The sequence below is a fragment of the Elgaria multicarinata genome, chromosome 4, assembly GCF_023053635.1.
Source record: "Elgaria multicarinata webbii isolate HBS135686 ecotype San Diego chromosome 4, rElgMul1.1.pri, whole genome shotgun sequence".
NCBI lineage: Eukaryota > Metazoa > Chordata > Lepidosauria > Squamata > Anguidae > Elgaria > Elgaria multicarinata.
Window position 1 is genome coordinate 122,041,978 of NC_086174.1, and position 144,179 is coordinate 122,186,156.

Consider the following 144,179-nt stretch of genomic DNA (forward strand, 5'->3'; position numbering starts at 1 on the left):
CTAGGTGTGCATTCGAATCCCAGCAACAACAGTAAGTTGCATTTATGTTCCAAAGCATGCCCCCTTTCTGCTCCATAATATCAAAAGCAAATTCTGCCAGAGAGAAAAAGCAAAGCAATTACAGTATAACATTTCAGTCACTTTCAGACACTTCCCTAACCCACCATAACTCCATCAGTGATTTTTTGTGATGCAGTTTGACACAATGTTTAGAGACAAAGAAGGCATAATTTTTTAAACAAAGTCATATATTTTGAACTGTGACATGTTACATTAGAATGTTATTTCATTTTTAAATCTGCCATGAACAACATAATACCAGTAACTGTTCTAATACATCTTTGTGCATTGATTATCGTATTATTGTGCAATAGAAACAACATACCATTGTATCTTCAAGACTAATATATTTATTGTGTAGTGAACCTGTGAGGGTATAGTGGAGGAGAAACAGCTTACACTGTGAGGCTAAAAGATAAGCAAAATATCAGAAATGCTGTACTTGATGTAACCACAATTAGGTATGTCCCTAGAACACTTGACACTGTGTAAGCCCAGGTGTTCGTTTGTTTATTACATTTATATACTGCCCCATAGCCGAAGCTTTATGTGCAGTTTACAAAAGTTAAGAACAGTAAACATTAAAAACAAATACATAAAAATTTAAAACCATCAAAAGCATAAAAACAACATCTTTCTGACAACGTCTTAGAGGTTCATGGAAGGCGAAAGTGAATGATGTCAGAGCATCACCATGCCCTTCAATAAGTAACAGAAGAAAAGAAGCATACATTTTTTTTAGATTAATTTATACATATTTTGATGTATAAAAATGAGTGATAAGATTCAATGGAGTCAAATGGTATACCAAGCATATTAATGGCGAAGAGTACATGTGCTGGCCAGAAAGCATGTTTACATAACATAAATATACATCTGATTGACTCCAGAGAATGTTTTTTAGCAAGCTGTTCCAGAAAAAGCTAGCAAAGGGCATTACACAACATGAACTTAACAAAGAAAGCCTCTTAAGAAGTTGTGCAAGACTTGTGCAGTATCTTGTACTAGGAAATGTTGTCCAATATGTTTACTTTAAGGATTTTGCACAAGATCCGGAAAAAAACCTGCCTGAAAAAGATTCTTGTCTGAAAAAAGAAATTTGGAATCCAGAGGTGTGCTTCTATTAGCACAAGCCATGGTGCAACATGTTGCAGAACATGTTGTACATTTGCTAGCACAAGACATTTCACAAGGCATTACAGAATAACTTGAGATGCTTCCTTGCGCTATGTCGATGATGTTTAAAGTCTATTGATAGCGTTTGCTCCTCTGAACCCAACCTATCTCTATTGACACCCAATATTTTGCTCCTCAAATGCCAACATTGCCAGAATTTCAAAACTCAGTAGACTAGACGTTGGCCCAGACAATGGCCCAAATCAGTGGTTCCCAAAGTGGGCGGTACTGCCCCCTTGGGGGCGGTGGGATTGCATAGGGGGGTGTTAAGAGGCAAGAGGACCGCAGGGGGGAGCTAAGAGGCAAAGGGGCAGCAGGGGGGTGCTCAAGGTGGTCTTTTCTGAGAAGCGCCTCTCCAGAAGGTCTTAAAACCCAGGGACATGGGGGGCGGAGCTTGGCAGCCATGGCGGTGGCAGGTTTCTTCTGAGGCTCTGAGCGGCGTTGCCGGAAAAAGCAATTATCTATTTTTTAATGGGCATAAATCTTTGAGCAAACGACAGGAAATGATTATAAAAGCTATCGGAGCTGGAAAGTGTTGAGAAGAGCCGATGGGATGAGGTGAGCTTGACGGAATGTCTTTATAAACTGCAGAGGCAAAACCGAAAGTAAAGTAACATGATTGATGTCGCAGTTTGAAAAGAAAGAACTTATGCTTGTTAGACGTTGATCTGATTTACAGCGATCCTCACTTCTCATCCTTTATCTTAAGTTGGAAAGATTGAAATACTGGCTTTGAAGTTGTTTGCTGTAATCTTTGTAAAGTGGAAAGTGGAAGCTGTTTGCGGTGTGCCGAGAAGGGGGGGGTGAAGGGGAAGAAACAGCATTCTGTGAGGGAGATGTGGGATTTTGAGAAACTGTGAATGATTGGATCTGATCCCCTCTAGTGAATGCTGTTGTGAACTGAATATATTTCCTCCCCCTCGGGAAGAAGGTGGTGTGTTTGGCACATAGAAGAGAAGCCAGTAAAAGTTGCTAAGGAAGTGGGGGCTCTAAGATTTATGCCCTACTCAGAAGGGTCCTATGTCCAACATTAAAAAAAAGATTAAGAAGTGGGAAAAGTTGAATATACAAAAAAAGAAACCTTCAAATCATAATTTAACCCACCTCTCCCACCTGGAAGATACAGCCCCTGGAACAGACCAGGAAGACGAAGTTATAGACCCAGTTTCTTTGGATACAGTACCAAATAAAGAAAAGAATATGGCTGAAGGGGGAAAAGCAATGGACAGCAACTTTCCCTCCCTAGCAGAAATTAAGGCAGTTATTGTAGAGAATAATATCATCATTTTTAAAAAAATGGATCTGCAAATGAATGAATTTAGACAACAAATGCGTGTTCTTTCGGATAAGACCGCAGAAAACTCGGATAAGATCAAAGAGATAGAGGCAAAAGCGGAATTGGACCAGAAGAAGCAAGAGGCTTTTGAAAAATCAACAAATATTCAATTTAAGGAATGGGAATTACGTCTGATCGCCTTGGAAGACCAATCTCGTAGATCTTCAATTCGAATAAAGCAGCTGAAGCAGATACAAGGAGAAGATCTTAGAGAAATCATTCTGAACTGGTTCAAAGAGCTGATGCCTGACATACCAATAGATGGATCGGATCTGGACCGAGTCCACCGCGTGGGGGGGCAAAACTACAAAGGGACTAGAGATATTTTGGTGAAATTTGGTAACTATTATAAAAAAGAGCAAATCATGAAAGAATTGAGATCTTTGACCCAGTTACAATATAAAGGCAAAGCAGTGCAAATTTATAATGATCTTTCTCAACATACATTAAATTGGAGACGGAGTATTAAACCAATAACTGGAATGTTAATGCAGAACAAAATTCCATACGCATGGGGTTACCCGGTTTTCTTAAGATTTACATATGGGAGGAGGGAACACAGAGTAACCTCATTGGATCAAGGTAAAGAATTGCTGAAGAGGCTGGGTCTGGATGGGGAAGCAAATGGGGCTGGAGTGGGTGGGGGAGGGTACATCTGGAGAGTAAGAGAATTGTTAATTATGTTTGGAGATAATTGCAAATATAAATGCTAATATAGAAACCTGCCGGCCAGGCGCAGCACTGCCTCCCCCCCCCTTTAAAGTAGATGGCTGGAGTACTAGACTCACGGGGATATGGGGGGGGGATTAGAGTGGGGGGGTGGGGAGGGGGGGAAGGTAGGAGAGGAGGGATTGGGGTAGGAGGGTGGGGGTTTTATGTATGGAGTTTGTTTTTTTATGTAAGCAAGTTTGAACTGCTGAGCACAAGGGATCGGAAGAGATTTCAAAAGGGTGATTATGGATAAAAAGATAAAGGTATCAACACTCAATGTTAAAGGTTTGGGGGCAGTCGTGAAAAGGAAGAGAATAGAACAAATGCTTAATAAAGAGGGATCAGATATTATAATGGTCCAAGAGACACACCAAGGCTCCGAGAATTCGAATATGATAAAATTAAAGTGGTTAGCCTATTATGAAAAGTCATTAGGGACATCGAAAAAAAATGGAGTGGCCACTTTGATTTCAAAAAAAAGTGGGTTTATATTAGAAGAAGTAAAAAAGGATGATAAGGGCAGATATCTTATGTTAAAAGGTAAAATTGAGGGAAAGGTCTATACTTTGATTAATGTTTATGCCCCAAATGAGAGGCATAGAGAGTTTTTTATAAAGTTGTTTAAAGAAATAGAAGAATTTAAGGAGGGGTATGCTATATTAGCTGGGGATTTTAATATGGTTATGGATAATAAACGGGACAGGTCAAATCCCACTAATGCTGAAAAGAGGAACAATATGACTATATTGAATAAATTAGTAAAAGAAAATGATTATTTAGATTCGTGGCGTTTACTTAACGGGAATAGGCCTGGATTTTCATACTTTTCCCCAGTTCATCATACATACTCCAGGATAGATTATATATTTGTTTCAAAAGATTTTGCAACGAGGATCTGTAAAATGGAAATGGGGGTAATAAAAGTAACTGATCATGCCTTGTTAAGTCTAGAATTTACAGTTAAGAAAGATTATAAAGAGGCATATAGATGGAAGCTGAATACAAAGATATTGAAATATAATAAAATAGTAGATAAAATTCGGAAGGAACTGTCGGAGTCATGGGAAATTAATGAAAAAGGAGGAACAGCTGGGTCAGTCATTTGGGACACCATGAAGGCTGTAGCAAGAGGAATCTGTATTAGAGAAACATGTAGTTTAAAAAGACAACAACGTGCAGAACAGGAAAAGTTAGAGATAGAAATTAAAAACTTGGAGGAAAGATATTGGCGAGTTAAAGATAAATATAAATTAGTGGAAATACAAGCTAAGAAGAAACAATTAGAAAATTTAAATATAGAAGAGATTCAAAAGAATTTAATGTATATGAAAAGGGAATATTTTGAAAACAGTGATAAGAACTCGAGGTTGCTTGCCAAGCTCACACAAAAAGAAAAAGGGAGGAATGGGATAGAAACGTTGAAAGATAGCCGAGGGAATTATTGTCATGCAATGAAAGCTAAAATAAAAAATTTTCAGGAATTCTATCAGGAATTGTATAAGGGTAAAGAAAGTCAACAAGAAAAGGTGGAGGAGTATATTGGAAGGTTTATAAAGAAGGGAATAAAATTAGAATATAAGGAGTTAATGGAGTCAGTAATAACTCAAAGAGAAGTTGAAGAGGTTATTGATAAGTTAAAAGTTGGTAAATCACCGGGAGCAGATGGTTTGGGTCCAGAATATTATAAGGTCTTCAAAGACTGTTTAGTTCCAAAATTAATGGAACTTTATAATAGGATATTATCAGGAGAGAAGATACCTGAATCATGGGAACATTCAGTGATAATTCTGATCCCAAAACCAGATAAAGATTTGACTAATCCCGATTCTTATAGACCTATTTCTTTAATAAATCAGGATGCTAAAATTTTTACATCTATTATGGCCAAACGGCTAAATAAATTTTTGGCAGAATATATAGGAGCAGATCAATGTGGGTTTGTGGTAGGAAGGCATATGCATAATTTAGTGGGTAGAGTTTTAAATGTAATAAATGTAATTAAAAAAGCAAATATTAAGGCAGGTATTATGGCATTAGATATTTTTAAAGCTTTTGATTGTGTGAGCTGGCAGGCACTAAAGAGTATTATAGATAAATTGGGATTTGGAAATAAATTTAAAAATGTAATAGAACAGCTATATTCCCAAAATACGGCGGTAGTGGTGGTAAATGACGGACTTACTGAAAAGATACGACTAGCCAGAGGAACAAGACAAGGATGTCCGCTCTCGCCGGTCCTGTTTGTAATGGTTATGGAAGTTTTGGCGAAGGCACTAAGGGAGGATGAAGAGTTAGAAGGAATTGGAGAGGTAAGGGAAATAAAGTTAAACATGTTTGCGGATGACACTTTATTGACCATTAAGAATCCATTAAGAAAGTTAGAAAGAATTAAATATCAGTTGAGGGAATTTGAGGAAATTACAGGGTTAAAAATAAATTGGTCTAAATCAGAGATGATGTTGTTTAACTATACCAAGAAGGAAGAAAAGGATTGGGAATTTAAGGGAATGGAATTGAAAGTTAAGAATGAGATTAAATATTTGGGAATTAAAATTACAAAAAATTTAGAGAATCTTGAAAAGGAAAATTTAACGAGGTTAAAGAAAGAGGTATTAGAGAAATTGGAGAAATATAAAAGATTAAATTTATCTTGGTTCGGAAGAATAGCCTTAATAAAAATGAAGATATTAGCTAAAATTAATTTTGTATTTAGAATGTTACCTATAAAAATATCAGAAACCGAGATAAAAAGTTGGCAAAATATTATTAATAAATATTGTAATGGAGAAAAGAGAGCAAGAGTGAATAAAAATAATTGGTACCTAAGCCAAAAAAAGGGGGGAATGGGTCTCCCAAACATAAAATTATACTACGTAGCAAATAGATTAAGACATGTTGTAGAAGCAATTATGGGAGTAGGAGATTTATATTGGATGGAAGAAAAAACCATAAATAAGGTAGAGATGAATTTGGAGAATGTTTTTTTTAAAGACGGAGGAAGAAAGTGGGTTGGAAGTATAGATAATCCACTCCTGAGGACTCAATGGGAAATTTGGAGTAAATTTAAAGGGAAGCTGCTTCCGAGCAACTCTCCCTTAGCACCGATAATAATGTTAAAGAATTTCCCAGAGGATCTAAAGGGTAGATTATGTAAAATATTAAAAGAGAAAAATAAAATAAGATTAAAGGATTGGGTAAGAGATATTAAAACAAGAGAGGATATGGAAAATTTGTTAAAGGAGAAGAAGCTATCTTGGCTAGAATATGGTCAATTAGAGCAATGGAATAAAAAGTGGATTAAAGATAATAGAATGTGCAGAAAGATGACGAGGTTTGAAGAATTAGTAGTAAGTAAGGAGGAAGGGAAAGGAGGGAGTATAGTTTCAAAAGGATTAATGAGTGAAATATATAAAATATTGTTAGAGAAGGAGTTTAGAGAGAATACAGAGAAAATGGTTTGGGAATCAGATTTGAAGATACAAATAGGGCGACAGAGCTGGGAGGGACTATGGAAACAAAGAGTGTTGAGAAGTTTATCAGTAAGAATAAAGGAGAATTATTTTAAAATCCTATGGAGGTGGTACCTAACCCCGGTTAGATTGAATAAGATAAGTGATCAACATTCAGCAAATTGTTGGAGAGGTTGTGGGGAAAAAGGAACGTATTTACATATGTGGTGGCAATGCAAATATGTACAAAGATTATGGAAGATGGTGTTCTCAGAAATTGAAGAAATAGTGGGAATGAAAATAGAACAAACACCAAAAATAGCATTGCTGTCACTATTTGAAGATATAAAGTGTGGAAAAGGAACTATAGAGCTGATATCGAATTTGTTGGTTGCAGCACGACTGATGGTAGCTAGGAACTGGAAGGTCCAAGGGGAATATACTATTGAGGAATGGTACAAAGAAGTATGGGACATAGCCATTAATGATAAACTGACATGTAATATTAAGTGGAGAAAAGGCGTAACTAAAATAAATGAGTTTGAAGGAATTTGGAAACAGTTCCTAGTGTTTGTGTTTACTAAGGGAAGTGGGAAACCACCAGCAGAAGAAACGATTAGATTTTGGACTCAAGAATGATCCCGAGGTGGGGGGTGCACTTTTATGTTAAGAACGAAGATGTTGTAGTATGATAAGGTATATGTAATAGTTTTTGATATTTGTACTCAACAATCATTCAATATGTATGCAGCAGATATTTGATGTTTTTCTTTTTCTTATTGTGTTTTGTTTCAGTTATATTTTGGTAATGTTTATCTATGTTTATATAGTGTTGAAAATGAATAAAAATTAAAAAAAAAAAAAAAACCCAGGGACATTTTTATGAGAGAAGGTAGTTTGGTCCCAAGCCATATAGGGGAAGAATCCACACATGTATTAATACCATTTAGGAAGAGTCCTTTTAACGGTGAATTGGAATGTTTAATTGAATACACTTAAAAATGTAATTGGATTTTGAATACATATTGAATTAATTGTTACTGTTTTGAATTTTATTGTTATTATCTTCCTTAGTGGATCATTGTAAACAGCTATTCTGAATAATGATTTTTATAGGGTAGGGTAGGGGGCACTGGGCATGAGTCTGTGGAACCAAGGGGTGGTTACCTGAAAAAGTTTGGGAACCACTGGCCTAAATGCAATGTTCCATGAGTTACAATGGTGGGTAGAAGAAACTTATGTTTACTAGCAGATAAAAGGAACAGACTAGAACTCTACAGTGAAGATGCCACAATGTGGTACTTGAGGAGTGCCCAACCATGTCATTCATGGCCAATTATGTCAACAGCTTGGACCTATGCTTACTACAGCCAAACATAATTAATTAATTAATTAATTACTGTCTTCCAAAGCTGTATCCCGCTTTTCCCTTCAAGAAGTGTCTCTCAAAGCAGATAGAGAAGTATAAAAACAAATGCAAAAATAACAGTAAAAGTAATCCCATCATTAAAACAATTACCAAAAACAACCCAGGACTAAAAGCAACTTTAAGAAAAGGGCCCCCATACTCACAGAGCTAACAAGAAATATAGAAATAGAACGAAAGTCTTATTTTCAAAAGAAATATCCTCATACACCAGCAAATCACATAGAGAGAGGACGATGTCCTAACCTCTTCAGGAAGGGAGTGACATATATGGGGTGCTACCACAGAGACTGCCCTTTCACCTACCTATTGCTGGCAACTGGACCTCAGCAGGCAACAGTGTCTACAACTTGCAATTCTGTATTCCTCAATTTACTTCCAACAAAGTGTCTGAGTTTCACTACTAAGAGTTAAAACATTTGCAGTCCTTCAGCACTGTTGGACATGTTCACAAAAAATGGTGAGTACATTGAGCTCAACCATATTTGGAATTGGACATAGTATCTAAGATATAGAATTATGTATAATAATTATGTTTTGGAACAGTGTGTGTGTGCGTGTGTGTGTGTGTGTGTACAGAAGCACACACACATGAAGGTACACGAAGTTCATTTTTCTCAGGAGAAATAAAGCTGGACTTTATTAACAGATGGTTTCATAACAGAAGTTCATTATGCAAAACATTCATTAAGTGAATGATCCATGCTAGCAGTGGGCTTTTTCTCGTTCTTCTTAGGCTTAGTAATTACTAGGTATGTTGCTATTTATGTTTATATTGATCACATGCTTCAGCTTCTTTGGTTCGGAAAAACACTGGAGGAACATATTAAAGTGCTCCATTAATATATTGCGTAACAAAGAAACTTGAGTAAGTTGAAAAATGAAAGTCACCCAGAAAGCATTCCTTTTCTTGATCTTGACTGGAACCTTGTATTTGTATCTGTAGCTGGAAGTGATAATGATTATTTGCAGAAGTAGGGATTTTCAGGAAGGTTCAAAACACAAGTCACACAAAGGACCATGCTGATTTTAATTACCGATGTTGGCATTTTTTGAATGATACTGAGCGATGCTTTCAAGGTCACCAGCACTTCAAATATATTGGCTTGGTTACTGGCATATTACCCCTGTTACTTAAGCTAAATCTCTTCTACTAAAAACCAAGGATACTACATGAATCACATTGGCCCTTGATAAGCATAGTATGATTTAGTGTTGAGTTGTTCTCCTTGTACTAAGCCCATAGTCCACAGTTGATAACTGGAGTGTTGGATGGATATGTGAAATTTTCTTCATCATTTTGACATTTTGTATAAAGCCTGCCTCTGCAGTTCACAGCAAGACAGTACAAGAACCTAAGCTCAATTTCCAAATGTCTTAGCAACTGCTGCTCAGGTTTTAAATCAGGTGTCAATCACTAAGCACACCACTGTGTCTATTTCCTGAATGGCTCACCTTACACAATATCACCCAGGTCTTATTCTCTTTCAATTTCACAATTCAATATTTATATCTTTTTCAGAATCCTTGTTAGCCATCTCTAATAGTAGGTTTTATTCCATGAATACTTAGGCCATAATAAACTTGTTAGTCTTTAAGGCGCCACAAGACTGTTTTTGTTTCTAATCCTTTATTTCCTCTAAAATAATACATTTTATCGGTGTTGCCAGACAATTTTGTCACACACCTTTTCTTTCATGCTTTCCCTGATTGCATATATACGGATATGATATTTATGTGATTATCAACTGTGGAAACATCATAACTAAGGCTATATTAATCAGAAAAAACTTAGTGGATTAAACAAACAAAACAAGAAAACCACCACTGGGGCTATTGAGGGCATACTTCTCCCGTACTGAGGTTTTGGTAATATGCATATTTATTTAAATAGATGGAAGATACGTCCTCTGTGAAAGCATTAGCTCTGAGGTCCTAGTTGACTCCACAGTTAGACTTGCTGCCCATTTTAAAACAAAAAATTGAACTGTCCTAATCTCATCCAGTAAAAATATGAATGTATCCTACATCACCTGTGACTACCAGTATATACCATCTCTGATTTATTACAGCATTCAAAATCTCTGAGCAGCTTCAGAGACTCTATCAAGTTTTCAAAGCATAATATAGTTTCCATATATCTTCCAAAAAGTATATTGATTTGAGGCCAAGGAAGAATGAGACTGAATCCTGAACCAGAAACTATTTTGCTGTACATGAAATCAGCACCTCACTGCTATAATCTATTGTACTGTTACAAAAAGGAAATGTTTATTCCCTGTTGTAAGAGGAGACAGACAGCTTTTCTTTCTTTCTTTTTTTTACAGAATACATTTATTCTTTCTTCTAGCCTCAGAAGCTCCTCAGATAACTGTGACTTAAGAGTGACATTTAGAAATTCTGGAAACATTTTATGATACTTTAGTATGGCTCTCCCCACCCCCACCCCACAAAAATTGAATGCATCTGGTCACTGCATATATTTCCCCAAAGAGATTGAACCAAGATCCAAAGAACTGCACATGTAGTTAATGTACCAGTGTGGCTTTGGACTTGACTATGGAAAATTCTCACTGTGTGCCATTATGGGTCACACATAAGATTGTTATTTCATGCCATGGATATCTGCTATGCCCATGGAAAGAGCTTGCTATCAGGCTCAATGGAGCATTTGCTCTCCTTTTCCCTCCCTGGCAAGCCCCCAGAGACCAATAGTCATAATAGGAAGCCAGTTCAAACTTCATGTGTAGTGATCAATCCCCTCCCTCTCCAGAGTTCTGGCCTGCTAGTTACTCTTGCCCTGAAATAATTTTTCAATAAATATAATTAAATGGACTATTTGAGGCATAATATTTCTGTAAATGCTCAATCCACATGAAATTAAGCATTACACGGACTTCCATGTTTTGCTGATATTGGGTTTGGATCCGAATTTAGACAAGTGCAACTGAGCTGGTGGAAGCCCCCTTCCTTCCAACAACAGCTCCTCCAGCCCCCTGAAAATGCTACATAGAGGGTTCAAGGGGCCCTGCAGAATGGGTCAAGCTGAGGTGTGGGGTATGGGGAATCTTCAAAAATTGGGTGGAGGTACCTACCATGAGTGGGAGTCTTCCATCTACTGAAGGCAGATCCTAGATCCAACCCAGTAACTTTATGCCATGAACAGCCACTGTGTCCAATTGGTATTGTATGTTGTTAACTTGGACCTTGGAGACTTGAGCTACAGGATTGGGCCTTCACTTTGTATTACCAAACAGAAGTTGTGAAAACAAGGAGGCACTCCCAGGGCTTGTCTTGATAAAGGGTTTGCCCCAGGGTGGATTCGGAGGTCATCTACAAGATGCAGCCACCATTGCTATCCAGGGGCAAACCCCAGAAACTCCACTGAAAAAAAAGTCGGGCACTTGCCCCAACTTTTTTGGCTGCGGAGGTGTGTCACAGCTGATGGAGCCCCGATTGGTCGCCATCAGCTGGACAGGGAAGGGGGAGACCTCCAGGAGCTCAGGAGAGCCCTGCGCATCCCTGTAAATAATAAAAAAATGTGGGGGGAGGAGAGAAATGGGCAGCTAGAGGGAGGGCAGGTGGTTCGGGCATTGCACATCCCTCCCTTCATCCCCCTCTGACTACCTCGTTCCTCCTCCATCCCTCCATTCCCCCCCCCCTCGGTTGTTCAGTGCAGTGGCAGCGGCAACTCTGCACTTGCGTTTCCTCCCAGATGCTGGGAAGGAGCGCAAATGTGGGAGCCGGAGGCCTCACAGCACCAACGTGGCACCCTCAAAACAGGGGCCCAGGCAGATGTGCCCCCTTTAAGATAGTTGCTGCCACCACTTCCAAGATTTCCTAGCTTTGAAGCTGGAGATGCTTCAGAGCTATAGAACTTCTTGTGAATAGGGAAGTAACATTTTACAAGTGGGGCTTTTCCAGCCAGACTCAACCTGTTCTTCCATTCACCTAATCTTAACTTGGATCATGGGCAATTGGCTAGGCAAAAGTGGGTAATTGAATCAATTCCAGAGCTCAGATTAAAAGAGCAGATTTACTTTCATCAGTACAAGAAAACAGTGCATTAAAAGAAAACAAACATATAACTGAACTGCACATTGTCTATGACAGAGTTAGGAATTTATGTAGTACCTTCACCTGAAGTGCAAAATAGCATGTGATGGTCATCCCAGGCAGTTCATGGAAGCATTCAATGGAGAGACAAAAGCACTGGGAAAACTTAACCCTTTTTTCAAAATCTCTGAGGTTTCAGGAAGTGGGGCTGACTATGTAGAAAGGGGATCAGCCAATGAGGGGGAACCCAGCTCTCCTTAGCATTCTCCACATACTGTATAGAGAGAAGAATTTAACCATTAACACTTTCCAACAACCCAGCAAGGTGGTACAAAAATTGTGAATGGGAAACATCTCCCCTTGAGTCACTGTCTGACAATGTAATTAGAATGTGGTGGTGATGGTGATAGGAACGGTTGGGAATGGGATGCATCTTAGCCACCTCAGAAGGTGGCTGAAATACATGGAAGCTAAAATGAAAATGTGGATGGAGCTTTTTGCTTCCATTGCAGGAGCAAAGTCTAAAATTAACCATTTCCTTTAATGGTGAGAAGTAAGAAATCTGGGGTTGAGCTGCCACTTCTTCCAGAGGAGAAAAGTATTAGAACAGGATCAATTGAATATATCCTTTATATAATGATAATATAACTTTGTAGTAAGCCTGTCATAAATGTTTTCTTTTTATGAAGCTACTCAGCCTAAAGCACTTATTCATCACAGAAGAAACTCCCTGGCTTCTTATGCTGTTTCATCACCTTAGAAGTATGTGAAGCCCGAAAGAACAACATGTCTTTCCCAAGGCAAAGTATTTATGCACACAGAAGAAGGAGGAGGAGGAGGAGGTGGAGGTGGTCAGTCACTGTAACCAGATATAAGACTATTATTTTAGGACCCACTTAAACCAGTTTATCCATGTGAGGGAGTGTTTTAAATGTTTGAAGTTTACAGGACTAATATTAAACATAATTAAAATTAGAAATAGAAATGAGATGAAGCCATAAGACTCAGTACTTAACACAAAGTATAATCTTTATGAAAAAAATAAAGGAAAAGCAAAATTTAAAAAACAAAAGAATCTCTTTCTCTCTCTAACCGAAATGAATGCCACAAGACCAAGAATAGCAATGAGCACGTGGAATCAGGGAGCGTGAGAAAATTCCCTCCCCCGAACGCTGCGATTGGAGGAGAACAGAACATGGTCATGGATAGTGCTGTGACAATTCCTAATTAGTTAGCCACAGATGTCAATATCTATGATCAAAACGGCCCCGCCCCATGTTCCTTATTGGGAGGTTTCCAATTAGACACATCACATGCACGCTTAGAATGGTTGAATAATTTCAGAGATGTTAGAAGCACTGATTGGACGTGTTTCCACTCTGATATTATTTGATGGGTTTAGAAGCAGCCAATCTCCACTTTGGAATGTCCAATGCTCCGCGGATGTTCGCGGTTACCAGATAATTCTGGGGCGGAGTATGCACCACTCTTATTTATGTCATAAGCCTTTTGTGGTCTATTCATTAGTCTGGTGCCAAAGACAAGAGAGTCTTGTATTTTAAAGGCTGACACATTTCCTCTGAATGAAGTGCTAGAAAAACATATGTCTGCCATGATATTAAAGTGCCCATGGGACTTCTTGGCAGGTTTAGCTTAAATGATTCGAGTCAAACCTCACTCTTGAGGAGAAGGCTATGAATGGCTATTTGTCCTGATGGCTATAAGTGGCCCCCAGTATCAGAGGCAGTAAGCCTATGTACTACACCAGTTGCTGGGCACATAGGTGGGAGGGTGATGTTGCACTCCTGTCCTACTTGAGGATTCCTGGTTGACAGCTAGTTGGTCACTGTGTGAACAGAATGCTGGACTGGATGGATCCTTGGTCTGATCCAGCATGGGTCTTCTTATGTTCTTGAACTACCTCTGGGGAGGTATTGACTTTGGTGCAGGGGCGTTCATAGAATCATAGAATAGTAGAGTTGGAAGGGGCCTATGAGGTCATTGAGTCCAACCCCCTGTTCAGTGCAGGAATCCGCCTTAAAGCATACCTGACAGATGGTTGTCCAGCTGCCTCTTGAATGCCTCTAGGGTGGGAGAGGCCACAACCTCCCTAGGTAATTGGTTCCATTGTCGTACTGCTCTAACAGTCAGGAAGTTTTTCCTGATGTCCAGCTGGAATCCGACTTCCTGTAACTTGAGCCCATTATTCCGTGTCCTGCACTCTAGGATGATCAAGAAGAGATCCTGGCCCTCCTCTGTGTGACAACCTTTCAAGTATTTGAAGAGTGCTATCATGTCTCCCCTCAATCTTCTCTTCTCCAGGCTAAACATGCCCAGTTCTTTCAGTCTCTTCTCATAGGGCTTTGTTTCCAGACCCCTGATCATCCTGGTTGCCCTCCTCTGAACATGCTCCAGCTTGTCTGCGTCCTTCTTGAATTGTGGAGCCCAGAACTGGATGCAATACTCTACATGAGGCCTAACCAGTGCTGAATAGAGGGGAACCAGTACCTAGTGTCGTTTGGAAGCTATACTTCTATTAATGCAACCCAAAATAGCATTTGCTTTTTTTGCAGCCCCATCACACTGTTGGCTCATATTTAGCTTGTGATCTACATTTCCAAGATCCTTCTTGCTTGTAGTATTGCTGAGCCAAGTTTTCCCCTTCTTGTAACTGTACATTTGGTTTATATTTATTTATTTTATATTTATTACATTTATATACTGCCCTGCAGCCGAAGCTCTCTGGGCGGTTTACAACAGTTAAAAATAGTAAACATTAAAAAGTATACAAAATTTAAAACCCATCAAAAACATAAAAACAACAGTATAAAAACAACAGTATCCATTTAAAAACAATTCTGGGGTCCATTAAAAACAAACTTAACATTGTTAAATGCTGTTAAAATGCCTGGGAAAAGAGAAAAGTCTTGACCTGGCGCCCAAAAGATAACAATGTTGGCGCCAGGTGAGCCTCATCGGGGAGATCATTCCACAGTCGGGGGGGGGGGGCACCACCGAGAAGGCCCTCTCCCTTGTTGCCATCCTCCGAGCTTCCCTTGGAGTAGGCACTCGGAGGAGGACCTTAGATGTTGAGCGCAGTGTAGGGGTAGGTTCATGTCAGGAGAGGCGTTCCATCAGGTATTGCGGTCCCAAGCCATGTAGGGCTTTATAGGTTAAAACCAGGTTTCTTTTTCCTAGGTGTGGAACTTGGCATTTATCCCTATTAAATTTCATTCTGTTGTTTCCAGCCCAGTGCTCCAGCCCATCAAGATCACTTTGAAGTTTGTTTCTGTCTTCCCGGGTATTAGCTATCCCACCCAATTTTGTGTCATCTGCAAATCTGATAAGCGTTCCCTGCACTTCCTCGTCCAAATCATTAATAAAAATGTTGAAGAGTTTACATCGGCAGGGAGAGGGGAGAACCTCCACGAAATGCATTGGTTGAACTAAACCCTGTTCCAACTAGTGGAGAAATGGTAATGTGAGAGGGTGGTGGTGGTGGTGGTGGTGGTCCCTGTATAGCTGGTGTGTGTGGTCGTGTTGGGGACAGTCTGAGGAACGCGACGATGCATCAACTTTCCCCCTCCCAAGGCAGGGGGTGGGGCACAGCCGGGAGAATCGAAGAACGTGACGCGGGCGCAGGAGGGGAAGGGGGCTCGGCTTGTTCGCACTTTGGTTTCGAGGAGGGCTTCCCTCCTTTCGCCAGGCCTCACGGCGCGGCGCGGGTTGCCGTGGCGACGAGGCAAGCCCGTTCTCTCCCCCCCTCCCTCCCTCATACACACACACACACGCACACACACACGCCCCCCCCCCCCACTCCTCCTGCTGGCTCCTTCCACCGCCCAGTCAGCCGCAAACATGGCAGCGGCCGCTCGGAGGCTCCGCGCTGCGGTGGCGGCTCTGACGACGACGAGGAGCAGTCACAGGTGAGGGGGGCGTCAAGGGTCGTGGCGGCGCGGGGGGCGCTGAGGGCACACGGGAAGAGAGCCTGACAGCTCCAGCCGGGCCCTCTTCCTTCCTTCCTTCCTTCCTTCCTCCCTTCCTTCCTTCCTTCCTCAGTCCCTCGCCGCCGACCCCACACTCTGTATGGCGGCGACCTCTTCTCCCTCAAAGCCTCGTGGAGCGGAGGAGGAGGAGGAAGGCTGGGTTGGGGGGCTGCCTAGGCAGCCAGCTGGACCCACCTCCCCTTCTTTTGCTGGAGGCGTGGCCGAGGGGCAGCAGGAATGGGCAGTTGTGGCCGCAGGGCTCAGCCCCAGGACCTGTTTTTCTCTCTGCCTGACCAATACAGGGGCTCCCTAGCGGCCTGATCACTTGACGCGTTTTCTTTGGGTTCCCTCCCCTCCCCTAGTTCTGCTGGAATGCTCCTGAGCATGCACAGATTGCACACACTTCCCCCACCCCCTCAGTTGAATCATCACCACAGCCAGACCTGTTATATTTTAAGAGAGGCTGGGCCGCTGGGGCATTGACAACCAACCCCCCCGCCCCCGCACCTCTTATTTTATGGAATAAGGTCTAGGGATGAACCTGCTGGTCCCCAGTGGTTTTAAGGTGAAGTCATGAAGTGTGAAGCAGTGGTCTGGTATAGGGGTGAGGAGTGTGTGTGTGAAAGAGATCTATGTATGTATCTAATTCCCCACTATTTTGTGTCTTCTCGTACTTCAGTAACCTGTCTATAACTGCACGCTTTTACACTAGGTTTCGTCTGTCTAGCTTTCTTCACCCATGTGTCTGTGAATGCTTTTTCTTCAGGATGAGTGTAAGCTGAATAGCAAAGTCATTCCCATTTTACCTTTTTTCTGTTTTCCCCTTTCTCAGGAATAAATAAGACCCGTCCACTTCTCCTTTTCCTCCTCCTCCATCCCACCTCCTAATAATGTGGAAACTCAACAAGAGCGGCAAAGTTCTCCTGGATGATTCTCCAGAGGAGGAAGAGAGCCATCTGCATGATTCACCGCTTCCACCATCACCAGCAGCCACCTTCTCAGCACAGGTAAAAATCCCAGATTGCTGACTGTGTGGACTGTAGTATTTTTAGTATCTTCACACGCCTGTCACCTTTCGTCCTGTTTTGTAGGACAGTCTTTTCTTCCTCCTTCCATCACTGCTTCAACCATGCCAGAATCTTGGCATTTTTATCTCTGATCTGGCGTTTTGAGTAATCACTTTCCATTCCCCTTGGATGCCTTAATAATGAGGCTTGTGGCAAGGAGGAACTGGTATGAACTGCTGCTGTTTTCAAGTCTTTTCCCAAAAACCCCTTCTGTGCTCAGCAGTGTTAGACTCTACAGTCCAGGGCCTTCATACTTCAGGTCATTTTCTTTTGTCTCAGCCTCCATCATTATAGTATAATCCGTTTTAAATTAAATTCATTAAAGAAAATAGTTGGTCAGTTTAACTGTAATCTCAGCCAAACATAATGGAAGGAATACTGCATGTCGGAGGAGAGAAGAGAGAAATGTTGAAATTCTTACATTGATGATTAAAGCAACAAGACTTGAAATTTGAGGTGGAATTTTCTTGCATTTTAGCATTGTAATTGTTTCTGTTTGGATTTATATAGTTTTGTCTTGAACTTTCTTTTAAATTAAAATCATACCTTAAATAAATACTATGTTTTAGTAGAATAATCCACTTGCAATGCATTTGAGGTAGCATTCTTGGACATATTTGTGAATATAAACTTTATTGGGTATACTTACTCACTATACAACTTCTTAAAAGTACTATAATGAGTATAGTTACAATTTACTTTTTACAATAGGTTTGTTTTGGATGAGTTCCTTTTCACAATTTTTCTTTGGAGGGAAGGGTGTAAAAAGGAAGAAAATAAATGATATCATGAACTCTTGAATGTGTGTTGTACTTCCTGACTTAAAACACATTTACTTTGAATTTAGCCTCATTGATTTGTAAACGTAGTGCTAATAGTACAATCTTATGTATATCCAATGGGACTTACTGCCTGGTAAATGTATTTAGGATTGCAGCTGCAGGAGTGTTTTAAAGTCAGTTTAAAATTCTAACATCCTTGGGGCACAATCCTATGCATGTTTAGACAGGAAAAGGTTCTACAACTCCCAGTATGGCCCAGTCAGTGAGCACTGTAGGACTTTTTTCTGTCTAAACATGCGTAGGATTGTACTCTTAAGTACTTCTTGATGTGTGCAAGCATCCTAAATATTATTAGTGAACTAGCAATTTGGGTACCAGTTTGTGAATGTTATATCTTGAGTGTAAGCCAGATTTGAGGAATCCACCCTAGTGAAATTATGAAGTGTTAGAACCTATTTAATGGACATTGCCACTCTGCTGACTGAGAGGCAATGAGCTTTCTTTATTTTGCAGTTGGTGTACAAGGGACAAAGATAGGGCAAGAGGTGGGAATGCTTATTTCCCCTCCTCTGGGGGAATAGAAGCCAATTTCATGATAGTGTTTCTACAGCACTCTGACTAATGCCCCTTCTCATCGGCCCATAAGTTCTTTTCTAGAAGAGATTTCTGATTTAGGATTGAGGAACAATACAGTCCCTTATACTCTGACCAAGGGAGAGGGGAGTTCCCCTTTCACCTAGGTTTATGCATAGTGTAGGAACCAGCAAAGGAAATCTGGAAGGGCCTGTAGCATGCCCTTTTGAGACATCCCACTGTACCATTTACATCTCACCTGTTGTGGACAGAGTGATGAATAAATGTATTTATTTATTACATTTATATACCGCCCCATAGCCAAAGCTCTCTGGGCAGTTTATAAAGAGGTAAGACACAAGCTTTGGGTTAAAATCTGACCGCAACTTTAGTGAATAGAATCTTCAACAACTTTTACTAGCTAGTAGAACAGTATGAATTAAGGGATAATAACAATTGGGAGAGCTTCACCCTGGCTCTGACTAGGAACAGTTAGTTCACTGCCCCTATATCATACTCACCACACATCTTGTAGTATTGAGGGGAGCCCTGTGCAAGCCCCCCCCCCAAACTCTGAGTGTGCAAGTCAGGTATGCCCCAAGGTTGTTTCTGTCTGCTTCTCCCAGTCCTGCTATCCTGGCAGAATGGTATGAGGAACATCCTTCACCCAGCTTAATGCCTCGGGATACCCATTCATCTTTGTTATTCTTCATCCTAACCACACTGTCTCAGTCATAGGAATGGGCTATCTCTTGGGAAACCTCTAGCAATTGTGACTGCAGGTCATGTAGAAATATATTACAGCCCTCTTCTGAGAACTATAAGCCATCACCTCTATACAGTTGTGGCCAGGAATGCTGTATCTCCGGATGTGCAGTGTAGAGGCCAGCATTTGCCTTGGCTGCCCTCCCTACATTTCTATTAATTTTTCTTCAGGCTGTATCTAGAGCCTTTGGAGATTCAGGCATGCACATGCCCTTCTTTGTAACAGCTTGGATTGTACTATGCACACTTAATTATTATGTCCTGATGTAATTCTATAATGTGCCTATACCTAATCCTGAAATGATTTCCCTATTCCTGAGCTGATGTCATTCTCACCCACATGGGTAACTAAAATGTGTGGGCAGCGGGTGGCCTCTGACATGATGGGAAAAGCTGGTGGTAGAAGATTCGGTATCATTTACGTCAGCCTGGTGAATGAGATGTGGTTGAGCTGTATGCCATTATGCAAATGACGGGTGTACTTGTTATCCCAGAAAACAATGCTGTGCCTGGAAATTGGGCAGTGTGGGTACATATGACACTGCCATGCTTCGTGGCCCACTGATGGGCCAAATGCTGCTGTCTGTGTTGGTTGCCACTTTTCTACATACCCCTCATTGGCTTACCCACATGGCTGAAAATGACCATGTATTCTCCCAGAGCAGCTCAGAGTATCTTTGTTACCAAGTTACTAATGGACTGAATTGTAGGGGCCGGCATTTGGTTTTAAGTACTTGGCCTACTTCTGTTTCCCATGACTGAAACACACATGACTGCAGCCGTCTGTTGTTGCTTGTCCCTGCCTCCATCACCAACCACAAACACACTCATCCAACCAACCACTTGCTACACAGTAGCCAAGGAAGGAGTCACATTCTCTCCTTCGATACAAATGGTATTGAACTGGATTTAGCACTTGCAAATAGGTTTTGAGATGTCTTCCCAAAGGCTGACTATGTCAACTGTATTGAAAGACTTTGGGAGACAGCTGTTACGTTGAAATATAAAAATTTCTTGACAACCTGATTCTAAATATGTGTGCCAGCATATTTGCTTACGGTGCCAATGTAACAGTATTATATTCTAAATATGTGTGCCAGCATATTTGCTTACGGTGCCAATGTAACAGTATTATAACACTGGTATAATACCATGATTTGTGACATCTCATTGGTGTAGCTATGGTATGCCTGGCCTTTTCCAACTTCCCCACGGTCCTAATTTGGCCTCATCCTACATAATGTAAGAACATATGAAGTCTTTTAGGTCTGGTCCCAGCATTATCTCCCTCTGCCATATCAGTTTGAAAAGTGGTATCTAAGGTACATGAGCATTGTCCCACTCCAGGGGTGTCTTTTTTCCTTTTTTTCTGCTTGGAAGGGTGTTAGGGGAAGAACCATGGTGATTGGAGGAAACTAACCACAGAAGTGGCTTGAAACTGACCAATTCGAATTTCTATGTGCTGTCTATGTCTGCCCAACATAAGGCCTACCAAGTAATTGTGCTTTTTACATGACTCTTTACAGCCCCTGGGAGTATTTCAAACCTGCTCTGTGTAGCCTATTTCTATGGTCAGTAATAAAGTGTTATACTGTAATAATGCCAATAACAAGGAGAAGATGATTCATTCACTTGGTGTCCAAAGACCACCTGAAGGCAGTACTTTGACCACCTATAAACAAAGGCTCAACCCACCTCCCTAAACCCCCTCACAGGGCAGTAGGTAGAAAAAGGATTCACTTTATTTCTGTGGAGAAGAAAGCAAGAAAGCTGGCTCTTAGATACAATGGTTCACTGGCTACTAGAAATTATAGTTGGCTACTAAGTCCACCCAAAACTTGTGGACCTTCCCCCTCTTCCTAAACAAGGTCCCACAAATTTTGGTTGGGCTTGGTGGTTGGTCATTGTTTGTAATAGTGAGTGATACTCTGTTTTCTTGCTTTCTGCTCCACAGGGAAAAGAAAGTGAATTCTTTTTGTACCCACTGCCTCACAAATACAGAAATAGAGGAGCAGTGGGCATGGTGCATGTAGCACATGATGCATTGTGGTGCTAAACCTAACTAAACATTTTGGGATGTTGGGGGAGCACGTTGCACTTTAATTGTTCTCTTTTTATGACAATTGTGTACTTTCTCCTTTGTGCATGCAGAGTTTGCATGTTACTCTGAAATTTTCATCTGAAGTTGTGGTCAGATCTTCTGTTTTTTTGGAACATGGAGCTATCAACACAGGGTGATTTTGCCACATCATTTTAATATAACATCATAGTTGAATGCTGCAGGAATGCATCCACATATGGTGAAAGCAAGTATTTATCAAGTCAGATTGAACACTTGAAAACTAAGGGCCCTGGAACTCTCGCTCTAGAATTCCCAGGGAGGCTAGACTGGTTTCCTCCTTGCTATACTTTTGGAGCCAGGCAAAAACTTTTTTGTTTCAGCAGGACTTTGGGTAATAGTCTAGGCCTTGTTAATGTGCTTTATTACTTTTTTAATTTGACATTTGTCTTTGATCATCATCTAATGTTATGGGTTTCCTATCAGATTTCTTTGAGTAGGGCTATCAGTGTGGGTAGCCCTGAGCATAAAACTGGATAACTATGATCCTGCCTCTTTAAATTAAGGTAAAAAACAGTGGCAGGTGGGAGAGGGTATGATTCAGATTGGATCTGTGGTGTATGTAGAAGAGGACACCTATGTTTTCCTTAACAGGGGATTAGCAGCTTCAAGAGGGTGATTTTAATGGGGAAAGGGTTTACTACCCCTGCACTGCAATCCCAATCTGAACCGCTTCACCTTCCTCACTTCTCTGTAGGTGCTTTTTACTTAAATTTAAAGAGATGGACAATCTGATTACAAATCTTGGTTTGAATTTTCTACTTTGGCATTTAGAATTGCTCTGAGGTGGTATTGGATCTTTCTGCATCATTCATCGGACAATGCTGATTTGGCCAACACATTTCTGGTGATTTTACTCTGTCCAAAAGTACTGTGAAAGTGGTGCTTCATTCCAAACTTGATGGAGCCATGCCTGTGCAACATTGGTGTGGATTGTATTCTGTATTTGCAGTAAATCTTCTAATATATTGTAAAAGAGCATGTGGAGCTACCCCATAGAAACTAATGTCTAATACATCCCTGCTAGGCCATTGGCAATTCACTGCCACACTACTTGCACATTCAGCACCTTTGCCAATCTATATGCTCTAAGGCAGTGGTTCTCAACCTTTTATGCTCCATTCCCCCCTTTCACCATTGTTCAAGATATAATTCCCCCCTCCCCAAGATAGTCTAATTCAAAAGGTGCATTCCAAATAATATGCATATAATATTGAAAATCTTTTATTTTTTTCTATATTAGTCCCATTTAAAGGGGCGATGCAAAGCATGGCCCCTTTTACAATCTCAGCTCCCATGCTTTGCATTGCTCCTTTAAATGGAAGACATAATCTACAGGACATCATACTTTGCTGAATAGTGGTCCCAATTCCCCCCCTGGAACCCTAAAATCCCCCCGGGGGGAAATTCCCCCCTTGTTGAGAGCCCATGCTCTAAGGTGAGCTTCCATGCCTTTCCTAGGGGATCTGGAACCTCCTTCTTGCCCAGGGTCCTTGTGCCCAGGCTATGTCTGGAAAAAGCAGGAGCAGAGCCATATGTGGGGCCATGAGAAAGAGCAAGATACTGGATGCTCCCAGTGGAGGTGAAAAAGACCATACTCTGGAATTTATGCATATACCAGAAGCTATGCAGTGACCTGGCAGGTCTATGCTAGCTTCTGTGGGATGGCTTTGCGCACTCTTCTGTGTATTTGGAGTCAGCAGGATTTCACCCATAATCTTTTCTTGTGCTCACTTAATTATAACTACTAATGCTACAGAGACAATACTATAGCCAACAGGATTGCAACCCTTATCTTTATGTTCAGTGCCACAAACAAAACAAAACCCCCAAACATTATTATTTTTTCAACATATTAATGAAGTTTCTATGTAGAAGGTGTATTTATTTCTAAAAACTGTTTATATAAATATTAACGAGTGGGAGGCTGAGATTGTCCCAACCTGTGAGAGCCATCAATGATACGCCAAACTCTAATATATGTGTTGAGAGGGTATGTGTTTTCATTTAGTCGATGTAATACAATGTATTGAAAACAAGCTTTAATTTTGCAGTTTCAGATTGGGCTGTCAGCTTGATTCTCCTACCTTTAAATTAAAGAAAGGAGAAAAAAGTAAAAAATGAGCAAAAATGTATTGATGTTTCTCTTTGACCTGTTTTCCTTTGATCTTGCATTATGCTGTATTTAAATGGCAGAAGTGCACAGACATGTTTCACATTAATTGCAGCTTATGTCTGCTCAGTGAATGTTCCGTAAGTTGGCCACGCAATTTTAGCTGTATATTAAATGACTTTAAAATACTTTTATATAATTTTGACACTAGCTTTTATGTTAACTGAAGGAATATCAAGAGAGACCCTGAAGGAGTGGGAGAGGATCAATAGCTTCCAGATATATTTTAGTGTGACACATCAAACGAGAGTAATGAAATCAGGTTTTATAAAGTGTAGAACAGAGGACATGAATAATTTGTTTGAACTGGAAAATGAACAGTTTTTAGCAAAATCCAGATAAAGTTACCTGCACCTGAATTCTGTTGAAATCGGAAGAACCTGAATGGTTAATTATGGGTGCCTGTACACGTCTTTTACCTTCAGAAGTAACAAGTGGGACCTGCAACAAAATGTTGCAGCATATCCTCACCCTGCTCCTGCTCGGAGTTCCATCCAGTCAGTAGGCAAATGGGGGTCTTGAATTCTTCCTCTACTCATCACTTTCCCCCTCAAACTCCTTCCCCCAAAGAGGGAGATGAACCTGTACAGGGGGGAAAAACTACCTGGGGAGGGGCTGCTTTTCTGCTTAAAATCACCTCTCAAATTTACACACAGGTCTGCCATTATCACATGTATGTCCACTCTCTAAAGTTGTGTGTGCTTAGTATACAAAAATCCAAAATCTTTATCCTAAAGTCTACATCAGAAATAATTCTGCAAAGTAAGTACATTCTTGATTTATATACTGATTTTTATTCCATCTTTTTATTTTCCCTTGTCACTTGGGCATGTAATCTGAGAGGGTTTTTTCAACTCTTTCAAACTTACTCTGTTTAGGAAGTTCAACTACTTTTTTGATGACCTTGTTGATTCCTTTGGGTATAAGAATTAGATGCTGTGTCCAGGTTCTGAGCACTGTTGGCTATTGCTGAGATCTTTGAGAAGCCTGTATCTGGAAAGGCGGTGCTTTAGAAAATGGTTAGTGGCAGGGTGGCAAGCAGAGGAAGAGTTAAACAGTACCCTTCTGCTGGGCTGACTCTCCCTAGGAAATGCTCTCCACTCCTGCCAATGTGAATTAGGATTATGAGGCAAATAAGAGTTTGGGAATGTTCTCAAAGAAACAGAAAGACTTTTCAGCCATTAACCAGGTATGCACACGTGATTACACCAGCCAAGAAATTCTTAAATGATAGCATGTTAAAAAAACTAACAGTTTTTGTACAACCAAACAGAGAGATAGAAAGATGTACAGGAAAGTATAAACTGTATTTAGGACATTCAGTTATTACCCCAAATAGTTATATCTTGCTTAATGTTGCACATTTAGATTTTGATGTCCAGAAATTGTGGTATGAGAGTCCACTTTTCTCAATGCAGACTTAACTATTAAAATAAATGATCAAGAAAGACTGATTTATTATTTAACCACAAAAGAAACAGAGAGAACGTTGACCTAGAATGTAATTTATATACAAAAAAGAGTTGTGTGCTTGTTGAATTAATCCCTTGAGTATCTTCTGGTTTGCAGAAAACTCAAGAAAAGAGCATTTGTACTTTCCTGTGGAAACACACTGAATGCACTGGCTTTTTTATTGCCAAAACTGGAAGGTTGTTGCCAAGGTGTTAATCAGGATTTTCCATTGCATGGAAAGCAACTATTAGTTACCTGTTCATAAAAAGAAGAATGTAGTTTAAAATGTTAAATAATGAAGAATTCTGTTATCCAAAAAGGAGGTAAATTAAACATGATAGCATAAGGGAAACTGTTCCTTAGGTACATAGAGATAAAAAAAAACTAGTACCTTCTTAATATTTGGAGAAAGAAATGCAACGTTTTAATGGATATATGTAACATTAGGTTACTAGCCTAAAATAGGCCATTAAAAACATGGCTGTAAAACACGTAAGTCCCATTCGGGGGAATTCATTTTGGGTGTGGGTGTTCTGTTGCAAAAATGGAATACCCCTGCCTGCGACAGTTTCCAATAGAGGAGTACGATGTTGTCCGTATTTCTTTGCAGGTACAGGTTTGAGCTTAGTTGAATTTACTAAAAAAGAATAAGTCTGAAAGAGTTGAAAACACTCTCGGATTACATGCCCAAGTGACAAAGGAAAAATCTGGAATGTAAGCAGCATTCCAGATTTAGCTGTGAACTTTCTTCTTCACTCAAAACAAACACACAAGGTGCAAGAGATTAACAGAACTGCACTAGACTAATAAGACAATTTTATATGGTGTTTATAAATAAAGCACTTGATGGTACATAATCATACCACTGACATAACCATATCAGTATATTTCCGTTTCGATTATACATGTTCATCAAGAAGTATTATAGACAATTCTTAAGATACATAACACACCTTTATGTACCTTAAGAATTGTCCATAGCAGTTTCTGATAAAGTCTGTGTAGTTGAAATGGGAATATACCAGAGTTCTGTGTAGACTGATAGAGTTGCTATGACATTGGTATGATTGTTTGTGTACCATCAAGTGCTTTATTTATAAACACTGTATAAAATTATCTTATTAGTCTAGTGAAAGTTCTGTTAGGTGTCTTGCACATGAGCTATTATTGGTGGACTTTGTCATTTCTGTTTTGCATAGTAACTTTCTTCTTAGCTAGTATTGGCTTCAGAATCCACTTTTTAATACACAAAAAGTACCATAGGCTACTATTGCTTACAGCGAGTGAAGACTAGATCACTAACCAGTAGTAAAGCTCTTCCACGAACATAATTCACCTGCTGGTTTTTTTATTATATTTATGTAGTGGTTTACCTCAGACACTGATAAAAATGTCACCTATTGAATTGTCATTACCCTTTCCTGTAGAGCTTTGTTTTTATTGGAAATCTCCATTCTGTCTGTGAGGCAGGCATAGCCTGTTAAGCAGGCTTGGCCTGGGTAACCAAATTATGATTGCTAACTGGATTTTATCCTGGCGGAAGATAGCTGCCAGCCTGAAAAGGCAATCTACAAAATATGGTCCTCAAAATAGTTTTTCAGGCAATTCATAACTGAATTTGTAGTAATTTATTGAAACTCTGTTAATATACTTGAGTGTTTTAGTTTTAAGAAGGATATTTAAATTAGGCCTTCAATATTTATTGCTATTCTGATATAAATAAGAGCTAAATCTCTGTATTAAAAAGGACTCTGTACTTGGGGAAATTTATGGATGAGAAGAGTGTTACAGCTGGCACACACAATATAATTACTACCAAGCAGCCATTACCAAATCTAAATTTAGATTTCAGAATTAAAAAAATACTAAAGGAAAGATAATGAAAGAAAATGAAGACATCTCTTACAAAAATTTTGAGGCTTGTGGGCAATTTTTTTTCTGACAAAGCTACTTTATCTCTAAAGTAGCACTGCCTACAGTGAAATTGATAATGTGTAAAAGGTTCTCTTCAATATGTGTTTGCAGTTGTACAGATGGCAAATTAATGCAGGTATTCCTAAGCAGTGAAAGAATATTTATCGAAAAAGGTATTGTAGTATTGTTGCCGTTATTAAGAAATAAGTATATTCCCATTGTGAAGCATGGCTATTTTAGCTACTAATTGGTATCAAAATGTAAAAAGGCGTATAAGTTAACTGTTCCTGTGTAATTGTGCAAATATGTTGATGTAGGGGTCCCCAGCCTTTTTGAATCCATTGGGACATTTGGAATTTTGTAGAAGTGATGAGGGTACTACCACAAAATGGCTGCTGTAAGAGGTGTAGCCAGAAGATAAAGATTATCACGAATTTAATTTTTGCATGGGATCCATACAAAACCACCATGGAATTAAAGCTTACGTTGGTGTATATAGACTAAACAGTAAAGATCACCGATCTGATGCTTACTAGCGCCAACATAGAATAAACACATGGATCCAAAGTATGAATCTTCATGTATCGTGATGATTTTTACATTCCAACAAAACAACCATCAAACCACAGAACGCATCTGTGGACACTGAGATGACTGATGATTTGATAGTGTTTTGGTGTGGGGATTCCTTGTAAAAATTATAAGAAGAGCTGTAGTGGATCAGAAGGCCTATCTATTACAGCATTTTGTTCCTTCAACGACCAATTGCCTTTAGGCAGCCCGCATCAGGACATGGATGCAATAGCACCATCCTTCTTATGTTCCCCAGCAACTGGTATACATAGGCATACTGCCTCTGATACCGGAGATAAAATACAGCCATTATGATTAGCAACCATTGATGGTCTTATCCTCCATGAATTTGTCTAACCCCTTTTAAAACCATCCAGGTTGGTATCTGTCACTACATCTTGTGGTAGTTAATTCCATAATTTAGCTATGTGTGATATCAAGATGCACTTCCCTTTATGAAGATTCATGCATCAGATCCATGTTTTTTCACCAGAAAGCACTGGATCTGTGATTTTTTAATTTTATTTTATGATTTAGTCCATGGAGACAGATGTGGTAAGTGGTTTAATGATGTTGTGTGTGTAGTGAGTGCTGTGTAAAAATAATGCAAATTCAAGAGGATCCATTATAATTCTACTGATCTGACAAGGAGGAAAGGGGGAAGAGGGACTGGTGGAGCAAATAAATTAATTAGAATTGTTAGAAGAGGAGGGTAAGAAAAATCCTTTAAATCGGAACTTTAAATAGTGGTGAGAGAGCCCCTTTGATACACATGGGAAGAGCTCGATACAGATGAAAAGAGTTCTGAATGAAGAAGGGAGGACAGAATTCACACCCCAGACTCCTTAATCCCAGCAAATGAATTGGAGGAGTTCAGCTGTTCTGGGAATGTATTGTTCAGACACTCCAATCCCAGTGGGTGGGTGTAAACAGGATGAATAGATGAGTTGCTCTACTCTACATTATAGAATGGTCTCATCTCGACATCCCAATGTGAGATGCAAATGGTTAGGGAGGGGAAGGGGGTGTTATATCTTGCTGAGAAAATTTCATAATTGTACACAGAAAGATGCTCATACTGAAGGGAGCTCAGGGCTGCTTCCTTGTTTTCCAAGGCGGCAATCCTATGCATGCTTGCATAGGAATAAGTCCCACTGAACTCATAGGATTGCTCTGCAAATCTCATTCACCACCTCCAACCCCCCCCCCTCCAAACTCACATCCTCACTCTCACTAACCTGTCTATACCTGTTGGAGGGAATGGGGCTATGAAAGGAAGAAAAGAGAAAGCCCAGAAGCAAGAGAAGATGAAAATAGGGTGTCGTAAATCACCGGTGTTAATAAGCAGGAGGGAAACGTCAACAAACAGTCCATGGTCAAAAGCTGAAGTATCTGTCAGAAGCCGGGTCGAACAACACTGGATTCAGGAAAGCATCAAAGAGTAGTCAGGGTCCAGTCCAAGGTTAGGATAAGTCCAGGCAAGATCAAGGAGCTGGTATACAAACGACAAAGACAAGGCACCAAGAACAATAGTTGCTTCAGGGATTGGGAATTGTTGTCAGCTGCATGGGCCTTCAGCCAGCTTTTGCCTGTTCCCTGAAGGGCCACTCCCCAAATGCTCCCAGGCTCAGCTGTTCCTCCTTTCTGTTTAATCCCTCAAACTGAAGCACAACACTGAGGAGGAAGAAAAAATGGGGGAAAACTAATGGAAAATAAAAGAGCAAGGCAGCATCATTTGAGGAAATCTGCCAGCAATGGAGCTAGAGGGCTCCTGTCTCTCATCAGTATGATGCAGCTATTAAAAGCATCAATATATCCTTTCAGATGGCAAGTCTATTTCACTCACCCAGATCACCCCCAAATCAATTTCCAGTCCCAAAAGAAAGAACAGTTTCACCATTCTTTACCTTCCTTCCTCTCACCCCCTCCAATAGCACCTCTTGGTCTTGGTAATGACATGGTTTACAGACAGTGCCTGCTGCACAACAACAGTTCTTTTTCCTCCATTTCAACCTGCTTAACCCCACCAAAGGTTGTATGTGGCGGGGGGCGTGTGCAAGACCCACAATGTGAAAGAAATTACCAGTGGCAACAGCAAGTTTGGGAGAAAATGGAAGGAGATGTACATTGTCTCCTTATCCATAGCAAAGTCCCCCCCTTCTCCTAGCTTCAACAATCTAGTCTGCAAGCCCCCCCCAAAAAAAGTTTCATGCTTGGTGAAGGTCCACATGCCCCAAATGCTGCAAAACTCCATTTTGTGGCATGTTAATAATGCTCCCCAGTACTACCACTTGGTGCCAAAGCAAATACCTCTTATCTGTGAATGGGAAGGAGCTGGAGGAATTCAGCAGTAGCTCCCTATTAGAAGGCAGGCTTGCAAGTAGCTTTCTGCTCCCTCCAATTCCTGATCAATACACTTCAGAAGAAGGCTTTTTCATTGAGGAATGCTGCTTTTCCTCCTCACTCTATCTGACACAGGAAGTGAAGTGTAATAGAGCCTTTCTGTCATTCCTCCTCCCAACCTTTCCTCTAGCCCCATCTCATAGCTGCTGCCAGCATTGGACAAAAGATGGAATAATAATAATAATAATAATAATAATAATAATAATAATAATAATAATGCTCCCCACCCTCTGGAAAAGAACAAGAGAAAAATAATAATCAATAAACAGCATTTGGGAGGAAGAGCAGAGCATATGGACACATTGGTGCCACATTAGAGACCGAGATGTATTTACATTTATTGACTATGGGTTGAACCAAAAATCTCGATGATTAAACATGAATAGATGTCTTTGAACCTGAAGGGCTCATTATCTCCATTTTTTAAAAAAGGCTGGGGTTGAAGGGAGAAAAACAGAGGAAAATAGCATAGGGGGGAAGAAATTAACTCTTTCAGATCTCCATGAAAATTAAAGTTGTCCAATTGCCTCCCACTTGTGCTCCCCAGTCCTGTTCACTATTGCTCATCTTTTCCATAATATTATCACAACTCTAAACTTGCTTACACTTAGTGACTGCTCCGTCACTGCTCAGTCACTTAAATGGACTCTTCTACATCTTTCCTACTCATATGCTCTACGTATTCGTATCTCCCAAAATAGAAATTCCTATCCCAGAATTGGCTCCATGGCCGTCAACATAATTGTTTACTAGTATATTGATTATAGGTGTATTATTTTAACCTTTTAAAGAGCTAGCATCATGTTCACTCTAATTTGTGTGTGTGTGTGTGTGTACTATTCCATCTGATATCTTTAGTTATTCTTTTAGAATCACTCGTAAGAGTGTGTATGAGGCTACTATGGTTTTTGAACATCCTTAGGAAATGGTGACCTTTTAATACTCCTGTTCCTTCCTTTCTCTCATGTTTAGGACCAATCTAGATATTACACAGGTAATATATGAACAGTAGTAAGCTGCTATGAAACGTTGGTGAATAGCAGTATACAAATATACCCAGGTCCCTGTGAAAAGCTATCAGATTGGCCAGCTGTGGGGAGGGATGTAATTTCGTATAGAAATAAAGTCGTTGGGGCAAAGTATTAAACAATATCTTTCTCCTCATTGTTCTTCCTTTCCTTAAAGTTGCAGGTTTCTGTGGCTGCTTTTCATTTAAAAGAAAAACCTATCAAGAGACTGTTTACATGTCTACTGTGTAATATTTAGTTTGGAGCCTTGGTGCATGCCCAAATGAGACTATATGAAAAGGAGGGATTGATATTATGCATCTTCCATCTAGGTCCTATAGGTCTGCAATAGAAATATCCCTGACATATTTTTGCAGGGTTGGGAGGGTTTACCTGGATTTGTGATATTTGTTTTGTTTATTTGTTTTGTTTATTTTTCTTAGGATTTAAGTTGCGGTTAGGTAGTTTAGCTGGGAGTGCTCAGTGTCTTCTTTGAAATAGCAGTGCTTCTAAGTGTCATTCAGAACATGAAGCCCACTAGGTGACCATGGGCCAATCACTTTCTTTCAGCCTAACCTACCTCACAAGGTTGTTGTGAAGAGATAATGGGAAAGGGAGAGCATGGGCGCTGCCCTGAGCTGCTTGGAGGGAAGAGGGATATAACACGTGCAGTAAAATAATAATTTAAAAAACCAAATTCTAGTACAACCAAAACACACTTGGTGTGCTGATAGATCTGTAATAACGGGAATATGTAAACTAATCCTGAAATGAATGGTTATCATCTCAAGGGGCTGGCAGGTGACTTCATATCCAGCTTAGTTACAGTTTAAAACATAGAGAATATGTTTCTTAAACATGACAGTATCCTATCCTGACAAAAAATGCACAGTGTACCAGAGAACATTACAAAATGTATCAAACATTTGAAGTGGAAAAGTTTTATATCTCTTTTGTTATGCTGACAGTTATATCTAAAGACTAGAGGCCTATCCAGCTTGTTTTGGAAGTTCACTTGGCTGCTCAGATTTAGTTAAAATATTTTTAATTGAGATGTGAAGAAAGTCTTAAAAGGATTAAATTATGTTTCATCTTGTGCCAAACTAGAAACAAAATGAGAACCTTTTTTGGTTACTTCTGGGCCCCTGGCTCAATTTTGTTGGATTATGTACTTTGATATCTGCATTAATTATAAGATTGACTTTGGCCAGAAAGGTGTGAAATTTCAGCTTCGATATTGGATATGGTACATTCTGCTCATATCTAAGGGAGTATCTGCATTTTATTTAAATCGGAACACCTACTTTCCAAAGTTATCTGAATTGTTTCAATATAAGAAGTATTACAAGTGGAAGCCCATGCACATTATATTTCTAATACCTATTCTTTCAGGACTGTATAATTGTTTCTTGTTCTGATATTTTTAAGGAATTGTGTTCATTTATTTAATGTTATAGAAATTATGACTATATGGCCACGTTTGGATGTCACTTTAAGCCATGATAGGTTAATAAGCTTCTCACAGTAGCTTATTTGAATATAAGCTATTGTTATCCCCACAGAATCAGACAAATAAGCTACTGTGTGTAGCTTATTAAACTACTGTGTGTAATCCGAGTTATCTCCCCAACCCCTGTCTTGCTGCAGTCCTCCTGCCCCAGTGCTTCACCCATTGACAACACCACAGTAGCTGGTTTTAATCTTCCACAATATCCCAATGAGAAGGGAAAGGTTAATTCAGGACTTCCAGCATCACCCTGACAAGGGGCTAACAACTCTACAGCACCAGAAGTATGCAGGATTGGGACCAAACTGCATACACAGCCTTACCTAGTTTGGAGGCACCCAATGCACCATCAAAACCCTGAGCAATTGCACTCAAAGGAGAAAAACCCCAGGGTTCACCAAAAGGGGGGTGGTGCAGATAAAACTTTGGAAGTTTGCAGGTTCAGGACCAAACTTCATACTTGGCTTCCACTGTCAGGGATGCATACAAGGCAAAACGACAACCCTGCACAGGTGCCGCCCCAACCAAATGGTGCTAACACTTAGGAAGTTGCAGAGCGCATAGTCAAGGTTTGGGTGGGGTAGGGCTTTTAGGGCGGGGTAGGGCTGTGAATACAGTCAGTTGCTAGGCAGATCATGGAAACAGAAGCTGAGTTCAGACTACACACTAATCAATAGGGGTGGGAATAGGAACAGAATGGGAAACAATGGTTGATTAGCGTGTTGTCCGAACTCAGCCAGAGATCTGCCAGCTGGAGGAGAGTGACGACAGCTTTTTTGACCTCTCTTGCCACAGTGACCACCATGCGATACGATAATTGATTAATATCCCATTTTGCAAACCTTGATTATCAGTTTGTTTTATTTTGGCCAAATAAACCATCATGGGTTAAAAAAATCTCCCAACAGGCAACACAATAACCCATGATAGGTTAAATAAGACATAGTGGCTTATTTAACCCATCATGGGTTATCATGATTTCCAAATCCACTCAGTATATATCTTTATAAAACCAAAAAAGTAATAATATTTTTTAAAATCACATGTACCATCTAACAGTTGACCAACACTTTACTGGTGCTTCCAACTCCCTTTCCACTGACCCCAACACAGAGACCCACCTATTCCCTGATAGGTTCAATCATTTGAAATTTTCATAAACAAATGAAGAACTGAGCCAATAACTAAGGAAGGCTCATTTCAACAAACACAAAATAGCCATTTGCTAAAGAAATTTAGAAGACTGCATCCTGGATTTTCCTCAGCTTTTTGTGGTAACTATCCGATTTGGGGGCTAAATTTGCAAAACCAGTATTTCTCCCAAATCCATGTGTTCTGTGCTTTAAGGTAATATATTATTTCATCTTTATTATTATAGCAAGTGTCCTAAAATTATATTTGAAATATGCCTGGCTTTTACTTTTGTATATAGTAGGGTGACCATATGAAAAGGAGGACAGGGCTCCTGTATCTTTAATAGTTGTATAGAAAAGGGAATTTCAGCAGGTGTCATTTGTATATATGGGTCCAGCTCCAGCTGAGAGCCCCCTCTCTCCTGCTACCAACTGTCTCTGCAGAGGCCACCATGAGGGAGGAAGAAGCAGCCAGGCATTTCTCCACCGTGCCTGGGTCCAGCTCCAGCTGAGAGCCCCCTCCCTCCTGCTACCAACTGCCACTGCAGAGGCCACCATGAGGGAGGAAGAAGCAGCCAGGCACCTCTCCACCGTGCCTGGGTCCAGCTCCAGCTGAGAGCCCCCTCCCTCCTGCTACCAACTGTCTCTGCAGAGGCCACCATGAGGGAGGAAGAAGCAGCCAGGCATTTCTCCACCGTGCCTGGGTCCAGCTCCAGCTGAGAGCCCCCTCCCTCCTGCTACCAACTGCCACTGCAGAGGCCACCATGAGGGAGGAAGAAGCAGCCAGGCACCTCTCCACCGGGCCTGGGTCCAGCTCCAGCTGAGAGCCCCCTCCCTCCTGCTACCAACTGTCTCTGCAGAGGCCACCATGAGGGAGGAAGCAGCAGCCAGGCATTTCTCCACCGTGCCTGGGTCCAGCTCCAGCTGAGAGCCCCCTCCCTCCTGCTACCAACTGTCACTGCAGAGGCCACCATGAGGGAGGAAGCAGCAGCCAGGCATTTCTCCACCGTGCCTGGGTCCAGCTCCAGCTCCAGCTGAGAGCCCCCCTCCCTCCTGCTGTCCCCTGTAACTGCTGAACTTTCCAACTAAGATTGTAGTGCCTGAATTTGCTTTCCTTTTCCCCCTCCTCCTCCTCCCTCCCAATCCCCTTTCCATTTGTGTCATGTCTTTTAGATTGTAAGCCTGTGGGCAGGGACTGTCAAGAAATACTTTTGTAAGCCGCCATGAGAGCCTTTTTTGGCTGAATGGCGGCATAAAAATCCTTAAATAAATAAATAAATAAATAAATATATGGAGAACCTGGTGAAATTCCCTCTTCATCACAGCAGTTAAAGCTGCAGGAGCTACACTAGAGTGACCAGATTTAAAAGAGGGCAAGGCACCTGCAGCTTTAACTGTTGTGATGAAGAGGAAATTTCCCCAGGTTCTTCATATATACAAATGACATCTGCTGAAATTCCCTTTTCAATACAACTGTTAAAGATACAGGAGCCCTGTCCTCCTTTTCATATAGTCACCCTAGTATATAGATATTCAGGATGTGCTATTTAAAAATAATCTTTCCAATAAAACTTGGAGGAAATAATGAACAAGGAACAATTCTGTCTAAATATGCATAGGATTATGCTATTTAGGGCATAATCCAAAGCATGTTAAGACAGAAAAGAGCCCTACAACATCCCAGCATTCCCTAGCCAGCAATGGTGGGAGTTGTAGGACTTTTTCCTGTCTAAACTTATGTAGGATTGCACCTTTAAATGCTTACCAAATAAGGCTGTGATCTGAAGCATGCATGCTTAGCTTGCTTATGTAACTTCCATCAATTGTATTGCAGTTCAAGTGTTTAGGATTGGAATGCCAATGTGTAATCAAATATATACTAGTGTTTTAATTTAGTAGAGTAGGATTTCTCTGGGTGACTCAAAACACATTCCATGGAAGTTATGGCAGCATCTGTTACTTGCATACAAATGTACTGACAATAGAACTTTGTAAAGCCACCACCTGGACATGGGTCCACATTTTTAGGATCCATTTTTCTTTGGATCCTGTTGTTATGCCAAATTTGGAAAAATATTCTTACTGTCACTGTTTGTCTAGTACTCCTCATAATCACCATCTGGAGAATGTGCTGCTGTTTTATCTCCCATCTGTGTAGCGATGAGGAGGTTACCAATGAAAGAAGTTGTAGCACTGAAACTGCTCTTTAATGAGAGAGACTTTCTGCCTTCTGGTTAAAGGTTGGCATTTAGGGTCAGGTTAAGACTTTAAGATGGGATGTGAAAGAACTCGTGTAGAAGCACCCATTTTCTCAGAGGATAGGATAGTGTAGTATAGTGTACTGTACTGTACTACTTCATTTTGACTCATTTTAAGGAGAATGGAAAGCTTCTGGAAGCATCCAATGGATAATGTTTGCCAGTGGATGTTCTGAAATGACTGTGGTCTGAACAGCAGAAGAGTCATTTCAAGTTGGGAAATTGGATGGCTATAAAGTACTTTCACAAGCACTATGTGGTAGCACCATTGTTATCACATAGCAATCCAGAGCTATTTGTAGCTACCAGCCGTGTGTAAAATGCACATTAGTGCACTTCCCCTTCCCCATATTTCCCAGCAATTGCAGGGGCACAGTAAGTATAGCTGCATGGACTGGCCTATCAATACAAATGACTAGCTTCCAATGCAAATGCAATGAGATGATAGAACTTGGTCATCTGAAACCACTCAAAGAGGTACTGTTTTATAGTGACATAGGTTTGTATCCAGACTTCATTCATGCCATGGAATTCATTGGCAGTGACAATAGGTGGCCCACAGGGGCCTGTCCTAGGGTTACCATATGAAAAGGAGGACAGGGCTCCTGCAGCTTTAACTGTTGTGATGAAGAGGGAATTTCACCAGGTGCTGCATGCATACAAGTGACACCTGCTGAGATTCCCCTTTCAATACAACTTTTAAAGATACTGGAGCCCTGTCCTACTTTTCATATGGCATGAATGAAGTCTGGACAAAAAAACTATGTCATTGTGAAACATTACCTCTTTGAGTGGTTTCAGATGACCAAGTTCTATAATCACATTGCATCTGCATGGGAAGCTAGTCATTTGTAATGATAGGGCAGTCCATAGGGTCACCCTAGCCTGTCCCAAGTGTGGCAGCTACTGATTCATTCTGAATTTCATCCATTCAGGCTACCACTTTAAGAGCTGATGCCCTCCAGATGTGTTTGATTGCAACTCAAATTATAAGCTGCTTCTGGGCATTAATATTTATGTATATGCAATTTAAGTAGCGGATTTTGCAAATTTCAGAATATTAAAAATCTTTCTGCTGTAATCACTGATAATGTAGAGATAATCCACGCTTGCTAATAAATTCACAAATGTTACTAGCTCACACATGTTTTACTATCCCACCTACCTACATCATACCTATATTACTCATTTGTAGCACACTAACAGTTTGAAAGAAGGTTGGGGGAGGATCAATTCACTTCTAATTTAGAAAACAAAATCCCTGTCTGGTTGCTTGGAGGCTATATTGACTCACCATAGGTGATCAGACAAGAAGTTATTTAAAAACCTGAGGTATCTTTCATCTAAACATAATGCATACTTAAAACCTAGCACCAAAACATAGGTAGTGATGTTATAGTAGTGGAGAGCTGCCTCTTGTCTACACTTTCATTGTGCCAAGTTGTACAGGTCAAGGAGATTGTTGAATGTTCCGGGTAACTTATTTCCCCTAGAGAATCATCAAATTTTGAACTTCATCATCTTGTAGAAGCACTGTAAAAGCATCCTCTTTCGAATAACATTTAATGGCTATAGTTTAGACCAGAATTCTTATATATTTTAGTAAAAAGGTTATATCTACACCTTCATTCATCTTGAAGAAATAGAATAAAACTGTGTGTGCTTGTCTGTTTATGATGGGGGAAACTGCAGTTTCAGGGAATTTGCCAGCCACAGTGATGCATACATCTGGTGTTAGCAGAAGAACAGGAATTTCTATGGAAGAAACTAAATATAGCACAAGTAAATGATGGGCATTTTACTAGTATATTTAAGCAAATATCTGTGATTCTCATTACTGTCATCACAAAAGTTTTGTGAACTTTCTTGAAACTATTAAAACTCACTACAGTTTCTGATTTTCATTTTCTTTTCTTTTTTAAAATTAGAACAAGGATCCATATCTTCATGATGAAGTTACATCCTCTGTTTCACAGCTTGCAACAAAGGTATATATTTAATGGTGAGATGCTTATTTAAACATGTTTTATTTAACAGCTCATTTCCCATATCTTAATATCCTTTAGTGCATATTTCGAAGGCACTAACTTTGGTTCTGGATACATTGACAAGCAACATTCCTTTATTAGGTCTTCATTTACTCCCCTTAGTTTTCTTGCTATTGTAATAGCTTGCATATTTGTGTTTTGTACTTCATACATTCAAATGATTTAATATATGAAAAACGCAAATATAGTGACATTTTAATAATGCTTGTAATCTTCTTTATGATGGCAGTTCATATACAATATTTGCAATTCTGATTTCTGTTTGCCTTTAGAATCTTAATGCTATGATATCTAGTCTTTGAGCTGAAAGAGGAAAGATTGTTGTGGGCAAAATTATATGTGGTTATGTATTGTAGGTAGCAGGTTGATCCTTAAAGTTGATATTACAATTTCCAGCACATTAATGTTGTGGAGGGAACACAATAGCCAAAAACTTTACAAAATATTATATTATGGTAGTATTAGATCAATGTCTTGCTGGCATAGCAAGCAGACATACAAGTGAAAATGTTTAGGGTCAGTGTGTCACTATACACACCGTGCAAATACAAATCTGGAGTTTTCTGACTTTCAGAAGCAATATTTTATAGCAGGAGTCCCCAATCGTTTTCAGCCTATGGGTGCATTTCAAATTCTGTCAAAGTGCCATGGGTGCCAGTGACAAAATGGCCACCATGGGGGCATGGCTACTCACAAAATAATAATAATAGTTGTTATTGTTGTTATTATTATTATTATTATTTGTATATCGCCTTTTGCCTAATGCTGGGCCTCAAGGTGGCCTTACAAAGTTTAAAAGTTTAAAACATAAATGGGGGGGGGGGGGAACAAAACCATAAATGTTTAAAATACACAACAAAATTATAAGACAGTAACATAGATGGAGGGCCAGATTATTCTCCAAAGGCCTGCTGGAACAAAAAAGTTTTAGCTTGCTTCCGAAAGCCCATCAAGGAGGGAGCCAGCCTAGCTTCCCCGGGAAGAGAGTTCCATAGCACAGGAGCAGCCACCGAGAAGGCCCTCTCCCATGTTCCCACCAAGCGCGCCTGTGAAGATGGTGGGACTGAAAGAAGGGCTTCTCCAGAAGGTCTCAAAGCACGGGCAGGCTCATAAGGGAGAATATGTTCTTTCACATAACCTGGACCCGAGCCATATAGGGCTTAAAATGGCCACAGAGTGAGGTCAAACAGACTGCAAAATAGTTCAAATATGAAATATTTTAATAACAAGTAAAACAGAAATATAAACATCCAAAAAATATCAACAATGGATAATTGGAGAGCAAGGGGCGTATTAAAACTGCAAGTCGACGTACATAGACTTAAAAATATAGAGAAATCAGATCCATAGACTTAAAAATATAGAGCAACCAGGAAGTTAGCAGATGTCTTGTATACATAGAAATCACCATGAGGGCACAATTAAAAACCTCAGTGATGCACCTACACCCTTGGAAGCCCTGTTTTGGACCACTGTTTTATGGGGTAAATAGTATTTCTTAATATTTAATATTTTATTTTAATGTCATACAATTTATTTTTTTACAGAATTAGAAATAAAAAATTCCAGTGCAGTTTTGCCTCCGGTGCTGAGTTTTGTGTATCACCAGGTGGTCCCTCTTTACTGTCTTAATTATAACATTTGTGGCCTGAAAGTACTGTAACAATTAACACTGGAGACTGGGATTACAGAACAGGGTTCTTGTAGCAGTGTAACTTTTACATAATGTGTTACAATAACGGTATGGCTACAACCTTGCATTTCTTGTTTTTAAAGTGCCCTATTGCAGTGTTTCTCTTAATGAAACTTCAAATGAACATGTGAGTCCCACTCTACATTGTGACTGAGAGGTACACACATCATTTTTATGCCAAATGAAATTTGGTTGGGAGATTATTTTTCAGCTACTCCTTCCATTGACTCCTTCTTCACAACACACACTTTTTAAACTGTTTTATTTTATTTTTTATCTTAAAAAAGCCCTTTAGGGATTCACAGTGAAAGCCACCAAAAGAATGAGGAATGTTTCCCATTCTTTCCTACTTCCCGGCTCCTGACCTGTATAAATTCCTTTAAAATGGAACCAACTGTGTTGTTCCCAGGCATTCTCAATGGAGTGTTTTTGTTGAGACTTATGAATTAGGCTTTTTAGATGTGTATATTATCTTATTATTCTGAAATGCTGCCACTCTCCCCTCCTCCAGCGGAAAACAAGACAAGGAGAATAGTATTTTTACTGCTTTATTATTCAGGGGAATGACTTGTGGACACAATGTAGTCATTTCCAGAGAACTTAAACCTACCAAAGCATGATAGTGCCACAGACATTGACCAAGGACATAAAGCAAGTGTGGCAACATGCCCAAACCCTGTGAAACGGTGTAATAAATGTCTTCTTGAAGATAACAGGCTAATTGGTCTGATCCCTATGAAGAATGCCTGTAGGTGTCAGACCCCAGGTTTTAGCCACTGAACTAGAGATTTCTGCTTAGAGGACAACTTATTGTAAGATGGGCATCAAGCTGTAGTCTGAGACCCTGTGAGAATGAGAGAACACTTGGTCACATTTTAGCCGCTGGCTATATGATATTACCTGTTTGCCTTGTGAAATAAGGTAGGCCAAGAAGAAGTTAATCTTATAGTGACAGCTCTTCTCACAACAAAAAAGGCAGCGCTGTTCCACAGTAACAAGTATGCAAACCTGTTCCCCCCCTCCACTTAAATTGCTTATTTTTTCCTCCTTTTTTTAATGGAATGGTTTTACTAGCTTTCTCCCTACCTTATTTTGCTTCTTGTAAATTATGGTGCAGCCAATGACCTAGAGATTGGTGCTTGGAGAGCACTTTGTTGTCACTTTGTTTACTAGGACTTGCTAGTAAAAGGGTCTAGTTCTACCTCTGTCCACGAGTTGACACTCCCCATTCTGTTAGTTCAATTTGTTATTGTGAAAACAACACGGATTTCCTCAGATATGATCTAGCTTTGAGTCTGACACTCTCATAGGGGACAAGATAATCTGCTTAACTGGTCATCTGAAGGAGGTGGGGAGCAGTAGGGATTGTTGTAGAACATGATATGCTAGACTGAGCATACAAGGCGTGCCATAGCTGAGGTGAAGAGTTTAATAATAACAGGTAAAAGCAACAGCAGCAGGAGAGTTCTGTGTTCAGCAGCGCTAATGCCATAATTAAGTACCTGTGAATCTTGGATCCTAGGTATGCTGGTAAGGGTCTTTACATTTAGAAATAGAATTTCAATTATGGGCAAACATGACGTTTTAGTAATCAATATTTCTCTAATATCTTGGTCCATTTTTTTTCTCAAGTTATTTACTTAACATGATTTTTCTTCTGCTATCATTCTGCCAAAAGAACTATGTTCTTTAAGAACCCTAATCTGAGGTGAAAATCTGTGAATTCAGTGCATCCAGTGATAAAGGTGGCATGACGTGTTCGTTTTCAAGAGGCTGGACAGAACAAATGGAAGTTCCTTGTTTTGTCCAGCCATAGGTAGTTAGGGCACCCTTTAGTTAAATAAGCCACTGCAGAATCCTGTTAGGGCAGCCTTTAGTTAAATAAATGACTGCAGAATCCTGTTAGGGCAGCCTTTAGTTAAATAAATCTCTGCAGAATCCTGTTAGGGCAGCCTTTAGTTAAATAAATCACTGCAGAATCCTGTTAGGGCAGCCTTTAGTTAAATAAATCACTGCAGAATTGTAACTTGTACAGTCTGTGATTTTACCATATTTCTGCCTGTAAGAGTCAGACCTACGGGTTTGGACAACATGATAACCAACAGTGGGTTAAATAGTCAACAGTGAGTTAAATAGTCAACAGTTGATTATTGTGTCATCTGTTGGGACTTTTTCACACCATGGTTGGTTATTCCGCCGAAATAACCAATGCAAATAAACAATACTCTGCAAAGTTAGCAGTTTCTTAATCCTATGAAGCACCTTTGAAGACTTGCACATTGTATTTTTCAGTATCACCCCAAATTATGCATTCAAACAGTCGTTCATAAGAATTTCCGCTGTATACATTGATGTCTTTTGTGTATGGTCCAAAAAATAGATTCATGATCTATATATTCTTTCAATGTTAACACCATCCAAAAATTATTTTGTGTTGATGATAAAGACCACATTGTAATACTTTTTCTTTTGTGGTACTACATAATTTTGTCATAATTTGAGTTTCTATTTTTGTTCCAACATTCATGGCTTCTAGTTGTTCTCCATTTCACAATTTCCCCCTATATTACTAATCCAATTCTTTGAATGAGGTATTTTCCCTCTAATATACTGAATGACAAGTCACCTCTGCTTCCCTCTCTATTACCACACAAATGCATAGATCTCCCTTTTGCTTTTAGGAGGGATTTGTTATTTACACGTACCTTCTGTAGCCTGCTTTTTTCAGCTGACTTTTTTTCCTTTTCTTTTTTGAGTGCATGTTTTTTTAAACTATTTAAGGGCCTGGCAGAATTCCTGAGCTCTAATTTTACTGTGCTGATGGAAGTAGATTCAGGATTGTTGTACTCATCTGTTTTCCTTTAACAGAGATACATAGTTGTTGATATTCCTTGTTTCACAAGCTGTGCTCATTAAATTACAATTACTTGATGGTTGAAGATTATTTGGCTACTGAAAGTATAGGAGTCTGTTCCAAGAGGTTGGATGAAGTTGAGAGACAGAAATGACAAGATGGCTTCTCAAGAATCTGCAATTTGACTTACAATATATTATCGATTCAAACATAGCATGTGGAAGATGAACTGAACTTGACTGAAAATAGTGGAACACATTCTGCAGTAAAATATACAAGTTTGTGTTCTTATTCATGTTCTGCAGTAATGTTAATGATGGGACTTTGTTGGAGAACAAATTGTAGGGTGGATTGATTTAAATAATTATTTAAAACTTCATAATAAATAAGCTGATTGAAATAATTGATTCAAAACAAGTTTTTTTTGTCATATTTTCTAAACAAAGTTGTACAGTAATTGCTTGATACAGCCATGAAAATATGTATTATAAAAAACTAGAGCCTTTATGATATATAACAGCCACATTCCATCTCCTCCAATATATTTTAATACAAAAGACAGAGGGACAAGTGAGGTAGCTTGAACAATGCAAATTCCATTCAAGCCTCAAGCTCTTGTTATACTCCCAAGTAAACAAGGTACAGTGCATAAGGAAAGCTACTTAACATTCCAGGAAAGGGCCTTTAAACCTTTCCTCTAGTCTATGGTGTATCCTGAGATAGAAGTCATTTTTACATACCCTTAAAAAAAGCTGTTTTCAGACTAGAGTACTTTAGCACTGCTAAGCCATTGCTTTCCTATAATTAGCTGGAATAGAATTAAAACAATTTCACACAAATACAGTATATATTATCCAGCAATGTCCTTCCCCATGACCAGTATCCTTATACTCTCTTTACTCAAAAGTAAGTCCTCCCCCCATGGGAACAGAAACTGACTTTGGGGCAATTAAAACGCAGCACTGATTACTAATTCAACACCCGTGTTCATCAGGAAACAATAAAATAAACAGAGCCTGCAAAGTAGAAACATTTGATTAAAAGCATAGGAGTCTTTTAAAATTCAGTAGAACTTTGCTTGTCCACACTAGACAGGATGATTCTGAAATGGCATTTTATTCCCAAAGATTGCTATGGATCAGGTCTGAAGAAATACAGGATGTCAACACAGAAAAAGCTGTAATGCAATGGGGTTGATTATATTAGGCTCATTGCTATGCACTTACACATTTGGGGCACAGACTTGTAGGACAGATATTTGCATAACATTTGCATTTACTTATATCTATAAATGCAGAAAAAGAATTACAAGCCAGCCAAATAATACACAACCCAAACACCCCAAATAAAATAAATTCTTCAATTAATTTGCACCCCACCCCCAAATTATTACAAATCAATACTACATCTTCAAGTACAGTTCATTTGCATTAGCTGGGAGTAGTTGTGATAAAAATGCACAAAATAGTGGGCAGTAGATTTTTTTTCAGGAGTTCTTTGATGCATATCCCTAAAAATGGCAGCTTCTGCCCTAAAATGGAGTTTCTAAAATATGACACAACACTAATCCAAAAGTAAGCCAAGGGTGAGCCATAGGTCCCCTTCCTCCCGGGATGCCATGTGTTGTGTGTAGATTGAGGGGGAGGATCTCGCGATCAGCATATTGCAAGATCCTCCCCCTCCCCCTTCCCTGGTGTAGACCTGCCCTGAGACACATCGCTATTGAAGTAGACAACAAAGAATGCCTATTCTTTGGAAGGAAAGAGCCTTCTCTGTAGTGGTCCTACGCCTGTGTGATGCACTTCCCAGAGAGATTCACCTGAAGTCTTCATTATATACATTTAGATAAGAATGTCTTCTTGTGGCAGGCATTTAATCTTGATGTTGTCATTCTCAGTTTTAATAAATACTAAATAATAAATTTAATAAATACTAAATAAATAAATAAATAAATATTGCAGCTCAGGAATCCTAGTTCTATAACATGCAGAATTTTTTTTAAAAAAACCTTGGCCACAGGTGACATGGACCAGTTATTCTCTACTTCAGAGCAGGGTAGTAGTGTTGATAGACAATGGAAGCCTTCTTGGGATGAACTTACCTACAAGTATCTAGAGAACAAAAATGTGGGACTGATTCTGTTACTGTTACATTTACTAATCCCAAGGTCCTTTGAATTGTGAATCCACCAATAATTAATCCATGGAAATCTTCTTTCATGAGGTTTAAGGCTTAGCTGACTCTCAGTGCTTTACCTGCATTACAGGCTGCAGCCAGGATTTAATAGACTTCCCACATTATGTTGAGCCCATGATAGGGAATATATTGCAATTATAATCACATATTCTCTACAAGTGTCATTTTACACATAATATATTTTTTTTAAAAAAATATTTATTTATTTATTTGTTATTAGGTTCAAGGTGCAGGTTTTCGGGGTTGGAAAGAAGTAACATCCATATTCAATAAGGATGATGAACAACAATTACTAACAGGATCTAAATCTCCAAAATCTAAAGGGTTTGTATGTATAGGCATGGAAAGTGATATAAACATGCAATAACTTACGCATTGAACAAGGCTACTAACAGTGCAGTTTGTGCTATCTCCAGTATTCGAGGCAGTAAGCCTGTGTGCACCAGTTGCTGGGGAACATGGGTGGGAGGGAGCTGTTGCACCATGTCCTGCTTGTTCATCCCTGGCTGATGGCTGGTTGGCCACTGTGTGAACAGTGCTGGACTAGATGGACCCTTGGTCTGATCCAGCATCAGGGCACTTCTTATGTTCGTATTGAGGGAGGAGCCCTAACAACAGAGCACTCCAATCTCGGAGGTTCCCATCCATCCAAACAAAGCTCTTGCCGGCAGGGCAGCTGGAATGGCAGAGGCATTTTTTACTTCCCTGTCTGCCGCAAAAGGAATGTCTGTTAAACCTGTGTGCTGGGAGCATGATGCCTTTAGATCCATGGCCTCTCCCTTCTCACCCACCAAAGGGGCCCTTGCTGTTTTCCTCTTCCCGGAGGTCAGAGAGAGAGACCCATCACTGAGGTTTCAATGGTGGCTGGGAGGGGATTGAAGAGTGTTGAGTTCCGCAGTTGGATTTCCTTCTCTGAGGTTGGAGCTTTGTCTGCAGTCTCAGAGAGGCAGATCCACTGCATCGTATATCTGCTGGGATGCTGTGTAGGGGGCATAAAGGTATTAAACCTAGAATCAAAATAAACAGATTAAAGAAAAAGTAATATTCCAGAAGGTGAGACACTTTTTACTTATTAACACAAATTTATATTGTTCTTCAAATGTAAAGATCCTACTTATGTAAACTGAGGACCTGCATCTGGACAGAAAAAAGCAATTTATAGGCATTTTATTAAGGCAGAGTGGCCTTTTTGTTTTTAAAGACAATTGGTTGGATCCAGAGTTTTTGCTCCAGTTATGGAAGAACAGTTCCAGTCACAGAAGAGGCCCTTCCTATTTATTTATTTATTAAATTTTTATACTGCCCAATAGCCAAAGCTCTCTGGGCGGTTCACAAAAATTAAAACCATAATAAAACAACCAACAGGAGAGTAGAGCTCTATGCTCCCACCCCTCTGGTCCAAAGTGCTGTAGATTTCAATTGAAATCAAATGCCCATTATAGAATTAAATGTTTAAAAGAATACATATGCACAAAACAACACATAGGAGAAGATTGTCCATCCTTTGTCTCCATAAGAAGATTCTTATCAGCACTATTCCCAATAATCAGACTATTGCTTCTTTCACATAGGGATCTGTGGCTTTTGTAGATTATCTATATTAAATTAATGCCATTCTGATTAGTCTTATTAGCTCGTTCTGTGCTTAGCCATTTTTAAAGTATAGAAAAGAAACACAAAATGTTTAAATATATATAATGAGAGACTTGAACAGTAATACGAGGATAATGGCAAAATTGTTCTGGTGTTTCTTGGTCACAGATGCATTTACTGTAAAATTCTTCCCCTGAAATGTGTGTTCCAAAAACAACAACGTTTTATTGTTCTCTAGGACAAGCTTAAAATCAAAAGACGATGTGAAGTCGGAAAAGAAAGCTGGATTTTGGGACAGTTTGGTGATAAAACAAAACATCCAATCCAGGAAGCCAGATGAGATTGAGGGCTGGGAGCCGCCACAGCTTCCTGCCAGTGACCACCTCAGCGATGCAGGAAATACTTTAAGTGACTATCCTCCATCTTGGTCCGGCTGGGAAGATGAAACCAAAGGCTCCACAAAATACACAAACCTGGCAAGCTCAGGAAATAGCTCAAGGTGGAGTATCAAATCAGCTGGAAGGTTGGTTAGCATTAGGCGACAAAGCAAAGGTAACCTTACCGATAACTGGGAAGAATTAGAATGATACAAAGAATGTGAAATGTTCTATAACTGATAATAGGTAACATGATTTATGTATATCTTCAAACCAAAATCAAACTGCTTAATATTGCACCTTTTTACAGAAGAATATTATTCAAATTGTTCAATAGGTTGCTCACTTTACTGAAAGTTTTTTAGTCGCTTTGTTTTCCATGCTGAACAAAGTCAAATACCTATTTTGTGCCTATATTTCATACATTCATACTGTCTAGCATCTTGGTTTGCTTTTTAAAAAAAACCTTAATGAATGTATACACTGGTTGAATATTGACTGCCTTACTTAAGAACTTCACTAGTTTGAAGTTCTAGATTTCTTGGTCTTTTGACATCGTAAGTTTATATTTTGAATGCTGTCCCTGTTATGTAAAAATTCTGATTCTCAGCTGACACTGTGTTGTTTCAGCTTAATACATTGCTTTCCTTGTCCTTAGTATGAACACATGATTCTCAGGATGAAGTATCAGAAATCCTGCATTTTCCCAAAGCACTGAGTTGTACATGAAGCATGAGAACTCCAGATTCATGTGCTTTTCTTCTTCCATTACACAAACTTGATAGATAAGTAAAATAAGGCTTCCACATAATATACTGTTTGATCTATAATTCTGCTAAAACAGGTTTGCAATCATCCCAAACTCAATTTTGTAAACACCACTGAGGTGAAAGCTAAGGCCTGATTTATGTGTTCCCTAAGTGCTGTATTAAACACCAGAAATCGCTTCCATGTGTTTGGGCTCCACATTGCAGGAGTAACACAAGCAAGGGCTGATCAGTTCGGTTACTTGGATCACAGGGATACTTCCCTTGCCAGTGCTGCCATTCAACTGGATCTTTGTCTACATTACCACTGCAGCATGAAGCCTGCCCACATAGAATGTAGAAATCAGGCCTGAGTTTCAGAAAATTCACCCCATATGTAAACCTTATTCATCAATTTAGAGGCACTTTTCAACTTTTGGCATCACCCCTTAAACTACATGATCCATGTTTCTCTTTTGTAGGATGTGACGATCTCTCTGTGCTTTTTCAGGGTGACAAGAGGTTAATGTTCTGTCTTTGCTGTGTACAAGGGTTCTTTTAGTATGTGTATTTGCTGTTATGAGGTTTAGTCTTACTGGTTGCTGCTAATTACTTCTTATTACTAAAAAGGAACTATGCATTATAATGCACGTGGGAGATTGGAAATGTATTGTAAAGTTTAGGGTCCCCCCTTAAATATTTTCACATGTCCATTTTATTTAAAATTGTCCAATTTATGGGATTAAAGTGACAGAAGGACATACTACTATGATAAGAGAAGAAAAACTTCCAGTACATCATTTGAATTCTGTTTCAATCATCAAGGAAGAAATGTATCAGATGCATGTGTGTCTTTCTGCACCTGTCATAGTCAAATTCTAATCTCAAACTGAATGTTTGATATATAATACAAGATCATCTTTGATAATTTTTAATGATCAGAATAACTGAGCATCACAACCTTTTCTGTTCTCATGATGGCTCCATCTACCAGTTTCCCTCAAGGTCTGGAGACCGAACTGGCTAAAAATTATCTTACAACAAAGTGTTAGATCTTTGCAGAAGGAATAGCAATGCCAACACCACTTGGGGAAAGTAGCAAGCTGTAAGTAACAGAGGGAATATAGGAGACAGGAGCCACCAGAGAGCCATCAGCTAACTACCACTACTATTGATTTGAAATATGAAGACAACATTAAAAGTGCCTTGTTCTTTAATAGTCCACCATATAAATGCTCAGTAAGACATTTTAACCACTTTCTTGCTGTTCCTTATGTACACTTGCTTAATTTCTGTCTTAAGGTTCTAGAAAATGAATGTTTAATCCAAAAATGCTAGTATATTTCTTCTCCCTCAGTTAAAAATCTTTACTTGACACTCATACTGAGCCTATATACCACTGTTTATGTAATAATCTTATTCAGCAATATGGACACCAAAAAGCGAAGTTCAAGATTTGCTTCCAACAATCAGCAGCTTTTAAATGAAACCAACTATTTTGTAACTATGCAGAGGGTTTCAATTTCATACATTCCCCCCCCCCCAATTTCATAGCCCAGGCCACATAAAGACTTTACAATACTCTCATGTGGCGGAATAAGGGATTCCTACAGGCCTCAGATATATTCGCCTCTCCCTTCCTCTCCATAAACACACACAGGTTTCCCAGCCTCCTTCAGCAGTATAAATACTGTCCAATGTCTTTGAACAGACATAATCCTTTCCCTTTGACCTCTTGCTACTCCTGCTCACTTTAAGAAACTCCTCTGCCAGCAAGAGTTTGTGTTCTACCTGCTTTTACAAAAATTACAGGATTCTGAGACTAGTCTGCCACAACTAGGGAGTGCTTGTGTAACAAGAGAATTATCCTGTTATGTTCAAGTAGCCCACAACTTGGATTGGGACTGTTAGCTACCTCTTTCTGCTTACTTTTTTCCCTCCCAGAGAGAAGTGTTTGAAATTGGTAAATTGGTGGCATCTGTGCTGATTTGAGGGAGGCTTGAAAACAGCATATCTTTTCAAACATGTAATAATGAAGTTATATCTCAAACATGATTGCTGTGGAAAAATTCATTCTTTTGCTTTGGAGGGCTGGGATTTTGAAGTAAAGTTACAACTGAACCTGTAGTGAACATGAAGATTTGTTTAGGCAAGTTAAAAAAAATCAAGTGCAAGCCAGTCAAAGTTAACCACAGTTAAGCTCCATTCAGTTTAATGGAAGAGTTAAACGCATGTTTAACTTTCTCCCATTTGAATGCGGTAGGACTTAACACTGCTTAACTTTGACTAGTTCATGCCCTGTTTTTAATTTTAATTTTTTGGTCTTAGATGTAACTGCAGAATATAGCCATTTTCTTTATGCAAAGAATTCTTGAGTTTACCGTTTATGGAGGACCTTCATACAGAAGGAGCAGAAGTGTGATATGTTGGCACTGAATCTGACATGGAAAGAACTCACCCAAATGATAGCGGAGCAGAGTCAGGAACTCAGTGTTTACTACTAGTAGGAGTTTTTATACTGTGACAAGTAGAGGTTCTGCCATTCACATTATACTGCCAAGTGCCTGTACTTCACCTTGATGACTTTCTTGTGGTACACAGTTTAATTCCATGTGGAAGTAATATTCACACATGTGTGCTGTGTTTAGATAGCCAACAAAGGATAGTGTTATGAAGCTGAAGCTTACTGTAAAACTAACATCCAATATTCTGGATCCTACATGTTGGCTTAGATTGTTGTAGCGTAAGTAACAGGCTTGTGCTACTGATGTGACCTTCTGCCTAAAAAGCAGGACATTTCGCTAGTTCTGCCCTACTTTTCAGAAGACTGTTCCTTTTGCTGCTCACAGTCACTTGACAGGCAAACCTTTGCTACAGCCTCCACTCAAGACCTGTGGATCATAAGGCATGCCTAGCCCTGCTTCCTCCTTGACCTTCACCATTGCATATGTTGCCACGAACAGTGACTCTGAGGCAAGCATCAGTAGCCAGCTGCCTTCTAGATCTCTTCCCAAGCACTGGACGTGGTGTGGTGTGGTGGTATTGCCTTCTTATTTGGTCTTAATACTGGATCCTGTGGTGGATGGCAGATCCATAGATCAGACCCCAAGTAGGCTTTTGAGATATAAAGTACAGTCTGATTTATTTAAGCTATAAAAGATTTATTTTTAGAAAAAATGGAACACAATCCATCAAAAGTTATGCACTTTCATACCTCATTGATTTCTATAGTGTTTAATACTTTTTACTCTCTCATCGAAGTCAATGGGATATAAGTGTCCTTCACTCTGGCAGGATCGTGCCCATGTTTTCCTAAAGAATAATTGTTTAATTTTAATGGCAGTAATTAAAATTTAATATAATTTATTGTTGTGCTTTTGTAGAATTATTTGTTTGAAAGAGGCTTGCCTTTTGTGGTCTTTTATTTGTTTGGCAAATTTTTATTCTCTCTATCCTTTTAAAGTATCGCTATCTAGAGATGTGTGGGCTTGTTTTCTTCTTCTTCTCTTCTTTTTTGCTTTGTAACTATTTGATTTTATGTCCACTGGTTTTAAAGAAGATACCATTGCGATTGTATTCTGAGATTGCACAATGTAATGATTCAAATACTGTTTATGTTGCCTTTTCACTGCACCTATGCATAATTCTTGGCTTGAACTCAATGAAGTTGAAACGCTTTATGTGGCTGTAACTAGTCACTTAATGCTCACGTGTTTCCTTTTCTCTGGTATTTTATTAGTTTCACTTCAGAAATATAGTATTTTCACAGATGAATAAAAAATTAGTTGAAACCAAAATCCCAAATTCCTTCATTTAATTCTATTTATTTATTTATTTTTCTTTAATCTCTAGGTGGTGTGCAATACATTAAAAACATAAAATACAAATAATAAATAGTGTATAATAAAACCAAGCTAGAATTAGCAGCAAAGACGAAAAACACTCCACATACACATAAAAACCAAAGGAAAACCAGCAGCAAAATAAAAGTTGTGATGATGTAAAAGCACCAAAAAGAGCTCTTAAAAAAGCATGGAATTGAAAGGCCTTCATGTGGCACCAGAAAGACCATAACGTAGCTGCCAGGCAAGCCTCTCTGGAGATGGCATTCCATGGACAGGGTGCCACAACTGTAAAGGCCCACTCTTCGGTAGCCGCTTGCCTCACCTCATTTGGTAGCGGCACCTGGAGGAGGGCCTAGGGGTGATGACCTTGGTGTGTGGGTAGATCAATAAAGGCAGGGGGAGGAATGCTCTTCCGGGCAACCCGGACCCAAGCCATTTAGAGCATTCAAGAAGGGATCCAGAGCCTTTTGATATCTATGGCCGCATTGGGTTCACAACATGGTTGCCATGGAAAGGGGGCATGGTGAGGAGTGCTGGTCACAAAACACTTATTTCCTAGAAGGCAAACTGGTGAGACTGAAAGGAGAGTAACTTATCCAAGAAGGTAAATATAAGGGCAGAGGTAGGGTCTAGGCTTCAAAATACAAAGTAACTCTTTTGAACGCAAATAAAGACTGCATTTCAGCATGCCGCCCACCCAGTAAAAAAATTAATAAATAAATAGACATCTTAAGAAATAACAAAGCAGAAGGGGGCAGTGAGTCTAGTGGGTGCCAAGTCAGCTGTCTATGTGCACATTGCTTTCCATGGGCACCACGTTAGAGACCCCAGCTTTAAATGTTTGAACCAGCACTTTGAAATGGGCCTGGAAAATAACTAGCAGCCAGTGCAATTGGCAAAGTTTTTGCATAATATGATCAAATCAGCCAAGCCCCTCTTAACAGTCTAGGCACCCTATTTTGAATTAAGTGAAGTCTCCAGACATTGTCAAAAGCAGTCGCACATATAACACATTGCAATAATCCAAACAGGAGGTTAACAGAGTGAATAACTATTGCAAGGCTATCCAGGTAGGATCATAATTGGTATATCAATTTAAGGTGAAAAAAGGTGCCCCGATGATACCACCTGAGAATGATGAATCTATGAGTACCCCCCAAAGTACAAACCTGAACCAAAAGGGAGAGGGCAATCCCCTGAAGAACAGGTTGAAGAAAACTTACTGGACAGACGAACCACCCTCAGTAAGTATCTCTTTCTTGTCTGGATTGAGTCTCCGTTCATTGGCCCTCATCCAGTCCATTACCCTGCCCAAGCACAGGTTCAGAACATCAACTGCCTCATATTTATTAGATGAAAAGAAGAGATAGAACTGGGTGTCATCATATTGATGACGCCTCAGCCTGCATCGGCAGATGTTCTTTCCCAGTGGTTTCATGTATCCAGTGGAATGGCCTATCCAGTGGAATTTTAAGATGTTTTTAGGATGTTTCTTAGGATGTTTTTAACAATGTATATTATGTTTTAATTGAGTATTATGTATTTCATCATTTATTGTTCCCTGCCTCGATCAAAATGGAGAGGCGGGCGAGAATTATTATTATTATTATTATTATTATTATTATTATTATTATTATTTAGATGTTCAAAACCACAAGAGATAAACTAGAGCCCTTAGGAGCCCCATAGCAACTTTGCAAGACAGAGATTCTTATTGTAGATGGTTCTTCTGTCCAGTTAGCAACTGAACAACTGTGCTATGGGGCAGAGCAGTAATCCCCAGAATCAGCCATCCAAGTAGGAGTGGAAACACTGCAATACAGGCAGCCTGTCCAGAAGGATATCATGATAAGGTATCAATAGCTTGTTCATCTTATGATCTGAAGGCCTGTCTGTACAAACTAGAGATGTATGGATTTTGCTTAATCTGTTCCAGCAGTGTTTCGGAGATTGTCAAGCACCTTTTGTTCCGTTGTCTGCTCATTGACGAATTGGATTGCTTTTAGGGATAGAAGAGAATTTTGTTCCACTTGCTCAAGTGTGTACCAATGCCAGTGTGCATTAGTGCAACTGTTCATTAGCATTAATGTGCACTAGCGCAAATGCACATTAGCATGAATGCTCAGTAGTGCAAGTGTGAATATGCACACACAAAATTAAGAAACTGGCCCACAAGCCCATGCAACTTGTAAACAGCCAGTCCACTGCAGAATCCCAGGTCAGATTCATAGAAATCCAAACTCATTTTAATCCATTGCAGAGTCCTATACAGTTGCCTGCCTAGGGATAATGGGTATGCCTTTGATCTATGAGATGGACCTTTGAATTATTCCTCACACATGCAGATGGTGTTTAGTGGACTCTGAGCCTTTTGCTAGAAATTTAAACACCTACTGCTTATTTTCTACATTTGTAACCCATAGCTTTGCCACAATGGTAAAAACAAGAAAATACATGATAAAAACTATCAACCACAATGATTAAAGAACAGTAAAACATAATAAATAGAAGCTTGAAAGTACAATAAAACATTATCACCCATATCTGCATACAAGGCTAAGAAGCCTTTTAGATTAAAGGGAAATCATGTTTGCTTACCATCACTTTCCTTCCTGCTTCTCTTCCGCATTTGAAATGAGCTGAATTACAAGTGAGGAGAGCAGTGGCCATGTGGTCTGTAAATTAAAACTTCCCAGCTCCTATAGTTCAATGGGACAGTGCCCCCGCCCCCCAGTAGGTGTTTTGTAGCGCAACTTTGAGTGCACACAGCAGGAAATCCCGGTATATTAGTTTTTCCAGGGTTTATTTTTAAGCAGAATAATGGAGGGAAAGAGTAGGAGATACACCAGAGGCTCATGACATTGCCAAAATGACCTGCAAACGTCCATGAGTGGCCAGTCATGAGCGTACTATAAATCACTCATTTGAAGAAGCTGTAAGAAGCCCACAAAAATAAAAAGCTTTTCCCCTGGTGCTGACATCAGTATGATGCCAGACCAGCCTCCCTAGGGGAAGCATCCCAAAAGGCTCTTCAGTTGCTATTCACCTTACCATGAAAGATGTCCCCAGTGAACAGGCAATCTGGAACAGGAGAAGAAGTCCAACACATCCCTAAATCCACAGCTGTAGCCTGCTTAAAAGGTGAGTGATTCAAAAAGTTGCTTAGTTCTCTGCTTTCAGATTTTTAAAAAACTAAAACATTTTGTTGAAGGCAATACAAAGCATTTCCAATCTTGAAAGATTATTTACTGATGGAATTTTCCCCATTTGGCTTTGATGGAAATCTTTACATAAAATATTAAGGCCCCCCCCCCCCTCATCTGTTACTTATATGAAAGGGCAACTCATGCAGTAAGAGGTTGCACCACTCCCAGTGATCCACAGCTCCCACCGCTGTCCACATCTGTGGGCAAGGAAACCTTGGCACCCAACCCTGCATGTAGGATGACCATATCGAAAGGAGGTCCTATATCTTTAACAGTTGTATAGAAAAGGGAATTTCATCAGGTGTCATTTGTATGCTTGCAGCACCTGATGAAATTCCTTCTTTATTTATTTATTTTATTTATTTATTACATTTTTATACCGCCCAATAGCTGAAGCTCTCTGGGCGGTTCCCTCTTCATCACAAAAGTTAAAGCTGCAGGAGCCCTGCCCTCTTTTGTATCTGGTCAACTGTTGAAGATACAGGAGCCCTGACCTCCTTTCCATATGGTCCCCCTACTCATTGCAGAAACATTTGTGCACCTCCAAAGAAAAGTGTTCATTACAAATATACTACATTTTTTATGTTGAGTGTATTATGAAAACACTTTGCTCTTTTGACAGACTGTTATTGATTAAACTACAGTCTTCTAGTGCCAAGGCTACTCTGGGGATCATCAGATGGGGGGAATTGTGTTTCCTTACTGTCGTTCTTATTTATTGCATTCATATACCGCCCCATAGCTGAAGCTCTCTGGGTGGTTCTTGCGTCCTGCCTGCTCTTCTGCTATAGGAACGAGAAGAATCACACAGGAGAGAAAGGGGAAACAAGATGCAACCACGTGGCCCATTCAGTGTTGTAGGACAACACCTTCTAGTAGATGTTTTATAGCAAAACTTCTCTACACATGGCAGAAAATGGCAACAAATTTTGTTATAACTCAGAAGAGTTGCATTTTGTTTGGACTATTAAGAAAAAATGGCAGTAGGAGCAGGAAACCAGTGGGAGGACGGCATCGTGAGAGGGACCCACAAAAATCCGTGAGTGCCCAGTAACAAGCGTGCTATAAAATGCTCGTCTGATGACACTTAGGACAGAATGCCCTAAAAAAATAGCAAGTTGGACCCAAATTTAATCATACATAAAGTTGACCTAGTGAAATCAGTGGTTGTCCTGTAACTTTGACTAAGTCTGAATCCAACCCAACATATTCTTTTTGACCTTTGTAAAGCGAACTCCGCTGCAGATGATCATTGGATGTTTTGGATTGTAAATTGTGTTTTTTGTGTTTTTTATTTTTATAAGCCACCTTGTGGAGACTCAGCCCTGAAAAGGCAGGATATAAATATTCAAAATGGTTTGGTTTTTTTTACGTATTTCTCTGCACAAAGCTCCCCTTTGCAACCATTTCGCGCTATGGTGCTTTTTGGAGTTGCCTCCCTTATAGACATCACAGCAAAACATAGCCAAGAGCTACAGAGGCACGTGGCAAATTTCACCCCATGATCAAGTGTCCAGGGACAAAAAAATGACCATGTAAATAAACCCACAGTGAAACGGTGCTTTGTAACCACTTTCTTTGTTTTCTCTGTTTTCCATGAATAATAATAATTAAAAGGGTTGTTTCAACAAAGAAAATTGAACCGGCCTTCAATATTAGGGTGACCATATGAAAAGGAGGACAGGGCTCCTGTATCTTTAACAGTTGCATTGAAAAGGGAATTTCAGCAGGGGTTATTTGTATATATGGAGAACCTGGTGAAATTTCCTCTTCATCACCACAGTTAAAGCTGCAGGTGCCCTGCCTTCTTTTAAATCTGGTCACTCTAGTATAGCTCCTGCAGCTTTAACTGTTGTGATGAAGAGGGAATTTCAACAGGTTTTCCATATATACAAATGACATCTGCTGAAATTCCCTTTTCTATGCAACTGTTAAAGATACAGGAGCCCTGTCCTCCTTTTCATATGGTCACCCTATTCAATATCCCTTGCTCCCGCACCTCCATGTTGCTCAAGGACCTTGACTCTCCCCCTTTCCCTGCTGTGCATTCTGTTTAAAAGGTAAACAACAGACTCAAAAGCAATAAATTGGCAGAACAGCATATGGCAGTGACAAACAAAAGGAAAACAAATCAGTCCTTGCTTCCCATTAGGAAGTACACTATTGTTTGATAGGATCTGCGGGTTGATTTCTTTCAGATTGAGGAAGCACCATAAAAACACACTGATTTATTATTATTTTATTATAGCAGCAAAGTAATTAACTTTTTTTAATGTAATCAGATTTTATATGAAATGAGATATTATGCCAAGGAAATGTAAAGACTATTAGAGTTCTCTGACATTCTCAAACAAAGTGAATCTCAGACTTTATTGTATCTTCAGCTATGTATTGGATTTGGGCCAGGGTCAATCCTAAAAGGAATAAAAAAGTTTCCTAAGGTGTGTGTGTGTGCAGAACTTGTCCTTTGAGACCGTACTGTGCCTTAGAGGAAGAGAGTCTGACCAATGATTAATTTAGTCAGCCTTCTATTTCTGACTGTAGTCAACCAAATGTCCACAAGGAATGTCGTACATAAAAGGACCGTCTGACTAACTAATCCCAGCTGTTTGCTTCTAGAGGAGACAGACTCTCTATCCAGTTCTCAAGGCTAAATGATAATAATGGGGCCAGTTCAGATAATTAAACAGTCCACCATGGGTGAGGGTTGTTTATCCCTCAGATAACCCATCTGATCCTGCCAGGATCAGACAACACAACAATCCCTGGTCGAGGGCTGAATATTTATTTATTTATTACACTTCTATACCGCCCCCATAGCCAGAGCTCTCTGGGTGGTTTACAGAAATTCTAAAATTGAGATAAAAAGAAGTATACAAAATTTAAAATTCTAAAACACAGCACACATAAAGCATTAAAAACTGTTAAAAACTTAACATGTGGGTGATTAAGATGTGCTGCCATATGCCTGGGCAATGAGGAAAGTCTTAACCTGGCGCTGGAAAGATAGCAGCGTTGGTGCCAGGCGAGCCTCGTCAGGGAGATCGTTCCATAGTCTGGGGGCCACCATTGAAAAGGCCCTGTCCCTTGTTGCCACACTCCAAGCCTCTCTTGGAGTAGGCACCCGGAGGAAGACCTTAGATGTTGAACGTAGTGACCGGGTATATTCACGTCGGAAGAGGCATTCTGTCAGGTATTGTGGTCCCAAGCCGTGTAAGGCTTTATATGTGATATATGGGTCATTGTGGCTTAAATAACCCACGATGGGCTGTTTTGAATGTGTGAACCAGGTCATTAACCCTTGTGTCAGAATCAGACCTGCCACAAAATCTCTATAAAGTAGTGGCAGAAGTAACATCTGGAATTTAAAGTTAGCAGAATCCTTCTCAAACCTCCCACCTTCCAAATTGCCATTTAAAACTAATTAACCGCCACCCCCCGCCACCCCGCCCACAAAATTAACTTCTGTAGGTTCAAAAGGAGCTTTTAAAGAAAAGAAATTTCATGTGGAAGAGTTCAAGGCAGGGGAAGGTTTTAGCATCCCTCTTATACCCACTGAAGGCAGATGCCTCTGAAACTTATGGGATGCTGACCTGAAAGGTTTGTGGCTTGAGCAAACATCACACCAGGTCATACTCAATTTGTAGGTGTTCATTGTTAGCACCAGCATCCCGTGACCACTCGTTATTCCAAGACAGTTCTAAGAACTGTTTTTGGTATGCTCTTTCCAAAACTCATAGTAGGTAAATGGTCATGTTGCAAGCACTTTGGTGTATTTGCTAGAAGTCATGTGTATATGAGTCTTATGGTCCTCTTCATTCATTTCTGCATTCTTACAGCTCCAGAAGGCATAATACCTCAACTCACTCAGGCTGCAGTAACTCATGAGTAACTCATGAGGCTACCTTAACTGTAGAAAGGCTTTTGTTGTTGTTGTTACAGTGTGTGTATATATTTTTGGTGTGTGTGTATATATCAACCCAACACCCTCCTACTGTCCTGCTGTACACATGGAGTTTTCAGTGACTGGCTATGTAGGCTGGAAAAACTGACAGCAGTCCCACCGTATTGCAAGGCCCATAGCTCAGCAAGATAAGGCCTGAAGTTCAGTGCCCAGCTTGTCCAGTTAGAAGAACTCAAGGGAAGACTGGGCAAGGCTTATGTATGAGGTGTTTGCCTTTATGGTTTTAAGAATTAACTGTACAGAGAACACCATTTATTGGGCAGTATATACACAGGCCCAGTTCAGATATCACAACAAACTTAGCAGCTGTTGTTTTTTAAACCCTGGGTTGTTGTGTGACAAGCAGGGGTGAACAAAATGTGCTAGTTTTGCTGTCCAATCACTCCTGCTGCGTCTGGTCAAATGGATCCCTATCCCTGGGTTGTTTAGCATGATGTTCAAACATGGAACTTTGGATTGCTGGGGGAGAGAAAACCCAGAGTGGTAACTCAAGAACAAAATATGGGTTATAACTCTGGGTTGTCTCCCCCAACAACCCAGAGTTCCATGTTCTTGGATTGCAGCATCCTTGGGTTGTTTAGCTCAGCAGGAGTGATTGGGCAACCAGGAAATAGTACACTTGCTCTTCACAATTACATAGGGTTTATAAAAGTTGTGACATCCAAACCAAGTCATACCATTAATATTGTTCTGACTTGGCACAAAGGAGGGTTTTTTGTAGGTTCAGAACACACTCTGAATCAAAGAAGAGAAGCAATGCAGAAGTCATTAGGCAAGCTCCCATTCCCACATCTGAGATGTTCCCACAAAGAGGTGGGACCGTGCCAAAAATGAGCCAACATTAAGCAAGTCTGAGGTGGGGGAGGCAGCTCCAAATAGTCAGCATTGTATTGAGCAGAGCTGCTCCAACTCATATGAAACCAAGCCAAAACTTTGTCCATGTGCCATTACAACAGAAGAGCATCACACCCTCTTTAGGCTACAAATGCAGTTTCTCCAGAGTTAGAACCAAAAGCCTTAGAAACCATTGGTCCCTAGAGCCATGATTATACACAACCTCTTTAACTTGTTCTAATAAAAATCCATTCCCCAGCATGATGCGAAGCCCAGACACAGAACTTTGATGTATTTCAGACGAGAAAAGCTTGCTTCGTCACTTGAAGACTTCCTAAAACTAATCTTGATGCTTTACCCCTCCCTCCACTGCTCCTACATTGTGTCTCTGCTTCCTTATATCCGGATGGCAAGCCTGATAGCAAGGCCTTTGTCTTTTGCTTTATGCAAAACACAACGAAACACCACCCTAGTTAATATGGGCAATTAAGCACAGGAGGCACTGTGCATCAACATATGTGCTTCTTGTAAGAGAAAGCCAAATCCATGCAGGGAGAAATTGTGCAGGCAATTTCTGCCATACTTTGTGTGTCACAGCTGTGCTGTGTTCCTTTTTTATTTCATCTGCTTCAAACACTTCCCAACGTTAACTACAGGGTTTTGTTCGTATCACACTCTTCTGGATTTTGACTGTTACATGCATGCAGCCGGGCAGTGAACAATTTCAGGAGTTCCAGCACTTACTCAGGGTTGAGTTTCCTTAGAAGAATGTCGTTGGAGACTTAGGACATTTCTGTGATACAGGCAGAGTATAAGATGGGTGTTCACAGCATTAACACTCCAAGAGATTCCTGTTCCCCGCCAGACTCAGTTCTAGTACAGATTGATCAAAGGACAGACATAGTTTGCTTCACAGACCTCTGAATTAGCACATTCCTTTGGGAGTGGAGAAGGGTTCTCCACCCCCTCCAGAACAGGCTATCTACGATAATCTCAAAGCGTAGCAACCACTCAGCTAATCTCCCTAAGAGTAGAGAATCAGTCTGGCTAAACTTGCCCAACTGGCTTGAACCATTCTAACATTTTTTTCACAAGCAAAGACTCACACAGAAAGGTGGTATCTTGAGAGGTCATTTAGACCACCCTCAGCTTACAACACTACCTTAAATGTGACCATAATACAATCCAAAGAGTACCTCCAGGGCTGAGAAAGCCACAGGTACAGAGAATGTGACTTCCAGAAAGATAACCCACAACATTTTCCAGGCACAATGGAACGTTGTGATTTGTACTTTCAGCTGCTACCCAAGCTTTGTTATTCCTTCCCAAACAAAAGTTGAATCCAGCTAGCTTTCAGAAGCAATAAAAGACTTCTTCAATCTGGCAAGTGCTGATAGTTGGGGACAAGCAACCGATTCAGTGGATGGAGTTATTTTCCCCCTCCTGCTCTCTCAACATTTCTAGGGCATGTAACTTAACCCACACCTTTAGGCACAATGTGTTGGATCCAGACTTGCACTCAGTGAAGTTCCACTGGTGCAGGAAGGGGAAGGAGTAGCAATCTTCTCCAACTCCAACTCCCCTTGAAGTCCCCAGGGCCAGCTTGCGTGCAGTTCCAGAGGATTTGGGAGGGGAGGGTCCTCCAGTATAGTGTGGGAGGTGGCACTGGGCACTGTTGGAGACATCAAAGAAAATAGTCACCCATCACTTCCTCCAACAGGAAGCCTTCACTGGATCCCAGTTCCCTCTGTGAACAGAAGGAGCCCTTCCACTTATTATTATTATTATTATTATTTATTTATTTATTTATTTATTTATTTATTTATTTATATAGCACCATCAATGTACATGGTGCTGTACAGAGTAAAACAGTAAATAGAAAGACCCTGCCGCATAGGCTTACATTCTAATAAAATCATAATAAAACAATAAGGAGGGGAAGAGAATGCACCAAACAGGCACAGGGTAGGGTAAAACTAACAGTATAGGGTGTACATCATCGATTTCGGGGCACCCTAAAGCGCCTTCAGGGCTCCAACCCATGTTATTCACACGTGTTCCCCTTCTAATCCCACACCCACACAGCCTTGTTCCCAAGTATGACAGTAGCTATCAGGAAACTGGAATGAAGAAGGTAGGGGGAACCAATGGGCAGTCACCCTCCACATTTATCCCTTGGGTTGTCTAGACAGTTTATCACATCCATCAGGAACCATCATCGTATTAGGGTCTGGGCAATTTCAGTTAAGGTCACTACTGCTGCTTTACCATCTGATAAGCAGATCTCTCAAAACCAGATCCCAAAAGAGTTTGTAGACAGCCTGACTTTTCCAGGAAGGCATGGAATATGGCGTTATTTATAGCACTATTAATTCCCACCCCCATCCATTAACAAAAATGTCTGAGCAGTGCACAAAATATTTAAAGCCATACAGTAGAAAAATACAAGTCCAAAATGAAGGACAATTTAAAATAGCAAAGTACAACTACAAGAAAACCAGAAAAAGAATGTAGTTGTCCAGTCTAAAAAGTGCAAAGATGTGGGTTTTTTGTTAAAAAAAAAAAAAGTCTGAGAAAATATTTTTATGGGCCTTAACGTAGATGCCAGGCGAATGTCTTTGGGAAGCGCACCGCACAACTAGGGCACCACCACTGAAAAGCCCTCTCCTTAGTAACCACTAGGGGTGTGCATGGACCCCCCGCTCTGCCTTGCGGGCCGATCCGAAAATTTTGGATCGGCCCGTTCCGCGCCGCTCCGCCCATACTCCGCTCCTCTTTGCCGCGGAGCTCCAGCTCCGAATCGGAGCTCCGCAGTGGAGGGGAGTGGCGCCAAGTAAGGCCGGGAGAGGAGGGCGGGGGGGTTACCGGGCCCTGCCGCTGTTGCCGCCCGTGCGGCGACAGCAGCAGAGCCCGATAAGGGACCAAGGGGGAGGGGGGCCTTACCTGCCTCCGTCCGCGGTCCGTCGGCTTCTTCAATTGAGCCCGCGGTTCAACCAGGAAGTCTGGGCCGCAAGTGCGGCCTAGACTTCCTGGTTGAACCGCGGGCTCAATTGAAGAAGCCGACGGACCGCGGATGGAGGCAGGTAAGGGAGAGGAGGGGAGGGTTTACCGGGCCCTGCCGCTGTCGCCGCATGGGCGACAGCGACAGGGCCCGGTAAACCCCACTTACGTTTCCGGCGGAGCTCCGGATCGAGGCAAAGGATCCGCCTTCATCTCGATCCTCTTCGCTACGCTCCGCCGGCCCCCCAATCCTCTTCGCCTCCGCCTTAAGGGGAGGCGAAGCACCCTGCTCCGCTTCTAATTCGCCGGTCCGATTAGAAGCGGAGCACATCCCTAGTAACCACCCACCTGATCTCCTTTGGCAGGGGAACAAAGAAGGCCTTTAGAATGAAAAGGAGGAAGCTGTAAGGAAGCATTGCAAGGGGTGGGGGGAGGATTTGCTCCTGCTCAGGGTTCCAGGCAGGCAGACCGTCTTCCAGGATACTCTGTTTCAAAACTAGACTGACAACTGTTACCCAGAGGACCTTCTCTTCTGCCGCTCCCAGACTGTGGAATGGCCTGCCAGGAGAGATTTGTCAACTTAATAGTCTTTTCGAATTCAAGAAGCTTATAAGGACTGATCTCTTCCGGCAGGCCTACCCAGTCGAATTTTAAGATATTTGACTGTTATTTTAATATTGTATTGGTTTTTTATGTTTTTAATCCATTTTATGTATTTTATGGTATTTCTATCTCATGTTGTTCCCTGCCTTGATCCAGAGGGAGAGGCAGGTAATAAATGAATAAATAAATAAATAAATGTATTATTATTAATTCATTCATTCTCTCTCCCCACCTACCCTCGCCCCGCAATTTTCTAGTTGGCATTTGATGGCTACTGAGAATGCTCACTCATCATTGGGCTGTCTTGCCTCCGCCCCGCCCCCCCGCTTTTATGGCTCCCTTCTACGGATCTTTTTTGTACTTCTACAAACTGTTGGGTTCCCCAGGCCTGCTGATACCTCCCTCCTCTTGGCCACAGATGGTGGTGTTTGGGCTTCATAAGGAGTGGCACTCTGAGCACAGAGTTCATTATTGGGATATATATGATGTGCAAAAGTTCTCTGCCTGTATTAAGTGTAAGTGGGGGAAAGCTCTGAGGATTACTGGTTGCATGCTTGCTTAATTAGCAATAAAGGAAAGGAAGACCAAAAAGAAGCCAGCAATTAATGTTGATCTATCATGCAGTCTAGCCTTGCCCAACTAGTATCCTCCAGATGTGTTAAACTACAGTTCCCATCATGCCCAGCCACCTCTGTCTGTTGAAAGCCGCATTCCTTGGGAATTATTTTTAGGGTTTCTATGCTAGCAATTTGCAAGGCCCAAGCCTAACGTTGGTGGGTTGCAGGATTTTATTAGGGATGTGCTCCGCTTCTAATCGGACCGGAGAAGCAGTAGCGGAGCGGGGGGCTTCGCCTGCCCTTAAGGCGGAGGCGAAGAGGATTGGGGGGCCGGCGGAGCGTGGCGAAGAGGATCGAGGTGAAGGCGGATCCTTCGCCTCGATCCGGAGCTCCGCCGGAAAGGTAAGTGGGGTTTACCGGGCCCTGCCGCTGTCGCTGTCGCCCATGCGGCAACGGCAGCAGGGCCCGGTAACCCCCCCGCCCTCCTCTCCCTTACCTGCCTCCGTCCGCGGTCCGTCAGTGTCTCCAATTGAGCCTGTGGTTCCAGCAGGAAGTCTGGGCCGCACTTGCGGCCCAGACTTCCTGGTGGAACCAAGGGCTCAATTGAAGACGGTGACGGACCACGGACGGAGGCAGGTAAGGCCCCCCTCCTCCTTACCGGGCTCTGCCGCCGTCGCCGCATGGGCGGCGATGGCGGCAGGGCCCGGTAACCCCCCCTATGGGGGGGACCGGAGCTCCGATCCGGATCTGGAGCTCCGAGCGGAGCGGAGTGGGCACAGGCGAAGCGGGCCGATCCGAAAATGGCGGATCTTAAAGTGAAGCGGAGTGGGGGGGTCCGTGCACACCCCTAGATTTTATAACTCTCTGTGCTACGCCTTTTCCGGCTGCATGTAACAAGACAGAGGACCACATACAGTCCTCAGGCTGCAGTTTTCTCATCCTCTGCATTTAAGAGAGCAATATTTTGGACCCAGTACTATCAGTTTCCATGACAAAACATCCCTTGTCACACAAGACTGTTACTTAAGCAACAGTTCAGATGAGATCATGGGCCACTCTGCAAGTGAGGATGGGACACCACTGAATTATGCTCTTCTCATTCTCTCCTAGCAATGCAGTTAACGTCTTGTTAAACTTTGACCAAGTTCTGGCTGTTGAGGTAATGACCTTCATAAGAAAACGTATTTAGATTCTTAGGCAAGCCACTCTTGCTCAACATCAGTATATAGGGAAAATAATAGTGGCCTTACTCATAAGGCTGTTGTGGTAAGAACACTCTAAAGAATATTAATGCTGTTACAGGACTGCAAAGTCAACTCATTGGCCTTCCTACATAATCAATGTCTGCACTAACAGAGCAATCCTATTCTCTCAAACATAGAGCTCCAATCTATCCTAAAAAGAAAACATATAGCAGGTCTTTTTTAGACTAGCTCCAGAACTGGTCTAAATATTCCCCCTTTGGTTGTGGGGTCGAGAGTTGGGAGGGCTGTGGATCAACAGGCACTCCCTCACTGCCCACCAGCCCATCCCAACATGCCTCTTTCTTTTGCTCCTGTGTCAAGGTTTGAGAGCCAACTTTGGGGAGGAAGCCACTGCTGTAGTTTCTGCAGTGGCTGGGTGGGGTATCCACGATCACCCACCACACTCAGAGGGGGCGGGGGGAATGCCATATCCTATATCCCCTGGGACACAATCCATGGGACCAGAGGACTGCTCCTTAAGCCAATATAATTGCAGATCCAATCCTAAGCATGCACGCTTTAAGCGGGCAATATTGAAACCAATAGGATTTCCTCCAAATATCATAGGTGCATAAGGTGCAAATACAAAACAAACTCCAAACAGTAGTTAAAAGGCAAGAACATGATTTATTTGTGTACAAAACTAGATTCAAAACACAACGTGGTATATAATGTAAGGGTTGTATTCATTGGTACATTACATTATATTGAAATGATTGTTTAAGACTTCCAGAACACACTGCAAGTCATTATAAGTTTGTCCCTACATTGATCTCCCACCCATCCCCTTTCATATCTGCAGAGCCAGAGAGTAGCTTCCAAGAGAAGTCTAGCCACTTCAGCCTATCTTCATCTTCGCCCGAGTTAGCAGAGTTTCCACTGCAGAACCTCAATTGGTACCATGTAGTGCTGTTGTTAACAGATCATAGTAGCATACTTTTATTTCTCTGTAAGATCTTTTTTTCTAGAAGCCTGATGGCAAGTTAAGACTATCAGTAGATCAATTGAAGGAATAAAAACACACACACACACCACACAAACCAGTGTGACCACTGCCTAACAACTCCCATCTCATTTCAGAAGCCAGCAGCTCACATTATTTAGGACACAGTTAGATAGATTTGACGTTAATTAATAAAATATATTTTAAGAAAATAAATATTCTGCATAATGTATTTACAAAACTGAGTTGGCTTCTTTCATCAGAGGATGCCCAACAGGTATGCACAACTACGTTTTACTGACGTGCAACACCCACAGTCAACATGATATGTACAAAGAAGCCCAACGAGGCTCCTCTGAATATTTATAGGACATGCCAACTGCGTACATTTGGAATAGGAAGTGAACAGAAAAGGATCAAGTAAGCAAGTTGTTTTTGGTCACCTCACCTCCATGAAACTGCCTGCTTGTCCCCACTCAAAATCCACCACGGTCCTAACAAAATGTTAAATTACTGATGGATCGAAATTCCCAAACTTGATCAACGCCATTGATTCCTTTTGTAGAAACCACCCCCTTCATGGTACATAAAAGTGACTTCCCGTCAGTTTTCTTTCTGAAAACATAACATTTTAAGAGATGCTCTGGTCAATATCCTCTCCTTTTTGACCCCACTACATCTCTTTTTAACTACAATGCACATTCAGAGAAATATTGCACAGAAAGCATTATACATATAACTGCATGGCTCTGCAAAAGGAAAGCGAAGAATTGGCGAAAAAATATATATGGATTGCACTTAAAATTTGAAGAGGTCTATGAAGTGCTGAGGAGACACTGGCATGAAGCAGCTGTTGGGATCATTGGCTGTGCAGGGATGTCCTGTATCCTAAAGAAAAAAGAAGGAAGGGCACCATCATTCACTTTATGTACAGAAAGCTGATTACTGGCCATAAAATAGTATCTAAAGCTATATATAGTAACAGTATGGAGACAGAAGTGCATCTCGTTCAAGGTCTCCTGATACTATTTTTAAATTGAATGGGAGGCAGAGCCAAAGCCTTCCAATAGGTACCCAGCAACCAACCCTATAGGCGCTTACAAGCAACATTTTAAGCCAGCCTTCCCCAACCTGGTGCCCTCCAGATGTTTCAGACTTCAATTCTCATCAGCCCCAGCCAGCACCACCAATGGTCAGTAAACCTGGGAATTGTAGTCTAAAACATCTGGATGGCTCCAGGTTAGGGAAGGCCACTCTTGATTGCAGGAGCACCAGAAGCTGCCTTATTTGTCTACACCGATGAGATGGGCAGCAAGTCTCCAGGAAACACACGAGTCTACTCTACCTGGAGATGCTGGGATCAAAAACAGGACCTCCTGCATGCAAAGCATACACTCTACCACGGGACCTACGGCCCTTCCCCCAAAATGTACTTTTGCACATTTAGGGCACATATTTCCCTTCAAATAGTTGGATTAAAGAGTTATGCATCCTGGGCTGCAGATGCTCGATGACCTACTGGCGACTGTAGCTTCTGCTTATTTCTGCTGCTGTAGACTTCAGACCATCTGAGTTGGGCTTAAAACTCTCCATGTGGCACATCTCCATAAACATCTCCACAAAGCAGCAACATCTGCCTAGCAAAACCTGGCTGACAGGTGCCGCTTCTGAAACACATCTGTTTTTATGAATGGCTAAGGCTGGAGCAGGATCTACACTACTGCTTTAAAACGGTTTATAACAGTAGTGAGAACTGTTGGGGCCTAGGACTCACTACAGAAACTGTTTTCGAAGTGTCATATCCTGCTTGGTGTCGACCTGGCCAGGGATTGCTAGCTGCTTAAGAAACACTTTTTCCTCCTGCTACCAGCATTTCATTCACTAAAAACATCACACAAGGAAGAGCAGTTCTGTCTCAGACGAAAGGCCGATGCAGTCCAGCATTCTTGTTCCATAATGGCCGATCAGATGCCTATTGGTAATGTGCATACAAAACATGAATGCAATAGCAGCCTCCTGCTCATGTTCCCTAGCAACTGGTATTTAGAAGCATACTGCCTCTGATATTGGAGGTAATATATAGCCATTGTGACTAGTAGCCATTGATATCCTTATTCTCTCTGACAACCATGTCCACCATTGTGTCACCTTGAAAGAAGAATGCTAAATTCTAATTGTCATACAACTTGACAGGCAGAATGAAACAAAGGGAGGAAATATGCAAAGTATTCTGGTTACAGAATGGAGGTTTTTTTTTAAAAAAAAAACATTTTGGGACTAGAATTTACAGAAACACACCTACATAACATTAAAGCAGAGTGTCCTTTTTTCAGCAATCACAGTGACAGAACCGTCTTCTCAGTTCCTGGCCAATTAACACCTCTCCCCTATCTGTGTTAACAGACTTCAGTCCCCATTCTAAGAATGATGGTTCCACAATCAAGGTGCCATTCACACAAAACACATTCACTTGGCTTGTTTTTCTTTAGGAAAGAGCCAAAGCTGAGATTGAGGTTTTGCAGCCCTTTCCAGTTCATTACATCATCTCTGGACTTGGTCAGCTCTCTCTTTTAGGAAGCCAGATTCCAGCTGAACATCAGGAAAAACTTCCTGACTGTTAGAGCAGTGTGACAATGGAACCAATTACCTAGGGAGATAGTGGGCTCTCCCACACTACGGGCATTCAAGATGCAGCTAGACAACCTTATCTGTCAGGGATGCTTTAAGGTGGATTCCTGCATTGGGCAGGGTGTTGGACTCGATGGCCTCATAGGCCCCTTCCAACTCTACTATTCTATGATTCTTTGTAAACTTATGTTTACAGCTCTCCTTAGCTAAGCTGCATGGAAAAGCACAACAAAATCCCTTAGCCAACTTAAAAGCACACACGTTTTTTACTTTTAAGATGACAATAGTGACACATAGCTGAAAGGCTATGCACTTTTGTAACAGAGGAGAGAACAACATATCTATTCTTCAGTTTGGCATATATATATTTTTTAAAATAAGTCATTTAGCACATTTTTTAAAAAACAACAACCCCTAAATACTAATACAAGCTGATGGAAAGATTCACTACCTACTCTATGCACTATCATGCAATGAGTGCAGTCATTTTCTTGCTCAAACTTCAAAGTAATTTTGAAATATACTATTCCCATGACAACTGATCACCTAACTCGTGTCAATAAGAGCTGTTTCAGGGAGAAGCACTACAGTCTTCATCTTTCCGCTCCCCTCACCCTGCTTCTTCATGAACCACTGTCGTGAAGTGTGATTTGACAGCCTAGCAAAGAAAAGTATTCCTTGTTCAATGAGCTCCCAATACATCAAGCCTCTGTTTTGCATTACACACCACTGCAATCAAACAGTACTGCCCAGGCAAATGACTTCCTGTACAATGAAAGAATGGCTGCATCTCTCCCACAACTCTTTCCCTCTCAAACAGTCTTCTACACGGTTTGTAATCTGTCCTATATTCTAAATCGGGATGTTAGAGAAACCTGCAACGAAACCAAATTAATCCAGACTTTTATGAATCCAACCCTCACATTCCGTAGTGGATTGGCTCCTCCCCTGTCAGGTGGATTCTCCTGATTTGCACAAGTCTTTTTAATCTTTTGGAATTTTGTGCAAATTTGGCCATAGGAAAATACGTTGAAAAAAACTGTGCAAAATGCGCATTTCCCCTATGGGCTATCTGCATGGGGGGGGGGGAGAGTTTCACATTTTTGCATGTGCAAATTTGTGCAAATTCAGAAACAAACCCAACCCCCCCCGATTCTGTTGATGGGTGGACGACAGAACGAAAGACGTCTGACAAACCGTGAAACACAGACAGAATGGATTTTACACAATCCATAAATCCCTAATTTTAATGCTATCCATACCTCCATACTTTGCTTCCATCTCACTTTAGGAATCCTGGCTACCTTGCTAGTGCAAAAGCAGGTGGAGAAAAGCATCCAAATGAAGTGAAATGAAGGGATAAACGAATTCTCAGCATACTGGAGTTTTTATTGTAGATTGAAAAGCTCGACGCGTTTCAGCCTGTACCTTTTCAAGGCCTTCTTCAGGGGTTATAGGAAGATCTTCTTATCAACTGATTGTCTTTCTCCAATTGTTAATAGTGACTGTCGCTATTAACAGTCAGAGAAAGATGTTCAGTTGATAAGAAGATCTTTGCAGACATCTTCCTACACCCCCCTGAAGAAGGCCTTGAAAAAGTAGAGACCGAAACGCGTCGGGCTTTACAATCTACAATAAAAAGTTCAGCATCCTGAGAATTTGTTTCTCCCTTCATTTCACTACCTTACTAGAGCTCCACTCATCTTAGGAGTTTATTACAGTTCTGAACAATCTACAGCACAAGGAGCTACATTATATGCAGTACAGTGCACTACAGCAGCACTCACACTTGGCCCACTTGTAAAGTAACCTTCAAACATTTTAGCCACCTTTTCATAGCTCAAAGAAGTTTACACTATATAAAAACAAAGATACAATTAAAAAGAATAATAGCAATCCACAAAGCGACAGGCACCAGCGATCCAAATTCAAAGCAAAGTGGAATAGGTGTCCTTTACAACTTCTTTTAAAAGCCAGTAAAAGGAAGAGGGGCAGGTTGTTCCACTGCCTCAGAGCCTTATTCTCCTGTTTTTATTGTGTTTTTACCATTTTAAATCCCACATTGGTTTTTATTATGCGTTTTATTGTCGTGCGCTACTTTGGGAGGGCTGCTGCCCTGAAAAGGAGCCAAGAAATATTTTACATAAAATAAATAAACGCTGCAACAGTTCTGACTTCATGTGACAGAGGAATGCAAAGCAGGACTTTAGAGCAGTACAGCTGGTGTGGAGGATGGGACAAGGAGAGACGGTCTGAGATAGGTAGGTCATGGCCTGTAAAAGGCTTGTCGCTATTGACCTCATTGGTCCTTGTCTTTGGGCTGGGAATGAGTTTCCCTCGGAGACTAGACTGGGGTGGTTTCCCCTTCTATTTGACTGGTCTTCAGCTCTCTTGCATGAGTTCTTTGGAGCCAGATTAGGACTCGAGAGCCAAAGGTTCATATCCCCACTAGGCCAATGAGTTCACTAGGTAACCTTGGACTGTCACTATCTCTCAGCCTAACCTACCTATAGGGTGGTTGCAAAAATAGAGGGGGGTGGGCAGGGAAAACCACCCTGAGATCCTTAAGAGTAAGGATGGGATATAAACATAACAAATGCAGGTGCTCTGCAGCACCTCTCTCTTTGCAACACACTGTTGCTGAAATTGTGTAGGCTGGGATGAGGGAGCCCTGGAGTGGTGGTAGACACCATTAGCCCTGCTGTGCAGTACAGTGTTAGCTTTTTCTTGCCATGCCTCCAATTTTATACACTATTCATTAAGAGATAACTAGAGACCAACAAATAATTAAAGACATTCCTGCATCATCATCATCATCATCATCATCATCATCATCATCATCATCATCTCTTACTCGCCTCTCCATTTGGATCGAGGCGGGGAACAACAATGAGTATAAAATACACAAAACTGAATTAAACACATAGTATACATTATTAAAACATCCTAAAAATTCCACTGGATAGACCTGCTGGGATAGATCAGTCTTTATAGCTTTCTTAAATGTTAAGTTGATGAGTCACCTGCGGCAGGCCATTCCACAGTCTGGGAGCAGCAGAAGAGAAGGTCCTCTGGGTAATATTTAGCATCTAGGCAGAAGCAACCTAACAAAACCAGCCCTTAAGATCACAATACTACTTCTTAGGAGATTAAGCTTTCTTACAAGAGGCACTCTATTACGATTGCATTCCTACTGAACAGCTTTTTCCTATGTTTTAAATAGGAATTAACTGGAAGTTGCACTTGTTTACACTAAGCAAAGAGGATCTTTTTATCTTTTTTGTTTCAAGGACTTGAAAAGCAGCACTCTAGAGTCAAGAGACAAATTCTGTAATGTCACCAGCGGTGAGAGCAACATGTTCAGGGCTGCAACGTTCCATTTACAAGGGAACGTCTTATTTGCTTTAGCTACACAGCATGGACACAGAAGAAAGCCAGGATGAAAAGCACATGAAAGTACCTTGAGTAACAAAGCAAGGTGGTAGTCCTTTTGAGGTCATGAAGGAAGAAACAGGAAGGAGGGCAGTGAAGCAAAAGAGAGGAAGATTTTTATTGGACAGAGTGACGACAAGTAGCTAAGTTCAATATAATAGCTTTCTGCAGAGCATTCCTATCTAGACAATTTTATTACCCCCTTTAAAGCAATTAAAAGTAAAAAAAAAAAGATTAGCAATTAGTATCCCACCAATGAAAGTGAATCTGGTTCACTGAGCTCCTGTGATGTAGTGAAAGTTATGAAATGCATAAAGTAACAATACTTGCTTTGCCTCTCTGAAGCCAACAAATTATATTATTGATTTATAGAGCTTAGTCATCTTTATATGTCATAAACATGAATAACCTATACTGTTCAGGTCTGGACATCACATAGCAACCTCAGATCAGATGTTGAATATTAAAAAAAACTCCAGAATGCAAGTGCTACGGCAAATCGACTTGCTGTTGTTACTTGTGAACAGGCCCATAGGGTTGTTCATGGGTTAAACAACCCAAAGTTAACCTAAACTAATTATAGGTAAACTTTGGATTGTTTAACCCACAGCACCCCACAGTGGGTTTGCACATTGTGCAACAACTTATGATCAGACTGATTAGAGGTTGTTTATGCAAAGCAGAAGTGGCTCAAATGTGGCCGACAATCCAGCAAATTGTAGGTTAATTAACCACTATGTGCGAACCAGTTCACCATATTCTCAAAGCACTGTTTGGAGACAAACTCTTCTGGCATCAGTAGAACTTGCTTTGAAGCAAACAGGCATGGTAAACAACTTAAAATGTTAATGGTGCAACGTTAGGGATAGGAGGCTCTTAACATGATTACTGGTCAATATCAATGACTGATTTTAGGTACCAGTGTTTCTATCTTAGGGCACTTTCAAACGTGATCCTTCTATCACCTCTGAGTTTCTCTTGTGCTGTTTATGTTAAACTTTGCTGAGTGTTTTTGCAGAGGCAGGCACCTGTAATGCTATGAGCATTGTACTCAGTGTTTTCATTACAAACCTTATTGATGCAAGAGCTCATGTGTGAAAACATCTCTAGGAGTAACTCTGAATGTTACTAGATGTGCCAACAAACGGGATACTGGAATGCCTAAGACAGGAGGCAGCAGGACTGCAAATACCAGCCATTGGAGGGAACAGCAGCAGAAAATGGCTATTGCCCCCCTGTTCTGCTTGTAGGCTTCAGAGGCATCAGGTTGGCCACTGTGGGGAAAATCCATCAGGCCTCTTCTTATGAACAGACTTTCATAAATCCACTCACTGTGGAAACTGGGGGCTCGCCCACTGGCGAGTGTGCTGAGCAGACAGCCTTCCTGCCAACTGGGAAGCTAGTGAAGTGACTTGCAATCATCTGGGCAACTACGTGGAAATTCCTGCCACCTCCCCAGTTCCAATTTCCCAGGAAGGCTGGGGATTGTTTGGGCCGCTGTTAGATAATTGAGCCCAATGGCACACACCTCTCACCAGTCTTCAAACATTTCTCCTTTTAGATTATATACATCTAGTGCAGGAGCAAGCAGACCAGTAAGCCTTTATGGACCAGTAACTTTTGTAGACCCATTTACAGAACTGACCTCTTCGCCCATGGAAATTCTTGATTTGGATATCAAAAGGAAGCTCACACAGAAAATGGAAGCATTCATTTGCTGGCACATCTAGTAACACTGAAGCTGCTTTCAGTGTTGTTATCTTTTAAGTTCCCAATGGAAATTAATATTCATGCTCTCCAAAAAATCCCTTGAAATATTTTACTACTAAACATAGCACAAAGCTAAACATTTAAACTATCAGTTTGTTTTGGAAAGCTATTTGTACTTTGGACCAGTGACCATTCTAGTTCGGCTGCAAATAGATTTTACTGTGTACAACACCATTCCTCCGTCTAAGCAAGATTTCTGTCAACTGACTCCTCTAACCTGAAATTTTAGGCATTTGATTTCTTACCTTCCAGAAGAGGATACTGCAGTGACGACAAAAATGCAAGGTGTCTCCGTATTGTTCCTTTATGGGATAGCATTTTTGAAGTGCAAAGTACATCAGCTTCCAGTCAATATGACCTTTTTCAGACAGAATAAGATGCCTACAGAACTGAACAAAAATGTAACATTTGAAAGCTATCAGGTTGTTTCAATCAGCATTCAACTCAGATAAGCAACAAAAACTGAATTCTGAAACCATCTGTGAATTATTTTAGGAGATCACGGATCTACTAAACAATGTTGGATTAATATTTAATGATTGCTATAGTCCTTTTACTTGAGCTGGTGAAAGCTACTTGTAACACTATGCATGCCTATTACAGAGCAAGTCCAACTGAATTCCGAATTACCTGCGAGAAAGCATGCTTCAGATTGCAGTACATATCAATCCTATGCATACTTAAAACTAAAAGGAAGTTCCACTGAAATCAGTGGGATTTATTTCCAAACAAGTATGCTTGTGAGAGTAATGAGCAAATGAGAGCAAAGGAACACCATTTTTACTGTATGTCTTTTGCTGGTGTACACATCATTAAAGCAATTCCAGGTGGGCAATTATTCCTTTCTTGCTGTACTTTTGCCTTCTTTATAAGATCAAAGTTTCAGAATCTCCTTATATAGAAGCAGATGCTTACCTGTTTTTCAGCAAAATGGTACTGGCAGAGTTTTTTCCATAACTGTCTGTCTTCACTGAGCATATATAATGTGGGAGTCACTTGGCCCAAAGTAATGATGTCCCAACCATCTGAGAATCTATACAAGATGTTGTTCAACATATGTAAAGGAAGATCGCTGAGTGTAAGTCCATCATTGATTTGCTGGAAAGCAAGTTAACAGTTGTTGGTGGCATATTCATTTAACCCTCAACTGACGGGGTGTGTGTCAAATGCATCCCAGTTACATTGAAAAAGACTAATTTTAAAAATGGGGTCTTCAGCAACTCTACATTCCAGGTAGTCCTCAACCATGAAGTGTGAATTGCCATGTAGTGTTTCAAGGCCTCACCCCATTAATTTAATGTAAAAACTGTATTTTTACCCTTACAGCATTTGGGATCAATTTGGCCCCTACTGGAATGATCAGGTCAACTGGAAAACCATGCACATAAAAAATGCTATGTGATCAAAGTAACCCAACCAAATGTTTTTAAAGTTATTAGTTACTCATTGTACCCCATTAGGATATTAGTTACAAATGCTTAGCCCTGAACCTGTTCTATATATTTCACATGAGAAAAGGGTATAAAGCATGTTAAGTCGGGTGCTGTTTTCATTCTGCTGTTACTGTATTTTTATTGTATTTTAATACATATTTTATTATTGTTTCTTTCAAGTTTTATGTATGCTTGTAAGCCACTCTGAGTGCCCTTTTTCTTGGTAGAAAGATAGGGGTACAAATCAAATAATAGATTTTCGTAACAAATTACTCACTATCCTTATCAGCACCACAAACAGTATCAACAGTAAATAGCACTTATCTTTTTTCTCTCCATTTAGAACCTTCCGTTCGAAAACTAGTTCTGCTGGGTCACATCACAACGATCACTTTACACAAAATTTACTAATCTGGCTATTTGGTCATTTCAGCCCCATCTGAAGAGGGAGAAACTCTATAGCGAGAGTCCTTTCACTCTAAAACTCCACATTTGTTTGAGTACCATTTTCCAACAACCCTTTCACATTTAACACTGACATAAACACTTTATATACCTTGGTCATCTGAAGATTACTGAGCTGCTGCTGCCACAAGAGGATCGTTTCCAGTCGGCAAATCCAAATATTTATGTTTCCTACCAGCACTGACTTTCCTACGCTCCTTATTAATATGCAGAGTGTAGAGCTCAGATCCTGAAGAAGGTCTTTGATTAGACGTGGGTTATACTGGTCTTCCAAAACTTTGAAGTGGGAATTTAAAAACACACATATGAGAACTCTTGATTTCAACAACACCTTATTTTCATTCCCTTAATTAAAAGTGAATCTGCCATTTCATAGGCTTAAATGAACACCTAAGATCTCCTGCCCAGCAAGCAAATAGTAATGGGGTAACCCAGGGGCTGGGTTATTAATACAGGGTTAAATCCAATGCTAGCCCTACTTAGAGTAGATCCATTGAAATGTATGGAAGTTAAGTTAGTATGATTAACTTCATTCATTTCTGTGGGTGTACTCTAACTACGGCTAGCATTGGATTTAACCCAAAGAATCACAGTATTATATTACAGGCAGGTAAATAGACAACCACGGTTCCGGATCAGGGTGTAACTCTACCATGGATTTTGAATATGTGTCCCAGCTAGAAAATCAGTGGCCAGAAAGGCAGCTAGTGCTCCATACCAAGATGAAATTACTGTATTTGATTTCCCACCAATCTGAGGCTGACATATTTTAGGGGTAGAATATTTGACTGGTTAATGCATACATGTGAATATTAAATTCCCCTTCTTTTGCAGTATTAAATTTCTATTTCCTCAGCAGTGTGAATATCTCAGGACAACCACATCAGCACAACCGATCGCTCAGGCAAATTTGATGACAACCCACGAGAGAAAGACAATTTATATACAACATCCACATTATTATTATTATTATTATTATTATTATTATTATTTACATCCCACTTCCCCCCCCCCAGTACTGGGCCTTTAAAGGAATGTAATACATAAAAATAACAAAATAGTTGAGAGATTTGGTCAACTGACCAGTCAAATAACGGTCAGGTATTTTTAAAGCATCAATGTTATGAAAACAAAGATGACAATCAACAGGTTAGATCAATTTTAAAGCACGAAGTAAGTAGCTGTGATTGTGAAACGATGACATGAGCTTTAAAAATACAATAAAACAATTCATTCCCTTTTCCCCCCACACCAACACACACACAACCAGCTCACAACAGTTCCCCCTCCACAATTTTATTTTCTACCAAGCCTGTGAGGTAGGTTAGGCTGAATGTGCAACGGGTCCAGTGTTATCTAATGAGCTTCATTATGAGAATGAGGACTAGAACCTTAGTCTCCCAGGTCCTAATCTGACATTGATTGCTCGAGAATAGCCGTTGCCACTTATAATTGCTTGTATTCCTGTTTGGAGATGCCTGCAGTTATTGCCAGTGGAAGACGTTTGCCAAGCTATGACGGCTCCAGGACAAGCAGCCCTGACTCCTGGCCTTGCTAGCAAAAGACACCACAGTAAAAAGGATAAGCTGTGCTACCTACATGGTGGCATTTCTGGAATATCTGACTGGTCAGTTGACTGGCATACCAACCCTATAACAAATTAAAATACTTTATTACAGTCTTGTCAATAAGCCCACAAATTATAGCCTGCCAGGGGCTGGTAGAAGAAGGACCAGGGGTTCCATGCTTCCTCCAGCAGACCACTGCATTACTATGCTGGGCCCAGGGGAGGCGACGAGTGCCCCATTCCTCCTCTGGCAGCCCACCCACCCACCTGCATGGAATTCCTTGCTGCAGCTACAGGTGAGTGCTTAAATACAAGGTAGCTTCATTGCTCAAAACCAAAACAGTAACAACTTATTTGCAGCTATTTTAAGTAGATCAGAACAGCTGCAGCGTTACCTTTTCGAACAATTTTGTCCAAGACGTTGAAATAGTTCTTTTGAGCAGCACCACTCAGCGACGTCAGCTGGGATTTCGCTATTAACTGCAAGAGCTAAAAAGAAAAAGAAAGCCTGTATTAGAAGATGTGTAAAACCAAGTGAGACATGAGTTAGGTTCTTCAGAGCCATAAAAATACAACATCCAAAGGGGGGAGGGAGAAATTGCCCTCCACTTTGCCTGTTTTTGCTGCACCGTTGTAAGGCTGAACCAGGGACATATTCTCCTGTACTCTGTAAAGCACACTGGTGGTGCTCAGGGCTGACTGTAGGACTCAAGGGGGGGGTGCTCTTTAGAATGGCAGTCTCAGTGCCCCAACCTGGGAGAGGCTGGACAGGGAAACTGAGAATTCTCTTAGGCTGCACCTGAACTTCTTGGATATTCTGTGCAAAGTGGAAATGGCAGCACTACTAGGATGGTAGCCCAACTACTGGTCTCAGGGCCCTGAAAAATGCCCAACCTAACCAACCTTTGGTGCTGTACTGTTATTAAATTTATTTTTTTTAATAATAGCAGCAGCTAATGAAAAAGGTTAAGAAAAATCTACAAGCAGCTCTAGACAAAGAGATGCACAAGTAAATGACCCTTTTGATGTTGCCAAAAGGAGATTTCTCAGTAGGAGAGATGCATGAGCTGTTATTTGAATCTTGGGCTTATTCATATAACCAATGCATGCAAATTCCCCTTTGAGCATCACAGCAGGAGCACAAGTCACTTCAGCATCCACTTGTCAGTACTTGCTGTTAAGATCAGAAGCTGCTTTTAGAGTTACACACGATTTCCCTTCAAATCCAACTCCGTTAACATCACACCAAAGACTGCTGATTTTTTTAAAAGTACCATGCAAAAGTGGTTATAGCTTTTTTAGTTACTGCACAGTAGACTGGAAATTAAGCCTTCAAAAAAATATTCTTTAAAGTATGATGAACTCTGGAACATGCTTTTGCTACACTTCATAGAACACCAATCAAGGAGATGAAAACATTATTACTTTTCTTGAACGCTTTAGACACAATCCAGCCACAATTAGGTACTGTTATGTCCCACTGATTTCAATGGTAAGGTTAATTTATTTATTTATTTATTTATTTCATTTTTATACCGCCCAATAGCCAAAGCTCTCTGGGCGGTTCACAAGGTTAAGAGAAATAAAAGGTAATTGCATATAAACGAACTTCAGACAGGAAGGAGAAAAATAGTCAGGAAGAAAGGCACACTCAGGATATTTATACTTGCATTTTTAAAAGAATGGTATTCAAAATGTTTGAACATTTAACTTAAATATACCCTACAGGTATTGGAGAATAACCCTAAGCATATTTACTCAGAAATAAGTGAATATAACTGAATGAGTCCCACTATGTTCAAGTGAGTTTAGCCCCAGGTAAATGTGCATAAGTCTTCATAGAGCACGCAAAACTAACTATGTGGTTCTTTGGTACTAGACCATAAAAGTTCAAAACCACAAGTTAGTATCAATATCTTTGAGGTATAGATTAAGGAGACTTTATGCTCAGAAAAAGTATTTTCGACTGCTTGAACATTGTCACAAGAAAATCTACCATTAATTTTTAATTTGAGAAATGGAGGCAATTGCTTTCTCCCACTTTGAAATAAACTTTTTCAAAAAGGTCCGCAGCATACAACAAGTTGATTATTTTTATTGTTAAGTTAAATCAAATCATGGAACTACACAGTACAAGAACATCTTACTTTGACCACGTAATTGAATCTTCTGATGTCCTGAATTGCGCTTGAAAAATCTAAGCGATTAAAAGCTTCTCCCAAAGTGCAATAGCCATGCCTCTTCAAAAGAAAAATGAAAACATGTTAGAAAGCTCCCTAAAGGGGATACATGCAAAAGCCTATCGTGTATCACCCACACAAATCGTCACCACCATTATACAGTCACCTCACAACTTAGCTTCACTACACTCTTCAAAACTAGTGTGGAAGGAAGGAAAATTAAATTGCTGATTAGAGAACAGAAAAGGTCTTGGCTCCCCACTGCTCCTACAGATTTGATAACATGGGGATTTGTCTCCCCTGCCAGGGGGTGGGGCCTAGGAAGGGGGCAGGGATTTGGGAGGGGAGGGGTCCGCTGATGGTTCCCGAGCCTCCGTGGGCCAGAGGTTCCACGCCCCTGCCTGACATCCATCAGTGGCCAATCTCCTATGCTCAGAACAACTTCCCTCAATCTGTCGACATAAGGGATACATATGCTCCATATTGTACTTTAATATAATTAAGCTAGCATACAGAAATTATGGGGGGAAATCCAGACTGCTGACGTTTGACACCAACGCCTTAAAATCTGAATGATTCTTTCCAGGCAACAGGAACAGAAGGTTCAAAACAATTTGATGCTCATCCCCTTCCCATCTGCAAAACTAGCTAGCTAAATAAATGCCCCCTCACTAGTAGCAAGGGTAACTTAATGAAATAGATGATTACCAGGGCCACACAAAAATATGCTCACTGTATGTAACACTTACTTCTCTGGTACTTTCTTTATGAACATATATCCATTTCTCACGAAAGAAACCTGAAAACCAAAGCAAATACAAGGCCATTTTTAACGGTCTGCTACATGACATTCTTATTTACAGGAAGATAGATTCATCATCAAGAACTGGAAGACAATTCTCATATAAACATGAAGAGACACATTCTCTTTCGCAAAAGAATTTCAATAGAATTACATGATTGTAGAAGAGGTCTGCTTGCACAGAGTAAACTTACACCTTAAAATATTCAAGGAGGGGGGGAGAGAAGTCTTACACCAACTCTAAAATCAAACACCAATTCTATCACCCTGATCCAGCTGGGGCACCATGAATGTGAAAGCAGACTATGTGTGTTTTCCCCACAGGATAGGAAGCTATATGTGCAAATGCTTTCTGCATATGGTTCCCATCTGACAGCTGATGCTGCATGCAAACAGAGTTCTTTCAAAATGATTGAAATATCAAATCCTAGATATTCAGAAGCTGGAGCGGGGGCTGGATTTCACCCCACCACCAAAAAGATGATCAACAAGATGTCAGCCCTTTTTAAATGGCCAGCTTTGTACTTCTTTGGATCAAAGTGTATGTTGATGCAAAATTTGGGTAAGGCATAACACTGGTCGGTCAAGAATGCAGGGCCACCCACAATCAGTTTTGAGAGAAATCTACTTCATTGATGCTCTTCATTCCCAGAATGACTCTAGAAATTATTCCTATAGATTCATACACCTGACAATGTGTTGGTCATTATCTGTCAGCCAGCTTATTCAAAGATTATTCCTAAGAGGTGGACTAACAGGAGCAAAGGATAGATTTTCAACATTCACCTCTTTCACGCCACATGAGTGGTGCAAACGATTTGGATAAAAAACACATTATTTAAATGTCCTCATGGCCAACATCCTGCAGTATGGGTGGTTCACAAGTCACAGAATTTTAGAGTACAAGTAAAACAGGCTTTGGTTTGACACACCAATCCTCACAAAAGGTAGAAGGCAGGGGGGGAAATGGGAAGACTTAATGATTTGGATTAGGGCTAAATTTAAAATTTGCAGAGCACAGAAGGTAAATAAACTGGACACAATTCAGTTGTCATACCTAGTGTTTGAAAAAGTCATGATGTTGGGTTCTTGGATAGGAATTCAATCCCTTGTGTTCCTATTGAGCTTTAATAGAACAGTCCTCAATGGCTTTTCACCTTTTTTAAAAAAAATACCAGTCTGCTATCTTTTGCAGAGCTGTTATATAAACTGAAAGCCTCCCCTAAAGACCATCAAGAACCACCTCTCACTGGTCACAACAAAAATGTACCAAAGCTTGTTTCTCTCTCTCTCCCTCCACTCCCCCCCCCCCCATTCCTTCTATGGTTACCCTCTGTATCAAACAGGAAAAAGATTCTGTATAGCTTAAAACCTTGTCCACCATCTTTTAAAAACAAACTATCAGGCCAGTCCAAGAAATGGATTCACCTCAAAAATTCTGATATTCGTGGTAGGATCTGCATGACCGACAACAGATTGATTTACATTCTGATCAGACACAATTCCCTAGAATAATCCTGAAAACCATTCTGTGATGCAAAGAATTATGTAGGAAATGAGCTGAAGCCTAATTGATTTCAGGGAGACACATTTCCAAGTAAACACGCCGTAGGTATTATTTAGAAGTGTCTGAAATGAGCTTTTAATTCTACCTCATACACCCTCAGGCTATGTACCTCCCACAAATGAAACTGCATACAAGTTATTTTATTAAAGTAAACCGTTGGTTTAAAAAAAGCCTCCATATGAAGATGGTGAATGCAAAAGCTTTAAGTATAAGACCATTATTCCTTTAATAAATTTCATCTTGCCGTTTTGCCTGTGCTTCTGTGTAAACCATAAGCATATTATACATATGAGCTTAAAAAACCCCACTCAACAAATAATCCTTATGTAGCCTTGTGCTTCTCATATTCACAAGCATTTCATTCATATTAAATTTTTGCACAAGTTCCACTGAAATACAGTCACATTTGCATTGCCAAATTTTAGTTATTACCAGAATTAAAAAGCAATTCAGTCTTACACTGAGATTTCGCATTGTTCCTAAAATGATCCTTTTTCCTTTTCTTGCTTGCAAATTCACAATCAGCAGTGTATATTTCATCATTATTCAGGATGCTGGAACAAAGAACACACACACATTTCAACTAAAGAACTAATGCCTGAGAGGCATTTGACATACTGAAAGCAACCATGCAAACAAGCCTGCAAAGGCCCTTTCAAGCACACTGATGTTCTGAAAGACAAAAGCTGAGCCAAATCTTCCACTTTACAAAAAGCTTTCATTCCTGGTTGTCGTGTGCATGTGCATGTGTGTGTGTGTGTGTGTGTGTGTTCAAACTTTACATGTAGAATGTAAAAGGTTCAATCCCTGCTATCTCCATTTAATGGAGCTCAGCTGAAATCCAGACAGGTCTGAGAGCACCCCTGCAAAAGCTAGCAGCAAGAGTGTATGGATCAGTGCTCTGAATCAGCAGAAGGCAGTCCTATTACAGTTACCAGAGGCAAGAAAGCAAGTATCTATTTAGAAGCTCGACTTGGGGCCAAAACAGACATTACTTTTCATTTAAAACTATAGATACAAGAGTACCAATCTGAATTGGGACGTTAGCGTGATGGGCGGGTATGGGGTGGGAGAGCATTAAACATGCCTACATCCCACACTAGGGTCCCAATCCAAATTGGCCCCCTGCACCTGCTCTAGAGTAAAATTGAGTGGGGGGAGAGATGTAGCTGCTAGCTTATGGTGACCATATGAAAAGGAGGACAGGGCTCCTGTATCTTTAACGATTGTATTGAAAAGGGAATTTCAGCAGGTGCCATTTGTATATATGGAGAACATTATGAAATTTCCTCTACATCACAACAGTTAAAGCTGCAGGTGCCGTGCCCTCTTTTAAATCTGGTTACTCTGATATAGCTCCTGCAGCTTTAACTGTTGTGATGAAGAGGGAATTTCACCAGCTTCTCCATATGTACAAATGACACCTGCTGAAATTCCCTTTTCTATGCAACCGTTAAAGATACAGGATCCCTGTCCTCCTTTTCATATGGTCACCCTAGCTACATCTTTCAAGAAATGTCTGTTTCGGCCCTTAGAGAAAATTATGAGTCCTGCCATGCTTCCATTCCATATTTGTTTCTGTTGGCAAATATTTCCTAAAGCTTTCCTAAAGAAGATAATGGACATCACTAAGACGATGGATCTCTATAAGTTTTTATTGGACTTGACCTTGGGGGAGCTAGGGGTGGCGACGGCCGACAGAAAGCTCTGGCGTGGGCTAGTCCATGAAGTCACGAAGAGTCGGAAATGACTGAACGAATAAATAACAATGCTGCTTTTATTATTGTTGGTTTAGCCATTTGCGTTGCTCCGGCAGTTGGTTTCCTAGTCTATATCTACTCAGAAGTAAGCCCCACTCACTTCACCTAAACATACTGCAAAGTGGGTTTAGGCTGCAATACCAAAGCTATAATTCCATAATTCCACTTACCTGTGAATAAGCTCCATTAAACGCAGCAGGACTTTCAAGTAAACATATACAGGATAAGGAGTAAATTGGCTTGAATATTTTTTAAAAAACAGGAAGATGGCAACTGTATGAATACATTAAAACACCACTTCTACATGGATTCTTGAATGACACCATCAAAAAAGCAACTCCATTTCCTTTTTCGCATGTGAAACAGAGAAAGAACTTGTGGGAAATTATGTTAAATAATAGCATATTATTCTACCTCTTAGCCTTCAAGACTGATCTGGTCCCAGTGATCACAACTTTAAATCATCCCCAAACCACTATGCAATATGTTAGTTTTTCCACAAGCTACCAAAAATAGAGAAGAACCAGGTTGGCAAAGGTTTACACAATTCTTCGCAGTTAAGTAAGTTAACTATAGTACATCCAGTCCTTTGGAAGAGATGGTGATCTAATAACAGTTTACAATACTGACTCACAGTAGTATTTTATGACTTTTTTGCTACTTTAGTTCTTACTATCCCAGATTCTTTTTGTTCGTTTAAAAAGATGCGTTGATGTGAAAAAACGACTACAAGTTTTGCAACAATTCCCAAATTAAACTTTCAATTCTCACACAGAAATATAGAAGAACATAAAGACAAGAGAAAGCAATCACTTTTCAAAAAAACAAACACACCCCACTGATGACCCAAGATGCTCTCCTTGCAAAGCACTTTGCCTCACAGAGATAAGCAGAACGGCTCCAGCACAAAGAGTACAACAACAAGAAAGTAAAATTACTTTATCTTCCCATCTTCATTCTCTAGCAGGAAAATTGTATACAGGCATTTTTGCCATTCACCAGTATTCACTTTTAATAAAACAGCTGAGTTTGTCAAATGAAGGTATTTATCACTGTCAATTCAGGTTTAAAAAGCACCCACGATATAGCCCGGATGTTGTAAATCACCAAGACAAGGAAAATAATGGGGGATAGAGGAGGTATTCACATACACTTTCTAGGGATTAAACAGTAAGCATTAAAAAAGTGTACATCATGAATTTACACTACATCTCAAACATTAAAAGAAAATCAATTGCAGTGATCCACCATGGCCCTGAAAGGCTTTGAAGTCTTCCAGAAAATCCAAATACATAAAGCCTTATGTAGCAAGAAAGTGCTCTTCCCTATAAAAATTTGAACTAGAGCATCAATAATATATTCTACCAATACCTTCTTCTTTTTTACGGAGCCTATGCAAATAAGAAAACTGTATGTCAACCCTAAGTCCTATGAAGTACGTGGCCCAAAGACTGGGAGTTATATAGGATTTATTCTTAAGACGTGCCCACAGCCTGACATTTCTTAACTCAGGCTGAGCATGAAGGAATTACTTCTTTTCAAGCTCACCTTTATATACACAAATAAGAGACTGGCAAATCTCCACTGAAAATAGCAGAAATTAATAGCTAGAAGGAAGATGGAATCTCCTACAATGCAGTTATGAAACAGGTTTGTGTATTATAAAGCAGAAACATACTTGGCTTAAGTAACAAAATGGCTTCTCTTAGAGCCAAGACAGCAGAAAACAAAACATAAATAACCCATGTCAGTTACTATATAGTGCACAGGAATGGGTTTAAGCTTGCCAGTGCAAGTGATCCACCAATCAGTCAAGTTTTTGGACTTGACTCTTATAATGTTAATGGATACTTTTAAACTTTATTCTTGTGTGCTCCCTGATAAATAAGTTTTATTGTGAGGTCTGTCGACTAGATCAATAAATTAATTGATCTATTATTCCCTTGTTCCACCACCTAAATGCTTTTATGGCAGCCTTCCCCAACCCAGGGGGCTGGCTAGGAGATGCTAGGAGTTGCAGTCCAACACATCTGGGGGGCACCAGGGAGGGGATGGATGTTTTAGGGGCAAAGGAAGAGCTGCCAGCCAGCTCCTTGTACCCCATGCTAAGGCTCACAGAGAAGGCCCACAACTCACACCCACCCCAGCCCTGCACTTGCAAAGAACTATAGAGCAAAGGAATGCGGCATTTCTTTTAAGATAACTTAGGAGCTATCCAGTTCTGCCCTGCTTGCCTTGCAGCTATGGTTATTCAAAATGAGTTCTAGGGTATTTAGGACCCTGAAGCAAACAGGCCCGCATGGCACCGCAGATTCATCAACAGATCATGCAAAACCATTTGAGGCCTTGAGCCCTACAGTCAGCAACTAGTTTTACTAGAAGGGCAGTTTGAGGAAGGGATGGTGGCAGGGCCTGACCCACTACCTCCATGCACACCACACCTGCAGTCACCGCTCACTTCGCACATTCCTCTTGCCTCTAAGTGGGCAACTAGAGGGATGGATGCTGTTGCTCAGGGGTGGCAGGGAGAAGGAGTAAGACAAAAACCAGAATTCAGAGGAACACAGGCAATGTGTCTCCAAAACTTGATACATGTAGTCTTGCATGCATGGGGTCTTAGGATAGATTTCCAATAAACAGATTTTCAGATAACACGGCTGGAAAATACATGAGACTTTGGAGAGAAGCTTACAGGGCAGCCATTATTGGGTGGAAATCAAAATTAAAAAAGAGAGACAGCTGCAGCGGTTATCTCTTTTTTGATTTCGGTTTCTAGCCTTACAACTGTTTTTTTTCTGATGCCTGTTGGTATTGTAGCCATTATTGGGCTGGATAAAGCAGTTTCACATGGAATTACAGTAGTGGTAGGTATCTTGGAAACCTCCTCCAGACGGATCTTGCCAATCAGGAGGCACGGCCTAGCTAAATTAAGAGGCAAGACAGAAGAGCAGTCCATGATTAGAACCACCATTTATGGCTGGCACCGCACCATTCCTAGAAATGTCTGAATATGCATCTATTTTCTATGCAAGTATGAGATGCTTATCTAGCACTATGAAAATCTGCATCCCATAAATATTAAAGCCTTCCCAACAGAGAAAACTGCAGATTTTTTTCCCCTGCGAGAATACTCAATTGGCTTCTTCACCAAAAATAGGCGCATTGGGTTTCAAACCTCTGCATCCTTCATGCCTTTGTGGTGAAGATCACATACTGAATCCCTCCAAGCCTGCAATTTTCACAGCAATAACCTACTTTTAGTGACATGGGTCTAATGGCTCACCTTATAGTTAAAACAGTTAAGTCCCCATGGCAACACTGTATCAGATAATTAGATTGTTACATTAGTCCTGGATACCACATATTATTTTAAATAACCAAAAGTAGCTTTCTGGCTGCCCTGATCTTACATAAAACCTGACATCCCTTCTCCACAAAATATACACACAACTAGTACTTAGACACAAGAGCATTTTGGTGGAAAGCATCATTGCTAGTGCAATCCCACCAATCCAAAGATGCAAAATGTAGAGAATGTGTTTTAAACCAGTGACAATAAGACATTCTGCATGATTTCTAGCTAGTTACACAGTCTTGAGTAAAATACTGAAGCTAGTAAATATTTTATTTAAGAATACTTACCTTACTTACAGTCTTAAGGTTTTAAAGTCCACAAAGCAACAGCTTTTGTTTACTAGTTTCAGCCTAAATTCATCCAGCTATGTTTAATTTTTAAATCCACAACCTTATTGATTTAACATTCATCTTTTAGGGCACAAAGTAAGCATGCATAATTGTTTGTCGCTAGGTTTCTCTCTTACATCCCCCCTCCACAAACTAACATTTTCAGAGTTAATTTGCTTTGTATCCTGGTGGAAGTTATTGGTCATGTTTCTGTCCATCTAAAAGTCTATTACACTACACTTAGCATGCAGAAGCCATCAGAAACTGCCTCTGCATGGCTATTGATTTTATCTGTAACATTGGCAACTATTCACCACATGGACTCACAGGATGGTTCCAGCCAAGATAGAAACTAGCAGGTAAACAATGAGGGCTTTTTTTGGCTAAATATTGGACATGACACAACCCTAAAATATGCACATATAGGAAAAACAGGCATTGCTGTTATAGTGATATTCAGCTTTTGAGCACCTTCCTTCTCCACCCCCAGAAAACTTACACAGTATGGCTGATATCATTAAGCCGATTGTCTTCATCCTCAAGTTCTGAGCTGCAAGGCTCACATCGCTTCCAACCATCTTCGGTTTTAATCCACCTCCACCCTGGAGACCGCCAGTCCTGGCCCAAAAAAGGCATGGCTTCCTTAAGGCTGACAAATGAGCAATGCAATTTTAATAATTTCACCATGATGTAAACAGGATGATCTTTACAACTTATTGCCACAAGAACCTTTGTGACAATGGGTGAGGGAGAACAAAAGACACAAAGTCATTCAAGATGAGAAGATCAGTGGCTGTTAGCTCATGTGATGAAGACTAGTCACTATGGTTATATGCCATCTCCAGTATCAGAGTCACTATGCCTCTGTAGACCTCTGTAGGGGAAGAGGAGCAAGAGGGTGCTATTGTACTTATGTCCTACTTGAGGGTTTTCCATAGGCAGCTAGTTAGCCATGGAGTGAATAGAATCCTTGGCTAGATGGACCCTTGGTCTGATACAGCATGGTTCTTATATTCTTGTTGGCCACCTACCAAGAGATATGCCAAAGTGTTTTGGAGAACAAAACACACCTCCATAATCCTAGCAATTATTTGTTACATCTATATACCACTTTTTAAAAATCTCTTGCAAGGAACACAAGGGGACTTACAGGTGGTCTTCCTCCTCTCTATTTTATCTTCATTGCTATTGTTACAGTTCGTTTTACTTATCATTGTAACAACAATGGCATCCTTAATACTCATAGTAATATCACATAGATGAATTTGTGTGATCAGATTACATATACCCTTTGGGAATTTTATTGGGTAAGAAAGAAGCTACGAGGGCAAAAAAGCAATTTCATCCACCTACCATTAAGTCACCAACGGAAAACTTTATTAAAATTTCAAAGTAAAACCATCTGCAAAAAGTCAAGTGCACAAGTTATAAGTAGTATGAAGAAGAACATAAGAGCACCTCTGCTGGATAAGACCAAATGCCTATCTAGTTCAGCATCCTGTTTCTCACTTTGGCCACCCAGATGTCTTCAGGAAGCCCACAAGCAGGACATGAGGGAAATAGTCCTCTCCCACTTTGCTTTTCAGTGCGTGCACATGTGTGCAATTATCAGAAAAAATAATTTATAAAACTTATTTACCTTGAAGAACTGAAAGTTAATTGCAACATTTACTTAGACAATCCCCTTGCTCTTAATGTTGCTAACTGCAACTGTTTTTTCCACAGATATAAATGATATGGAACTGCTGTGGATGTTAGAATATAGTTTTACAGAATACAGCTTCTTAAACCATCTCATTCCTTCTCTATATCTGCTCTCTTTTACTCCACATCAGGCAAACACACTTTTCATCCAGACTCCCACAACCTGCTATCGCACATATCCCACCACAATTCTGGCCAATACATCTTTAAAGTCAAGGATGTCAGTCTTTATGGTCCAGTTCTGAACTCACACCTTTGTGTTAATTTGCACAGTATAATTACTTGTATTTGCAGAAGAGCAACTCCCATGCCTGTGAAGATGTAATGTTTGAAATGACAATGAACTTTGGTGGATTTAATTGTTAACTGCCCACAGAGCCCAGGCTGTTGGGCAGTATAAATATATAATGAATAAATACATAATTTTTTGCTTGCCTTTTTAGAATGAACACAAGTAAACTGAAACAGCACCTCAGTTAGTGAAAAGGAATTTCCTACTTTGTTCTCATCAATATTTGTGATTTGTCTTTGCTCTCTGTGCCCTCCAGCTCTGGAATTTGGTTTCTCCCCTCCTACTTAGCTTCACGCAAGGGTAATCAATAGTACTTGTCCCCAAATTCTTGCACCAGGCTTTTCTGTACATGCTATTTAAATGAATCCTATTCGTTTGCTAGTTCAGATATTTATATGTTATCACCTAGGTATGCAAACATACAGTGCCGTCACCATACATGGCATTTGACAGGTAGGTACATATACTGAAGTTTACAGCACAGCAGCAGCTAAGCCACATTGTAGCACATAGAAGACTGTTCCCAAGGAGCTTACAATCTAAGCCAGGAATGGGCAACTTGTAGCCCTCCAGATGTTATGGCCTACAACTCCCATCAATCCTAACCAGCATGGCCAATGGTGAAGAATCATGGGAGTTGTGGGCCAAAACATCTTGAAAGCCACAAGTTGCCCTCCCTTAACCTAAGTTATATCAGTAGGAAAAACATAGCGGAAGAAGGGACCCTCATCGCTGATCACACATTTTTGCTAAACATTTTATACTTCCTTCCACTTCTTCGCTACCATCAGCTTCAGCTTACAAAAGACTACTACTACATCTTCACTGTTAGCACACAATGTAATGTACCAGTATAATGTAGTGTTTATGCTGCTTGCCTACAACTGGAGAGATTTGGATTTAAATCCCTGCTCAACTACAAAATTTACAGTAAGCCAATTATTTTCACTAGCCTACCTCACAAACTGGTTGAAAGTAGAAAAAACGGGCGAAAGACCTTGTGCTCTGCCCTTGGCTCCTTCTAGGCACAGCATAACAACAGAACTGTATAACAACAGAACTGAGGAGTTGTGGGAAGAAGGCCATGTACCCCATGGAAAAAGGGATATTATTATTGTGCAGAATGTTCTAGCTAACACGCAGGTATATTAGGCAAACACTACAATTCAATGCACGCTTCCCTCAGAACAAGTCCGACTGAATTTAGTGGGACTTGCTTCTAAGTAGACATGCACAGGACTAGGCTGTGTAAAAGAAAGCTCTTGGGCCCTTATGGGGCATATGCGCTTTCCTAGAACAGTGGGGAAACTTTGAGGGAGGCTATCGACTCAGTGGTGGTGGTGGGGCTGTGCCATAAGTCAGGGTCTTCTCACAACCACACTTTGATATAACAAATACCTGCTTTTCAGAAATCTCTTAAGACTTCCACCTTTCGTTGTGGAAGGCAGCCTGCTCTAACCTGGAGCCCTCCAGATGTTAGGGACAACAACTCCCAGCATTGAGGCCATGGCAGCTGGGGCTGATGGGAGTTGAAGTTCAAAACATCTGGAGGGCACGGGTTTGGGGAAGGCTGGTATAAACAACAGGGGTTGGGGGAGAGGGAAGAAATGCATTCCCCCTGTGGCTGCAGGACGCTTACACCAAATCACTTACCCAGCCCGGGCCAACTGCAGCCTTATCCTCCCACCCACCCGAACGCCTCTTGCCCCAAAGCAGCCCCCTTCTCCCCCGAGGCGGCTTCCTCTTCCCGCTGTGTTCTCTCCCCCGTCCCTCTCTCCCGCTGCTCTCACCAAAGCCGAGCCACGTACCACACTGCTGAGTCCAAGGGTTATATTGTTGTTATTGACGGAAGCGACAAGGAACTTCCATTTCCCCCCGCCCCTTTGCTTCTCGCCCATTGGCCAGCCTGCGCTGCGCTTGTTGCCACCCGGTATCCCACGCCGCGATTGGCTGCTCCGGCCATTGTGACGTTTCAGGTGTCTGCATCACGTGACGAGAAGCCACCGAAGCACGTGTCAATGTTTTGGTGAGGAGGAGGAGGAGAAGGAGGAGGGAGGTGCCCAGCGCTGTCCGGGGGCGCGGTCAGACCCAAGGGGCGGGGCTACAGAGGTGAGTCCGCTCCTCCGGAGGAACGTTCTGTGGGCCATTGAGCGGAGGGTTGCGTGGAGCGCTAGACGTGCTTACTCAGTCTAATGACACTCGTGCACAGGTAAACGCGGATGACATTACTGGCGTTTAGAAAGCCCCATTTAACTCCGGATCGGACTGCCAGGCTGAAATCTTATCCTACGGTTGGGAATAAATCCCGCTGGACTCAACGGCATTTACTTTGAATAACAGGATTGAGCAGGACAAAACATTTAGAGTGCAACCCTGTCTAAATGTATGAACAACAGGTGCTCACCTTAACCAAAAGTTAAACAATGAGTAGCTACAAAGTTAAGGAAATAATGAAACAATAAACTTATAACAAAAACAATCATATCTATATCTATCTATCTATCTATCTATAGTATGCCTCTAAAAAGTGTTACACATTTTATTCTTATATATGTTTGTTGTTTATTCATTCAGTCGCTTCCGACTCTTTGTGACTTCATGGACCAGCCCACGCCAGAGCTTTCTGTCAGCCGTTGCTGATCCATTTAGTTTTCAAGGCAAGAATACTGGGGTGGGTTGCCATTACCTTCCCCAGGGATCGTATTTAGTCTGACCTCTCTGCCATGACCTTCCCATCTTGGGGGTCCCTTCACGGTTTAGCTCATGGCATCCTTGAGGTGCTCAAGCTCCAGCACCAGGACAAGGTAAAGATCTCCTTTGCTGGAGATTCATATATATATGATTGTTTTTGTTAAAAGTTTATTGTTTCATTGTTTTGTTAACTTTGTAGCCACTCATTACTCAGAAGTAAACCCAGTTGAGTAAATTGGGGCTTACTCCCAGGAAAGTGGGTGTAGGACTGCAGCCTTAAATTAGCAGAGTTGATACAAATAACAGATGCTTCTCTGTAATCCTGGTAGCATTTATTTATTTATTGCATTTATATACCGCCCCATAGCTGAAGCTCTCTGGGCGGTTTACATTTAGGAATGAATAGATTCTTTTGAAACAGCATAGGAAGGTGTGGTCCATCAGAATGATCACTGGGCCAATGATATTCTTGCACAAATCATGTTTTGTTGCTTATATACCCTTACTTTCTTCCACTGTCCCTACAAAAGACAAATGATTTGTGGTGGTAACCTCCTTAAGGTTAAAAGCTGTGCTCCAGGTGGTCTTCAGGGTTTTTAGTAACTGGAATGCAGTATCCCAATGTATCCATTTTTTAGAACGTGTGGTGGCCTCCGAACTCCAGGGATTCCTGGATGAGAGAGAAAGCTCCATCAAACGAGTGTTTTATTGCATGCTCAGAGTTTGCTCAGGTCCCTCACATGAAGTTGTCTGCTCCCGCGGCGCCTTCCGCCCCTTCTGGCCTTCCTTGCGTGACAAAAAAACCCTCTTTAAGTCCAATGTTTTTTTAAACTCGGAATTGCTGCTCTTTCCTGCTGTGTGCAGGAGAAGCAGCGCCATTAGAACAGCGGACTCAATGGGCCTCGTGCTTGTTGTGTACTTCCTCTTTTGAAAGAGGAAGTAACTGAGGAACGAAAACACGGGCGGAGAAGCGAAGGGAGCGTGTTAACTCCCAGTGTGATGGAGCTTAGATTATCTAGATTTATTTATTTATTTTATTACATTTATATACCGCCTCCTAGCCAAAGCTCTCTGGACGTTTTACAAAAGATCCATTTCAGTCTGGCTTCAGACCTGGTTATGGGACAGAAACAGCTTTGGTTGCCTTGGTGGATGACCTATGCCTGGAACTGGACATGGGGAGAGTGTCCCTGTTGGTTCTGCTGGACCTCTCAGCGGCGTTCAATACCATCGACCAGGGTATCTTTCTTGGCCGCCTTGCTGGTGCCCTCTAAAAGTAATGGATTACAACTCCCATCATTGCAAGTCAGTATGTCCCATGGTCAGGAATGCTGGGACAGCAGGATGGGGAACACTGTTCTATATCCTTACCAAATACAGGGGCTGCCCAATATTTTTCTCTCTCACACATCTCGCATATAGCAGTACGATTGGTAACAAAATGGGCAAATGTAGAATCAGAGGGCACTATTTCTTGCAGGTATACAACCAGAGCATGTGCTGGCACTTTCAACTTTTGGTCAATATCCTGCCCTTCAAAGAACCAATTTTTTTTCTTAAAATGTGTATATACAAAATATACTGTTCACTCCCCACAATCTCTCCACAATACATCATCTCATCAGAGTGACAGAAAAGGATTAGCTTGGCTATCTTGAACTCCTCTCAGATGAGATTAGTTTGCAATCCTATACCACTTGGGAAGAAGCCCTAGTGAACTCAGCGGCGCTGACTTCTGGGAAGACATGTATAGGATCCAAGTGTAAACCAACCTTCTCCAGATGTTTTGCACTGCAACTTCCATGTTATGTGTTATGGGGAAGACAAAAATAATTTTCATCAATAGTTTTAAAATAATCCGCAAACTATTAGGTGCCAGCTCTGCCTTTGATCTCACACTGCTGAACACGTAAGAAAAATCCTCTGTGTTAGTCCCCCGACACCATATATCTGATATTCAATAAACAGACAACCTATACCATGTGTTGAAAACTAATTTTGACATCTGAAGAACTATCTTGTTTAGATTTTCAAGATTTAATCATTGTTCCTTCATTTGGTTTCTCTATTTAAACTGATGCACTTCTTTTGGAGTTCCTTGATGTATTGCATATCTTAATGCTAGAAAACATAATAATTTAGAACAGATGTGGGCAGAAAATAGTCTTCCCAGTCCCTGTCCAATGCTCAAAACACTATAGCTCACTGGTTCTGCAGTGTGTGCGTAAGATGTAGCCTTAATTGTACAAGTTGATCCCAGTACGTTCCGCTGCACTTGTACCCATCTGTTAGCTTAGAAAAAAGACCTTGGCTGCGTTCAGACAACATGATAGTAAATGGTGGGATAATAATCAACTTGACAATTGTTTATCTAGGGTGTATTTCCCACACGACATGATAATAATCAACCGTGGTGTGGATTAGGATCAGCGTTGAACTGATTATGGCCTGATCTATACCAAGCAGGATATAGCACTATGAAAGGGGTTTGAAAATGGTATTTGGAATGTGTCAATGGCCCCAACAATTGTCAGTGCACTTCAATACGATTCCAGAAGGTGGTGTTGGGGGATTATTGCTCTGTGCCGTGGCTCCTAAACCATGGGGTTCCACAGGGCTCTATCTTATCCCCTATGCTGTTTAACATATACATGAAGCTGTTGGGAGAGGTTATCTGGAGATGTGGACTGAGGTGTCATCAATATGCAGATGATGCCCAGCTCTACCTTTCCTTTTCATCAAACCCAGGTGAGGCAGTGGCTGTTCTGAACCAGTGTCTGGGCACGGTAATGGACTGGATGAGGGCTAACAAACTGAGACTCAATCCAGACAAGATGGAATTACTGTTAGCGGGTGGTTCATCTGTCCGGCGAGGTGATGTTTGCTCTGTCCTGGACGGGGTTGCACTCTCCCTAAAGGATCGGGTCCATAGTTTGGAGGTGCTCTTGGATCCAGAACTGTCACTTGAGGCACAGGTGAACTCAGTGGCAAAGAGCACCTTTTATCAGCTTAGGTTGATATACCAACTACGCCCTTATCTGGACAGAGATAGCCTAGCTACAGTTATCCATGCTCTGATAACCTCTCGTTTGGATTACTGCAATGTGTTATACGTGGGCCTGCCTTTGAAAACAGTCCGGAAGCTTCAGCTGGTACCAAACAGGGCAGCCCATTTACTAACTGGCCGGCGAGATCACATTATGCCAGTTCTTTTACAACTTCATTGGCTGCCGGTCCAGGCCTGATTCAAAGTGCTGGTATTGATATTTAAAGCCCTAAACGGTTTGGGGCCAGGTTATTTGAAGGAACGCCTCCTCCCATATGTACCTGCTTGGACCTTAAGAACATCTACAGGGGCCCTTCTCCATGAGCCCCTGCCAAAGGAAGTGAGGCAGGTGGCTACTAGGAGGAGGGCTTTCTCCGCTGTGGCACCCCAGTTGTGGAATGAGCTCCCCAGAGAGGTCCGCCTGGCGCCTACACTGTACTCCTTTTGTCGCCAGCTGAAGACCTTTTTATTTTCTCAGTATTTTAACACTTAATTTTAACTTAAGTTTAAATTTTACTCTTCTAACTCTGTATTTTAATCTTATATCAATTTTACTGCGTGGTTTTATCCTGGTTGTGCTTTTTATACTGTATTTTGTATTTGTGCTTTTAACCTGTTGGTTGTTTTATTATGGTTTTAATTTTTGTGAACCGCCCAGAGAGCTTCGGCTATTGGGCAGTATAAAAATGTAATAAATAAATAAATAAAATACTGTTATAAAGCAGTAGTGTATAACTCAGATATATCTGGATGAGCTTTCAAGTGAATTTTCAAGTTGCAACCAACATTTTATTAAATACCAAGGAGTGGCTGTATCACAGTGGAATCTCTTCTCATGGCACGCTGAGATAGAAAGGGAAACTGTTCAAAATAAACAAGCATCTTCCTCATCAAGGGCTCTTTGCAGCAAGTGACCATGACTTTCATTTCATTAATCCTTTTTTTAAAAAAGTAATGGACGTGCCATTTTAATATAGCAATTTAGATAATGGCGATTTGCTATGATCTATATTAGAACTGAGAAGCAGCATGAAATAATCAAAGTGCTCTCCAAAGCGGAAATGTATGCCTACAGAAAACTCTATCAGCATGTGATTGTGAATAAGCTTCCAGACAGTATCTAGCAGACACTTCTGAGACAGTTCCTTCCACAGCCAAGCATCAGTGAAATCCATGATAAACAGCTTCCCTCTTCATGGGTTGTAGTTGCCATCCTGCGGTAATGAGTTCCATGTTGGATTTTCATAACCAGCTGTTCTACCCTGGATGGAAGGATCACCTGTTGGGGATCATAGGACCTCTTTATGATGTCATGGCACCGAGGACCGATAGGCAGAGGTTGTAGACTCATGCCATACATAAGGTGGGGGCAGAAAAGACCCTGCAGGAAATGTGACCCCTCTATGAATTCACCCCATCACCCAGACTGATAGGATGAGATTTTAAAGCCCTAAATACATGTGATCCTTTTCCAACCCCTCCCCAGATTGTATGATCACAGTCCATGCCACAGATCAATAAGAAGAGTTTTACCCCCCCCCCCCCCGCAAACACCTTTCCACTCCAGCCAATCAGAAGTAAGGGCAGACAGATTTGATAGAGGTAGTGTTCTAAAGCAAGAGAATATATGAAAACATAGTTCAGCTGCAACTGAGTGCTTACCTGTACCTGTATTTACTTTGGGACAAGTTCCTGGCCCTGAAAACCTGTTCCTGACAAACGGGTGTAGATTACCCTGGCAATGATTTGATACAAGTATGATTGCAGTTGTGATCTAAAGGCGAAGAGTATGGCATCGCCTGGTACTCTGCAGCCTGTTGAAGGCATGAATGGCAGAGTACTTATGAAATTAGCCAAGCAGTCTGTAAAGAAACTGGTGCTGGGGGTGCCTGGTCTACTTACCGGTCACCCCTTCGGGATCTGGAAGAAGAGATGGCAAAGGATTTAAAGGAAAACTTGGACGTCATGGCAGAGAAAAGAAGCTCTGTAGTAAGAGTTTCATTTCTTAGATTTGTTCTTAATAGCATGTAGGAATGATGGCTGAATGGTACTAATGGATTACTAAAGTATTTCTTTGTTTTATGTTTTTACACAGGAATATGGGCTGCATGGTGATTTTGAGAACTTGGAACACTGTGAATTCATGGGCTGTAAACAGTTCCTGCATTTTGATTATTTTCCCAGGCCTGAGCATTGAAAGGTATATTTTGTTATTTTTTTTTCACCAATAAAAATGGCTTTTTATAATACCATGTCCATGCATGAAGAAATCCTAAAGAAGATGTATTATATGTTTGGGGAGGTTGGGAGTTTTGGTGGAGTGAACCTCCTATTTCCGGAGCTAAAAATACAGCAAAACACTGGTCCGAGGAGAGGTTACCAAATGGTTGTCAGATGAAGATACTTACACACTGCATAAACCAGCCAGGGTCTGTTTTAAAAGAAATAAGACTGTTGTGTCTGAAGTGGATGCTCAAAGGTAGGCTGATTTAGTTAAACAATTTTCTAAATACAAGAATGGTTACACGTACCTTTTTAATGGTGATAACCATTCTGTCTAAATATGCCTGGGCTCAGGTTCTAAAAGACAAGAGGTGTCTGAAGCTTTTAGTGCTATTTTCAGATAAGATGAAAGAAAGCCTGGCAAATTACAAATGGATCATGGCTGTGAGTTTCTAAAGAGAGCTGTGAGTAGCCTATTAAAACACTATGGGGGACACCACTTTTGTCACCAACAATGAAGTCAAAGCCGAAGTCGCAGAGCAGTTTAATAGAACTTGAAAAACAAAAATGCAGAGGTATTTCACATCTAACAACACCTTCACCTATATAGGTGTATTATAACAATTCCTAAAAAGTTACAATCGTAACTTTCACAGGACCTGTTCACACAACATGCTAAGCCATGGTTAGGCTTGTTCCGCTAACCCTTCTACAGCATGTTTAATGAGCATGTTTAAATTGTGGTTATGTAGCCACCATGGTTAGGAATGATTCACATGACATGCTAAGCCATAATGTTTAGCTCAAAATGCTTAACTACCATGGCTTAGTGAGTCATCTGAACAGGGTCACAGAATCATCAAAGCTTGACCTGTGGATGTTAATCTGTCTAACTCACTGGCAGTTTGGAAAAGTAGTTTATGGGGCCTGTGTTAAAAGAAAGGAGGAGGTTGTGCTATTTAGAAAAGAAGATCACATGCAGATTTCTAAAAGCAATGGGGGCTTTGCCAAAGGTTATGAACAGAATTTCACTGCAGAGTTATTTGCAGTGGATCAAGTCGTCAAAAGAGCAAAGAGGCTTGTATTCCAGTTAAAACATTATGAAGGAAAAGCTATTGTCACAGCCTTCTATCCTGAGGAATTACAGAAGGTTAATGCCAAGGAGGATACAGTGTACAAGAAAGAAAAAATCTCTAGCTACAAAAGGTGGGGGTAGGAGAATATATCATTTAGTGAAATGGTTAGGCTGGTCTAGCAAGTTCAGCAGTTGGGTGCTTGCGTCTGATTTGGGGAACTTGTATAGAAGGGTACAGAAGACTGGGGAGTAGAGGATTTTATGTTACCCTGCCTTGCAATGCCTTTGCAAAGGTTTTTCCACAGCACACCATTTCAGTCTTTATGATTCAATTAGCAAGGTCCCTGGCCCTTCCAAGAGAATCGGAAGTGGGGTTGGTTGAGATACACGTACCTACACAGCTGGAATACTATTAACTGCTGATGCATGATTTGATGCCATGTAACCCATGGCTTATTCTAGGGTTACAGGGTGGTTTGTAAACCACCCCTGTAGCCACCCTTGTCAGGTTTGCAAGTCACGACAATCCACATCCAACGAGGCTAATTATGCTAATTAGGTGGCTAGCAACTGGAACATGAGGGAGGAAAAGTAAGCCACGGTGGCTTATTTTTGCACTGTGCCCATGGAAACCCAGTCCCTGTTTTGGTCACCTTACGGTATAATGGATGACCCTGTACAATAAAGGTGTAGTTAGAAATCTTGCTGGGAGAAAGATGGTTTTAGGGCTACCCTATTATTAAAACTACCTACCTGTTTTAGCTATGCTGTTTTTACTGTCTTAATTGCTGTTTAATTGCTTTTAATATTTTTTAATATTTTGTTGCTTTTAATATTTTATGTATTTTATTGCCTTGTGAGGCTTCTGCCCTGAAAGGCGGCCAAGAAATATTTTTTTCAAATAGAATTAAGTAAATGTGTCCATATGGGAGGGGGAAAGTAATGTAGGGCAGCAGATGCATAACTTTGGGAAGAAGAATCTGCCTGGTGCTCCAAGCCCTTTCTTTTCATTTTGTATGGATTCTCCAGATCACTTTCTTGAGGCCCAAGAGAGATTTGTTAAACAGAGCAATTGTAATGACTAAATACATTTTAAAATTGCAGTGTCACTATATTAGACATTTCAAACTGCCTTCCCATCACCATTAAATATTTGCAGGAAAATCTTGCATACACTAGTCTTCAATCCTGCTGATTGTGGCAGCAATTTAACTCAACATCTGAAACACAGTATATGGTTCCCATGGAAGTTTCAGGGACGTTAATTGCAAATAGGTGTTTTTAGGACTTGCATAGATCCTAATGTTAGCCAGAGTGAGGTAGCTGCCTCTGGCAGCTGATGTTTGATGTCATGAAAGGGCAGCAAGTCATAGCTGTTTGATTTATTGTTGTTGTTGTACTTTCTACTCCCCAAGGAGGAACATTTGTGAGATTTTCTGTTTCAGGTGCTAAAATAACATGCCCGGCCTTGAGTACTATACAACTTGACTTGGAAAAGGAGCACCTTTTGCTCTTCCACCTCAGGCAGCAAAATATGTGGGGCTGCCTCTGCACTGCTGTGTGGAAATTCTACACATTCCATTCAACCGCAGGGATGGAAAAATGCCCAAAGATATTAAAAGTAGATTTAAAATGAACTTAAATCTCTTCTTTCTGCCCTATATTTAAATCCCACATGTTACAGAACGTATTCACTAATGCTAAGCATTAATTATCGCGATTAACCTCTCTCATCAGATTCATTCTTTGGCTTTAGAATGATGCTCCAATTACATATTGATCAATAGATTCATCACATCTTTTTGATTTGCACCTTGAAAAGATGTTGTGCGTTTGAGCTGAAATGTGATGGAATAGCTAATGCCAAATTAGAAACCAAGGCCTGCTTTTCTTGAATTAATTTGAATTAAAGAGATCATTTCCCCTTTCCTGAGTCTTAAACGTCAATGAAATATGCACCAGGCATCTTTAGTATCAGGTGTGTGTGTGTGTGACTGTGTTGAAATAATCTATGTGGGTATATATGGGACAAACTAGTCAAGACACATTTTCCCCCAAATGTGTATTCTGTTCACATATAAAGTGGTGTGTGTGTGTGTGTGAGTGTGTGTGTGTGTGAGAGAGAGAGAGAGAGAGAGAGACTATTTTAATAGTCAAAGCAGCAGGAGGTACTGAACTTTCCCCTATCACATATCGTTCTTCCCTTCAATCAGTGGCTGCAGGCACTTTTTTCATTTCACAGCTCACTACCTAAGCTGGTTTCCCTTGTACTTGCATGTTTAATGGAAACCAAGCAAAGGTTTGGGCATATTCATTTCATTCCTGAGCAACCCAGCTTCAGTTGTGGCTCCTATCCTGAACAATGCACAAAATAACTGCCGTTCCTCCCCTTCCCTTGCATGTTCCTTTTTCAGTGGCAAACTGCAAGTCCAAGACAAAAACCAAGACTCAAAAACCAAATCAAACATTATATAGTCCAGGATCACACAAACTACAGGTTTGCAGGATCTATTTTGTTGTCATTATTATTATTATTGCCTCATAGCCAAAGCTCTCTAGAACCGCAGGATATACCAGCTGGAACCAGATGAAAAAAGAGTGACTAAATCAGGTGTGGGGTTGAGGAAAATACTCTTAGAACTAAAGAACAAAGATGCTCTGAGCTCATGCTCAGCCCAAGAATTTGTTTTCAGTGCCATAATTGAGCTCATAGTTGAAAAACCCCAAAACATTCCTGGTGGTTGTAGTTGTTCTGTCGTCTGTTGTTAAATAATTGGGAGCGAGAAACCCTTGGCAATCTGCTACAAATCACACATAGTTCTACCAATAGATCCTAATGTACCTTCTGCTCACCTCTGATCTAGTCTAGCCCCTTCCGAAAGCAGGGGATCCACTGCCACAGCATCCCTGCTAGGTGGCCACCCAGCCTCTGCTTAAAAAATCTCTAACGCAAGAGAGACTTTTGTGCCCAAGCAATGGTGGGAACTCTGTAACCTACAACATTGAGAATTACTGCTCGAATCAGGTACTTTTATTCCTGTTGAGCATGGGGCGGCCACTTATGCACTGCTAAAAAAAAAAAAAAAAGAGGACATGCATCACCAAAAATAAGAGGACAAAAGAGAACACCAGCTTCCATACAATTTACCCGTGCTCGCGCATGTATATGTAAACATACAGATAATTTCTATATAATTTAAATCAAAATGCAATGAATCACATCTTAGCAGGGAAGACTGTGACCAGGTGATTTGTGTGCCTGCTCAACCTGGTGTCCAAGAGCTAACAGTTCATGGGGAGCTTCAAGGCCCCTGCTCTCTTTTCTTATGATTCTTTAGCTTTAAATCGATTTAGAAAATCATTCAAATAGAGGACACTTTCAGAGGACTGTCCTCTGAGAGCCCTTCAAATAGAGGACCGTCCTCTGTAAGCTAGGACATATGGCAATCTAGAACCAACCTTGCCCTGACCCTGGTTAAGGGTGCCTTGCAAAAAATTTGGAACACTATAAAACAAACTGAAAACACAAAAAGTTGCCCATCAAAAGGACCTGGACAGCAGACTGAGGAGGCACAAGAGGTGGTCACCTAGAATGGGTTCAGACAACACAATAACTACCGGTGGTTTAAATAGTCAACGGTTGGTTATTTAACCCACTGTGGGTTATCATGTTATATGGTGGGAGTTTTTTAACCAACGGTTGGTTATTTGGCTGAAATAACCAATGCAAATAACTAACACTGTGCAGAGTTGGCTACTTTATTTTATTTTATTTATTTCATTACATTTATATACCGCCCCAGAGCTGAAGCTCTCTGGGCTTTTTACAACCATTAAAAAAAATTGAATACAATAACCAACTTGAACCAAACTTGGTTATTGTGTTGTGTGGAGGGCACTCTTGGTTATTTCCTCGGCCACCATTAGTTATTTTGTCATCCGCCGAGTCTCAAGGCAAGAGTGGTCAGAGTGGTGGCAATAGATTTTTGGCAGCAATGGGTGATGGGATAATAGCGGGAGGACTGAGTGGGGGAAAGAGGGCAGGGGATGACTGTGTCAACTCAACATGTTGTAATAGTCAACTCGTGTTGTTCCTGTTCCATACCACTGTTATTATCAAGTTGTATGGGGAGTATCCCCTAGATAAACAACTGCCAAGTTGATTATTACCCTACTGTTGAGTATCGTGTTGTCCGAACGCAGCTCTAGTCAAAGTCTTCCACACTATGGTGAGCTGTTCTGTATTTCTATTTAAATTATAGTAATTATTTCTAAATTAGGAGTTATACATATACATTAGCACACGCAAATGCTATGTAATTCTTTCGTCCTGTTTTTTGGTGATGCATTACCTCTACTTGGGTAATCCATAGATCACCACCCTCGTTGATCTTTCAAGTATCCCAATCCAGTAAGTGGTTAAAATCTCGAATTGAGCCCAGAAACAGCCTGGAGGGCCGTACAATTGAGGAAGCACTATTGTGGGCTCTAATTCTTGACTGTGTACAATCGTACCCTAGAAAGAGATTATGAGAACTGGCATGTTTGTTACAGCCACAATGATGAGGAAATTATCTTTCTCTAATGGCAAAATCTTGTTCTTCCAAAATATTTGATACAGAAAAATGTTTGCGAGTTTCTAAAAGACTACTGCGGACAATAAAGTATTATAAACCAGACCAAGATTACATATAATCACACAAGACATTGTTGGGGGTGGGGGAATGTAACAGTATAAAGTGTTGCGATTTTCTTTAGTTTATTTAATGATGTGTCATTTCAACCAAATAAATGTTCCACCAAGTTATTTACATTAATGCAGCATTCATAAACATGCTGTTAAGGAAAATGCACACACCACAGAACCATAGTGTACAGCAATTGGAGACACTTGCGAATTCTTCTGGCAGGAATAGGCAAGCAGAGGTGGCAGCAATTTTGTAGTTATAAATCTCTGAGACGGGAGGATGGATGAAAAGCATTACAAAAGTGGAACATTTAGTCATTCATTCATCCATCAATGGAGAATCTGGCAGGGTACTTCTGTTCCTTTGATGAAATCACTTTACGAAAACATCCGCACGAGCGCTTGGGAAAGAGAGATTGAGGCAAACATGTGGACGGTGATGTCCCATTTACAAAATGCATTAGTGGGAGGAGGTAAGCCTTCTCATTTACTTTCTCAGCAAACCAAGTTTTTCATTAGTGTTTAATCATAACGGCTAAGTACCACTGTTTTGCCATATGGAAGCAGTGACACTGCCTTAAAGAAATTAAAGCACATATGGGAAAATCATAAAGAAATCAATTATGAGAACCAATGAAGCATTCCATCAAAAAACACATAGCTAAGAAAAGTTTGGACGAGGTACATAATGATGAGTGTTCCAAGAGATGTAACATAAAGGGTGCATGCCAATTTTCAGGACCAAGCTGCTGGAACTACCAGCTGGGCCATTAGAAACCACATCAGGTTTCTATTTTACACACGAAATAATAGCAGGTGCAGAGCCCCCTCCCCTCCACCGATTTCATCAGAATGTGAAGAGGGGATTTTTAACCAATAGAGGATACAATCCCCCACAAGGCAAATAGCCACACAGGGGCAGGGGATATTTTATCAGGTTTACAACAGGGGAGGAAAGGGTTAAATTGCCTCTCCCTTTGTGTTGTAATCCCAATAAAAATCTCACCATTGAATGCATATCTGCTATTCAATTAATAAAAAACCTGTTGTGGTTTCTAATGATGTGGTTGACAACAACACATCTAGTTTGGCCCTTAATCATGCTTAATCATACACTTTTTTTATTATTATTTTCTACAATACTTAAACATACACATTACATTCACATAAAAACAACAACCACAACAACATACTGCATAATGTTCAATTTTGAATACAAAATATCTTATCTTAATAACATAATCAAATAAAACCTACAAGTGCACCCCCCCACCCGGGATCTCATTCCTGATTCCAGAATCTCATACTTTCTTCTGCTGGTGGTTTCCCACTTCCCTTAGAAAACACAAACACTAGGAACTGTTTCCAAATTCCTTCAAAATCATTTGATTTAGCTATACCTCTTCTCCATTTAATATTACTTGTTAATTTATCATTAATAGCTATATCCCATACTTCTTTATACCATTCTTCAATAGAATATTCCCCTTGAATCTTCCAGTTCCTGGCTACAATTAATCTTGCTGCAATCAACAAATTCGTTATCAGTTCCTTAATTTCCTTTTTACATTTAAAATCTTCTTCAAATAGTGATAGCAATGCAACTTTTGGTGTTCTTTCTATCTTCATTTCCACAATTTCTTCAATCTCCAAAAACACCATCTTCCACAATTTCTGAACATAGTTACATTCCCACCACATATGCAAATACGTTCCTTTAACTCCACAACCTCTCCAACAATTTTCTGATTGCTGATTGTTTATCTTATTCAATCTAACTGGAGTTAGGTACCACCTCCATACAATTTCATACACTTAAAGTGTTACACTCGCTATTGTTGCTACTTAATTCTCACTTATATGAAAGGATTTTATGGTCCTATCCCCTGACTAACATGTAATGGACAGGACAGAACTGGTCGCACGAGGTACAGGTTCCCCTGAATTAGGCCTCATCTTGAGTATTGCGTCCAGGTCTGGGCCCCACACATCAAGTGGGGAGGGGGTTCAGATGAGGGCAATGAGGATGATCAGGGGTCTGGAAACAAAGTCATATGAGGAGAGACTAAAAGAACTGGCCATACTTAACATGGAGAAGAGAAGACTGAGGAGAGACATGATAGCACTCTTCAAGTACTTGAACAGTTCTCACACACAGGAGGGCCGGGATCTCTTCTCAATCATCCCAGAGTGCAAGAGGACACGGAATAATGGACTCAAGTTACAGGAAGCCAGATTCCGGCTGGACATCAGGAAAAACTTCCTGACTATTAGAGCAGTACGACAGTGCAACCAATTACCTAGGGAAGTAGTGGGTTCTCCCACACTAGAGGCCTTCAAGATGCAGCTGGACAGCCATCTTTCAGGTATGCTTTCAGGTGGATTCCTGCATTGAGCAGGTGGTTGGACTCAATGGCCTTAAAGCTCCCTTCCAACTCTACTGTTCTATGGTTCTTTGATTCTATGATCCCAAATGTTTGTGTGTCAGTAGAACACAACACTATACTGATGGTTAAAAATGTTATAATGCTGTAGCAACACACCTGACTTCACCAGTGCAAGGGAGGGGTAAATTGGTGAAGTTGGACACATGGTGGGGAAAGAGTTGGAATCAGAATTGAGCTTAGGGAGGTGCCCATCCCACTGATAATGGTGCAACATTAAACCTGCAAGGAGCTGGAGATAGTTAAAACACTGCCATTGGAGGGCCCCAGACTCTTTCCCTCCCTAATCCCACAACTACAGTGTAGCATAGGTTCCCAATTAGCCCAGGGGCCATTTATGGAACTCCATCAGGAGTATACAAGACTCAGCCAGGGAGAATAGCTCACATCCATTAAGATATACAGAATGAAGCAGTGCAGGGTGTGTGTGTGTGTGTGTGTGTGAGAGAGAGAGAGAGAGAGAGAGAGATCACCCCGTGCCTTGAGAACTGGGAACGCATAAATAGGAACTTCGGTGATGGGGCGCTTTGCACAAACTACATAGGCAGACTGCTTGTCCATCAAACCTGGTATTATCTATTCCAACTGTTTCCTCCCAGAGGCAGAGGTCTCATATATCACCTGCTACCTGGTCCTTGTAATTGGAGGTAGCCAGCAACTCAACCTGGGGCCTTCTGCATGCAAAGGATGTGCTCTGCTACTGAACAGCACCCTTTCCCCAAACATCCAGCACCAGGTAAATAAATAGAAATTAAAAGCAGATTGATAATATTTTTAATATCCTGCCTTTTCTCCAAGGAGCCCAAAGTAGTGTATATGGTTCTGCTGTCCCTCTCCATTTTATCCATACAACAACCCTGTGAGTTAAAGGTTTAGGGGCAGTCGTGAAAAGGAAGAGAATAGAACAAATGTTTAATAAAGAGGGATCAGATATTATAATGATCCAAGAGACACACCAAGGCTCCGAGAATTCGAATATGATAAAATTAAAGTGGCTAGCCTATTATGAAAAGTCATTAGGGACATCAAAAAAAAATGGAGTGGCCACTTTGATTTCAAAAAAAAGTGGGTTTACATTAGAAGAGGTAAAAAAGGATGATAAGGGTAGATATCTTATGTTAAAAGGTAAAATTGAGGGAAAGGTCTATACTTTGATTAATGTTTATGCCCCAAATGAGAGGCATAGAGAGTTTTTTATAAAGTTGTTTAAAGAAATAGAAGAATTTAAGGAGGGGTATGTTATATTAGCGGGGGATTTTAATATGGTTATGGATAATAAAAGAGACAGGTCAAATCCCACTAATGTTGAAAAGAGAAACAATATGACTATATTGAATAAATTAATAAAAGAAAATGATTATTTAGATTCGTGGCGCTTACTTAACGGGAATAGGCCTGGATTCTCATATTTTTCCCCAGTTCATCATACATACTCCAGGATAGATCATATATTTGTTTCAAAAGACTTTGCAACGAGGATTTGTAAAATGGAAATGGGGGTAATAAAAGTAACTGATCATGCCTTGTTAAGTTTAGAATTTACAGTTAAGAAAGATTATAAAGAGGCATATAGATGGAAGTTGAACACAAAGATATTGAAATACAATAAAATAGTAGATAAAATTCGGAAGGAACTGTCGGAGTCATGGGAAATTAATGAAAAAGGAGGAACAGCTGGGTCAGTCATTTGGGACACCATGAAGGCTGTAGCAAGAGGAATCTGTATTAGAGAAACATGTAGTTTAAAAAGACAACAACGTGCAGAACAGGAAAAGTTAGAGATAGAAATTAAAAACTTGGAGGAAAGATATTGGCGAAGTAAAGATAAATATAAATTAGTGGAAATACAAGCTAAGAAGAAACAATTAGAAAATTTAAATATAGAAGAGATTCAAAAGAATTTAATGTATATGAAAAGGGAATATTTTGAAAATAGTGATAAGAACTCGAGGTTGCTTGCCAAGCTCACACAAAAAGAAAAAGGGAGGAATGGGATAGAAACGTTGAAAGATAGCCGAGGGAATTATTGTCATGCAATGAAAGCTAAAATAAAAATTTTTCAGGAATTTTATCAGGAATTGTACAAGGGTAAAGAAATTCAACAAGAAAAGGTGGAGGAGTATATTGGAAGGTTTATAAAGAAGGAAATAAAATCAGAATATAAGGAGTTAATGGAGTCAGTAATAACTCAAAGAGAAGTTGAAGAGGTTATTGATAAGTTAAAAGTGGGTAAATCACCAGGAGCAGATGGTTTGGGTCCAGAATATTATAAGGTCTTCAAAGATTGTCTAGTTCCAAAATTAATGGAACTTTATAATAGGATATTATCAGGAGAGAAGATACCTGAATCATGGGAACATTCAGTGATAATTCTGATCCCAAAACCAGATAAAGATTTGACTAATCCCGATTCTTATAGACCTATTTCTTTAATAAATCAGGATGCTAAAATTTTTACATCTATTATGGCCAAACGATTAAATAAATTCTTGGCAGAATATATAGGAGCAGATCAATGTGGGTTTGTGGTAGGAAGACATATGCATAATTTAGTGGGTAGAGTTTTAAATATAATAAATGTAATAAAAAAAGCAAATATTAAGGCAGGTATTATGGCATTAGATATTTTTAAAGCTTTTGATTGTGTGAGCTGGCAGGCACTAAAGAGTATTATAGATAAATTGGGATTTGGAAATAAATTTAAAAATGTAATAGAACAGCTATATTCCCAAAATACGGCGGTAGTGGTGGTAAATGACGGACTTACTGAAAAGATACGACTAGCCAGAGGAACAAGACAAGGATGTCCGCTCTCGCCGGTCCTTTTTGTAATGGTTATGGAAGTTTTGGCGAAGGCACTAAGGGAGGATAAAGAATTAGAAGGAATTGGAGAGGTAAGGGAAATAAAGCTAAACATGTTTGCGGATGATACTTTATTGACCATTAAGAATCCATTAAGAAAATTAGAAAGAATTAAATATCAGTTGAGGGAATTTGAGGAAATTACAGGGTTAAAAATAAATTGGTCTAAATCAGAGATGATGTTGTTTAACTATACTAAGAGGGAAGAAAAGGATTGGGAAGTTAAGGGAATGGAATTGAAAGTTAAGAACGAGATTAAATATTTGGGAATTAAAATTACAAAAAATCTAGAGAATTTAGAAAGGGAAAATTTAACGAGGTTAAAGAAGGAGGTACTAGAGAAATTGGAAAAATATAAAAGATTAAATTTATCTTGGTTTGGGAGAATAGCTTTGATAAAAATGAAGATATTAGCTAAAATTAATTTTGTATTTAGGATGTTACCTATAAAAATATCAGAAACCGAGATAAAAAGTTGGCAAAATATTATTAATAAATATTGTAATGGAGAAAAGAGAGCAAGAGTGAATAAAAATAATTGGTACCTAAGCCAAAAAAAGGGGGGAATGGGTCTCCCAAACATAAAATTATACTACGTAGCAAATAGATTAAGACATGTTGTAGAAGCAATTATGGGAGTAGGAGATTTATATTGGATGGAAGAAAAAATTATAAGTAAGGTAGAGATGAATCTGGAGAATGTTTTTTTTAAAGATGGAGGAAGAAAGTGGGTTGGAAGTATAGATAATCCACTCCTGAGGACTCAATGGGAAATTTGGAGTAAATTTAAAGGGAAGCTGCTTCCGAGCAACTCTCCCTTAGCACCGATAATAATGTTAAAGAATTTCCCAGAGGATCTAAAGGGTAGATTATGTAAAATATTAAAAGAGAAAAATAAAATAAAATTAAAGGATTGGGTAAGAGATATTAAAACAAGAGAAGATATGGAAAATTTGTTAAAGGAGAAGAAGCTATCTTGGCTAGAATATGGTCAATTAGAGCAATGGAATAAAAAGTGGATTAAAGATAATAGAATGTGCAGAAAGATGACGAGGTTTGAAGAATTAGTAGTAAGTAAGGAGAAAGGAAAAGGAAGTAGTATAGTTTCAAAAGGATTAATGAGTGAAATATATAAAATATTGTTAGAGAAGGAGTTTAGAGAGAATACAGAGAAAATGATTTGGGAATCAGATTTGAAGATACAAATAGGGCGACAGAGCTGGGAGGGACTATGGAAACAAAGAGTGTTGAGAAGTTTATCAGTAAGAATAAAGGAGAATTATTTTAAAATTTTATGGAGGTGGTACCTAACCCCGGTTAGATTGAATAAGATAAGTGATCAACATTCAGCAAATTGTTGGAGAGGATGTGGGGAAAAAGGAACGTATTTACATATGTGGTGGCAATGCAAATATGTACAAAGATTATGGAAGATGGTGTTTTCAGAAATTGAAGAAATAGTGGGAATGAAAATAGAACAAACACCAAAAATAGCATTGCTGTCACTATTTGAAGATATAAAGTGTGGAAAAGGAACTATAGAGCTGATATCGAGTTTGTTGGTTGCAGCACGATTGATGATAGCTAGGAACTGGAAGATCCAAGGGGAATATTCTATTGAGGAATGGTATAAAGTAGTATGGGACATAGCCATTAATGATAAACTGACATGTAATATTAAGTGGAGAAAAGGCGTAACTAAAATAAATGAGTTCGAAGGAATCTGGAAACAGTTCCTAGTGTTCGTGTTTACTAAGGGAAGTGGGAAACCACCAGCAGAAGAAATGATTAGATTTTGGACTCAAGAATGATCCCGAGGTGGGGGGTGCACATTTATGTTAAGAATGAAGATGTTGTAGAGTGATAAGGCATATGTAATAGTTTTTGATATTTGTACTCAACAATTATTCAATATGTATGCAGCAGATATTTGATGTATTTTTTTTCTTATTGTGTTAGTTTCAGTTATATTTTGGAAATGTTTATCTATGTTTATATAGTGTTGAAAATGAATAAAAATTAAAAAAAAAAAATGTAATTGGAGGTAGCCAGCAACTCAACCTGGGGCCTTCTGCATGCAAAGGATGTGCTCTGCTACTGAACAGCACCCTTTCCCCAAACATCCAGCACCAGGTAAATAAATAGAAATTAAAAGCAGATTGATAATATTTTTAATATCCTGCCTTTTCTCCAAGGAGCCCAAAGTAGTGTATATGGTTCTGCTGTCCCTCTCCATTTTATCCATACAACAACCCTGTGAGGTTGACTAGATTAAGACATAGCGAGGAGCAGGAGGCCATACCCTTTTCCTCAGTCATGCCCCACCACTTTCCCCCAATGACCAATCATTTTCTATTTTCTTGGCTTTGTGCAGGTTTTTCCTCATTCTAAAAGGTTGAAATGCCTTCCCTAAGGCTTAGTTACTGGCAGTACAAGCTTTAAGCTACAATGTGCTGTTTTGGCCCCACCCACTTTGCCTTTCGTCCTCCCCCAGCAATGAAATGCAGTCCCCGTGAGCTCCAAAATGGAATTTGGCCCTCAGACCTCTTCACCCCTGTGATACAGCAACACTTTATTATTTAGAGAGGTCCTAGTATGTGCTGGGGGGACTGTACAGAAAACAAACAAATCAAAGACCTGACAGCAGGCTCATAGTCTAATAAATGAAACGAAGAAAGGGGAGACTGAGAAAGAAAGGGGGTACTTTTTATATCTCATAATAACGAAATTATGGTTTGCTAAGAATCACACGTAGTCTGCAACAGTGTGAGTGTGTATGTGTGTATATAATATAGGAGGGGGGCATCTTCCCTCCCTCCATTTTCTAAATAGCATCCTTTTGTATTGAAATTAGTCAATTCTTCATTTTATTCTGCTATCTATGTTTCTGAATAAGTAAAAGTACTCTTTTCATAGTCCGGGAAAAATCATCAGGTGAAAACAATAGACCGACCGACAACTGCCATCGCAATTCTCTGTTACAATACAAGCATGTTCTTGAGCACTGATGTGTTGGCACAACCAAACGTGAGATCAGATTGCCGTTTGCACAGTCTGAATTCAAGCGCATCAAAGCAATTGCTTTAAATGGAGAAGTCTGTAGGTACAAGTTGGCAGGGTTAACCAAAGAAATGAACAGCATTAGTGAAGGTTTACAACCTCTCCTTACAAAAAGAAAGAAAGAGCTGTTTCCGCAGACTTGTAAACCGTGCCATAGATTTTTTGACAAAGCGAAAATTGTACATCGGCTTCAGCAGACAGAGAACGCTGGAACTTGAAACAATAATTGTATCTGAAGTCATTTCATGTCCCATCAATCCGTTATCACACAGGCAGACTGACCTGCATCTTCAGTTGCAATGTAAATATTCATGAAATATTGGAAAGCTTCAATCCTGAACACAAACAGGGCTTGTTTAGATTATATGTATTATCCAGAACCTCTAAACTATGGGTGGATAATGTGCAACTCAAAAAGAGCATGAGGCCCTCGCCATCCCCTAGTGCGACCTCTGCCACACTTTGAATTATTATTTTTTAGTGGCACTCTATAGTCGCTGCAGAGCACTAAATGGGTCAAGCTAAATGTAACCCCTTTAGAACTTACTGCGCACTACGGAGTGGTTTGCCACTGAACTGATTTCTTTTCTCCCTACACAATGCAGCATGACAGGAGGTAGGAGGTCCAGGAGACAAAAATGCCCCCTCGATTTCCCACGGTTGTCCACTGTGAGTTGAGGTGTGAGTTCAGACTTGTGCACTTCTAGATCACAGTCTCAGGGCTAAACAGCACACTACATTAAATATGTAGCTGATCCTTGTAAAAAAAATGTAGTGAATGCATTAGGACCACCATGCACAGATAGTGGGGTTAAAAATCTCCCATTCTAAATTCACAGAGAGAGAGAGAGAGGCTGGAGCTAAAGAAAGTAAAGCCTCCATTGATGCCAATGGAGTCCCCCTCTCCATACTTTCTTTAGCCCCTGCAATGGGGGTGAATTTAGGAGGGAAAATGGATGGGCAGGAAGTTTTAACCCCCTTGTAGCTATGTGTAGTGATCCCAACCTGGCTCAGGGACTCACATGTTTTCACTAAAAGATGTTCAGATTCACTACATGCAATGCATTTAAAGAAGCGTGTAGTTTGGCCCTTGCAGGCTTGGATCCAGTTTTGCTCTTCTGTCACTGGAAGGGCTTCTTTGGTTTGTGGAAGTGCCTTCAATATAGAGGAGGCTCCTGCTGGTATGGGGAGGTGATTTTGTTTTTCCAGGTTCCCCCCCTTCCCCTTACTACTCCTCTGACACCTCCAACATATTTCTGGACGGTCCCCAATTTTCTGGAATGGATTTGGGGAGGGGGAAACTGGGGATAGAAGCGGGAATCAGGAAAAATGACCTCTCCTCCTGTCACCCCACCCCCAGTCTTCCAGTGTAAGCATCCTGTGAGCAGAACTCCTCTCATGGGATCTCTGGATCCAGGCCAGTATTTCCCAGTCCAGATGTTAGCGTTCTTCAAGGAGTGAAGGAGGAGGGGGGAGACATACAAACCCAAATTCCTGATCTCATTGCACATACAGATTTTGGGGACTTACTGTTGCCATCTATCAAACCCCTAGTTAGGAATAAGGATTTTAAAATTATTATTTGGGATTTAGATGAACATCATCATCATCATCATCATCATCATCATCATCATCATCATTATTATACTCTCACATAAAAAAATCTAATCAACAACAATGGGATATTTCCAGAATATGCAACCAAGGTGATAATAAGCAGCTTTGCACATTGAAAGTGTATCTACACAGTTAACCCATATCAGCTTGACTTTTCAGGCTTCCCTGAAAGAATTCTGGGAATAGACATTTGGTGCTGAGAATTCTCTGAGAAGTTTTAGCCCTGATCAATTTTCTCTTTCAAATGTAAGTATGGCTAGGGGATAATTATCTTTATAATGCACAGAAAATAAAACTTTAAGCAAATTGCTTGTGCTTAACACTAGATGGCAACAGCATACATTGGAAATATGAGTTTATTCCCCAGGTGGTTGTTTTTAACTATGCAAACCACAGACAATAACCTTAGACCTTGCGGTGCAATTTTGCAAGAATGGGGAATCAAATTAAATTAAGGTCAAAGTAGCCTATGTTTCTGCACTCATTTTGCTAGGTTTTCCAGTCCAACTAGTTAGTCATTTTTGAGCTATGTATATTTCCTTATAGGTCAAACTTGATTTCATTTACACTTATTAAATGCTGTGGAATGGAATTTCATAATATTAACTGATGGCAAAATGGACCTTTAAAAACAATTTAGCTACTGAGGAGAAAGGCTACTAATTTGCCACAGCCCAAGGGTGGGCTCTGGGCAAGTGTGTCAGGGATTGCATGCCAGCAGTGGGTGGAGTCACTACCCATAGCGGCATGTGGCCCCCAAAGTGATTGCTAATACCCTGGAAGACAGAAACAAACTTCAAAGAGATTTTGATAGGCTGGAGCGCTGGGCTAAAAACAACAGAATGAAATTTAATAGGAATAAAGGCCAAGTTCTATGTCTAGGAAAAAGAAACCAAATGTACAGTTACAAGATAGAGGATACTTGGCTCAGCAATACTACAAGTGAGAAGGATCTTGGAATTGTTGTAGATCACAAGCTGAATATAAGCCAACAGTGTGATGTGGGTGCAAAAACAGCAAATGCTATTTTGGGCTACATTAGTAGAAGTATAGCTTCCAAATCGTGCGAGGTACTGGGACCCCTCTATTCAGCACTGGTTAGGTCTCATCTTGAGTATTGCATCCAGTTCTGGACACCACACTTCAAGAAGGATGCAGACAAGCTGGAGCGTATTCAGAGGAGGGCAACAAGGATGATCAGGGGTCTGTAAACAAAGCCCTATGGGTAGAGACTGAAAGAAATGGGCATGTTTAGTCTGGAGAAGAGAAGATTGAGGGGAGACATGATAGCACTCTTCAAATACTTGAAAGGTTGTCACACAGAGGAGGGCCAGGATCTCTTCACGATCATACCAGAGTGCAGGAGGACACAAAATAATGGGCTCAAGTTACAGGAAGCTAGATTCCGGCTGGACATCAGGAAAAACTTCCTGACTGTTAGAGCAGTACGACAACGGAACCAATGACCTAGGAGGTTGTGGGCTCTCCCACACTGGAGGCATTCAAGAAGCAGCTGGACAACCATCTGTCAGGTATGCTTTGATGTTGATTCCTTCATTGAGCAGGGGGTTGGATTCAATGGTCTTACAGACTCCTTCCATTTCTACTATTCTATGATTCTGTGCTCAGACCCCATTCATTCATTTTCTCTCACTCTCCCACATAAAACACACTTCTTATCCATCCTGAAAACGTCATCCTGTGCTGCAATTAGGCTTTTAAAAAGCCTTATAAAAAGGCTGATTATAGTGAGGGAGTGGCAATTTTTTGAGTGTGTGTGTGTCACAGCATTGAATAGAAAAGTTTTAGCGCTTGCTTCCTCATCAGCAATACACCAAGAATGTCCCCTGTGCTGCAATTTCGACTTTAAAAAAACTTCCATTGACAACAGTGGGGGCTGTTGAAAAGTGTGATTACAGTGGCTCCAATGTTTTGAAGGGGAATTGCATCATTCCAGAGGGGAGGAATAGTCCTGTCTTTCCCAGTAGCAACTGAACTGCCCCCACCCCACAAATGTCCCCCACCCCAGTAATCCAATTAGACTTTTTAGAGGCCTGCATTGGCACCAATTGGGGGCTTTTAAAAGCCTGATTACAGTGAAGGGGGAGCAATGTTTTGAGGGGCAGTCACAGTATTGGGGAGGGGAGGATTAACCATTCCCTTTCCAGCAGTTACCTCCCCCCAAATGCCTCCCTGTGCTGCAATTAGAGTTTTAAAAGCCTCCATTAGCACCAATTTACTGTCTCCAAATAACCTGAGGTAATAATCTCTTAATCTTGATTGTGTAAACAAGCCCTCGATGACCACCTAATAAGCCTTAGTTATTACGGTTCTTTTATTTTATCATTTCAAGAGCCATGTAAGGGTAAGCATAGTAGTGCACGTGATGGAAAGAAGAAGAACAGAGAAGTAAGAACAATATTTGGCACTCGTGTGGCAACCTTCCATGTCCCGAGCCCTTGAAAATCAAATTTAATTAAACCTCAGCATTTGCAGTCTCTGTTCTCTTCTGAGGGCTGCTGCTATGTTGGTACAACTGAAAATACTGCCTTGACTATTACTGAGCAAAAGAATAGATTTGTAGGATTTTAAAAAATGCTCTTGTACGCCTGTCAGTCTCCCATCTCCCACACAAAATTAAAAAAGTGTATTAGCAACATTCTGTTTATGCTTCTTAGCGTCAGGCCTGTGGAGTTGCTACCTTCAAATTGCTAATGCTGATTCCCCCCCCCTTCCCTGTTCACATTTTCTTCTCATTCTGTCTGAGAGATAATAGCGCTTTGCTCTGATGCTCCCCAGATGTGCACAATGGTGAAAAATTGAAATGTACATACTCTTCCCTGCTCACTTTCCTCGTGATTAAGAAGCGTAGCCAAAGGCTCTGGATGTGTTATGGAGAGGCTGCACAATTTCTTTCCTGGGGGAGGCAAAGACTTACCCAATGGGGTATAGAGGACCCTGTGATTACATAGAGCTCTGCACAGCAAACTCGCCTTCTGTGTCGCTCTCACATACAATTTGGGGTGAGGGTGAGGAGAAGGAAAGTGTGAAACTCTGCCCAACATAACAGGGATCAGCAGCTACTTGTGGCCTTCTGGTGTGAACTCAGCAGAACATCCAGGATGCACTTGGGAACATTCAGGGAGATGTGTTAAATATGTGGGTTCTTAGTTCGGCTATACCATTTTCTGCTCCTGTGCTTGGCTACCATGCATCTGATTGCACTGAAAGCCACTTGATAATCCACAAGAGGTCACATGCAAATAGGTAAACTATATGAAAGGGAGTCAGATTAAAACTGACTATAAATTATTATTATTATTATTATTATTATTATTATTATTATTATTATTATTATTAGGACAGAATCCAACAATTATTTGAAAGTCTCTGTGGAACCTGAACCAGTACAGAACCCTTTTAAAAGATACAGGTTAGTGGTTCAGAGTAAGGACTCAACTTTAAAAACAAACTCTTTTTATTGACACTAACCAGACACAAGAGGAAGTCCCCCGAACCCTGGACACATTTTGGCTTGTTTTTGACTTCTGCCTTCTTGACTTCAGCAGGTGGGCCCAAGGCCTGCTGCTTGAAGGATTACAAGTGAAATTCACTCTAATTAAAATAGCAACAGATTAAAAACGTATCACAGAAGTAATATTACACTTTATAGTGTTTATTTTATGTACAGTTCAAAATACTGTGAGTTATGGACAGTGGAGGCTGGTGGCCCTGATGTCAGTGGGGAGGTGAATCTGCTCCCAGTTTCAGTCAGAACTCTGAAGCACCTTGGATAGCTCCTTTAAAGCTCTGACTGAAACCCAGAGTGGATTCGTTGCCCTACTAACATCAGAGCCCCCACCCCCCGGGGCTCTACCCTTCCACTGACTTCACCCTCTTTCCCCAACCACTGATCATTTGGTGGTTTCCTGGCTTTTGCACAGGTTTTCCCTATCCTAAAAGGTTGAGATGCTTCCCTTAAGACTTAGTTACTGGCCACAAGAGCTTTAGGCTAAACTATGGTTTTATTTTTTTATATTTTGACCCTCTCCCCTTTTTTCTTCAGCCCTGCCCACCACTGGAATGTGGATCCCAAGAGGTTATCCAAAATTGTATTCAATCCTCAGGCTGTATGAGGTTTGACGCCCCTGCTCTCTGTGTACTGGAACCTGAACTAAATCATGTACTCAGTAGGACAGCCACCAGTGCTCAACTTAATAGGACTCTCCTGAGGAAGGTGGTCACTCAGTCAATAAAAATGTACATAGGAGAACTAAGTTACAGGAAGACAATGATCAGAAATACTAATCCTGTTCAGACGACACACTAAGCCATGGTGGTTAAGCATTTTGAGCTAAACATTACGGCTTAGCGTGACACGTGAACCATGACTTGGCATGTCATGTGAACAGTTCCTAACCATGGTAGAGACATAGCCACAGTTTAAACACGTTCACTAACCATTTGCTGCAAAAGGGTTTAACGGCCTAACCATGGGTTAGCATGTTGATTGAACGGGCCAATTATCTGGCGTTTGGCTCCCTATTCTCTCCCCTCCTTCTTTGTCTGAGTGACCGCCCAGAAATGCAATCGAGCACATATTTATTCAGAAGTAAATCCCAGTATAATACCGTTTATTCCTTGGCATGCCTAATGATGTGGGAAAAGCAGCCCAGTCTGTGAGAGAGGAGAAGAGGAAAGGGGAGTTCATAAAAACATTGGTCAAGGGTTCATGTTATGTATGTCAGGCCAGATTTGTTGATATCTGTTGGTTACCTTGTATTGTTCTAGTGATGCAAAGCAGGAGTGACACCTCAGTATCACAGCTTCTATCTATTTTGCACATCTTCTATTGTGGAAAGCATCCAGAGCATGAAGATGACAGCCTGTTATGCTAAATATTTTAATATGCCAGGAAATTTTGCGAGTTGCTATTTTAAAAATTAATTTTAAGCATGCAATTTAGTTCATGCCACATTTATGTACAGTTTAAGAACTGTCATAGCAGATCACATTATTTGCTTGGATAATCATTATCTGTAATCGTCAATTCTGGATGCATATGAGAAAGAGGAGCTACAATGCAAGGCACTGCTTTTGGTGGGTTTAAGTGTGTGTGCTTAACTCTGTACTGGGTTGTGGCCAGGGTGCAAAAAAACAAGAGGTTTCTGACAGTATTTTGGCTCAGATGTAACTTGCTTTTCAGATATGAGCTAATGCAAACATGTAACCAGAAAATCTCTATGAACATGTTTGTCTCAAACAAGCATTAAGACTGGTTAGACTGCATTATTAATGCAGCCATTTAAAACAAAGACTCCAGCTCTGTTTTTAATAAGTTTCTCTGGAGATAATATTCCTTCTCAGTTTATGCAGTTTTTAGGCCACAATCCTAAGTACACTTATGTGGGAGTTGGTTTCATTGAACACAGTGAGACTTCCTTTTGAGTGAACATGTAGAAGATTGAGCTGTTAAGTATTATGTTTCAAATCTTTCCTTATCTTTTTTAGTCTGTAACAATTATGTAAAATGGGAATTTTACCTGTGTAAAATCGGATTAATCCAGCTGTGAGAAGGTGGCATTGGTAAAATGGGCAGAGTCTCTGACACATGAAAATATTTTCTGCAACAGTTTCTACCTATATGCCTATAATAGCTTCAACTCTGTGTGAGAATAGATGAGATGGCTAGTTTGGAGGCCAAGCAGTCTGGGGGTCTCCATTATGAAGAACATCTGACACCAGCCCATGCAAGTCCACCCCAAAAGTATGTTCACTGTTTTAACTTTTGTAAACTGCCCAGAGAGCTTTGGCTATGGGGCGGTCTATAAAATAAATAAATAAATAAATAAATAAATAAATAATAAAAGTACTCAAGCTCTAGTCCTTGCACATTAGCATCTACCATGAGACTTTTCCAGCAACAGAGGCCAGCCCATAGTACTAGAAATGAGCACTCGGTGCAGTCAACCAACCAAGTTTCCAAACCATAAACCAGGGAGTGATTATAGAGCACTAATATTATCACAGGGAAGGGTGTTTATTCAGTGCTTGATGTAGGGCGTTATGCCATCCCATTCCTTTTCAGGCAAATCTTCCTTTTCCCTTCATACTTCCTTTTATCTTCCACTTCAGGCACTGTGTGTATCACTAATAAGATATTGGTAACAATTAAAAACAGACATTTATTCAAGCAAATGCAGAAAGCAGTCTTTGTTTTTCAGTAGTTCTAAAGCCAGGAGTGTGCATGGCCTTGGTGAATTCAGTGTGAGAAGGATTTATCTCCCTTCCATCTAATTTTCTGGAGGGGCAGAGGGCAATCCTAAGTGAGTCCAAGGAGGAACGGAGTAATAGATCTCCAGTCACATTCCCAGCCCTGCTGGCTGGTACTGGTTAGGGCATAAGATGTAGAGGGGAGTGGTCTCCCCTAGCTTTTCAGCCCAGTGTAACTTTGCAATCATAACTTCTCCCCCTCTTCTCATTGGCAGCAATGTGGGGAGTGCAGCTATGCCTCAGATGTACACACTGATGGTTCTATATAAATAAATAATAATAATAATAATAAGATCAGGTCCACCTGGAGGAAGAAATACACCATTTTTGATAGTGGTAGCCTTCTATCTGCCCAGGCTCAGTGGTGGCCTGCCCTGCAAGTGGAGCCCCCACACTGGTGGTGGTCCTCTCCACCAACAGAAGTTGATGGAAAGCCATCAGTGCACTGTCCTAACCCCCTGCAGCCTTCAACATAGTGGTGGTGGGTCAGGGGGGTTCGGTTAACATTCTGCATTTGGCCTGGTTTTACAAGAATCAAAGGTTACATGGGCATTTTTGGACACATACAACACATTCCTCCACATATTTGCACCTGGTGTGTGGTAAAAATTCTCCTTAACACTTGGCAGGATGATATAGGCAATATGTTTACCAAGTAGAAATGGCCCATGTGTTTTATGGTAAGTTGCCAATTGCCATTTGTATTATCCCTTTGAGAACAGGTGAGCTACTGACATCTCAACCATTTTTTTCAGGTAAATGGAAGTTGTGTCTGGGCGCACTTGATATATCAATATTCTAAGAATCTAACATTGGCTTTATATATCTATCAACCAAGTTTCTAATTCTTACCCTTGTAGAAAACAAAATACTCTAAAATGTGTTTGCAGTGCTTACCATCGAGCAGTATGTCCCAGATGCAGCCACTAAGGGATTTTTGCAACCACAGAACATCTGCTAGCATGAAAACACAACCTGTTATAAGACTATAAGAGAGCCAATGAAGCCTAAAGTGTGGCTCTGACATCTTTCCCAGAAGGGAAAAAAAAGATGAGCCATTGCTTATTTGTTTAAGTTAATTAATTGAAATATATGCATATTGTAAATTGTCCATTGGCTAACACTCAGCCTGATTTTCTTTCTTTCTTTCTAACTACCCAGAAGGCAACTCCCATTCACCCCAGTCTGCCAGTATAAAACCATTTGAATGGCAACCCTTGGAGAAAAATGATAGAATTTGTTCAGGCTGCTATGGAGAGTGGTAAAACTGCTAGAAATGTCAAGGCATTTCAGAGCAGATTGCAGGAAACACAGGGGGAAAGCCTCGGGCTATGTCGCAATGGTGAATAAAGGGGAGCCAAGAAAGAGATCTATATTAAAAATAACAAGGAGACAAGGCATGTAAGGTAGCTAGTTACACATTGTGAAAAAGAGGACAACGAGGACATCAGGTGACATGAGAATGGCACATACTAATTTATGCATATAAATGGAGACGTATAAATAATTACTATCATTTAAACAGGAATAACATACATCTCACCATTTTGGGAAGACTGTGGCCAGGGGCTTGTCTACATGGGCGCATTACCCCGGGGTAGCTTCGGAGTGGAGGCAGGTGATCTAGATGATGCAGCCACCACTCTGAAGGGATCAAGGGGCAAAGCTCCAAAGCTCCGCGCTAAAAGAGTCGGGTACTTACTCTGACTTTTTTAGCTTCAAGCCAGGCTCCGGGCCTCTTAAAGAAAAATAAAATAAAATTTAAAGGGGTGTTGGAAGGGGGCAGACAGGGAGCTCCGGGCTCCGCACTGTAAGTAAATAAATACATTTTAAAGAAATGGGGGTGGGTGGGAGGAGAGGAATGGGACAGCCAGAGCAAGCTCAAAGACAGGAAAGCCGGCTGTCCCTTTTCTCCCCTCTCTTTGGCTCTGCCAGCGGCAGCAACTCTGAATTGGCACTCCTTCCCATGCAGATACTGGGAAGGAGTGCCAATTCGGGAGCCCAGGGCCTTGGGGCACAGACCTGTGGCCATCAAGATGGGGGCCAGACCTGTGTGTCTGCTTGGTCTGCTGCCTTCAAGGGCCCTCCCTGCTCTCCCCTTTTTATGGTTTCATGTAGTTCTTTATCTTTAAATCTAGCTTGGTCTGGACAAGCCTTCTTCCTCCATCTTAAATGCATGTCAGTGTGGACTTACATGTGCGTTTGGATACCGGAGCCTGGGATCACGATGGAGTAACAGGTGAAGCTTAACGTGCCTTCTAGAGAAGAGAGCAGATGCTGCAGAGAAATTGCTGGACATTTGCTGGGGTATTTCATGACACGTGATGAACATTTGGAAAGTTTACGCTATAATGGCCCCGTCCAGAAGACACCTTAAACCATGGCTTTAACCACACTGGTTAAGCAAGAATGCCAGGTTGAGTTCAGAAGACACTTTAAACCATAGCTTTAACCATGGTGACTAAGGCTTTTGCTAGATCTGCTGCATATTCCAGGATGGAGGAGGGGTGATCTCGTGTTGTGAATAACGCGAGATCCTGCCCTTGTTTACACATCAGGCGAGGCAACCTCAACAACAGAGCCGTCGCGCCCGCCATTTTAAAAAAAACTTTTAAAGGGCCGGCTGCCCTTTACTATCGACGATCAATACGTTTTTGTGGGTTTTTTAAAAAAATGATTTCCCCACTCAGCCCGAAACTGCGGGAAAAAGCAGGGCCAAAGGGTAGGGCTATATCCCGGAGCCAGGGAGGGTTGATCCCTGCCTGAGCCTGGGATCCCCTGTGCGTCATCTGGATGCACAGGGATGATCCCAGGTATCATCCTGGGATATAGCCTGGTCTAGCAAAGGCCTAAGTCAAATAGTCTTATTCATTGTGGTTAAAGCCATGGTTTAAGGTGTCTTCTGAACACAACCCGGCATTATGGCTGAATGACCGTGGTTAAAGCCGTGGTTTAATGTGTCTTCTGAATGGGGCCATAGTGCATTATATTAATATCATTAAGATGGCTCCTTAAATAATTACACAGGCTCAGGTTCTCTATGAAAAATGAACAATAAGGGAAGGATCAAATCTGCTAAATCACACAATGTTTGAGCACTGTAATGAGTAATATAATTGACCATGAAGAATATAAACGTCTCAGAGAGGGTAATTACCATCTGAGCATTAGAACATGTAGTAGCAGAAGCGGGTGAGGAGTAGAAGTTGTCCAAAATCAAACCATTTCAGAAATGCTCTGCCAGATATAGCTCCTGTGTATGGGACTGGCCCAAGGCATTTTGCTGCTTGAGGCAATGATGGTGCTCTTCCCAAACCCCACCCCACCTGGACCGCTGGTGATGGGACAGTATTCACCACACATATGACAGCAGCAGGCTAGTTTATGGGGTGCAGGACAGCCATTTGGCATACTCACGCACAGCTCTGTCCTCCAAGAGATGGGAATGGCTGGGGGGCTGCCTGAGGCGATTTCTTCACTCTGCCTAATGATAGGGCTGGCCCTGTGTATAACTATCTGTCTATAAAAATTCTATTCTAGGTGCTAGGGCTTCTTGCATCATAATGATGGAAGGAAATTTTAATCAACTAACTAGATTATTCTTTCACAATCACTCTATGGTATGCTCTGTTTGTGCAGGTCCATATTTCCCACCTCAAAAGAGGCTTGTACTAACAAGACAACTGGAGAAGTAAACTGGCTATTGCTCATTTTTTATCCTTGCCCTTCTGCTGGTACGTGGTAGGATGCCCCAGTTGCTGTTTTCCTGTTGAGCATCTCCCATATTTGTTTTCACCAGAGGACAGCAGACAGTTCATAGAAACAATTTAGCTCTTACATGATGAAAAGCTTCTGTCAGACACAAGGCACTTTTATTATGATAGCTTGATGCTAAATGTGATGGAGAAACAAAGCAGAAATTGTGATGATGAAAAGAAACAAAGAACTGTTGAGATGTCCCATGTCCCATGTGATTATATTGTGTCTGAAGTACTGTACACCAGGTGTTTCAGCACTAGACACCATCAGTTGCCTAATACAAATTGGAATTTCCATGCTCTTTATGGAATACACCCTTTTTATTATTATTTAGTACACTTATCATACTATAGTTTATCCAGGGCACTTCATCATCACGATCCACTTCAAACTCTCCTAATGGCATACGTTTATATAATCTTTTTTCTATAACAGGAAGTGTGACTGAATTGGAGAAGACTAGATGACCTAAACCTGACTGGTTATTAAATAAAGCACACACCCCTTTACAGCCAATGTACTAGCAATTGTTAATGTGACTAGCCTTTAATAGACAAACAGGTATGATCAAATGAAATTACTAACTCCCCCATAAATGCTGTACCTACTTTGTTGGGATGATTAACAATGGCAGGGAAACAAAATCCATTCATTTCTTTAAACAACCATTGTAGTACAGCACAAAACTTCCAAATTTTGTGAATAGCTCTGTTATGCCCTTGAGGGTCTCATACTCATCACAAAGGACTGGGAATAGCTAAAGGAGAGCTTTTTAAAGTCTAAAACAGCAAACTGGAAAGAAGTGCTCTGCAACCCTATGCTTACTTCTGGTCTTGCCACCTCTTCTGCCTCCTCTCCTACTGTTTAATGTAAAGGCCAGTATTGAGTAGGGGTGTAAGGATTTTGTTAAATCTGTTCCATCTGTGTTTTACTGATGGTCAGGCATCTTTTGATGGAATTCCCCCCCCTCAATTTCCTGAACTTGTGTTTGCATTGGAAACACAAGTTCAAACATGCACTTTAAAAAATGCACATTTGTGCAAATCTGCATTTTCACACTTCAGCCTGTGATTGAAAATGCGCATTTTCATTCAGTGTTTTGCTCCTGTAGCGTTAACTGTTTTGATGAAGAGGGAATTTCACCAGGTTCTGCATGCATACAAATGACACCTGCTGAAATTCCTATTCCTGTGCAGCGGTTAAAGATACAGGAGCCCTGACCTCCTTTTCATATGGTCACCCTAATTTTTAAAAAACTTAATGCAATCATTTTCACAAAATCCAATGGGCATGAAAGGCAATGGATTTGTGTTGCGCATAACAATTGATGTTACAGACACTGCCTGATAAGTTAGAGTGAGCCTTGCATTACCAAATGCTAAGCAGCACTCAGAACATCTATGGATAAACTTCTAGCAAGCTGGGCAAATGAACTCAAATGAGTGCTGAGAAAATGCAGTATCCCTGTAATACAAGTGCCAAGAACCTGGAAGTCCACTGAATATGGTTGGTGGATTGTGTTTCACTTTATGGGTCATAGGTTGTACAAGCCTCACCTAATGTGTATTGTGCAGTGGGTGACAAAGGTTCTCTTCTTGGGATTATATGGGTAAATATACCAATATAAATACTTCCACATGAAAAGTAAAACAGGACAATGTTCTTCTGGTGTATGCAAAAAAAAAAAAAAAAAAAAATGGGGGAAAAATGAAGAGAGCTGTTTCTAGAGGCAAGAAAAGCAATTAAAGTAACTTTCTCATTTCAACAGACATCTCAGCCCGTAGGTCCTTGAAGAGAGGATCAGCCTAAGAAAATGTATGAATCATTCTGTGAAAAGGTAGATAACTAATACATGCACTAAGTGTTGCATGGCAGACTAAACAGAAGCATGACATTTTATGAGTTTGGTGACTAGACAGAGATAGGCAGACTGTGTTCTTCATCAATGTTAAATTATAAACCTTGTCTAGTAAAAATAGAAATCGAATGATTCAGTGACAGCAGGAAAAAAGAATTTCCTATTCCAAATTTCAGTTAATAATACTTAATATGAACTGTTTGATGCCAGCAGTTTAACCATTTCTGAATTGGCAGGAATACCTCCTTGGGGGAACTGAAGAGATAAAGGCAAACAGTTATTTCGGTTAAAACATATCCTGTCATGTTAGCTGGATTCAGTCCTCTCCTCTGGCTCACAGGAGGACTCAGTGGGAGTGGGGGACGGATCCATCCAGTAACCGATCATTTGCTACTCCTAAGGTCTTCCAAGCTAGAGGGTGTGGCTTTACTAGATTCTTTGGACTTAGAGGGCACCTCTTCAATGCAGTCCTGGCCACCTGCCCACTGTAGGAGTCAGTATCCATAGAATCAGACAATGACCTTTTAGAAGTAGGCAGCTCTTCAGAAGGAACTGAGCAGGTCCAGACCTGTCAGCCTTCAGAAGGCTTCTGAAGGCCTCTGTATGTTGCTGAGATAACTCTTTGTCGGTGAATTTTCAGCCAGTGATCTGTCCAGGGTCCTGGCAGTCCTATTCTGTTGGGAAACTGCATTTCCTAACCCAACTGCCTTACTTGGCAGGGCCTTACCTCATTGGACATGACCTTGTTGTGTCAGGTATGATCCAGCCTTTCCAGTTGGAACTACTAATGCTCCTGATGGATTAAGGGTGGGGAGATGATTTTTCTTGTCCCCCCACACCCCGGCAGTTTCTGAAAATCTGTTCTGCAGGCTTTGGGAAGTGTGGGAGGTGGCAGCAAGAACTGGTGAAAATCTCCCTGCTTCCTCCACCAGGAGCCTCCAGTGGATCTCAGTTCATTCTGCAAATGGCAGGAGGCCTTCCGTTTGCAGAAGAACAATGCTGGATCCAACCCAGTGAAGTGATTTTTTAAAAACAATTGTTTACTTATTCTCCATTTAACCCTTAAATCCCTACATAGCTTGGGTCCAGGTAACGTGAAGCGTAACTCCTCCCATATTTACCAACTGGACACTAAAGTCATAATCTGAGACCTTCTTCTAGTGCCCCCACCAAATGTGATGTGGGTGGCTACAAGAGGAGGCCTCTTCAGTGGTAGCACCCCATCTGTGGAATGCCCTTCCCAACCACTGAGAGGCTCATCTGGCATCTACATGATGGCTTTTTCAACACCAGATGAATGCCCTTTTATTCTCCCAGGCATTTTTAGAACTATTTTCCAGCGTTTTTACATCATTGCACTTTTTTCCCGGTTGGTTTTACTGTGGTTTTACATGCTATAATGCTTTTATTCTCTGCTGCTGGGATTATCTTGGGTTTTATTATGGTCTGTTTTTATTGTTTTATTTATTTTATGTATCTAATGTATTGTACACTGCACAGAGAACTTGGGTAATCGGGTAGTTAAAAATAAATAACTGGAAAAAATAAAAATAAAATGACATTGTAAACATAACATTTATTTAGGGAGGAAAGACCCAACAACCCAGAATGTACTATAAATAGTCCGAAAAACCATCCAAAGGACAGCGGTTTTGGGTTGTTGTGTTTTTGCAGACAGGCAGCTGCTGAATGGGTAGTTGTTGAAAAGCTGTCAAACAGTGGGCTGGGCTGAGCTAGGCAGGGTGGGAACCAGACTCAGTCCCACATGTGAGGTGGAGATGGATGGTGTCTCTGGAGCTTTGCCCAGGAGGACAGGTAGATTTTCATTCCTAGCCCCTGGAACACTCCTCCAGCAGCCCCAGCAACTGTTAATAGCAATGGCAATCCTTGGAGAAGCAAGGCTCAATCCCTGAGGTGGTGGGATATGTGTAATGTTTTGTAAATATATATCTCTTGATGAAATAAGTGTGTAAAATAAAACATTTCCATTTTTTTAAAATTAAAATTTGTAATGGAAACAAAAGGAAGGCCTTCAGGTATTTTGCCTATAAGGTATGACAACATAGGTCTGCTTTGGCATTGAAGAGACCGAAAAATGCTTCTCTTGGCTCCATTTGTTGTCTCTCAGCAGTCTAATAATAATAACATAGCTGCTATTAAGTTGTCAAGAGATGATTGTGCCTCTTCAGTTTAACGTGAAGTCTATTTATTATGAATGCTTCCCCCTGGTACTTGCCAAATAATAATAATACTTAATTTGCTGGACGGTTTAGGACATTACTCATATATTATCTCAGGCCAAAATTATTATACCCATTTTTCAGAGCAAGGGCTTACACTGGTTGAATAGTGGTTTGTCTACACTCTCTTAATGAGTTCATAGTGAGAAAGCTTCGAATCAAACTATCATCTTTAGTACATCTATGTCAGTTCTTTTTTCCTACTTAAAAATAAATGTGGGAAACCTGATCTGGACCCTAACATTAGGAGAGCTAGGATGCATTAAGTGTTTCTCCTCCCCCACTGTGGTCCCAGTCCAGATTGGAGATTCCATATCTACAATTTGCATGGGGGTAGGGGCGGGGAAGCCTCCATCAATGCAAATGGACAAGTCATGTTTACACTTCAAAATTCCTTGGCATGTCAAGAATCCATTTAGGACTGCTTCCTCTTTCCAGTGCATGTGATTTATAGTTCTAGACAGACCCCTTTTTAGGTCTTGAGGGAGCCATCTCAACACTGACAAACAATGCATTCAAACAGAGAAGAGAAAAAAAGCTCAAATGTAGTTTCAGCCCCTAGGCTTCCTAGTCAGACACATTAGATCAGCAAATATGGAGATGTGATCGTAAGTACCATTTCAAGGCTAAGTTAATGGCCGGCTGAAAGCATGGAATGTGGGAGACTTCGATTTCATGTCTAGTTCTCCTCAAACTGCTTCTGTCTGTTGATAACTTGGTTGCATGAAACAGCCACCAGCACTTTCTGATCATGCAATTATGAGAACCCACCACTGAAAGCCAAGTTATGAAGGGATGACCTTACCATTCACTAACCTCATCCCAATCCAGTTTTCTTTGCTACAGAGCCCAAAAATATCACACAGCCTTCGTAAACCAGCAGCTCAGGAGTCTTGCATTTTCCATGCTCTGTGACTCCTAGAGATATGATAATTCATTTGGGATTTAGACAGCAGGCAGGCAGAATTATGGTTTTAACTTTTCATTTAATGGGCTTCTTTTCCTTTTCATCATATCCAGTGTCAGTAAAATTATGTACTAAGGAGCACATTTACATCAAACATGACTCACTACTTTTAATTAGAAATGCTGGCAAAAATAATAGGGAACATGTCTTCTGGTAACATTCATTTCACAAATTACATTCAATTGCTGCCAGAATTTGTCATCCCAGTTGACTGCAAAGTCTCCTATCAAAGATAGCCCCTTTGGTTTACCACATTGTAGGGGCTGTTACTATTGGAATGACTTGAGTTAACTTCTCTTAACTGTAATTGGAATTGGAGGTCCAATAAACTTGTATACTAGGAAAGTAGGTTTCAGTTAGAAGTATTTTCAAGTCACTGGTACACACCTCAGTATAGAGTGTATTACTATTATTTATTAAAACATTTGTATCCCACCTTATATCACTAGGATCTCAGGGCAAAGTACAGATAAAATCAGAACAATATAAACATAAATAATTTACACTGCTAAAAATGTATTAAATCATTAACAAATTAAAACCATTAGATTTTTTTTTAAAAAAGAAATAAAAACAATTAAAACTATGTGTAACCATGGAGAATTTAGCCCTCAAAGGGTTTTATAAAGAGCCATGTTTTAACTTGATGCCAAAATGAAGCCTGTGTCAGCACCAGTCGGGCCTCTGAGGGGAGGGTATTCCACAACCGGGGTGCCACAACAGAGAAAGCCCTGTCCCATGTTCCATTGTAATTTGAGATCTGTTGGCTCCTCCAACAGATCTCAAATTATTATATTATTATTTCAGTCTCTCAGGGCGGCATGCATAAGGAAAACAAATACAATAAAGCCACTAATAAAATGAATAAAATAACCAATATCACTTAAAAGAAACAAGAATGTAAAAACAGCAGTAGGAACAATCATTTCAAAAGCGGAATACAAATATTAAAGCAGCTAAAACAAAACCTGAGTAATGAGCATCATGTGGGTAAAACAAACCTGTGAAGAAAAGGAGCCCTTCAGCCCCTTCCCCTTGTCACATTGGTCGCCTTCTACTCGGGCAGGGAGACTGTCTAAAAAGGACGTGAGCCAGGACACTGGGAAATCCTTTACAGTCATACTCACCATTGGGACCCTTCCAAATCAGGGCTGGGTAGGCATGGTTGGGCACCTGCTGAGTCCCTCCCCACCATTTTCCCTTCTCCATCATTGCAACTTGCTTGCAGGGCCGCTGAGTGTGGGGTTTGGGCCCTGATGAAAAAACATTTTCGGGGGGCCCAGCAAGGGCGGACTGGCCAAAATTCTTTAGCTGGCATGGCCCATGGGCAGGAAGCTGCCATCCCAAGCAGGAGGGCTCCTAGAGGAGGAGGGCCGCCCATCGGAAGGCCTGCCAGTGCCACTCGCTCTCCCTGCTTTGGGCAGGCCTACTAGGCTGCCCACTCTCCCACCCCATCCCTCGATGAAGCCCAGGGAGCAGGATTGGCAGACCCCGGGCGGCAGCCTCCTTCAGGCCACATGGCTGGCTGGCGAGGGACACCCTCTGTGGCGAGAGATGTGCTGCAAGTCCTGTGGCACTCGGGTGGGGTGGCCACCTCTTCCCCTCTCATTCCCGCTCCTGATCCTCAAGTGAGTGCCAGAGAAAGGTGTCCCGCCCGCTGTATCTCCTGTCAAAATGCAGAAGCGAATGTTCGTATATTATCATTTTTTATTTTCTTTGAAATTCACCGATTTTACAATGGATGCCAAAAACAATGGTTAAATAACGATGCTACCATCTACTGAGAAAGACAAAAATATATGCAACATAGTCAGGCCCCGAGGCCCCTTCTGGACTTCCGGGTCCCAGTAATTTGTACCAGCTTCCCCACTCCCACTCTAGTTGGCCCTGCCTGCTTGTTTACCTGCCTGTTACTCTGGCTGAAACAATGGTGGTGAAAAGGAGTAGTAGTACATGCCACTGTCTGCTTGCCCACTGGTTTTCTGCCTGCCAATTAAGCTAGTGGAAGCAATAGGAGGAGCAATAGAAGGTGTTGATGGTGTTGATGAGAAGGTAGGATCACTGAGGGAGGAGGTCAATTGAGGCCCCTCAAAAGCCAGGAGCCAACACTGCTTCCAATTGTAGGATTCCATGAACCTTGAATGTTGTAGTTGTGGGCTCTCATAGATATAAATGATCGGGGGACATGACAAATGGATAGATCCAGGAAGATGAATGTATTGGCTGCAATATATTTGATGTGAAGTGACGCAGTATTCAGGCCTGCAAAACAAGAAAGCAATATGCTACATTAGTCAAAGTAGGATATAATGAAGACTATCAGCCTACAGGACAGTAAGTAAAGGACAGATATGAAATATGTTGAAGAGTGGAGGATAGGTAGATTGGGTTATGTCCTGAATGTGTGAGTAATGGCCATGGGAAATGTCGAAATAACCTTGACTCTGCAGGAATGATTGATGTGGAGGATGTCAATAGCATCAACAGATTTGTCAGAAGAAATTATGAAAACAAATTAAGATTGATGGAGGTATCAAGTAAGCCATCAAACCCCATAGTATTTAGCACAGAAAATGACAGCAGCTAAATAAAAACTGTGGGAAAGGTTTCTGAGGAGGTACAGGCTCAAGCAAATTCAAAGAAACTTGGCAAAAATATCACAGAAATTAAAATTGTTTAAATTAATTATTTGATTATAATCATAAATAAAAATGAAGCTTTTATTCCTAGGTGTAATAACAAAGAACTATATATAGATGCGGAGTATATTAATTATACATCTCTTGGCTGGGGAGTAATAAATCTCAGTTGAGTTAATGTAGTCAATTAACTGAATTTGATAGGGACGATACCAGGTTATGATGAAATACCAGGAAAGCCTTTCAAATAGGCTTTGCAATTCTGTGTTTGCCCTCCTTCAGGGATCACTTCGCTTTCTGATTGGAAAATTTACTGCTTTGTTTCAATGTTAAAATTCTTAGTCATTGCAACCCTCTACATGTTTTCTCAAATCTATAGGACTGCAGTTTAAACTACAGAGCATTTAGCAGAGGAGAATATACATGTTTTCCTCCCAATGGTTAATGTTTAATTTATAATCAAAGTGATTGCCTTAAGCCTAGTGCATTAAATGGGCTAACAAAGACGGTGTGCATTCAAAGTTTTCAAAAATTCGATTTAGACTTTGAATGGAAAACCTAGTGTGCAACCCATCTTCCTCACAGTTGCCGTTACATCAGAGGAAGGAACATTTTTGAACCATGGGCACATTTAGCAATTTGAGAAATTGTCCTGTACCTCACCACAAAATTGGTGCCATGGGAGGTGTGGCAAAGCAAAGGTAACTTGCCCAAAAGACTGAATACAAGGTAGAAAAGGGATCTGAGCCACAACACACTAATTCTCTTGAATCCAGTTTTCAGCACCAATAGAAACCTATTTCACAATCATCCTACATGACAGTAAGAAAATGTGGGAGGTGTAGGGCACCTTCGTGGGTCATGAAACATGCCTACAGATACCATATTGTATTCCCCTGCACTACATGCATGGGGGAAAGTGGATAGAGCTCCATGGAGTTATCCTCCCTTCCTCTTCCTCTTTTTCCCTGGGCAATCCTCAACCCATACTTACCTGGGCACATCCACATTGTGGAGTACCAAGCCTTTAACCAATAAATAAATAAATGGTCGGTGTGACACCTCTCCGTCTGAAGTCGTCACACATCGCGTGTGAACTGAGGGGAAGATCTTGCAATGAAAAAATTATGAGATCTTCCCCCCTTCATCCCGCTAGACTGCTAGGTCTAGTTAAGGCCTAAGTTCCTGGGGGGAGGAAGACGATCTCTTAACCTGGGCCTCCTGTTCGATGAGCTCCTGGGAAGATTCCTCTCTGACTCCTGGAGAGTCTTGGAGGATTTCCTCCCCTGCTCCCTGTCTTGGCTAGGTTTCTTGCTCTTCAGGCTCTGAGTCTGATTCAAAGTCTGAAACCAAATCAGGGAGGCTGAGCCTCATCCTGAGAGATTCCATGAACAGAAGATGCTACATTCCTCTCTTTATTACAGTTATAAACCCTTTTCTTATTCATATTGGTGTGGATACAGTACAACCAGTTATCAGCCTGACTCAGGCTGAAAGGAGAATCGGATGACAATTCAATATAAATCTAGATTATGCATCAGACCATTTGTCTGGTCAAAATCCAGTCATTGAAATCATTGACCTTGCCTAATATTTTGTTTAATTGTTGATAATGTTGGTAATACAGCAGGCACAATCAAGCAAAAGGTCAGACATGCCCAATGATTTTAATGGCTAGATTGTGGCCAGATCATCTTGTTGCTCATCATCTCATCTCAGTGCCTGATGAGTCTCAGTTAAATGTGCAAATTGTCTCAACAGAAAATTAATTGTATTAGCGTTAATAAGGGGTCACTTAAGTTGTTCCTGTCATGATTAATTTTGGGTGACATCTTTGCAGATGCAAGTCATTGCTTGATGTTAACAGTCAACAAATAAAGTTCCTGCATGTATTGACCCACCCAGTGTGCGACTGCTGTGAAAAAAGCAAATTCTGGGTTGGGGACCATTAGGAAAGGAATAAAAAATAAAACTGCCAATATTATAATGCCTTCGTATAACCAAGTGTGGCAACAGTTGGAATACTGTGTACAGATCTGATCACTGTACCTCAAAAAGAATATTGTAGAGCTGAAGGTGTATAACTGGGTAATCAAAATGATCAAGGGTTCCACAGAAACTCCCCTATGAGGAAGGATTACAACATGTTGGGCTTTCGAAGGCCTTAGCTAGACCTAAGGTTTATCCCGGGATCATCCCTGCTTGTTCCCGGGATCCCTTGTGTGTCATTTAGATGCACAGGGATGACCCCGGGACGATCCCAGGATAAACCTTAGGTCTAGCCAAGGCCTAACTTAGAGAAAAGATTATTAAGGGGAGACATGATTGAGGTATATAAAGTTATGTCTGGGCTGGAGAAAGTGGATAGAACCCAATTCTAGAATTTAACACTAGAACCCAAGGTCATCCAATAAACTTTAATAGTGGTAGATTCAGGACAGATAAAAGGCAATACATTGTTGATAGATAAACTATGGAATTTGTGACCATAAGATGTGGTGATGACACCACTTTGGCTGGCTTTAAAAGGAGTTTTAAAAAATCATGGAGTATAAGACGAACTTCTTATTGCACAATTTAGCATCAAACTAAAGAGAATAGGGAAGACCCACAGATCAGTTAGATATGAGCTCACTAATATTCCTAATGGATATACAGTGGAAGTGAAGAATAGATTTAAGGGACTAGATTTAGTAGATAGGGTCCCGGAAGAACTATGGACAGAAGTTTGCAACATTGTCCAAGAAGTGGCAACAAAAGACATCCCAAAGAAAAAGAAAACCAAGAAGGCAAGATGGCTGTCTGCTGAGATACTGGAAGTAGCCCAAGAAAGAAGGAAAGCAAAAGGCAACAATGATAGGGGGAGATATGCCCAATTAAATGCAAAATTCCAAAGGTTAGCCAGAAGAGATAAGGAATTATTTTTAAACAAGCAATGCGCGGAAGTGGAAGAAGACAATAGAATAGGAAGGACAAGAGACCTCTTCCAGAAAATTAGAAACATCGGAGGTAAATTCCAGGCAAAAATAGGTATGATCAAAAACAAAGATGGCAAGGACCTTACAGAAGCAGAAGAGATCAAGAAAAGGTGGCAAGAATATACGGAAGATCTGTATAGGAAGGATAATAATATCGGGGATAGCTCAGACGGTGTGGTCAGTGAGTTAGAGCCAGACATCCTGAAGAGTGAGGTTGAATGGGCCTTAAGAAGCATTGCTAATAACAAGGCAGCAGGAGACGACGGTATCCCAGCTGAACTGTTTAAAATATTGCAACATGATGCTGTCAAGGTGATGCATACCATATGCCAGCAAATTTGGAAAACACAAGAATGGCCATCAGACTGGAAAAAATCAACTTATATCCCCATACCAAAAAAGGGAAACACTAAAGAATGTTCAAACTATTGGACAGTGGCACTTATTTCATACGCCACCAAGGTAATGCTTAAGATCCTGCAAGGTAGACTCCAGCAATTCATGGAACGAGAATTGCCAGATGTACAAGCTGGGTTTAGAAAAGGCAGAGGAACTAGAGACCAAATTGCCAATATCCGCTGGATAATGGAGAAAGCCAGGGAGTTCCAGAAAAACATCTATTTCTGTTTTATTGACTATTCTAAAGCCTTTGACTGTGTGGATCATAACAAACTGTGGCAAGTTCTTGGTGGTATGGGGATACCAAGTCATCTTGTCTGCCTCCTGAGGAATCTGTATAACGAACAAGTAGCAACGGTAAGAACAGACCATGGAACAACAGACTGGTTTAAGATTGGGAAAGGAGTACGGCAGGGTAGTATACTCTCACCTTACCTATTCAACTTGTATGCAGAACACATCATGCGACGTGCTGGGCTTGACGAATCCAAGGCTGGAGTTAAAATCGCAGGAAGAAACATTAACAATCTCAGATATGCAGATAACACCACTTTGATGTCTGAAAGCGAGGAGGAGCTGAGGAGCCTTATGACAAAGGTGAAAGAAGAAAGTGCAAAAGCTGGGTTGCAGTTAAACCTCAAAAAAACACCAAGATTATGGCAACCAGCTTGATTGATAACTGGCAAATAGAGGGAGAAAACGTGGAAGCAGTGACAGACTTTGTATTTCTGGGCACAAAGATTACTGCAGATGCTGACTGCAGCCAGGAAATCAGAAGACGTTTACTTCTTGGGAGGAGAGCAATGACAAATCTTGATAAAATAGTTAAGAGCAGAGACACTACACTGACAACAAAGGTCTGCATAACTAAAGCAATGGTATTCCCGGTAGTAACCTATGGCTGCGAGAACTGGACCATAAGGAAAGCTGAGCGAAGGAAGATAGATGCTTTTGAACTGTGGTGTTGGAGGAAAATTCTGAGAGTGCCTTGGACTGCAAGAAGATCAAACCAGTCCATACTCCAGGAAATAAAGCTAGACTGCTCACTTGAGGGAATGGTATTAAAGGCAAAACTGAAGTACTTTGTCCACATGATGAGAAGACAGGATACCCTGGAGAAGAGGCTGATGCTAGGGAAAGTGGAAGGCAAAAGGAAGAGGGGCCGACCAAGGGCAAAATGGATGGATGATATTCTGGAGGTGACAGACTTGACCTTGGGGGTGCTGGGGGTGGCAACGGCTGATAGAAAGCTCTGGCGTGGGCTGGTCCATGAAGTCATGAAGAGTCGGAAGCGACTGAACGAATAAACAACAAAAAAGACTATCAATGGCTACTAGTCATGATGGTGTATGTTACTTCCAGTATCAGAGGCAGGATGCCTCTGAATACTAATTGCTGGAGAACACGAGTGGGAGCACACGTGTCCTGCTTGTAGGCTTCTGGTCAGCCACTGAGGGAACAGAATGCTGGACTAAATGGAGGGCACCAGGTTACCCACCCTTGTCATAAATTGTGCTGTCGAGGAGTCTACTGATCCTTGGCTAATAGGCAACAATAAGAATGCATCATCATCATCATCATCATCATCATCATCATCATCATCATCATCATCTTGGTAGAGTAGTACAAATCTAACTGCAAAGCAGAAGTGCTCCAGGCATTTGAGCTTCTATAGGAGAGGTGGAGAACAGAAGCCGCAGAAGAGAACTGACAGAATCCAAACTTTTTCAATGCAGTTCTGATTGCTAGATCTGAGATACGAAGATTTGGAGAAAAGACCATAGGGCACGTAGAGATGCCGACATTCTTGAAGTTTTATGATCCAATCTATTATTAGATAAAAAGATAGTTTGTTCAACTTTGTCCATAATATTTTTGCTCTGTCCTGGAGCAGGATATAATTCAGCTGGTGGGAAATGGCCTTATGATTCACTGACTGTTACTTTGCTCTGCACATATCTTGATAATTGCCATTTTCTGACTACACAGATTTAGACAGAAAATATATCTAATACGTTCATATTTCATTCACTTGAAGGCTGCAAGGGTTTTCCAGGCCCTGTTTTTTTCTCTTTTAAAAAATAAATACATGTGTAGATTCATTTTAAGGACTGTTGCTGCTGTCCGAAGCATTTTGCTTAGCTACTCCGGCATCAATCAGAGTACAATTACCATCAGCTCGGAATGTTCATATTGATCAAGCCATAATTCGTATCATCGAAAGTTATAGTTACTTCGAATGGCAAACTCAAAAAGCTGTTGCCTTAGTAGATGTAAGTCAGTGTCATTCATAGATCAACTGTTCACTCCAGCTGAGGGCATTTTAAATGACAGACCATTGATCCAAAGGCCAGTCAAGCCAAAGCGCTTCTATTTAAGCAGAGGTGGAACCATTTGTTGTAATCTAGCAGTGGCTCCTGGATGTGCTCTCTGCTCTTATATGAGTTGAGAAATGTTCATTGCACACAATAGGTCTTCCCAATTATGTGTGCAGCTCACAGAGCTCCATGTGCAGATCAAAACCCCAGGAATCCTTGTACCATGAAAAGAAGAAGAGGGGAGAAGAAGCCCATGTCAGAGAGCTTATGCCATCAACTCCTGTGAAGAGCCTGTGAGAATGATACACTTTTATCGTTTTGTCACTCGTATCTTTTATTTTTGTTTTAATATTTGAAATGGTAAAACCCCTTGGTGCATTGGCAAAAAGGTGCTATAGAAAGGAAAGGAAATAAATCAACGACCATCGATATTGTCTTGGGCTCAGAGAGCTAAGGATGCTTGAGGAATTAAATCTTCGCCTTCTAATGGCCAAAATGAGATGCCAACCAAGCTTCCCTGTAGAGGGAGTCCTACAATTGGAGCACAGCTATGAAGAAGGCTGTACACCAGGCTTCCTCAATCTGGAGCCCTCCAGATGTTTTGGAGTGCATCTCCCAGGATTCCTGACGAATCATCTGTAAATTGCACTTGGCTATAAGATTTAGAGCAGCTTCCCCAAATTAGTGCCCTCTAGATGTTTTGGACTACAACTACCATTTGTACCACTCAACAAGGCTGATAGTCAGGGATTTTATAGGAGTTGCAGTTGAAAACATCTGGAGGGCATCAAACTCTTGTAGCCTTGCTATGTGGTGAAGGCTGTCATAGATGTTCTGGTAGGTGGGTTTTGGTTCTTGAAATAATTTTGCTTGTACCTCTATACTGAAGACACAATACCACCTATGTAGTTAGGAGAGGGAAATATATAAATACCACTGTGAAACACAATTATGTGTGATCTCTAGTGTTGCCTGAAGAAACACCTGACATGGTGACCTTCTTTCTCCCTTAGCTCTTGTCCAAACAGCTTTCAAACCAAGGTCGGGATGGTATTTCAGCATCACATTCCTTAGAGCACCACACTGAAGCAGCCACAGGAGATAGCCTAGTTATCTGAGTTTCATGATTAATGAGAATTATAAAGGCTGGCATGAGAACTGTAGGAGGCTGGTTGTAGCTTAATTAACTGTGACATCCTGTAAAAATTCATGAGGAGGAGCTAGTCAATATTCAAAAACTTCAGTTTGGTTTAGGGCAGGGATGGGGAATATGTGGACCTCCAGTTTTGTGGGACTGCAGCTTCCATGATCTCCCACCATTTGCTGTGCTGGCTACAGCTAAGGGGAGTTGCAGTCCAACAACATCCGGGGTGTGTGAAGAGTAAACCAGAACCAAAAAATAAACCAGGAGGCAGGATCAAGAAGCAAGCCATAGGTGAGCACCGAAGGGCAACACCAACACTCAGGAGAACCTTGTTGCTCAAGAAAGGCTTAACTGCTTCTTGTAGACCTTTCTGTCCATGAAGCCCAGGTGGGTGGGATACATCCAGGGCACAGGGATACTAGGCTGTCTAGGTAGATGCTGCAATGTACAGTTAAGCTATTCACCACATGCGGTAGTTGCACACTGACCCAAGAATTTCGGTTTGAACAGTTCCCAGGAATGGTTTGGCAGTTCAGAATGAGTGAGGAGTATGTAGCGTTTGGTAGAGGTGCATCAACCACAGCATTTGACTCGGATCCTATTCAATAGTTTGGAAGAATCTGCTCAAACCGATTTCGAGCCACAGTGAAGAAAACCACCAACAACCCCAACCTTATGGGGATAGATGTGTGATATATCTTGAGGTAGTTATCACCATCTTATCCTCTCTTTTCTTCCTCCAGTGCTTTTAAGAAAGCTTATTTGAATTAACATTCCATCACTCTGTTGTAGTGGGCCAAATATTGATTAGCCGCTGGAGAAGTGTAGGAAGAATTCAGCAATGCTAGTCGTCATTTGACCACAACTTTACATCTCCTTGACCCCATTTCTGCCTGCTGTTCAGTGGACTGCTAAGGTGGAGCTTTTCGAGTAGACCTTTTGGGATGTTTCATCTTGAGATTATATTTGGCTGCTACTATGTTAAATCACTGCTTGATTTGTTGATTGGTTTTAAAATAATTACTTTTGTTATCACTTTTTTTTTTTAGCTTGTTGCATGTTTATTCCTCTTATCATATTGTTTGCCACCATGAGCATGTCTGGAATGAATGAGTTTTGTCCTTCAGGCCATCTGTAATCTTTGCAAGAGTGGGGGACCAAATTTGATGGTCTGAGGAATCCAGAAAGATTTTTGAGGTCTACTGGGGATTTTCCTGCAGGCTTATTCAGAAGTCCTGCTGCGGTCCTGGTCACCAGTTAGAATGAAGAAATGACTCAGGCCATCGATATGATTGCTCCTAAACGTCCTCAACTTAGTCATAGAACCATGTCAGCTCCTTGATATTCTGAGGAATTGAGGGTGATGAGACAATTGTGTTGATTATTACAGTACAAATGATGGAAGACTAGGAATGAGTACGATTGAACACAGGTAGGAATCCACTTGAGATTTTATTCGTGGTGATGGCGGCAAAGAAATTCTATTTCTCTGCCACTGTTGCATCTGTTCAATGTCTCTGAACTTCTCTGAAACTGAATTCAGCCCTGAAGTTGAAAGAAGTTCAACACTCCTGGTTTATGTGATTCACCACATGGAAGCAATTTGAAACAACCTCCAGCTGGTGACGGCTTTGTGTGATGACTACAGTGCATACCATATCAATTAACCACATCACGACAAGTCTCCATGCTACTGCCAGAAAATCTTGGAGATAGTAGCAGGAGCATGAAAACAGTCTGGCTAGTCACTCACTCTACATGTCACACAACCACCACTTGCCCCATGCAGACCATTCTTCAGGCTTCCTCGTAAGGGTTGTGTAGTCTGCAACGGCTTAGTTGTTCTTGGCTAGGTAGCTTTTGGATACTTTCCCATCTCCATCTCCATAATTTCCCATATACTTTTCTAATATAAGAAAATCACTGCTCTTATATTAATATCTGGACTAGTTATATCATCCCTTACTTCTAATAATCCACTGGAGAGTGTCCTACAGAACTCAGCTGTCAAAAAGAATTGGGTCCTAAAATGATAATCAGTTCATTACTGCCAAAATGAAACCGTTGCTATTCCCTCTGGGCATTTTTTGATCAATTCACTAGTCACTTTTCCAAATGTATGCAAGAAAAGAAAAGAAAAAGAAGGCAGGAGAAAATAGAAATAATTCCCTCATGCCCTATAATAGGCTTGGCTCTGCAGTTCCTGAAATCCGTGCCAAATTCAGTTGGAAGGCTGAAAGGGAAATGGGAAGAGAATGTTGGTTCTGTTTATGTGCGCTACAACTACAGTTGGTTAATGAAGTCAGGCGGAGGAGGTCAAAGTTCAGCTTTTTCTGCAGTCTCACACTTCCTCTGCCAGGTGGCATTTTTACTTAGGATGCATTTGGGAAAAAATATTGCACAGACCTAAGGATACCAAATGGACTAAAATTTATTTATTTTATTTCTATACCGCCCAATAGCTGGAGCTCTCTGGGCGGTTCACAAAAGGAGAGCAATCCCCTCTTTATTAACTTCACGAGGATCCTGAAATTCATTCGAGGAATGGATTTATTTAATACATTTATATCCCATCTTTTTTCTGTGAAGGAAGTCAAGATGGCATACGCCAGATTCCTAGGTGGTCTTCCATCAAGGCCTTGAAGCATGCAAAGACTTGCTTAACTATATCACCATGGCTGCATTATGTGCCTTCAGACCATGTCTTGGGAATATATAGAGCTTCATTCCATGTACCCATTTCCCTCGAATTATCCCCATATCATTGTTGTTGTCGCTGTTAGCTAAATCACACCCTGGATGGCAGCGCTCCTAAGACCCTTTGCATACCAGGAAAAGGGATTAAGGGGGAGAAATGTAAAAAAATCATAAAAATTCAATGGATGACTCAATTTGATTCAAATTTGGTATGCTTAAAGCTCTCCTTAACATCTATTACTCTGCCAATGTTGATGTCTTTATCTTTAAAACTTATGCAGATGTAAGCATTTGTTGAATTTGCTGTTTAAACATATCAAATCATCCTCCTGCGCCCCCAGTGGCCGCTCAGAGAACAATAAAAGATTTGTTCTTAAAGGAGTCCAAAATATGTCGGTTCTTTTGGCTAAGAAGCACAATCAAAGCAGGATGCATGGGAGTGCTTCACAGTCAAAGCAGATTATAAACTGGAAAACTTCAGAGTCGTTCGCACGCAATTTGCAGTGATTGCACAGTATAACGCTGGTGTGATGAAGCTAGTAGTTTTCACCTTGGATTTTTTAAAGCAGAATATTTTGAAGGTTAGTTGGTAAGATGACAACTGGGTGTGAAATAAATTGGCTGTTGAATCAGGCTGTGCAGCACCAGTTTATACGTGCTCAGTTCTCCCATCTGATAGAGCTGGCTATTGATTTGCGCACAAAAGCCTACTTCCGCATGCCGCTCATGTCCCTTGCCTGGATCAGGGGATATGTGTGAAGCAGGTTCTCAGACAATAAAATGGTCAGCGCAAGTAATGGCAAAAAAGCTGCCCTCATTTTATGTTAAAAAAAAAAAAGCTTTCCTAAACACTCCTAAAAGTTTGGGTCACATTAATTTCAGCAGTGTTCTCTGGGGTGGAAAAAATGTTATTTCTACCTTCCATATCAAATTTCAGCCTCAAGATAAGCATAATGGTTGGGTTTTATAAAACCTTGCCGCTGAGCTACAGTGCAAATACAGATAACATTCACAGCAGTGCTGATAAGGGCTGGACGCTTCACTGCTATCAACTGGCTTTTCCACGTGAACTCATTTGTAGGATGTCCTGAGATGGCAAATATGTAGGCCGGGATCTGAGAACCATTTACCATAACTGGGGCCTCCATTAAAGAGAACGTTGCGCAAGTGCTTCTTTTTCTGTGTGAGCGGAATGGGAAGTCGGTTCCACTTCTTTACTGACACTAAACATAAGTAATTTATTGGAATTCACTTTTGATATCCATTGCTTTCGGGGTTGCATGTATGTTTACTTTTTTCAGGGGGAACGTGAAATAGCAAGAGGAATTATACAGAAATACAACTATAGCTCAAGAAGCACAGAAAATACACAACTGGTACTGAATTGTTGTTATAGTCTGCAATGATCCATTCTTGTCCAGGCACCTTGGATATTCCCCTTAAAACAGAATAAAATAAACAATGAGAAGAACCAAGAACCTCTTCCATTTTGAGTCAAGCTTATTTATGTGGGCTGCCTTCATGGCGCCGAGGTGGTGCCACTCCACCGCCAAACCCCAGGGTTCCACTGGTGCAGGGTGGTGGTGAGTTATGCAGGCAGAGGGGGGCAGTGTGGGCTTTCTGGCAGACATTAGACTACCAGGCCCACCCCTACCCCCTCCACGGCAGGTCGCCTTCTGCCTAGGAATGCCCCCCCCTCCCGGAGCAGTGCCTGAGCGAGGACAGATAGGGAAGAGCTGTGCTGAACTCACTTGGACAGAAAAAGTTGGGGTAAGTCCCCGACTTTTATGCTCTTTGCTCCAAATTGATGGCTGTGTCATATAACCGACGCAGCATGGATTTGGAGCCACCCTGGGGCAAAGTTAACGTATAGACAGCCCCATGGTTTCTCAGATCACTGGAAGTTTAACATCTCAAGCTGTAATTCTATACAGCCTTTCTTAGGAGTACACCCAGTTGAACTTAGTAGTGCTTACTTCTGAGTAGGTATGCATAGGAGTGCCCTCTCAATAACCTACATAATAACAGTGCAATGTTTTACATGTCTACAAAGATGAAATTCAGCGGGGCATACTGCCAGATAAGTGGGTATAGAAATGCAGCCTAACGTGCTAATATATAGGTTGGTGATGCTTCCATTGCTTTCTTAAATTTAAAACATTGAAGTGAACATTGATTGACTGGCAGATTTTCCGATTCTCATTTGTCAGAGATGTGCAAAATTTTCAGGGACGTCCTGGCTTCCCTCTGTATAGTGCCAGTTCTCTCGTGGGATGCTAATTTCATTTCCTCCCTCATTTTTGTATAAGACACTGTTAAACTGGGGCTGCAGTCCAATAGCCACTTACTTGGGAGTAAGCCCCAGTGAATCATTGGGACTTACTTCTGTGTAGTCATGCATAGGATTGTACTGTAAGTTTGGGGTTAAGGAAATATATATATATATATATATATATATATATATATATATATATATGTGTGTGTGTGTGTGTGTGTGTGTGTGTGTGTGAGAGAGAGAGAGAGAGAGAGAGAGAGAATGTGTGTGTGTGTGTGTATATATATATATATATATATATATATATATATATATATATTTGAGAAAGGGGAAGGGGGAATTACTAAGAATTCATTCTTTCTAATGGAGAGTGTCAGAGTTCACACTACTTTTTTTCCCTGGTATGCACCCGCAATTTTGACCTCTGTTTCTTTAGCGCGGCAAGTGCTGGTCCCTTTCACGATCATAGCTATAGCGGGGGACTCTCTTTTCCCTTGTTTGCTCTCCCGTTATTGTGCCCACCCCACCCTGCTCCTTCCCCTTCCCCATCCACTTCATTGCTTCTTGTCAGGTGATGGACGTGGGAGCTTCCCCCCCCCTCCCGCTCTGGCTTTATTGTCTAGCATTTTACAGATTCAACGTTTAATTGGCTGGGCGCCATTTCTGCAGGCAAGGAGAATGGAGTTAGAGCAGCAAAAGCCCATTCATCCAGCTCATTTTGTCCGACATGGTGTGCTGGAGGATGAGAACTACCCTGCCCACCTCTGTTGTCAGCAAGCACACGTTCAAAGCACATGCCCCAAAGAAAGGAAGAAACATGAGGATGGCAATAGGCAAGGATGGAAGGGTGCTTTAATCCTACATGGAGGAAATAAACCAAACTTTCCCCACTCCAAAATAAGACAGAAAAGGCAGGGGAAGAGGCGAGATGAGTGCAGGACAGTGGCGATGTCTTGTGAGTACCGCATTGCAAAAACACAAACCAGGCATGATGAGAGTGCGATAAAATGCTGGTGTGATGGAGCTCTCAGACATCTTTTCAGAATAAACTACTGTACTACCTACAGTCTATTTATGTTCTTAACATTGCATTTATTACCAGGACTGTTGAATCATGCTGGATCACTCCCTATTAATAGGGATGAATGAATTTTTTTTATTGTTACTAACATTGGTTACAAGACAAAATAAATATAAACAAAGAATATGATAAAAGTATAATACAATTAGAGCAATAAAAACACATCAGTAACAACACTTCATAGAGAGTAAAAAAAAATGGCTCAAAGTTCAGTTGTTATAAGAGAAAAGTCCACCACTGCCAATAAAATTGCCTTATTATGTGATGTAAACAAAAGCAAACAATTCCCCCCAAAATCAGGCTGAACATTCCCCCCACCCCCGAAAGAACACAGTCTAAACTCTTTATTACAAGTAAATAGGACAGTTCGACAGTTTTTTAAAGTTGTTATAGTGGTTTTAAATATTGTATGTTTTTGTGGTTTTTAATTTTTGTATATTGTTTTTAAGTGTCTTAATCTTATGTAAACTGCCCAGAGAGCTTTGGCTATGGGGTGGTATATAATAATAATAATAATAATAATAATAATAATAATAATAATAATAATAGCCCTTCACTGACCCCCTACCCATTAGCACATAGGCACAATCTAGATCCTTGTGGAATTTTGTTAAAATGCCTTTCTATTAATATAATATTCCCATTAGTTTGACATTCTACAGTCATCCAGAATCCAAGCTGGAGCAGGTTTCTGTAACCAGCTGGGTATCCTGACTTGACCTTCTTAGTTGAAGAACTGATATGATCATAGAGTTAAATACCTGTAGGCTGGATAGTGAAAGCAAAGGATGTGGCTTTGATGTTCTGGGACATTTGGGGGTGGCTTTCTTCTTCCTTTTCGTATGGCTGAAGTTCAAATTCTGCTTAGAGATCCAGTCCAATTTGCTGAACGTTGACATGATAAATGGCTTCATTGCAACCGGTTTGATTAGG

At 40.8% G+C, this 144,179-nt stretch overlaps 2 protein-coding genes across 6 annotated transcripts; one reads left to right on the forward strand and one right to left on the reverse strand.

Moving 5' to 3' along the window:
* Window positions 1-16,067: 16,067 nt before the first annotated feature.
* TDRP (testis development related protein) lies at window positions 16,068-51,218 on the forward strand. 2 transcript variants are annotated; one of them, XM_063125101.1, is made up of 5 exons: window positions 16,068-16,140; window positions 17,033-17,207; window positions 37,855-37,914; window positions 44,938-45,041; window positions 46,549-51,218. In XM_063125101.1, exons 2-5 carry the CDS (start codon window positions 17,091-17,093, stop codon window positions 46,895-46,897), a joined length of 630 nt encoding a protein of 209 aa, XP_062981171.1. In that variant the 5' UTR covers window positions 16,068-16,140; window positions 17,033-17,090; the 3' UTR covers window positions 46,898-51,218. The 2 variants fall into 2 exon arrangements, with proteins under 2 accessions (XP_062981171.1, XP_062981172.1); XM_063125102.1 differs by lacking the exon at window positions 37,855-37,914.
* Window positions 51,219-65,293: 14,075 nt separating this feature from the next.
* Window positions 65,294-90,752, reverse strand: FBXO25 (F-box protein 25). Of its 4 annotated transcripts, none has more exons than XM_063125104.1 (11): window positions 90,722-90,752; window positions 87,417-87,566; window positions 81,933-82,027; window positions 79,854-79,903; window positions 79,072-79,164; window positions 77,320-77,413; window positions 75,449-75,633; window positions 74,375-74,557; window positions 73,705-73,848; window positions 71,718-71,744; window positions 65,294-66,517 (listed from the first exon to the last, which is right to left on the reverse strand). In XM_063125104.1, exons 2-11 carry the CDS (start codon window positions 87,551-87,553, stop codon window positions 66,428-66,430), a joined length of 1,098 nt encoding a protein of 365 aa, XP_062981174.1. In that variant the 5' UTR covers window positions 87,554-87,566; window positions 90,722-90,752; the 3' UTR covers window positions 65,294-66,427. The 4 variants fall into 4 exon arrangements, with proteins under 4 accessions (XP_062981174.1, XP_062981173.1, XP_062981175.1 ...); XM_063125103.1 differs by having other exon boundaries at window positions 90,704-90,727; XM_063125105.1 differs by lacking the exon at window positions 71,718-71,744 and having other exon boundaries at window positions 90,704-90,727.
* Between the last annotated feature and the right edge of the window lie 53,427 nt (window positions 90,753-144,179).

What these genes read in the sequence shown, in the direction of transcription:
- TDRP (XM_063125101.1), top strand. Translation starts at nt 17,091, where the DNA reads ATGTGGAAACTCAACAAGAGCGGCAAAGTTCTCCTGGATGATTCTCCA. An exon ending in TTTCACAGCTTGCAACAAAG is followed by an intron (nt 37,915 to 44,937) that starts GTATATATTTAA and finishes ATTTGTTATTAG; the next exon opens with GTTCAAGGTGCAGGTTTTCG. An exon ending in AAATCTCCAAAATCTAAAGG is followed by an intron (nt 45,042 to 46,548) that starts GTTTGTATGTAT and finishes ATTGTTCTCTAG; the next exon opens with GACAAGCTTAAAATCAAAAG.
- FBXO25 (XM_063125104.1), bottom strand. Translation starts at nt 87,553, where the DNA reads ATGCCTTTTTTGGGCCAGGACTGGCGGTCTCCAGGGTGGAGGTGGATT. An exon ending in GGACAAAATTGTTCGAAAAG is followed by an intron (nt 75,634 to 77,319) that starts GTAACGCTGCAG and finishes CCCACTTCAAAG; the next exon opens with TTTTGGAAGACCAGTATAAC. An exon ending in ACCATTTTGCTGAAAAACAG is followed by an intron (nt 73,849 to 74,374) that starts GTAAGCATCTGC and finishes ATTTTTGTTCAG; the next exon opens with TTCTGTAGGCATCTTATTCT.